The sequence below is a fragment of the Magallana gigas genome, chromosome 8, assembly GCF_963853765.1.
Source record: "Magallana gigas chromosome 8, xbMagGiga1.1, whole genome shotgun sequence".
In the NCBI taxonomy this organism is placed as follows: domain Eukaryota; kingdom Metazoa; phylum Mollusca; class Bivalvia; order Ostreida; family Ostreidae; genus Magallana; species Magallana gigas.
The window spans coordinates 11,534,446-11,641,095 of NC_088860.1; the positions used below are offsets into that span (position 1 = coordinate 11,534,446).

The 106,650-nt window shown below is 33.9% G+C and overlaps 5 protein-coding genes and 1 non-coding gene across 14 annotated transcripts; 2 read left to right on the forward strand and 4 right to left on the reverse strand.

Moving 5' to 3' along the window:
- Window positions 1-5,229: 5,229 nt before the first annotated feature.
- LOC105333077 (uncharacterized) lies at window positions 5,230-18,057 on the reverse strand. 3 transcript variants are annotated; one of them, XR_010708518.1, is made up of 6 exons: window positions 17,373-18,057; window positions 15,325-15,405; window positions 12,939-14,366; window positions 12,670-12,820; window positions 9,341-9,452; window positions 5,230-9,250 (listed from the first exon to the last, which is right to left on the reverse strand). It is a non-coding gene; the product is annotated as an uncharacterized protein (transcript). The 3 variants fall into 3 exon arrangements; XR_002200133.3 differs by lacking the exon at window positions 15,325-15,405 and having other exon boundaries at window positions 17,373-18,056; XR_010708519.1 differs by lacking the exon at window positions 15,325-15,405 and having other exon boundaries at window positions 12,939-13,264; window positions 17,373-18,053.
- A 3,150-nt stretch (window positions 18,058-21,207) lies between these two features.
- On the reverse strand, window positions 21,208-24,584 carry LOC109619364 (uncharacterized). The gene is made up of 4 exons (XM_066069058.1): window positions 23,828-24,584; window positions 23,562-23,712; window positions 21,895-22,024; window positions 21,208-21,806 (listed from the first exon to the last, which is right to left on the reverse strand). The coding sequence occupies exons 1-4, from the start codon at window positions 24,559-24,561 to the stop codon at window positions 21,208-21,210; spliced, it is 1,614 nt and encodes a 537-aa protein (XP_065925130.1). The 5' UTR covers window positions 24,562-24,584.
- A 795-nt stretch (window positions 24,585-25,379) lies between these two features.
- LOC105333074 (prominin-1-A) lies at window positions 25,380-37,809 on the forward strand. Its single transcript, XM_011435883.4, has 25 exons — window positions 25,380-25,744; window positions 26,451-26,506; window positions 27,966-28,097; window positions 28,252-28,325; window positions 28,442-28,562; window positions 28,702-28,768; window positions 28,943-29,026; window positions 29,223-29,431; window positions 29,659-29,733; window positions 30,869-30,932; window positions 31,063-31,139; window positions 31,344-31,417; window positions 31,627-31,779; window positions 32,301-32,424; window positions 32,529-32,620; window positions 32,866-32,950; window positions 33,867-34,019; window positions 34,232-34,318; window positions 35,355-35,429; window positions 35,761-35,814; window positions 35,902-35,982; window positions 36,089-36,157; window positions 36,454-36,543; window positions 36,921-37,099; window positions 37,331-37,809. The coding sequence occupies exons 1-25, from the start codon at window positions 25,504-25,506 to the stop codon at window positions 37,389-37,391; spliced, it is 2,577 nt and encodes an 858-aa protein (XP_011434185.3). The 5' UTR covers window positions 25,380-25,503; the 3' UTR covers window positions 37,392-37,809.
- An 871-nt stretch (window positions 37,810-38,680) lies between these two features.
- LOC105333073 (prominin-1-A) lies at window positions 38,681-50,817 on the forward strand. Its single transcript, XM_011435882.4, has 27 exons — window positions 38,681-39,041; window positions 39,482-39,537; window positions 39,902-40,033; window positions 40,119-40,192; window positions 40,607-40,727; window positions 41,051-41,117; window positions 41,394-41,477; window positions 41,822-42,030; window positions 42,419-42,493; window positions 42,709-42,772; window positions 43,051-43,127; window positions 43,547-43,620; window positions 43,879-44,028; window positions 44,456-44,579; window positions 45,749-45,840; window positions 46,154-46,238; window positions 46,393-46,545; window positions 46,815-46,901; window positions 47,050-47,124; window positions 47,265-47,318; window positions 47,655-47,735; window positions 48,183-48,251; window positions 48,392-48,481; window positions 48,794-48,909; window positions 49,738-49,764; window positions 50,131-50,163; window positions 50,679-50,817. Exons 1-27 carry the CDS (start codon window positions 38,771-38,773, stop codon window positions 50,701-50,703), a joined length of 2,565 nt encoding a protein of 854 aa, XP_011434184.3. The 5' UTR covers window positions 38,681-38,770; the 3' UTR covers window positions 50,704-50,817.
- Window positions 50,818-50,892: 75 nt separating this feature from the next.
- On the reverse strand, window positions 50,893-80,429 carry LOC117690118 (uncharacterized). The gene is made up of 10 exons (XM_034473385.2): window positions 80,303-80,429; window positions 79,913-80,050; window positions 73,363-73,431; window positions 73,201-73,269; window positions 69,752-69,874; window positions 69,375-69,509; window positions 54,077-54,134; window positions 52,649-52,719; window positions 51,405-51,736; window positions 50,893-50,972 (listed from the first exon to the last, which is right to left on the reverse strand). The coding sequence occupies exons 2-10, from the start codon at window positions 80,046-80,048 to the stop codon at window positions 50,952-50,954; spliced, it is 1,014 nt and encodes a 337-aa protein (XP_034329276.2). The 5' UTR covers window positions 80,049-80,050; window positions 80,303-80,429; the 3' UTR covers window positions 50,893-50,951.
- A 10,725-nt stretch (window positions 80,430-91,154) lies between these two features.
- On the reverse strand, window positions 91,155-100,736 carry LOC105333069 (mucin-21). Of its 7 annotated transcripts, none has more exons than XM_066068401.1 (19): window positions 100,480-100,736; window positions 99,922-100,032; window positions 99,583-99,717; window positions 99,394-99,444; window positions 99,163-99,270; window positions 98,620-98,769; window positions 97,381-97,458; window positions 96,798-96,863; window positions 96,296-96,643; window positions 95,978-96,019; window positions 95,140-95,847; window positions 94,525-94,548; window positions 94,086-94,322; window positions 93,875-93,952; window positions 93,178-93,405; window positions 92,243-92,311; window positions 91,820-91,942; window positions 91,412-91,546; window positions 91,155-91,293 (listed from the first exon to the last, which is right to left on the reverse strand). In XM_066068401.1, the coding sequence occupies exons 1-19, from the start codon at window positions 100,583-100,585 to the stop codon at window positions 91,247-91,249; spliced, it is 2,844 nt and encodes a 947-aa protein (XP_065924473.1). In that variant the 5' UTR covers window positions 100,586-100,736; the 3' UTR covers window positions 91,155-91,246. The 7 variants fall into 7 exon arrangements, with proteins under 7 accessions (XP_065924473.1, XP_034329263.2, XP_034329261.2 ...); XM_034473372.2 differs by having other exon boundaries at window positions 93,178-93,384; window positions 94,086-94,331; XM_034473370.2 differs by having other exon boundaries at window positions 94,086-94,331.
- Window positions 100,737-106,650: the final 5,914 nt, after the last annotated feature.

Sequence of the window (106,650 nt, forward strand, 5' to 3'; positions counted from 1 at the left end):
TTTTTGTAGTCGTATGTATTCCTACGCCAGAGTTCAATATAGTCTCGTTCAACTCGACGCTCGGCTGTCTCCGTTAACCCTTGTCGGAGATTTACGGTGTCAGCCGAGCGTTTGGTTGAACGAGACTAGAGTTCAATATTGCTTGGATCCATACAATTTTCGAGAAATATTTCTACCACTGATACATAGTTTGATTGAATTAGTTTTATCTTTAAATGTTATTTAACATGATTCATATGGAGGTTTCTCGACATTCTAGTCGAAGAAGTTCAAAAATTCATATTATAAAAATATGCGTAATTCAAATTAGAAACTACGTATACTTGTCATGCAAAATAACATATCACTGATTTTAAAATAAATAAACATCGACAAAATCAACTCCCGTCAGTTCTTCAGTACTTTGATTAAGAAAGGTGTGTGGTCATTATTAAACAAGAAGCCTAAGGGCCACATCGCTCATTTGAGCAACAAAAGCCAAAACTCTGATTAAATGAGCATAATATTATGAAATTGAAAATACCCTAACAATTACATGTAAGTTCAGTAGATATTATACAAAAAGATGAAAAACTAGAGCAAAGCTCGTTGCAAAGCAACGAGTGGGTCTTCCGTTAATATCGGAAGTAAAGCTGGAAGTTCCTGTATGAAGCAGAGCCCTTAAACCAATAACAAGAGTAACTAAAATAAAAAGATGAAAAAAATCGAATTATTCCTGGTACGACTTAACAAAATACGAATGGTTTTACGTACGACTTAACAAAAACCTTTCTGATTTCAAGAACGACTTAACAAAAAAATCCGAATGTGTTCAAGTACGACTTAGCGATTATTTTTGGTACGAGTTAATTTTACTTTGAACATTACGCTATTTTTTAAACCAAGGACGCGGAATCAAAATTTCCGGAAAAATCAATTTTTAACCCCCGATATCTCTGTAATGCATCATCCGATTTTCAAACGGATTTCAGATTCGTGTTCAGCATAACAAACTCTACAAACCTCGTAAACATTTTAAATTAAAACCAAAAATTCGAAAATTCGAAAATTTTAAAACACTTCCGGTTTAGACCGGAAGTGACGGAAACTAATTTCCAGTCTTATGTCTAAATAAAAACGATCATTACTTCAACACAGAAAATTCCAAGTCTTTATCTTGAACCGTTTTTGAAAAACGCCCTGGACAAAATTACTTTTTTAAAATTTAAAAATTGACGTAACGTAAAAACGGAAGTGACGTTGTAGTTAAAAATTTTAAAACTTTGAGGCACAATAATGTTTCATAATCCCTGAAAGTTTCATGTAAATCTGTTGAAAACTTTTTGAGATATTTAGCTTTGAAAAAGTCAGAAAAATAAAGAAAAAGAAAAATAACTAGAGCAAAGCTCGTTGCAAAGCAACGAGTGGGTCTTCCGTTAATATCGGAAGTAAAGCTGGAAGTTCCTGTATGAAGCAGAGCCCTTAAACCAATAACAAGAGTAACTAAAATAAAAAAATGAAAAAAATCGAATATTCCTGGTACGACTTAACAAAATACGAATGATTTTACGTACGACTTAACAAAAACCTTTCTGATTTCAAGAACGACTTAACAAAAAAATCCGAATGTGTTCAAGTACGACTTAGCAATTATTTTTGGTACGAGTTAATTTTACTTTGAACATTACGCTATTTTTTAAACCAAGGACGCGGAATCAAAATATCCGGGAAAATCAATTTTTAACCCCCGATATCTCTGTAATGCATCGTCCGATTTTCAAACGGATTTCAGATTCGTGTTCAGCATAACAAACTCTACAAACCTCGTAAACATTTTAAATTAAAACGAAAAATTCGAAAATTCGAAAATTTTAAAACACTTCCGGTTTAGACCGGAAGTGACGGAAACTAATTTCCAGTCTTATGTCCAAATAAAAACGATCAATGCTACAACACAGAAAATTCCAAGTCTCTATCTTGAACCGTTTTTGAAAAACGCCCTGGACAAAATTACTTTTTTAAAATTTAAAAATTGACGTAACGTAAAAACGGAAGTGACGTTGTAGTTGAAAATTTTAAAACTTTGAGGCACAAAAATGTTTCATAATCCCTGAAAGTTTCATGTAAATCTGTTGAAAACTTTTTGAGATATTAAGCTTTGAAAAAGTCAGAAAAATAAAGAAAAAGAAAAACTAGAGCAAAGCTCGTTGCAAAGCAACGAGTGGGTCTTCCGTTAATGTCGGAAGTAAAGCTGGAAGTTCCTGTAAGAAGCAGAGCTCTTAAACCATTAACAAGAGGAACTAAAATAAAAAGATGAAAAAATCGAATATTCCTGGTACGACTTAACAAAATACGAATGATTTTAGGTACGACTTAACAAAAACCTTTTCGATTTTAAGAACGACTTAACAAAAAAATCCGAATGTGTTCAAGTACGACTTACCAATTATTTTTGGTACGAGTTAACTTTACTTTGAACATTACGCTATTTCTTAAACCAAGGACGCGGAATCAAAGTTTCCGGAAAAATCAATTTTTAAACTCCGATATCTCTGTAATGCATCGTCCGATTTTCAAACGGATTTCAGTTTCGTATTCAGCATGACCAACTCTACAAACTTCGTAAACATTTGAAATTGAAACGAAAAATTCGAAAAATCGAAAATTTTAAAACACTTCCGGTTTGGACCGGAAGTGACGGAAACTAAAATCCAGCCTTATGTCCAAATAAAAACGATCAATGCTTCAACACAGAAAATTTCAAGTCTGTATCTTAAAGCGTTTTTGAAAAACGCCCTGGACAAAATCACTTTTTTAAAATTTACAAATTGACGTAACGTAAAAAGGAACGTGACGTTGTAGTTGTAAATTTAACATCTTTGGGGCACAATAATGCTACATCATCCCTGAAAGTTTCATGTAAATACGTTGAAAACTTTTTGAGATATTAAGCTTTGAAAAAGTCAGAAAAATAAAGAAAAAGAAAAAAAATAATAATAAAAAGAAACAATAGAATAACAAGAGGGTCTTCCGTTGGAAACGGAAGACCCTAAAAATCTGCCGATTTTTATACACATATTACCAAATTCCATTTGTTGTTTTGGATTTTTTAATTTTGTACCCCCCCCCCCCCCGCCCCATTTGTTGCACCACATTTCCCAGGGACAGGCACGTAGCATCAGGATGGGGACAGGACCATATAAAAATAGAATTAAAGTGAGGAAATTAACAGTGAAATTGATGTTACATAAAGTTTTAAGTAGGCTATGTTAGGTAGGATATGCTTCTCCACAACCCCCATGGATTAGGTTAATCATGATTTTAATGCTTGTGAGGATTTTGTTAGGTGAGTTTGCAACAACACCCCCCCCCCCCATCCCCGTACAAAAACGATGTAACATGCCTGGGGGAATCATTATCAAACCTCAAACTGCACATTCTGTGCTTTCATCCAAGTTTAAGGTTTTTGTCTTTTTTTGCTGAATACTTTTTCATAAGATATCATAGATTTTTTCTTTATAACTTCTCATGTAAAAATTTACTACCCAACGGAATTGTGGCCCCACCATACCCCGGGGGTCATGATTTGAACAAACTTGAATCTACACTACCTGAGGATGCTTCCACACAAATTTGAGCTTATTTGGCCTAATGGTTTTAGAGAAGAAGTTTTTTAAAGATGTTCTCAATATATTCCAATGTTAAACTTGACCAACTCGTAATTTGAACACACTTCCATCTACACTATTGAAGGATGCTTCCACGCAAATTGGAGCATTTCTTGCGGAATAGTTTTTGTAAAGAAGATTATAAAGATATTTTCGATATATTCTTACGTAAAACTTGATCCCCCATTCTGGGCCTCCCCTTCCCACGGGGGCTATGATTTGCACACACTTGCAACTACACTTCCTGAGGATGCCTCGACACAAATTTGAGCGTTTTTAGAAAAAATTGTTTTTCAGAAGAACATTTTTATAGATTATCGTGATATATATCAATGTAAAACTTGATCCCTCCATCGTGTCTCCACCCTAGCTACCTCCGTGGACCCCCCCCCCCCCCCCCCACGGGTTAGTAATTTCATGATTTGGGATTTTTTTATTAGGTAAACAATACTTTTTTTGGAACGGTATATGGAACCCCCCTCCCACGGATTAGGTTTTTCATGATTTTGGGAAAACGGTTTTGTTTAGGTTTTTCATGATTTTGGGAAAACGGTTTTGTTTTTTCATGATTTTGGGAAATATTTTTTTCTTTTAGCTTGTTAAGATATCTAAGGATTAGTCTAGCCCCCCCCCCCCCCCCCCCCCACTTTCAATTTGCTTCCGACGCCACTGTTACAAATGTTTAAGTTTTATTCTGTTAATGCATTTTTTTTACGTTAAATAGAAATAAAAGAAGAAAAGAAGGATAACAGAGATAAAAGGTTTAAAATCAAATGATATACCGTGGAACCGACCCCACAAATTTCTGTTAAAAGTTAGTAACAAACATAATAAGTGTGTTGTTTTGTCGAGGACATAAAGTTTGATATGTAAACAAACTAAAGATAATATATAACTAGTTAATTCATACCTTACTGTAAAATCTCTAAAAAATTCTTCCTCGTCAGTCGTCTGTGCAAACCTGGAATCCATTGCAGGATCGTAATATTACGTCATGGGTAAAGGGGTTCACTCTAACTATTATGGGGCTTAAAAAATCAAGGTATGGTTGAACGTCTGTGTGAAAAATCAGCTCAAGTAACGTTACATGTACGTCCGCCATGTTGCTGTATAGATTTTGAAGGCAATCACGTGACGCGATTCATCCAATGACGTCGAGACATTCTAGTCTGAGGCAAAACAATATTACTTATTAGGTTTGTTACTGACTGTGTACAGAAATTTGTGGGCTCGGTAAAGTCCATAGAAGCGGAGCATATAGATAAGGCAATTGTTGCTCAGGTGAGCGATGTGGCCCCTGGGCCTCTTGTTTGACATTTTTTATCATTGTAATCGTTTTAAAAGTGGCGTGTCAAGTTTAAGATATTTTTAATTTTCTTTGGCAAAAGTTCCATTTATTGTTACTCACAAATAATCTTATTGTTTGATTACCATTTTCGTACCATTTTGGCATTTAGCGGCTATTTCTTTAGCTACAATATCTGTTATATAAGTATATATTCAGATTGGTTGGGTATAACTTACAAACAATAAGTAAATAATGGAATCGGTCGTCATGGACAATAAATCTAGTGTAGATCAATTTGAGTGTTAAATATTTTATTAATTGGATCTAACTAAAACAAGTCTGATAAAAGGCGTATAAAGGTATATCACTATATCAACTTTTAGTCTAATCATATACGTATGTAAGGGGATTTCCCGGCAATAAATGAAAACAGTCACATGCTATTCACTCTAACCAAATATATTTGATGAATGAATGTGAAATTTTAGACTCTGTTATATAATATACTAAAATATATATAATATTATAATATAATATCAAGACATAAAAAATTTGTTCACTATTACAATTGAATTACTAGTATCATAAAATACATTTCCAATGAAATATACACATTTCACTATTTCCATATACATGATAGAAATTACATTTTGGCCAAAATCATAGATAAAAGAATTATTTTAACATACAAGAGTTATCTTTCTTTCACAATAAAACATTAAAATATACAATTATTAATCATACCAATTAATGGAAGTGAGTCCGGTTCCAAACACCGTCCAAAACATCTTCTAATAATGATGCTTATTCATCTGAATATTAAATATATATCTAAATGCATGTTCGTTACAGATAGGTCCTATTCACGATATAAAACATTTAAACATTTCCTTAGAAATATTAGCCACTATATATTTAACTGTATTCACAAAGGTTGTCCATTATATTTATCTATATCCGATATTTCAAATGATGAATACAGTTTCACTTTTCAGATTAAATCACATCTGATATATACAATATTTATAAAGTAATTCCTTCTAAATTCTTAATCCTGGTACTTCATATCATAAACTCATCTTTCTATAAATATAAGTAAACTTACATTGTCTGAATGTCTTCAAGTCTTCAAAATGAATTATTTCGAAAAATCATGGAAATACACTTATCTGTTCAAAATCTTAAAGTGGTCTGCCTGAATTTTTTTCACAAGAAAATGAAAACTCTTGACCAATCAAACCCGGGAATTTTCAATACCAACTCATGAATGTAAAATGTGTGTGGGTGGGTGTGTGGGTGTGTGTGTGTGTGTGTGTGTGTGTGGACCTAAACAGATGGAAAGTTCTAACTGAATACCGTGTTAGAAGATGAAAGAACTAGAATTGATTTTATTTTAATTTTTATAACCTTTTATTTATTTACTAATTTATTAATAATATATTCTATGTTTATTCATTATAAATAATTTTAATTAAAACACATTCACTGCACATATCATACGTTTTACTCTTTAAATCTTTCTTTTTAAACAGCATGATTATGACTACAGAAAAATACAAAAATATTCATACATAACATTTGTTTTTTTAATGTGTCTTGATGCCTTTATGCTAACTGCTTAGGTTCTCCGCCATCCATCGTGTCGTGCGTTAACATTCGAAATGTACTTTATATAATATAGCCCTCAAATGGCCCCCTAAAATGAACATCATCATTTTACTGTAACTTTTTGTTTTCTTTGTACAGATACATTGTATATACGTGATTTTTTTTCTCATAATTTTCATTTTGATTCAAATTTCCTTAATTTAGAAATGTGACATTGCGAAGATAACCTTTTCCTGTCATTTTTGCATTTTTAGCATAAAACGACATGTTTTCAAGCAATCTTTCTTTCAGAAAAAAATAGAGCTCATGCTTGAACAAACAAAAAATCTTAATCAGAGATGTATCTAGCCAAGACTAAGTGATAAAAAAAATTCCTTGTTGAACGCGTCGCTCTATATTTCTCATCCGTAAAAAGATTTTTGACTGATTCTGATTGAATTATAAAAAGGACGTCAATTCTGACATCATATACTGCCAATGAGTGCAAATTTATCAAATGATTATGTGAAAAAAATATCTTATAACAACTGTTCTAAAAAAATAACATAGCAATTAATTGTACTTGAACCACTTTAAAAAATGGCGAATAATAGTAACCAAATTTGACTCGTATCAAATATAGTTCCTTTTAGCTTCATTTCTAGAACTACAGGGACTACATGTATATTGACTAATATATGTAAAATATTCATGGAAAAAAGAATACATTTACTCAGTATTATGCGAATCATGACCTCACTCTTCGGGGTCAGTGTTTCTCGTTTAAAAACGATACATAGATTGCATTTTGAAATTCGTCTTCCCTATTATTACATGTAGATATTCACCAAACAAACTAAACCAGTGGTTATTATACGTGTAATTTAAAAAAATATATATTTTAAGCTGACTTATAAAAATATAGTTGTGTCCTAATGTAGTTTTGGCGTTTTATTAAAATATATTCCTGCAGAATTTTAAACGTAAACAGATGAGAAAAAAATAAGATGCTCTAGCCCACGTGCCTAGAATTGCCATTTTGTTTTTGCGTACTTGATCAAATGCCGAAATATTAAATCAAAAATCGTTGAGTTTAAAAGATTAAAATCAAATGCGGCTGAACAATATCCAACAATGACATGTACATCTTCGTTTGAGCTCGACAATGAGGTAAATTTACTTTAATACATTAAAACTAACTACAAAATCTATAAAAAAAAAAACCAAACCAACAGTTAATTGAGATAGCATGTAAAACAATCATACCTTCTATTTCACCATTTCAAAAAAAACATATTTTTTCAAATGCACGACTACTGGTCAGACACACAATTATACACCAATACATCGATTGAATTTTTTAAAATGTGATAACAATACTTTCAAGTCATTTAAACAAAACATATTGAATTACAGTTTATTGACAATTGCAGATGAAAACCTGGGAGGCACAAAAACTATAACAAAATTAAGATATACGCAGTGATTGCCTTCGGTCCTTTAACAGCTAATGCATGCAAAACAAAATCAAGAATAAGCAATTGCACAAAAATATATTTGTTTTGTATACACAGGCGCGGATTTTCTCTTGAATACTTACAATTACTACTTTAAAATTATTCACCATCTCAATCACAACCACATCCACCACAACCTCCTCCCCCACCACCACCACAGCCACCACCACCACAGCCTCCACCACAGGCTCCACCTCCCCTGCAACCACCAGCTCCACAACCTCCTCCAAAACCACCTCTTTCGCCACATCCATAATCAACATCACCAATACGACCACCATCACCGCCATGCCGAACACGATCACCACCACTTACAACACCAACACCTCCAACATTGCCATTATGGCCACCAGCACTACTAACATTTTTATTATCACCAACTCCTTTATCAGTACCATCACCATTGCCTTTGCGGCTCCCTTTTTCACCTCCAAATTCTCCATTGTTAGAATTGATGACACATCGACTTTGATCCAATTCGATACCACAAGCTTCAGGAACACTGTGTCTGGCAGTGCATCTTGCATAGACGTTTGCACCGTAATTGTAATAAACATAAAAGTTATAAGGTGTCGGGTACAGCAATCCAGCTGCTTTTAAGAGAGACAAGTTCTCGTCTGAAAAACCGGTTGCCTTTGCTAAATCTTTAATTTTCAATAGATGTACATGCTTTGGAGTTTTTTCATCATTAGCACCTTCGATATCTTTAACAGAACAATCTCCCAAATCTCCTTTGTCAGAATTGATGACGCATTGACGTTGATCGGATTCATTGCCACAAGAGTCGGACAAAGGTTTTCCGGCAGCACATCTTGTGCAGAATAGTACAGGGAAATAGCAATACATGTAGTGGTTAGAGGGTGTATAAAATAGCAACAATCCGGCAGCCGTCATAAAGGACATGTTTGCACCTGGTGCCTTTACTACATTGTCTCTCCTTGCATTTTTTTCTGGTGTCCATTTTGAGCGTGGTACACACAGATTATAGAGAAGCGCGACGGAAAATGAAAAAGCCACATATTCAACAATTTTATACGTTTTTGTTCTAGTGCATGTAATTGTACCATTATTGAAATCTAAGGTTAAACCTCCGTATACTAGAGGGTGATTTAGAGAGAGATGAAGCTTTTCCTCTGTTGAAACACTTTTTGGATCAATTTGGTATACCTTCAGTTCCAAATGACCGGGGTTACCAGGAATTTCTTCTCTACCTTGCAGTAGAAATAATTGAATTCGTTGTAAAAATGATTTGATGTATGCTATTATACTAGCTCAAGAAAAATGCTTTTAATTTACCTTACCCCAAACAAATCCTGTCCACTTTCCTACCAGTATCATAGAATCACCGTGTCCAGTTTTTATGAGGATCGCGCGTTCCCCTGCACTTGGATTCAGGGATATATTTCCAGAAGTCTTGAAAAAAAAACCCATCAAAATAAGTATGCTGCTATATCAACAGAAAAAGAATGAGTAAAAAATAGTATATATATATATATATATATATATATATATATATATATATATATATATATATATATATATATATATATATATATATATATATATATATATATATATATATAAAGCATTGAATAGAATCAACAACACTAGGCATCTTTAAAGTGTCGGATCTAATATATAGATACTAAGCCAGTAAACTGAATACTAGTATATATGAATATATAAAGCACTAAAAATGGCTAACGACACGAACAATAGAAATTGTCAAATTTTCGGGACAACCAGTCCCTTCTTCAGGACCAAAAATAAATTACATGAGTAAAAAATAAAGAAAACAAAATCTAAAGCTACTACTAAACTACTTAAAAAACTATTAAAAAAAGAAGAAGAAAAGAACAGCTACATTATAAACATCATTCGTTCACATTCTTAAAGAAGGTGTTGATACTGTCGCCGATCGCTCTAAAGTCTTTATGAACAAATGATGTTTATAATGTAGCTGGGTTTTATTTATAGTTTCTTAAGTAGCAAAGCAATTGTTAAAGATATAAATAGATCTTCAGCGCAGTAAGCGGCCACCGTGCTAACCACTCGACAATATATGCAAAACAAAAATCTTGCATTCGATGACACACCGAATCTAGCGCGCTGCACGGTCATTTGAGATACAGTAAAACGACAATTTGAAATGATCAAGACTATATACATTTCATTTACATGAGTATGAGAGAGAGAGAGAGAGAGAGAGAGAGAGAGAGAGAGAGAGAGAGAGAGAGAGAGAGAGAAATGAAGTGTAATTATTAGGGAAGTCAATTTTACTCGGTAAGCTTAGTCGATTAATCGGAGCTTTTAGTCGAGCGACAGTCGAGTACTAGTTCATTTATTTGAAACTGTCATTTTCAAATTAAATAATGCTATAGCTACGGTCACATACACCGTATCTCAAACTCAAGAACATTTAAAAACTTATGATAATACGCTAGATGTATTTGATTTCAAATAAATGCCGGAGTTATTATCACTCAGTTAATGAGGTCAACTCCATACCGGAAGAAGAAGAAAATTAATTTATTTAAATATCCATTAGCAGATGTCTTAGTTGTCCTTTCTCTTATGACGCTTGCACATGTCATCTTAGGCAAAGCAAATGTGACCTGTATCCTGTTAAGGTATCCCACCCCTCAATGTGCTTGTATCAAGAATTTCTTGATAAGTATATCATTAAAACCTGCAGACAAAACACACTTTAAAAAATACAAAGATGATTGAAGGTCAGTGTTCATCCCTTTGAGTTATGGCCAATTCAAGTTGACATTTTTGCACCTAAAATGCGATTTCAGCCTGATTGGGAATTGTTGTCTGTATTTTTAATTAAGCAAACTGTTTTCTTGAAATATTGTTTTTGATTATGCAAAATGGTCACACTTAATACAGGGACTACGAAAAAAAATTGTACGAAGCTGCATAAATTTTTTTGACCTTTTTGCACTTAAAATAACCAATTTCTATAATAGTTACAATTTGATTTGAAATAGAAATATTTTGAATATCAAGAATTTTATAAGATTAATTCAGTTTGCCTAAATATAAATTCATTATCATTCTGACATAATAAAACACTGTGGTCAGTGATGTCAAATTTTAGATATATGGCTTAAAAGGTAAAATTCTCGCAAAAATTCAGACATTTTCTATATATTTGCATGAATTTACGTTAAATGTCCATCACTCTTTGTACAAATCATATAGGACCTATAGAACATGTTACAAACCTATCAAATGTCAAAAATGTGAATGATGAATAAAGTATTTACTATGATAAAAAGAAAAGTGTATTGAGAATTCATATAATTGCTTGTTTCTGTCATTTTCGATTAAAAAACCTTCCGCAAGAGAAACTAGTTCCCCAAAAACTTGTTTGTTTCTTAAAAAATGGAATTTCTTTATAAATGTTGTGTTTTTATGAAATGATGATCTTTCTGTGAGGTTTAAATGAATAAAATCATATTCCTTTAAAATATAATGAACATCTGCTTGTGACCAAGCGATAATTGATTTCAGGTGTTCTCGTTGACAACTCTAGTAATTATGTAGTGAAAAATGACAATAACAAACTGTCAGCCATCTCAAAAATCCATAAAACGAAATACAAATTCAAATCAGAGCAACACGGACCTGTAAAAAGATAGATGTAGGATCAGGTACAAAGGAGTGATCATCCTCTGCTGACCGGTCACACCCGCCGTGTGTTCTTTGTTGTAATTGAAAACCCCCCGGAAAAGTCCGTAGACAATAAGGTGATTAATAATTGTCTAACAATTAGTAAGAAGTTTCTTTCCCAGAAGTGTCACCAACAGCGTAGAGCAGTGGGTTAGAGGACTAACTACAAATTTGTAAGTCATGACTTTGAATCCCGCTTAGAGTTTTGCTATTGTTACCTCTCCAAATATTTTAAAAGCTATTTTTGGGGGTAAAATATTGTAAAATTGGAAAATTCTAAACCGGTGAAAGTATTTCAATTATAATGTACTTTACTCCACATTAATATCGAGAGATGCCCCATACTACCTTAACTTCTACCATAAGTTGAAGAAAATTAGGTGTCTCTCTAGTTCGACGCTAATATGAATCAAATTATGTGTCAAGATACGATGGATGCTTGTTATAAACTGATTAAAAATCATGCTAAATTAACTCGATCGGTCAAACTATAACAGTTGGTGAATTACTATCTATTTCAAGATTTTTTTAAAAAGATGACAGGACATAAAACATATATCCAAAAAAATTGTCAATATTTTTTTCTATACAAAAATTTCTTTTCACATTGTTGAATTGTTTTAAAAACTAGTTGTGATTGTTTTAGAATAAATCCTTGCATTCCGTAAAAAAGTTATAAAACGCAAAAAAAAAAACCGCACGATAACGCAAACCAATTTTTCTGATACACATACGATCCCGCACGCTACTCGAACGATCACCAACGGAAAAAGAACTATAAATTAACACGATTGGCTTGTCAACAATAACGTTGCTTCCACCGTACAACCAGCTTCTGTCCCCAACAGTAAAGTTATTTCACGTATATTTAACTCTTTGTCGGATTATTAAGTTTTACTAATTCCAAAAGTGATCAAAAATGTCATAATAATGATATATTGAGGTTAACCTGTGATTCAATTGGAAGCTGGTCAGTTCCAATGACATGTGCAACAGCTGCCATTTGGCTGTAGAAAAAAACATGCACAAATGACGTCATCAGGTAAACGTTGTGTATGATCCGGGAGGTGAAAACAACATCTCCATTCAAATTCCGTAATCTAAGAAAAACAATATGAAAAAAATGTCGAGGACTAGGAAAATGAAATAGTAATTTCTTTTTAAAATATTCTTACAATTTGTGTCTTTACTACTGTTCACAGAGTAATGATAATATACCTATGCGTGGCAACTTGACTGATGTTTGTTGCACCTGATTTTATGACTGGAACAAAACGCCACACTTTATCATCATTTGTTGGCATGCTGACCTCTTTAAATGTATCTTGTTCCAAAACTAGTACGATGCCAGCAAGAGATGGACGTCCAATACTTACAATTACGGTACATTTTACTGCTGGTTTTCTGCTTTCCATTATCATGTCTTCTTCCAATTTGAAATCGCCGCCATTATGACGGTTGGGGTTCTTCAGATGTTTCCCAAACTTCACTTTTAAAGTACCAACTACGTTCCACACTTTCCTAAAGAAGGTTTTTGTTGTTAGCTGAAAGATAAGCCAGGCATCAGAAGGACCATATAGAAATTGAATATTAAGATTGTTCCGGGTCATATTCTTTGGCAGCGAAAGTCTCTGAGAAAATTCTTTAGTATATATACTAAGATTTAAATTTTTGTATCTTCGTGTAATTGCGTTATGCGGGGATATCGAAATACTTTTAATAACAACTTCTGCTTCTCTTTCTGATGAACATTCAATGTCTAAATTGGTGGGAATGAAAAGTTCGCCCTTTGGAGAATCTCCACGGTACATGGCACCTGATTTGGCAAACGATTCACCGTATTCATCTTGCCAAAGTTTTCTTGTTTGTTCATATGCATTACAAAGTTTAGACCCTGGGTTTCTATTGCTGTCTGTATCATCATGAATGAGCAGACGACCGAGCAACGACTTTGTGACCCGTTCGTAATCAATCGGATGAAGTTGATGAGTGTGCCAGATCAAATCAATGTCGTAACATGGAACTAAGAACTTTGTCGGATGTTTTTCCTTCAAAAATAGATACTTTTTGTACCTTGTCAATGCATCATCTAGGAACTTTGCATCTCTATAGTGTGGTAGATGAATGTTATAAACAAAATTTCGTTGTCGATGGGTTGCTGCCAAGAGATTAAATGAACTGATTTCACCAGTAATACTTTCATGATGATGTAATGGACTATCAGGCATGTTTCCGTCCATGATGTCCTTGCTTAGCCCAAATGGTTCCTGCGGATAATGACTTGACCAAATCATCCTTGTCAAATCGTGAGCAGCTCTCGATTTAGAAATGGAATGATTGAGCACTTTCTTAAATCGTGACTGACAATACACAGCGTAGTTATGCGGTGATAGCATGTGGCAATGCCACACCCAAGCTATGTCAACTGGGGGCTCTAAGCATTCTGACAAGATATGTTCGTCGTTTTGAGATGCAACAAGAGGAAGCCAAAGGTTCTCGTAGCGATGAATGGAATACTGAAGAACTGCATCGTTCCGAAGGTATTCTAAGCCATCAACCTTGAGCAGAAAGTCGTATTCATCTTGGGCGGCTTTTACAAGGTCCACTCCGAAGACAATATTCTGATAGTTAGTCATGGTTGTTTTTCTAGTTTGGGTACAAAAATATGAACAGTTCGTAAGTCTCGAAGTAATAAAGCTATTATTTAGTTATCTGATAATTATTTAAAAAGTATATTCCATTTGAGAAAAATTGATTTAAAACATAAAACCACAGCAAGAGGTGTCGTTTATTCGGGGCTTCTTTTTCGCAGTCACAAACTTTGCGTAAGTGGGGAAAATGTATAACATTTTTTAAATTGCGTCTGTTTATTTTGCAATCTAAAAAGTTTCTTAAATGAAATAATTCAGGAAATAATTTCAGCGTAATCAAAACTTGCAATTTAAAAGAGATTTCGAAAATTACTGGATACACAATTTATAACCAGATGGTTTGCCCCTACATTTAATGTAAGTGAGGTAAATGTGACAATAAAAATGAAAAATTTTTACTTGCCAAAAATTCAATAATATTTCCTGTATCTATTTAATTTGGTGATAGATAGATTTATTGATCTCGGTCATGTATAAGCGAATATCATAATTCTGAGAAAATAATTGATTTTTTGAAGAATGAAAGTTAAACTAAGATAGATTAATGGAAACAACTGATGCTTTTTTAATAAGTTCTAAGAAATAAGTTGTTTATGCTATAGTATTGCATTGCCTTTTCGTCTATAACTGTGCCATGCCAAATTCATGGCGAGCTTCCCATTTATTTTGAAAATTATTAAATAACATGTTAATTTGAACACTATTGAATGTAAAAATGTTATGAAAATAATATAGTGGTAATAATATTGTGGTATTACCAAGTCGAAAGGAATTGCTGCCCGTTTTCTTTTTAGGTGAAGTCAAATACATCCATGTATTTTGCAAACATCTGATTGAACTTTAAAATGCTTTTTCAAATTTATTTTAATTAGTATGCATGCGTAGATGACATGGTCCGGACTCTAAAAAATTATCAAATTGTTCTAGATAAAAAATAATTTTTTTTCACTTACCAAAAAACCTATGGTCGATCTTAAAACTTTTTGTAATATTGCTTGTTGTTTTTTTCTCTATATGTATCCGATGTCTAGCTCCTGTACCAATCAGATGCTATTTACTACATACTACATATTCACATGACTGATTAACACGGATTCAATTTAATTAAAATTAGACCTTTCATCTCGCTCTCCTACTATGTATGGTTACAGCTCGACCGTAACCATACATAACAGAGAGCGAGATGAAAGGTCTGATTTAAATTAGATTGACACGGATTCAGCCTGTAATTTTTTTCTAAATACTTTGAGATGAATTATAGTATCAACTTATACTACGTTTTTTGTTTCACAGAATCTATTAATATTACATATATGTATTTGCAGCATACGTGTAAATAAATCATCATACAGGCAACGCTGCGAATTCTGAATAAATACTTACTTTCAATCAATCTACAATTCTATGATATTAGCGTGTAAATAAAAAAAGCATGTTTTGAACACTGTGGTATAATTTTAAACGTTTTAAGGTATTTGCCTTAGTTTATCAATAAAACGATATTTTAATTTATAGAAATAACTTACGGACATGTGAAAAACTTTTCTTACTAGTAAAATGATAACAGTGCGGTATGACGGTACTAAAAAATAATGTTAAACATTTTTCTATCTAGTTTAATTAGGCAGTTACAACATTTGTTTAATTCGCATGTGTTCATACTTATAAATAACTTGGATACTTGGCGTTTATTTTTTATCAAATGTAAACTTTTTGTGACGCAGATCCGTTTTGGCGATAAGAACACTAAAAAGAAATTTTTAAAAAATGTATTTTACTTGTTTTTGAAGTCAAGATGTGAAATAAAATTTTATCGCCTATAATGCAAATGAAACTGACAAAGTTTCCTTTCGTCAGTAAACATTTAAATGTTTTATGTCACGTAGATCTGTGTAATATAAAGTTGAATGCACATTATAACCTTGACTGGTAAAATCGAAGAGTGTTACTTCATTTGTAATGTAAATGTATGCCAGGTCCTAATGTATCATAAAAAATTGAAAAAAAAATTCTGAAAGAATTTTCTAGAATCAAACTTTTCAAAAATGCATATCAATAAGGCTAACGTATGCACAATGTAAACGATCTACCAAATACTCTGAGTTATTAAGGTAGTATCGGACACCTGTCGATAATAGTTTTGATTAAGTACATCATAACATAAACACTTTCATCATTTTTAATTTTTCAAATTTTTCAATATTTGACCAAAATAAATGTTTGAAAAGTTTTTGGAAAGGTAAAAATTATAAAAGTCCAAGGGAGATTCGAAATTATGAATAACAGTTTCGTAGTGAACGGTCCAAGCCAAAGAAATTGCTAACATGAAATATGCATATTAATTCATTACTAACAAACAGCAGGGAATGCACATAAAACAATACAAAACACGGAATCAAATATCACGAAATGAACTTTCCAAAAGTTTTCACTTAGGCACAATTTACAGAATCTAGAAAATATGCAGAACCATTAAATTGGCATGGGACTTTTGTGGATAATAATGATGATAGAAGTAGATAATAATAAAAATACTTTCATAGTTTTAAGTAACAAGAAATAAAAGCGGAAAAACAAAGATATCGGAATGATGTATCATTTGTTCAATCGATATCGAAGAATCTATATACCTGTGTAACCATGCTTTTTCAGGCGGTGTTTGAAGTTTAAAGTACTGTAAGTTTTTTACACACTATGTCGCAGCATTTATACCTAAATGATAAATATTTTATCAGGTGATTTATGCAGGTAGCGTTTATCGTTAGTATGAGATATGAGGTAAATATTTTCCTTGCAAAAAATACTATAATTTCAGTGCCTGTAGACCTTAGTCAATATCTCTTCTCTCACGTAACCTACCCTTCCCTCCCTACCGACTGTCCCTCCTATTAAGTTTTAGTTAATGAACAATCAAATACTCAAATGATAGACGCATTAGTTATTCATTAAACTGCATCATGAGAATTTTTTTAATTATTACTTTATAAAATGAAGCACTTACCTTGTCTCACTTTTAGTGATTTACACGTATAACATAGTATACATTTTCTTCTGCTGTTCAAGATATTCAAGAATGTTCTCAGTTTAACTGCTAGTCTACGACTAATATTGACTACGGTCCAGTGACCACTTGTTGTTTGTGTTTTGTCGAACTCTATTAATAGATTTAAAGTGAGTAAACAGGATACGTTATGTGCAGACGTAAACAGGCGACAAGTTTTGTCCTTCAGAAGGGTGGGTCATAGATGATCTACTAAACTATGTGATATTTTCATAACAAGGTAAAATGACAATTATGATAACATGTTTCAATATGTTTACGTTTTTACTGCAAAAGAAAAACGAGAGCAACGCAAATAAGTTATGTTCAAAAAACATACACTATCTTCAAATCTACTACAAATTTTCTTAAAAGGTTTTTTCTCGACCTCGAGGAGGTTAAAAGTGCATGCATTTTTAATCAGGTTAATAATAATATATATAAAATACAATTATGAACTTTCATTCCAATACATAATATTTGCCGCCTCCAGGGAGAATTTGGGTTTGTCGAAAAGGTAAGAAGGGTTATGGATATACGCGTTTTAAATTTCATTTATTTTGAACTCAATATACATATGCGTATAATCTAATGCATATTGTATATTTAAAAAAGATGCATTAGCTAACAACCTAATTTTGTAACAATATGCTTGAATTGAAAAAAAAATCCATAATTGAGATATATTGATGCTTGTATTGCTACCACTTTGTGAGTAATATATTAATTTTAATCGGATTACATGTAAAAATATTGCAGTCACCTATTCTGGGGGATGAAATACTCACAGGGTCATCTACTATATAGTAGTCATCCACTATTACAGTGAACAACAAATACCTGCATATATTTAGCTCCTGATGTTATTTTTTTTTTATAAAATGGACGACCCGGGACCTATGGTTCAATAAGTAATTAAAGTTTACAATTTACGACGCAAAAAACTAGTAAGAACTAAATTATACTCCCACATATTACAGTAAAATTTTAAAATCAAAATTGAAATTTCCTTTTTGGGAAAGCAGCCTTTTTCTTAATATTATTTTGCAAATAAATTAATATCAACTAAGACTAGTTCAAATGTTTAACCTTTTATCATCAAGCTCTTCAATCAAAAATTGTTTGTTTGGCGATCTATGCACATATGCATTTTTCTCTAAATGTACTGTCGCTTATTATTTTATTCATTTCGTTTATTTTTTGCGTCAATTTAGATAGAGTTTCCATTGTTCGAATTTTTCTAAATTAGAACATTACATACACACAAAAAAATAATTTATAAAGCAAAATTATGAGGAGAGTATCTTACATTCAGTTAGATGATGTATACCGAATGATTGCGATTCTCGGATCTCTAGATCATTGCATTAAATTGTCTACAACATCGATGTTATTAGATTCTTGCCATCAACGATACAAAAATATTCGACGAAAATTTGATTTATTTTCGATTAACTTCAGTCTTGTTTTGAATTACGTTCATGTTTATTTACACAAAACCATAGACAAAAATATACAGGTCATATACTTAAATTCTTTCATACGTGATATTGCTAGAAATTTGATATGTGATTACATGTATGTGGATAAATGACATAAGTACGTTTTAAACACTGATTTATCTTTACTTTTCTTTACAAAAATATTACACAAAATTATATACGTAGAAATAAAATGTTTTATACATATCTTTTCATTTCAAACAGGGTATGTGGTCAAAAAGCTTAAGAGTTTAATTCTGGTTTAACACGATTTCTAATTGGCTATAAAATTGCTTTATATCGTATTAATGTTTTATCTACAATTAATAGCAAAAAAAATTGAATATAAACAATGATTTCAATATTGAATTCAATAATCTTTTCTGTGGTTTATAAACCGTAAACTGCTCAAAACAATTTTATTTCGTATACTGAACAACTGAAAAAATATTAAATTCATTCCTTAAATCAAAGAAGAGATTCAAGGGGCACATCGCTCACCCGAGCAACAATAGCCGTAACACTGATTAAATAAGTATAATGATATAATCTTTGAAATAACTGGATAATTAAGTACAGTAGATCTAATACAAAAAGTGAAAAAAATCTGCCGATTTTTATTTACCTCCCCCAGCGATGCTTTTGGTCAAGTTTGGTTAAAATCGGCTCAGTGGTACTGGAGAAGAATGTGAAAATGTAAAAAGGTTACAATGACAAGAATACTTACGACGACAACAACAGACAAGGACAAATATTGATCAGAAAAGCTCAATTGATTCAAAAAGTAGCCATTGTATTTTGCAGGAGTGTAAGTGTTATTCTCTTGATGTATTCTTTAATTAGACATGTTCAATACAAATGATAACTGAAAAATGGATAATGAAGAAATATAAAGTTTTAAAATCAAATGATATACAATTACATCCTGGCGGATATAGGTTATACATGTAAATATACTCTTTGAACCCTGGTGTGTTGCAAGAACAAGTCATCTTAAAAATTTTCCTAAATCAAATAACGTTGTATATTTTGCACCAGAGTAACTGCCTACTTCTTTGGTTAATCAACACCATATGATGTCCGTTAGCTACATTTGTTTAATTAAATTTTTACCGGATAAGTACTTACTGAAAAATTATATAAAAGTTTACTTTCATTTTCGATAAACCACCCCAAATTAGCAAAATTGAGAGTAAAGTGGTGAATTCGCTTAGGAGGATCCATGTCAGTGGGAGTCTTCCAATGAAATAGTATTGAAAGATTATGTAAAGGGTGAGTAAATTTACTGGGACCTTTACTTTGAGTGTACTGAAAATTTCAGATTTGACAAATGTTGGTAAAATAAAATAAGCAAATTCGTTACTTGAATGCACAATTTTAATTTTGATCGAAAGAACTTTCCAGAATGGGGTAACCAGGAACGCGGGTTGACTTATTAACGTCATGGCGAAAAGTGTAGGACGAGTTCATCAAACGTATCATCGCAGGCGAAAATGGTGGATCAGACATCTTTGGTAATAAAAAATCTAATAAATGGAAAAGAAGCATTTAATGCGATTTTAACTTTGATGGAAAGACCTTTCCAAAACGGGGTGCCCAGGAAAGAGGGTTGACAAATTATCATTTGGCGGAAAATATAGGACAAGTTAACCATTGAGCAGGTACATTGGATCTGACAATTTTGGTTTAAAATATGCAAATAAATTTGCAAAAGCTAGCGGTTTTTTTTTTTTATTTAATACATTTTTATACCACGACATATGATACATTAATTTGTAAACAATGTAAAGATTGTGTTCTACGTCTATGTACATGTTTGGACTATAGATGAATGCCCAGTTGTTGTTTCTCTTAAACAGTCTTATGAAATTCTTAACTGGGACAACGATAAACACATTAGTGACATAAAGAACAAACTTTAGAGATATGAAGCACTAAATACCCACTAACTAGTTAAAATGTTTTAAGAAGGAAGTTTGTTATTTTTTCCCAGTCAGTTACAACAAAAAGAAATAAGGCCTCGTACATATGTATATCATTCTTTTCAGTTTGGATGTATCACCCCTGCCCGCTTTTGTAAATATCTAGCATTGTAGTTGGTTTTTTATTCCAATTGTAAGAAATTGGTTAGGAGGCTAAATGTAAAACGTTGAAAATAGTTTATATATAATTCTTTAATATAATATATAATATAATATATTTCGTACTTCAAACAAGAAAAAAACAAGCACACATATGAAAATACCCATGGCACATGGGTAACCTGTCACAAACACATTAAACTTGCAATAGCTATCTTAAAATCATCAACAACCTCAACAACCACCACCACCACCACCACCTCCACAACCACCATAACCCCCGCAACTTCCACATCCTCCACAACCACCGCATCCGCCGCATCCACCACCATCACTTCCATCAGAGTTTATGACACAATGACTTTGATAAAATCCCACGTCACAAGAATCAGACATATTTTTTCCGGCAGTCCAATCAGCACACACGTTTGCACTGTAATTGTGATAAATATAGTGATTAGAGGGTGTCAAGTGCAGCAATCCTGCAGCCAATATAAAAGACATAAATTCGTCTGGAAACCATTTTACTCTTCGTGCACCTCTTCTTTCCAATTTTGGTTTTAGAGACTTTCCTGGTCTCCATTTTGAAGGGCGAGGCACACACAGAACGTGAAGCAGAGCAACGGAAAATGAAAAGGTCACATATTCAAGAATTTTGTAGGATCTCGGTCTACTACAGGTTATCGTTCCTCTTTCAAAGTCTAAGGTAAGACCTTCGTATTCTAGAGGGTGATATTGAGAAAGATGAATCGTTCCACCAGTAAGAAAACATTTTGAACCAATTCTGTAAGTAACTTCCAAATGGCCGGGATTACCAGGAATTCCTCGCCTACCTTTAAGTAGAAACCAATCCATTTGTTATTAAAATTGATTTGTTTAAATTATTGACATAATTTTAAAAGAGATATGTTCTCTCGTTACCTCGTCTCCCAGCAATTCCCCGTGCAAATCCTGTCCATGTTCCTATCAGTATCATATAATCGCCGTCTCCCGTCTTTATGAGGACTGCCCTTTCTCCTGCATCTGGATTTAGGAATAGGTTTGAAGTTGTCTAGAAAGATACAAGATCGGCTTTCAAATATTAACGGCTTTATGAAAGAAATGTTCCAAAAAGAATTATGAAATCAATTCAATACTGGTGCTTTCAATTACATCATATTTAGCATAAAAGAGTTAACTTCGAAAATCTATGATCGTAAAATGTTTTAGCTAAATGACCTATGCAGATTGTTTAAATCAGGTTAAGATTTAGATGTCATGAAACATGTTAATTTGATATCGTCAACATCGCGATGTATACAATATTTATTTTACTTTGTCAATAATGTCGATATTTCTTTGCCGTTAACATCATCGATATTGTTGACATCGCAACGTCGACGTTGTTGAATCGATATTGGCTTTACATCGTCGACATAGCCGATATTTCCTAAACGTTAGCATCGTCGACATCATAATGTCGACAATGTTGAACCAATATCAAATTCACATTGTCTACATCGCAGATATCTCTCAAACGTTTACATTGTCGACAATGTCGTAATCGCAATGTCGACCATGTTGAACTGATATCGAGCTTACATTGTCTTCATTGACGACATTTTTTCGACGTTGACATCATCTTCATCGTTAACAATCACAATACGACATTGAATCGATATTGAGTTTACATTGTCTACATCGAAGATAATTTTTTACGTTGTCCCTTTCAATGAATGTCGACAATGCAAACATGAGAGAGTGCACACGATGTAGACACAATGTTTACTCGATGTTATTTAACATTGCAATGTCGAAAATGGCGATGATGTAAACAGCATGTAAGAGTTACGATGTAGACACGATGTTGAATCGATGTCGATCAGCATAGCGATGTCTGCGATGTCAACGATGTAAATAAGACAGAAGGCATACGATGTAGATACAAAGTCGACTCGATGTTGGTCAACATTGCTATATCGACAATGTCGACGATGTAAACACGATATAAGACGTACGATGTAGACACGATGTCGACTCGATGTCGATCAACATTGCGATGTCGACGAAGTAAACAGGAAAGAAAACACACAATGTAGACACAATGTCCTCTTGATGTTGGTCAACATTACGATATCGACAGTGTAATCAGGATAAAGAGGGTACGCTGCTAATTTGATAATAATGCTAAAACGTGTATGATGTAAACACAATGTCCACTCGATGTTGGTCAACATTGCGATGACAAAAATATTGATAAAACATCCCGCATTGGACATACCTCGATTTAAGATTTTTTAAATAAAATTTTATTTGTTTGTTAGAATTTTCCACCTTTATCATGTTATTTATGAATCATTAGATTTATTTCAATTAACAACTTTACGGCGGATAAATCTTTTAAAATGTTAAAATGAAGAATAATATTCTATTGCATCATATTTCAATTTTCATTTCAGAATAATGACTCAGACAATAAGGCTTCGTTCCAAAATAGTGTACAGTCTTTAATAGCTGGTGACCAATTTAGAAGTTTTTTGTGGTCATACATGTAAAATACATTGTTGTACAAAATAAGTAATAAAAAAACAGTTTCAGCAAAGATTTACTTGTGATTTAATTGGTAGCTGGTCAGTTCCTATAACATGTGCAATCGCTGCCAATTTGTCTTGGAAGAAAACCTGCACAACTGACGTCATCATTTTAACGCTGTGTATGATCCGGCAAGTGAAAACGACACTTCCATTTGAATTTCGCAATCTAAAATAAATGGTTAATGAACATATCTTAGAAAATAATAAAGTATAACCTATTCGTCAGAATAGTTTGCGTATTATTTGGAAACATAGAGTGATACGAGTGATAAAAAGTTTACCTATGCGAAGCAACTTGACAGATGTTTTCAGCATCAGATTTAGGCAAAGGGACAGGGCCCCACATTTGATCCATATTTGTCGGCATGTTAGCCTCCTCATAAGCACCTGGTTCCAGAAATAACACGATGCCAGCAAGAATCGGGCGTCCAACACTTCCAGTAACTGTACATTTTGCTGCCAATGTTTTGCTTAACATATGCAAGTTTCTTTCAAATCTGATATTACCGCCATTATAAAATTCAGGGTTCTGCAGATATTGCCCAAGTCGTTCTTGAAAACCACCAATTTCTTTAGATCCTCCACCAAAAAAAGTGTTTCTTGTAGCTAGTACAAAGACAAGAGTGGCATCGGAAGGGCCATATGCAAATTGAACATTAAGATTGTTCCAGGTCATATTCCCTATTTTTCCTGTAAGCTTTTCAATACATTGAATACCTTTAGACCAATTGTTTTTTAATAATTTAAGTTTAATGTTTTTGTCACCAACTGCATTAGGCAGAGATATGGAAATACTTTTAATTACAACTTCTGCATTTCTGCCTGAGAATCCTTCAATGTCTTGTTTAGTGAGAAGGTAGAGTCTACCTTTCGGAGAATCTCCACGGTACATGGCACCTGGTTTGGCAAATGCCTCACCATATTCCTCTTGCCAAAGTTTTCTTGTTTCTTGATATGCATTAGAAAGCTTAGACCCATGGTTTCGATCACTGTCTGTATCATCATGATTTAGCATACGACCTAGCAACGACTTTGTGACCCGTTGTGACTTATTATATGTTTGTCGATTGCATTTAATAACCTAATTGACAAAAGTTTTTAAGAATTGTATAATTTTATTCTTATTGAAAAAAAACTTCAATTTTATCACTATAACTATTGGAATTTCAACTTTTAGAAGGAATAGAATTATTATTATTAAACATTGATTTTTAAATATTTTGTGAATTAATTAATTTTTATTATGAAAATTTCCATGTAGAAAATACTTAAATGCTTGAAGTCCATATATTTTCTACTTAGAAAAATATTAGTTCACAGTCCGTAGTTCCACTCTACATCAGTGTGTGTCAAATTCGAGCGGACAACTAATATCGCCAAATCTGAAGACACTTTTCTCACCAAAAGAGACACTAGACAAAATCCCTTGGCAGTGAAAATTAAACATACCAAGATAGAATTTCAAAGAAGCGTTACTTAAAAAGTTAATGATCAGGTCATTCAAGCTACAATAAGGGGTGTTTATGGATTTCAAGAGTTGGTTTTGGACTGCGACCTTGTTTTCAGAAAGTGTTAAAATTTTAAGAATATATCAAAACATTTTTGGGGGCACTTAAAGGTAGAACGCGAGACAAATCAAGTTAAATATCCGTTACCTGTCTAACGCATCGATTCATTTTTTTTCTTTAACAGTGATAGCGATTAAAATTCTCCCTTGATACAGCGTATCTTATGAACATTTAAATAAAAGTAACTGTGGTTCAAACACATTTATTTTTCTTTCTCCTTATCTAATTATCTAATTAACAGAGTTTCTCATTTCATTTTGATCTGAGCTTTACAAAACCTATGCGGCACCCCTTCTGTTTGTCCCCAGACAGTATTTCATAAACCGTGAAGAAAAAAGGAAGATTATTAATCGTTGACCATGGCGGTGGACTTAACATAAGTAATAAAAATGGCGCTGAGGAGCCTGTTTGTGGTACTGTTGGTGGTTCTAGCACCACCGGCGTTAGCGGCCACTATTACGGATACTTACGGAAATGTGGCCTATGATAATGGCACCATGTCCTGGGCAGATCTACCCTCAGGAATCCCGTATAAAACGAACAACGTCTATGACGAAGGATCTCTGAAACCCCTGTTTAGTTTAGTGCATGGATTCATTAATACCATTCAGCCAAATGCGTTTCCATTCTGTAGGTACTCTCTCTCTCTCTCTCTCTCTCTCTCTCTCTCTCTCTCTCTCTCTCTCTCTCTCTCTCAAAAGTAAATAAGTTGCGTTTTCTTACAAACAATTCGTCTATTAATATTATTTATTCATTGTATACATTCTACATATCTTGTTTTGAAATTTCCATCATATTTGTGATAAAAAAGGGTCATAAGACATTGCGGAAATGTTTTCCATTCCTACCCATTTCCGAAAATCTAAATGCATTATGTACGTAGTACAAATTTTTATTATTAGAAGGGATGAACAATTTTGTCCCTTATCAAGGAACGTGATTTTGACATTATTTTTGTACTCGAATATACACCTCATTGATGAAATAAAATATAACATTTTAATTTATAATATAAATTGCATGCATTTTTTCGATGCCAAGTAAACCTGTTAAATAATTCTTTTCTTAATTCTATAAGATTTCACATGCTTTATAGAAAGAACAAATTAATATCATTGGTATAGATCCGTCTTAAATTGTTTGGAATAGATTTATGTGTTGAGAGCAACTATATAAAAAGTGAATCAAAATTATAAATTAAGAAAAATATAATAGTTATATATACAGAAGAGACAGAATTGACTGTGTCGATTGACTATGTCAGTGCTGTAAATCGAACTCGATTATAATTCTTAAGAGAGTCTTAAAATCTACAAAACACTGCGTGTAATTTCAGCGTTGATCAAGCAGGTGTTGAATGGGAGTTTTGACATTTCTGCACAGTATATGGAGGTAAGTTGAACTTTGAACAATTCGTCGTAAATTGGTCCAATACATTGGTTTTATACATTATTAAAAACATGTATTCCCCGGACACGTCAATACCAGTATAATCCTTGCTTCTCTCCAAGCATGAGGTGTGTCATTTGTATCATCTTATAAAAAGTGCTTGTAACATTCATGTAGGTATATACATACCTGTAATACGTTGAGTCAGCGCGCATATGCATAGTTCAGTAGAAGCTGTCATAGACACGATAATACACAACAGAGCACGATATACACACGACAAAATAAACGCACGATTCATTACACGAACAAATAGGGGTCGAAAACGTGATGAAATGATAAAACCGATATAAGGTACATGTATTATTCATGAAAGAGACTTTATCATAAAACGTGCAAAATCGCGTTACAGAAAATTGTTAGAAGAATATGTCTAGTTAGGATCAAGTAAGTAAAAGATAGTACACTTTATGCACCAGCGAAGTTCCTGTCAGTTTGTCACAATATACTCATTTTTTTTTGCATAGTTACACATGTTTATATATTAACCTTTGACCTATAACCTTATAAAAACCTTATAACTAAGGTTTAGTTTAATATATAGCTTAAGCATACTTTGTGGAAATAGTGCACATCGAGCGTTACGTGAGATCTTCTGTGGGAGCCTCCGACTTGCACTATGTATCAAACCCTGACTACTATTTATGAATAGTACATCGACAACATAACTTTATTATATAAATATATTTGATTAACACAGATCAAGATACATGCAATCATTAAAAATAGCACTGGTCGGTCACAAAATCGCACTAACAACACGCATCATTTTGACGTTTAACTTACAATATACCATCTGTAGTTTTTAAAGGGTCTGGAATAATACAAGTATTTGAATTTAAAGAAATGAAAATAAAATATTTACATTGAATATAATCCTAGGGTTTGTAATAAAACTTGAACTCTACATTTTATGTACTTAAACTCTCAACAAATGTCTATGGACTTTACAACAGAATTTGGAAATTTTGTTCCAAGTTAAGTTTACCAGATATTTAGATTTTGTGGTGTCCTCTCCATATTCTTTTCGCTAATTTGATTGGTTTTTTTTACTTTTCGAGTATCTAAAATAATTAGATATTTTTGTTGTGTCAATAATATCCAAGAGTGATTTTTTGTTTGAATGATATAAAAAAACAACAGTTTTAATGAATAAAGCTGTAGATTAGCGTTTTAAATAACCCCGACACTAAATATACTACGTTTTTAATGATATTTTTTTGTGAGAGTTGGTGTTTTATGGTTGATTTATGCATCAGCAGCTACATAAACATGATTGCAATAGTACATATCGCATTAGCGACAAATCCGATAGAAATTAACAAAAACGAAATAAAGAGTGCACATAATTTTAATAAAAGAATTGATCTTTTGTAAAGTTTTGTTTAATGTTATTACTCAGCTGGTCAACTATGCCATGGGGTTCGGAATCTGCTTTGTGCTTGGTCTGCTGTTCATCGTCTTCCTGCCGCTGTGTGGCTGCTGCTTTTGCTGTTGTCGTTGCTGTGGCAACTGTGGAGGAAACGGCAAACAAGTAAAATCTAGAAAATATTAGTAAAAAATTAAGAAACGAAAAAGCCACTAATATTAAAAAACAATAAATGAACCAAAACAGGATGGCTGCAAATTTATTTTGAGTTAATTAGAGCTGGACCTATTTAATAGAGCGGATATCTATTTTGATTTAGATCTATGAGGAAAACGAAGGGTGCAAGAGAATGGGACTTGCGCAGGCATTGTTCTTAATGGCTGTGGTCATGGCGTAAGTTCAATTTTTTTATGGAAATAATACGAAAAGAAACTGTTTGTGAACTTTATAGAAAATTACCAATTAAAAAAGCAACATAAATTTGTTAAACTGTTGACAATATTTTGTAGAGCCTCGGCGGGCTGTGTTTACATGACGAACGACCGTTTTACTGTGGCCCTGCAATATGCAGACACCAGCATCGCTAACAACCTTGATGACATCATGTCCTACGTCAACAATACGGGGATGGTAGGCTTCTATTAATAGTTAGATGTTTGATTACAAAATATAGTCTAAAATATACATTTTGTGATAAAAATACAGTTACATTGTACATTGTACATTCCTATGATTGGGATATCTTTATCTTATCGTTCGTTTTTTCAAGCAATTTAAATATGTAGCTGTTGACATGTATGCCATTGTTGCCGACGCCCTCATTCGGGATATCTCGGGTATGTTTGAGCATGTAGCCAAAAAATTGTCAAAAATTATCAAAGCAGCGATTAGGTTAAAAATGCAGTGATTTCATTCATTTTATAAAGACACTTCATATTGCAATCTTATTCAGAATGTATAATTTCATACAGTACCTTTGAATTCTAGTAAATAAATTATTTTCACTTCAGGCATTGGAAGTGTATTAGCGACCGCCATCTTTAATGTATTGAATATTGACCCTGTGATCAATGCTGTGATTTCATTGGACCAGTGTAAGAAAAATGTTGTTACGTCATCATTCATTTATTAACGCAATTTTGTTAAGTCATCTTTCATTTATTAACGCAACTTCAACTACCTTTTTTCATTATTCAATTTGTTGAAAGTGTGCACCAGTACAAATTGTATGATATGTTACATGTTATGTGCTACTTGAACCTTTATTCATTGAAATGGTTTGTGTTACAGCTTTGTCGGCGATTAAAACTGCCCTTGATCAGGTGGTTACGGACCAGACCGCTTTAACCTCCGCCGCCAACGCACTAGATTCCGCCCTCAAAACACTGAAGAGCGACATCGACTCTACCAAGTCTGGCTGCAACGGGCAGTGTAGTCCGAACACCGTGTGTGACGCAATAGATACGTCAGTGCTAGCTGTCTCAATAGACTTCTCGGCGGTACGTAGTGTCTGTTATACATGTATGAACGCATATCATGATTCAGTCGTACTTGAATCAATAGGTACTCACTACATTACGAGAAAGGTCAATTATAAACTAATATCATACATGTACATGTAAATTAAAAAAAACAACCTTGAATTTAGAAAAAAAATTACAATTGTTTTTTACAGGTACAAATGTTTGCAACAATCATGATTATGGTTTTTTTTTATAATTCGCAGATTCCTGATCTCTCGTCAACACAAAGTACAATCGACAGTGTAATAGCCAACAACCTTACAGGACTAGCGTTGACGGTTTGCATACATTTTTACAGATCACATTTGTCACATTTGATACGCCCAATAAAGGATTCATACATGTAATAAATATATTTGCATTCTATTGTATATCTCAAAGAAAGGATAAATACATTGCATATACGACATGTATGATTGTTTGCATATCTTTAACACTCAATCTCTACGCTTTTCATAAATTCATAATTCCATTAAACAATATTTCAAATCACAGCCACCTGATTTTATATATCATAGGCGTCGGAACCGGGGGGGGGGGGGGGGGGGGGGGGGGCTAGGGGGGGCTTAGGCCCCTCCCCCCCCCCTTTTTGCAAAGTTATACCTAACCATTAGAAACATAGCATGATAGAGGGTTTAGCCCCCCCCCCCCCACACTTTTTCTCACAGGAAAGATTATTGTTCCTAAATTGACCTTGAAAGATTGAGAAGTTGGATTTAGAAGCATACTAGCCCCCCCCCCCCCCCCTTCCCACGGATTAGGAATATCATGATTTTGGAGAAAAAAATTTGGATAAATAAGTTTATATTATTCATTTGGAAGTAAAGGTACTCCCCCTCCCCCCCCCCCTTTTTCTCACAGGAAAGATTTTTGTTCCTAAATTGACCTTGAAAGATTGAGAAGTTGGATTTAGAAGCATACTAGCCCCCCCCCCCCCCCCCTTCCCACGGATTAGGAATATCATGATTTTGGAGAAAAAAAATTTTGATAAATAAGTTTATATATTATTCATTTGGAAGTAAAGGTAGTTTCAATACATATTTATTATAAATGTGCATAGTGTTAAATTTTCAGAGCGAGCAAATAAAAAAGGCTTTCACGTTGTGGAAGGTTTTCAAAAATTTTCTACTTATTTATAAACTAGTTATTACCAAGCATCGATTACGAGTTAAGTTGTAACCCAGTCAACTAGCTTGTGTTCCACTTTCATGAAACTCGCCATGGACGAACTCTTTTCAAACTCATTGTATTAATTTTGTTAACGTTAGACATGGTTAGAAGTGAGCTTGTCTACTTTTTATTGTCTCTAGGTCTGCACAAAAAAGCGTTCATTTTTTCCCTGTAAAATGCCCGTATACGAGTCTTCAATAAAGACTGTACGTAACAGTCTGTATATATCACTCTTTGTTCCAGGCAAAAGCAAACCTAGACAACATGGAAAGTACGATTAACTCATCAACGTCCAGCATTCAGTCTTGTAAGTATTGAATATAAAAGCAATTAAAAATGGGTGTGAACCAATTTGAAACCTTTTGCTGATATTCGTTTGCTATACATACAATGTTGATTTAGAAAGTGGAGTATATCACATGTAACATCACTTTCAGCTCTCCAGTCCACGTTGGATACCTTCAAAACAACACTCAATACCATGGTCGACAGTCTTCTTGCACAACTCAGCGGGGTAAGGATGATGTAGGCTTATATGACCACGTAAATTTTCATACGATCTGGTTTGTTTGAAATGCCCATCAAAATAAATTTTAAAAAATTCAAGGAACTGAAAATTCTCAACTTCGTATCAATGCAATTCTAATCCGACGGATTTCATGTTTTCCGTATTGATTTACAAATGAAGCAATCAAAGCAAAATGAATTTCAATTTCAGGCTTTCGATTCCTCTTCTCTTAAAGCAGATTCAAAAAGTTTTTTCGAGACTGCTCTTACCTATGATGTGTACAGGTACCTATGTTTTACATTAATAATTAACATAATTTCATCAACATGTCAGTGAACGTATCTTATGAAAATTGTCTACGACTTACATATACTAGTATATGCTACTGAAGTTATGTTTTTTTTATTTTCTTTTGAATTACACTAAATGGGAAAAAGAGAATAAAATTATTATTATTATAGATGATTTTTATCATAATACCGATATATTTCAGACAGTATTTTGGATACGGGTTAATGGGTCTGTTCACACTGATTCCTGTGCTTAACATCGTGGGGATATGTTGTGGATGTTTGTGTGGAGATGGTGACGCAATACCCACAAAACGAGGCTGTGGATCAAGCTGTGGCGGATGTCTCATGATGATGTCAGTAACTTTGACCTAGCAACATTTTGATCACAAGTACTAAATGACCAACTACAAATTTTCTCCTTTAAATCCATTCATTACTTTCCAAATGAAAGCTGAATACTATGATACTAGTAAATAACAACACATTGTGTGGAATTAGCAACGACACGCTGCAGCTATTTAATATTTGGCATATTAAATGTACACACACATAAGTATGGCATAAAGTTGGATCACATGATTTATTTATTTTAATAAAATAATTCTGAAAATTTAAACTTTCCGCTGTACGTGTCGTCCTAAACTGGTATTTAACACCTGAGCAATTCTTTATATAGCCTTGCTAATAAACCGGTTCTTAAGAACCAGGTGACACAAACAGGTATTCGAATGAAAACCTTATATATCCGGATAATTGATTCATTATTATACCAAGTAGAAATTGATTTCTGTCTAATTTGTCCCTCAAACGAAAGAAATCATATGACATGTCCGGTGTTTCAGTTTCATCTCAATGTGTTTATTCCTCTGTACAGGTCGGTGGCATTGATGTTTCTGATTGGTTCCATGCTCATGTTTTTGACAACATTGACTTTTATGATTGGAGGAAATTTCGAGAAGATTTGCCAGACATTTTTGGATTTGACCATTTTCAAAGACGTAAGAAAATCAACATAAATAAAATACATATCAAATGTATTTTATTTTTTAGGTTAATGCGTGATTTGAAATCTTGTTAATCTTCCATTTCCTCCATATCACAGTTCATAGATGCTGGGGCTATTTCCTCTATTTCCCTTGGATCAATGTTGCTCGGAGATCCCAATGCTAATATAAGCATTTACAAAGCTTTACTGTGAGTTATACTCGCTCAAATGATACACTTGATATCAAGTTGTTAAAATCCAGTTTTGAAATATATTTCGAGCTTTTACTGCAAATCTTTTGCAATTTTCAATCAATTATTACTTTATGTTTAAGTATGGCCAAAAGTTTGGAATAAAACTTATTTTTTTAGGTTAAAATGTTGTTTGATGCGGAATACAAAAAAAAACAACATAATTTCAGAGACGTCCATTGAATTTTATTTTAATATTCCAGCGGTTGCCGACAGAACAAAGCCCCTTTTGAGCTGTTTTCTTTGGATACACTGGTGCCCATTGATAACTACTTGAACTACAGCCAGGTAATATAATGTAATGTTTTCATGTAATTAAAACAAAGATATCCCAACACGTTATTTTAACGTCATTCAGGTAACACGATACATGTAATATACACAGCCAGGTAGCATACTACACGGATTTATAACAGACAGGCAGCGTAATGCACGTAATCAAAACATACAGGTTACATAATACATGTAATCAAAACAGCCAGGTAGAATAACACATGTAATCAAAACAGCCAGGTTACATAATACATGTAAACTAAACAGCCAGGTAGAATAATACATATAAACTAAACAGCCAGGTAGAATAATATATGTAAACTAAACAGCCAGGTTACATAATACATGTAATCTAAACAGTTCGGTTATTTAATATATTAATCTGAACTACAGCCAGGTTACATAATACATGTAATCTAAACTACAGCCAAGCTACATAATATATGTAATCTAGACTACACCCAGAGAAAATAACACATGTAATCAAAACAGCCAAGCAGAATAAAACATGTAATTAAAATAGCCAGGTTACATAATACATGCAATCTTACTTGTAACTACAGTCAGGTAACATAATACATACCGGTAATCAAAACAGTCAGGTAGAATACTACATGTAATCTAAACAGCCAGGTTTCATAATATATGTACACGTATAGTACACTTGTATCTTATAATCTATAAACGAGTGATATAAGCACATGACATTCAAATTACTTGCCGAAAACGTAATTCACATATTTGAAATTATAAACAGGCTACAATTATACGACCTCTAGATCAGCCAGATTAAATAGATAAATGTACCTTCAGTTAGATTACTCGTTGTATTGAAATTAAACTGTATATGCAATGTTTCATCTTAAAAGTAATTTGCCTAGTTGTTTCATGGATGAGTGTTTATAATCACACCTTTTCCCATTCTCTCCAGTACATGGGTGATATTGACACTCAGATCAACAGCATCTCCACCAGTATAGACCTGAGCAGTTTCCAGATTCTGTCCAAGGACTTGGAGAACACGCTGAATGATTTTAAAAATTCCGGAATCGGAAATCTGAATTTCACAGTCATCAATGACACCGTGAGTACATCTGCTACAATAGATTGTATTGGAACAGCATTACAAGCAGAATGTAGTAAATGTTAATCGTAAACGTAACGCAAAGAAATAGTAAATCTTCCATTGGTTGATTTTTATATGTCAAAATAGATTATTATTTATTAGCATGGGGCATACTTTAATACTATACAGTATAATGATTACGTTGTTGTTACTTAATTTTTTGAATACAGCTGAACCAGGATCTTGGTAACATTGACTTCAATGCCCTGATTGCGACGATGGAGACCATCAAGAGTTCATGTACCGGCCCTACCCTGGTAAGTTAGCTACAATGTACATTTACATGTATCTCCTACTCAGTGTTTACATTTCTTTCTACTTCCATAGCATTGGTAAGATATTGTTTTCAAGCTTAAAACAAATGCCATCTTTACTTTAGATCAATTATAAGTTATCAAACAGTAACAGCAATGAGAGTTACGGCCAATTACAGTAGACATATTTTCGGCCGATCACTATTGTGTCCATATGAGGCATCCGGCAAATGCTTCCACGTGCTCACACATTCCGCTTGCATAAGTAGTTCTTATAAAAACTTGAAGTTTGCTTTAGTATTTATATAACATTTTACTCAGTTTTATTTCAATTCATTTACCTTTAGAGATGCAAACATACATAAAATACAGTTCGACCTGTTAATTCAAGAATGCACATTTTGTCTCACGCGTAAGAATTTCGATCGAAAGATTCATTCAGTAATGCAGGTGACCTCGATGAGCTTACCTCAATCATAGGAAGATGCTCCATGAACTGATGTTGCATAATAGTAGCTAGGAAGACGGCTTGATTTATAAACAAGGTTACGTTATAATGCGACCGCAATAGCAAGTTATGATGGCATTCAATGTTTTTCAGTCGCATTAAATTATTTAATAAAACTCTTTCTTTGTATACGTGTTAATTAATCCTCTTTGAAGAGCCCTATTCAGTATTCTGAAGACACGTTAAAATAATTCTTACGTTAAAAATATAAAACTATACAAGGAGTTTACGAACGGTTTTCCCCAAATTTATTTCAAAATTAAATTTGTTGACGGTTTATAATGATGAAATTATAGTGACTGTACAGATTCAAAATATTCTATATTTTGTAAAAATTCACATCTTCGCTAGCCAAGGGTTTTCGGTCCATTTTGCTGATGAAAAATACAGTACTTTAATTGATTATTTTACACCAAACTGATCATGTTGATTGCTTCTATAGCTATCAATATATCATTATTGCCGATCATTCCTTTAAAAGGAATACTTGTTATCATTTCTGCGTATTTTTTTCTACCCATCACCCCACAGACAAAATGGAACCAGCATATTGCAGACACAGAGACGATACGGGACACAACCTATCCGGCGGTTACTACGGCCAAGGTAATATTGAAAAACTTCAACGTGCAAGGCTCAACCTTTTTCTGAACAAATAGTTGTAAAGTGGACACCAATGACATCCTTTCATATTTTTTTTTATATTTCCTTGTATATAAAATACATGTTTATCAGTGATTATAGATTCAATTCTTAACGTTTTATTTGGTATTCACTTGTGTTTTTGCGATTATTTTATTTTCATATGGAGTCTGTACCTTAAGCCCGTATGAGGTATTAACATGTTACCGATATGCTAAACTTTGACATGGATAAACATGGTTTGGCATCCTTTGACTATTATTAATTGTTAATGATCACTATAATGTATCTTCAGACAAATCTTCAAACTTCCATGGGATCTCTCGAGTCTGCTGTGAGTGGAATTGTGGTAAGAATCACTCTTGTCTATTCAAAATAGTGTTGATATTTATAATCTTGTAATAAAATGGTTATAGAATGTTTATAAACGTTTCAGCCAAAAATAGACGACGTATTGACAACGGCGAAAGCCGCAGATGACGTCATACAAAATAATGTGTCGAGTCTGCTAACAACGGTACGTTCAAAGATCTTAATTTTCATACAATGTAATTAGGACAACGTGTATTACATCTGTCAAAAACTATTTTATTTTCAAAAGACTATGTTTATTTATTTTTCAGGTAGCTTTGTCATATAAAAATCAGATTTTGGGATACATTGATTCTTACATCGCTAGGACCAGATACCTGGTAAATTCTATCCTCAGCGAATCTTATCATAAACAGTTCACGATAAGCCAGACACAATGTAAAGACAAAGCCAGTCAAATATATCGAAAACTTCAAAATGTTTTGCCATCATTAAATAGAATTACAGCTCAAGAAAATGTTCTATCTGATAGAAACAATGATAAGTTGGATTAACTAGTTTTTTGGATTATATCCCTCCTAAAAAACATCTTATATTAAATTGTTTCTGATTGTGAATTTGATGCTGTAGAGATGCTGTATTTACTAACAACTTGTTTACCTATTTCTATCGTCAGATATTCTTTGAACTGGCTGCCTGTTTACCCCTTTGGAACCTCTACGATTCCTTTACGACCATGTTCTGTAAATACACAATGGACGCACTGGTATGTTGAGTACCAGTATTCAATTTTCATATATATTTTGAATCTGAATGATTAGCTCTTCATATTAAATCAAGTAAACAAACCTCAGCCATAATGCATAATGCTTCTTAACATAGAGACATTCATGTGGGAAATCAGTTTACTGACTTTGAAACCTATTGCATATGCCGTCAATTCCAAAAAATTGTCAATCTTGCAGTCTAGTCATGTAAGTGACATAATGTGACACAACATCATATCTTTTTAGCAATTCTTTAAGATGCAACTGTAACTAGCAAGATGGTTCGATTTTGGTACACCGTTTTAACAGATAGGCCAACTGTAACCAAGAATAGGTTTTTCTAATTTCACACTGTGTGCATTATAATTTTATTCAGAATGCGTTTTGGTTCAGTATCGGCTGGGGGCTGTTGTTCTTTATCCCTGTGATCGTGATCGCTGTGAAGCTGTCCAAGTACTACCGGAAGATGGACAAGTGTGAGGGGTACAGCGAAGATGACGACGACGACGACGCCGAGTCCTCGGGAACTCCGCACGATTACGATAATTATGGACGGTAAGTCACGTGATTAGAGAAACGCGGGAAACTGAAAGGGGGGGGGGGCGTTAAATTAAGGAAAACGAAGAAAGACAGTATTCATACGAAAAGCATCCGCGGATGTAAGGGGAGAAGGTGGTCAAGAACCCTGAGTTAATTTCAAACACGTCATTTTTTTTTTTAAAGAATTATGAATTAATTATGATGGGATACATTTAATACTGTCGATTTTTATTTTTTATTTTTTAGCATTTTCAAACCAAATCCGGAACCTCCACGCTATCAATACCGCAAAACGACAGATTTTTGAGATTCGAATGGATGGTTAAAAATGTTCTGAAAATGTACAGCTGGACTGTACAGACGACATGTACTTGACGACATTTTGACACACTTGTATAGATAAAAAGTGCAGTGAAATGATATATTTGTTTTTTGTTGATGTTGAATATTTTAGAATATCATTTATAACAACAATTTTTGTTTTAATATTTAGATGGCGAATTCATTATTTATTGTTATTTATATTTATTTTACAACGTTTTAAAAATTAATAAGCGTGAGTATTACAGGACAAAATAATGCATGGGGAAAAACCACGTAGACATACTTGTTTATTTGTTGTTGTCTAATAAGGTAGCATTGTTTATTTGTTGTCGGTGACTAATAATTTAAGGTAGCATTTCCAATTTTGCTAACAATCACAATCATACGTTATAATTTATTTAAAAACTGTATCTTTGTTGTTCACGTATACATGTATTTTGTTTCTTTTTCTGTTATTTTTTTTGTTCATTAAGTAGTTACTGAAATTAAAAACACGTAATTCATTGTTTGTTTTCTTTATATTTTGATTGAATAAAAAGTGCGATCAGTGATAAAATATTTTTAGAGCATTAAAATTTGAGCCTATTATTTCCAATAGATGAGTTATCTTAAATCGCATTTCATTTTACATTGAGCATTGATCATATTTTTGCAGCACATATCTGTGCTGTTCGAAATTATTCAAATGTTCATGTAATATGTTTCAACCAGGGTTACCCTTAGATTGATGGAATTGTATATTTCCTAAAATACAATTTTTTTTCTGGCTCGGCAAGCCAGAAAAAACGTTATTTCAACTGAACCTAATTACTTACTTAAAGACGACAGCTAAACAATTTTTGTATGATACCTTTATTTCAATCCAATTGATATCACTCGTTTTCTCACAAGGTACAATTAACAATTCCTAACATTTTAAATCATATCTATTCTAAAGGTAAGGTAAACATCAATCTATCGTATACGGTCTCTTATGATATTTTATATTTAATGAAATTCAAATATAAATGGCAATACACTTTGCTTATAAAATTGAAGAAAATATGAAAATTTGCACATCATTCCAATCGTCAATCGTTTATTTCGTGGCACTCGTACGTTTTTGTCTGTTCTAATGCTCTCTGCGTAATAAATAGGTCAAATGATTTAAACATAATCATAATACCCCAGATTATGGATCTTAATTCCACAGCCGTTTTTTAAGACGCGCGATGTTAAATGAAATAATCCGGTGAAGTAATTGGTGAAATGATTAAAGACCGTGATCTACATTTAAAAGTGTAGGTTACAGTAGGACAAAATGGCTGCGTTATGTACAAGATGTAGGCATTGTTTTGGGATATAAATGGGAAAATTCCGCACATGACATTCCTAGTTTTCCAAATGGATATCCGGGTCATTATCCTTGTCCTAGGTGTATCACTTATGGTACAAATAGACCCCGTGGGATCCGCGACCATCACCGATTACTTTGGGAACAAGGTTTACGACAATGGTACGATAGAATGGGGCCCTGTGCCCACTGGGACCAAGTATAAGACCACCAATACATACAGTGATGGAGGGCTGGGGACGCTGTTCGCCTTCGCCAGGAGTTTTGTCAACACTATCCAGCCCAAACCTTTCCCGTTTAGTAAGTAAATCAGCGTATTTTATTATCTCAAGGCAGAGTTAATGAAAACACTTGACGTATTCTAAACATCAGATTGATTTTGTTACAGTTGTGGGAATTTTGTTTTTTAAATTATTATACATGTAATTTGAAGAAGCTTTATATGTGTGCAAAACAAATATGGAGAAAAACACAATATCCATGCAGCAATTTTGACACTTAAATGTCAATATATTTGGAGTTGTTCTCGTAATAAATCTTTTTAATATAGATCAAACATAAGCGTATTGTTATTTTTATTGCTTTAAAAATAAATAATTATACAATGTAGCCACGCATAATGAGATATGTGCAGTATTAGGTAGAAAGTGTTACTTTTCTATTACGAAAAAAGTAAAGGCAGGTGTCTGTTAAATCAATATTGTATGTACAATAAAGTAAATCATTCTGATCATGTCCAGGTCTGATAAAGAAGATTATGAATGGCGAATTTGACATCGGTGCACAATACATGGAGGTAATTAGATTTTAATTATTAAGGTATACTGCACATCTTTAAAAATGCAGTAAATCAACAGTCCGTTGGCTTATCTACTTAGTTTCTGGCTTTGTTTATTTTGGCAGAGTTATGCCATTCAGTCACCTTTCAAACATATTTCAGTTGACTGAAGGACACAGTTTCACCCTGTGTTGGAAGTCACATGTGGGCAATATTTGATTTTTTTCTATACTTTTTTTTCTGATTGCACTTTCTTGCATGTTAACATAGTTATTGTGACAGTGTATGATATAATTAGCTAGCCTGTCGACAACATGAACTGCATGAAACAATGGGCAGTAGTATGCCACCGTACGTAACTATGCCACTGCCCTTGTTTCAGCTAATTAACTATGCCATGGGGTTCGCGGTGTGTGTGGTGATAGGCCTCCTCTATGTGGTGTTCATGCCTCTCTGTGGTTGCTGTTTCTGTTGCTGCCGTTGCTGCGGTAACTGCGGTGGCGACCTTAAAGCGGTAACTATGAACACTTCCAGGGAATTATTTATCAATGACCATATATTTCTCCGGTTTTTATATTCAACATATCTCGGCATTGCAGGAGTATGATGACAACGAGGACTGTAAGAGAATGGGGTTTGCTCAAGCGGTGTTTCTGTTGGCTGTTCTGATGACGTAAGACTACCGTATCTATTGAGATTTAAGTGTCGCAAAAACATAAAGTTGCCTAAAAATTGCCAAATCTAACATGAACTTAATTTATGATGACTGTAGCTGGTAATGGATTTTGCATATTTGATTGTTTAGGTTATCATTCTTTATCCCAAAAAGCGTTTATAAGGTTTCTTAGAACCAGTTCAACTAACGACATTATGATTCGCTTATCCATTGTATGTCGCTCTTGAATAACATTTGGTATTACGTGTTACATACTGTGTTAAACACAAAATGCCATTGGCGTTGTCCAAAAAAATTAAAATTACAATTTTAAATTATGGTACATGTATTAAGATCCCAATATGTAAATGGAGAGAGAGAGAGAGAGAGAGAGAGAGAGAGAGATATTAACTCTGTGTCTCTCTGTTTCAGGGCGTCCGCTGGCTGTATTTACGCCACTAACGGCCGCTTTACCGTGGCGCTGTCTTACGCCGACGTTAACATTGCTGACAACCTAGACGACGTTTATGCTTACTCGCTGAACACTCAATCGGTAAAGACATGTGCTATACAAATAATTGATAATTAATCTGTTTGCAAGAGGAGCTCGTTATTTTCCACTTTATCGTTAACAATCGAATCATTTGCTTTAAAATAACCAACAAATTAAAACATGATGGTAATATCGCAATTAATTAAAAATGAGATATGAAATCTAGTCTATGATTTTGATGAAATAACATCTTAATTAGACTCTAATATGATTTCTAAGGAGGTCCATAAATTGCTTAATTTTCGCTTCAGTACGAGATACTAGTGTCATAATTAGGAAATTACTATATCGGTGTTTTATTAATCGATGTTTTTCCATTTCAGCAATTTCGTTACGTTGCTATCGACATGTACGCTATCATTTCTCAAGCAATCATCAGAGATATATCAGGTACAAATGGCATCTTTCTCTGACACGGATCTTTAGTTAAAAATGACTACAAGTACAAGAGCACAACAAAGAGCAATAACTAGCATTTTGCCCAAAAAAACCCCCAAAAACTTTTGCATAAATACTCCCGATAACCCCACTTACATGTATGTACATGTACTCGAGCATATAATAGTTTTAACAACCCCCCCCCCCTTAAAAAAACCAAACAAACCGGATAATATATATTATATAATTTCTATTGTAATACTAAGTAAGTTATTTGATTACTTACAGGCATTGGAACTGTTTTGACAACAAAGATTTTCGCCGTGCTAAGCATTGACCCGGTGATAAATGCTGTTTTGGCACTTGATACTAGTAAGTCTTACTTGTTGCAGATTGAACTTGTCCGATCATAAACTAAAGTTGATCCTCATAGGAAAGATACAATTGTAAGTTCCGATGCACATGTCCGTATTTGAATGCACATGCATTGGTTAATCTCCTGTCAAAACAAAATGAAAGACGCTAATGCATCACATGTCACCATCAGATTTGAAAGCTTCCACTTTGTAAATGTACATGTTGAAAGTTACTTTACTGTAAACATGTGTCCGTCGACTTACATGTGCATGTATATCCCATTGTGGTATTGACTTATTGCGACTTTTAGTTAAAGCAATCAAAATATAGATACAGAAATGTCGCAATTTGTTTTCAAGCTTTGAACGAAATCGACACCAATTTGGATGCAGTGATAGCAGACAAGAACACTCTGGTTACAGCAGCTAACACGCTCTCCAGCAGCCTGTCCACCCTCAAGTCAGCAATCGACTCGACCAAGTCAGGATGTTCGAGTGACTGCACCCCTACAACAGTCTGCAACAGTTTTGATACGTCATCGATGACGATGAACGCTGATTTTTCCACGGTATAAAAGATATATTATTATATTATTATATAATGATTCGAATTACAAACACTTGTAGATAAGAAACCAACAATGCGCAGTTACTTATTGCACCTTAGACTTGATTTTTTTCTTCGTATATATTTAGCACTGTAAAAAATGAACTTAAATTTAGATGAGATTTTTGAAAATATAGAACTCCATAAATCATTGTAGACTTGATTCATATTAATATATTAGTGATATATATATATATATATATATATATATATATATATATATATATATATATATATATATATATATATATATATATATATATATACTTGTTCATTATATAGTGATGACGAACTTTTAAACTAAGTTTTATATTTACATGTATACTGATTGAACAAATTATATAATGAAGCTTCCAGATTTGACCTCTACACAGACTGCAATTAAGGATGTCGTTGCCAAAAACCTTACTAAAGTAGCGCTGGAGGTGTGTACCATTATATGATACTAGGTTATAGAGTAGTGTGTTTTCTACCCATGCTTGTTTTTCCCATTCAGTGATATAAATAATAATACTTGCCTTAAAAAGTAGAAGTTTGGTGTTTACAATAAGCCCGATTTCCAATTCTTGAACTATCAATCAACAACAAATAAAGATGTTTTATTTTGACTTTGACTAATATTTGCTTACATTTGATGTAGGCCAAAGCTGCTTTGGATAACATGCAGACGACGATAGACGGCCAGACAGGATCCATCCAGTCCTGTAAGTCCTAGCTGACGTCACAGTAGTTTTGTTGTTCTACATGATCTTTCTGCATGAATTAAGAGCTTTACTAAGACTTGACAATTGTGGTCATTTTTACACAAATGCATTGCAACTGCTTTTTGTAAAGATATTGAAAAAAGAACAATAGCTAAAGAAATAAAAATTTACTAAATTATAGTTTACGGCTAAATAATAAATGTAAGAATCTGTTGGTTTAATTGTTGAACACCCAGACTCCTTGAAGAGATCTAGACATTCGATTCTGAATATTTTAGCGCTTGAAACCACGCTGAACACTTTCAAAGCCACGCTTAATACAATGGTGGATGATTTTCTGGCTCAAATCAACAACGTATGTACAGTGTAAAACGGTGTAAAACGCTGTAAAACGGTGCTTTACAATGAGAAAATGTCGGTACAAAAATTATGCTAATTATAATACTGTGGTTTCATTAATATTCAAGGGCATCAATTTTCGTGGATAAAGGGACAATTACCGTTTCAAGGATACGTAAATTCGTGGCCAATGACCCTATCAATACAAAATGTTAATAAAAATTGCAATTCAATAAACATTTAATTTCGTGGATCAACTAAACAACGAAATCCACGAAAATTGGTATTCAACGAATATTGATGAAACCACAGTATATACAATTGGGAGGAAAATGATTAGCAAAAATTTATATTATATTAATGATATTTGAAAGTAGTTTTATATTAGTCATTTTCTAATATTTGTTTTGCAAGCACTTGCCCATTATTTTTCAGGCCTTCAATACTCGAGAATTGAAGAACTCGATGCGCGGGTTCTTTGGTTCAGCTTTAGACTACGATGTCTACAGGTAGTAAAGATTTTTTACAGGAAATTTTCATAATTTAATGTTATTATATCTAATTAATTGTTTTCAGTATATTGGTTGTAAATTATCAATGTATTTCTTAATTACTTATAATGCATGCTATACTTCAACATTTTCAAGTTGAAAAAAAATTGCTACGATGAATAATAGCATATTGATCAGGGAAATATTTGTTCCAAAACTAACGCAACCAAAACCTAGAATTGCGATGAACTTTCTGCAAACAAGATATCTTTACAGGCAGTACTTCGGCTATGGTTTGATGGGCATTTTCTCCTTCATACCACTGCTTTTGGTTGGTGGAATGCTTTGTGGATGCTGTTGTAAGAAGAATGTAAAACCAACCAAGCGTGGAGGGTGCGAGAGTTGTGGAGGATGCTTGCTCATTCTGTGGGTGAATCAAATCTCAGACACAGATTAAATTATCGATATATTTGCACGAATTTTAGCGTTATCGAATCGTTGATACATAAAACATGTATATCATGCACACATTAACTCTATCATTTATTAAAATCCACAGAAGAAAATTTGAAAGGAAGATTATGTTAATTCACAGAAATCGAACACAATTTTAAGAAAATCGTTCAGTTCCATAAGTTTTTTTTTAACAAATCTTTAATATATTTTTTTCTTTTAAGAGTAGGACACATTACTCTATGCTTCATATACTCTTATGGTTGAATGTAAAGTTTAATATTCAATTATTTCAAAATACTGATACATGTATCCGACAGTGAAGATAAAATGACCATAAATTTATTACAACGACGAAGCATTGTCTCAATCTAACAAATAGACAACCATTTCGTTACAGAGCGGTCGCCATTATGTTCTTGATAGGAGCCCTCTTGATGTTGCTAACAACCGTGGCCTTTATGATCGGAGGAAACTTTGAGAAAATCTGTCAAACTTTTCTCGACATGTCCATTTTCCGTGATGTAATATTTTCATATAGACAAGTCATATATTTTCAAATTTTTAACTTAAGGGTGTTGTTTACTCAGGGTTTGAGTTCTCAGATTCGAATTGTTATAAAATTCAATTTAATGAGTAAAATTTGTTTCAAACACAAAAAGAATTTATGAAATAAATTAATATTGACTAAACATTCAATATTTTTACTTTATTATGGAATTACGCTCAAACAAAAATAGACTTTTAGCCAAACAGAGGAAATTCGGACTAAATTTTGAAAATTTTGTTTTCCACTAAAAATTTTGGGCAGTACTCTTATATTAAAAGTTAAGATTTTATATTTTAGTCTATATAATTTTGCATATTTTCTGTTGGTTTTACCTCACTTCTTCAATAAAATAATATAATGGCACATATTGCAAAAATATTGAAAAATGCTTAAAAATGATAAAAGACGCCATATCTCAACATTTTGATCATTGACCTAATATGAATTTTATGCCAACAGAATAAGGTCAGTACAATTAGTTCAACACTATAAATGTTTTTGTATTATCATCATTCAAATTTTTTAAAAATTGGATCAAAAATGGGTAGGAATTTAAAAACTGATAGAGGAAATTCGGACTGAAATGTTTTTAAAAATTGTTGCTGAAATCTTAATGGTTTGTTCCCATTTAGTTCCAATACCATTTATAAACTGTATTTTATTTTTGAAAGTGTTTTATTATTTGTAATATTATTACAATTAAGAAAATCTCAATCTTAGTGTAATATTTTATGGAATTTTTCTTGATTTTTCAAAAAATATTAAATGGCCATTAACTCAAAAAGTAGGTCATTGACCTACTTTTTTGAAAGTGAAAAATAACAGTACAATCAAAGGTCTATAATACACAATAGATGGGTTTTTTTTATCATCAGTAGATTTTTTTTTTCATTCTGAGTAAATGTCATCCTTAAGTGTATTGCATTTTTGAAAGTGAAGATAGTTATATTTTAAGTGCAAATAAATAAGTACATGTGTATTTGCGATACGGGGAAAAATAAAAAAAAACTTAAGTTTTTATTTTAATGACACTGTTTCGCGGAAAAATCTGTTATTATTTTATTATTTATCTATTCATTTGAATTTTGCACTTAATTGTGTTCTGAAGTGTTCGATACATTGAAATAAGCGCTCTGATTACAGTTTGTGGATGACGGGGGAGTGCCCGGATTTAACTTGGGACAGATGATCCTGAACGATCCCGCAGCAAACATCAGTTTATACGGGACACTTCTGTCAGTTTACGCTTACATAGTCGTCTTCTAGATTTATACTGATACATAATTCAGTAAAAAGATATATTACTACTTGCATGTAGCTCTGAGACTGTTATACACGACTGGTAAAATAAAATGGCAAAAACATTATACATACTTGGATAAAATAAAAAATCTAGCTCTAAAACAGTCAAAATCTGTCACCAACTAAACCTACAATGAAGAATTCATAAAAACGTACAAAAGAAATTTATACAAGAATGATTAAACATGCATGTAATTATTGTATGAAAGGAATTTAATGAAATATTTTCATTTACATATATTCCAGAGGTTGTAGAATGAATAAAGCCCCCTTCGAATTACTATCGTTGGAGAAAATAATTCCAATTGACAACTATTTGAACTACAGTCAGGTAAAATAAAATCAATCATTTGTTTCTAACATAAAAAAGCTGTGTCCTTGAAATATTTTATTGCAATGTATTTTTTATTTAAATATTAAAGAAAGAGAAACTAATAGAATAGAAAAATTGAATTAAAAAACCCTTGTGTCCTATAATTCTACAGTACATGGGCGACATCGACACACAAATCAACTCCATCAGTACGGCGGTGGACCTCTCGTCCTTTAAGGTACTTACCCCGGAAATGAACACGGCGCTGAACGACTTCAAGAACTCTGGCATCTCTAGCATAGATTTCGCCGCCATCAATACCACGGTACTGGCAACTCTACTGTTTACATTTCAAAATACTATCTTTATTTATATATTTGGAATTACTTTTGCAAGGATTTTTTGGTAATCTTTTAATATATTATACTGTATCGGTAATTAGTAAAAATTAGTTTAAAGTAATACATGTAATTACGTAAAAACAATCTATGCTGTTAACAGAATTGGATCGTCTCGACTCTTAGATATTGGGTCTAGGTTTTAAGCTGGTAAATATACTTTGATTGCCCCTTCCCCCATTTTTCTGTTTCCTAGCTCGGGCAAAGTACGGTGACGATTGACTTTAACTCGATGATCTCTGGAATGGAGTCTATTCGAGACCAATGTACGGGAACCTCGAGGGTAAGAACTATTCTACGTGTAAGAAACGCAATTGACCTTATGATATACACCAGATATGGGTTACTTGGGATCTTGTTTATCAAACCAAGTTTTTACATATATAAATACTTTTTACAAAGGAATGCTACATTACTCGACCCTATTTCAGAACAACTGGATTCAGCACATTACGGATACGAAAACAATTCGAGACACAACCCTTCCAGCTGTAGAAACTGCAAAAGTAGGTGGTGATATGACACATAATGAACGTAATCTAATATGAATGTACATTAGAATAAAATGCTTCGAACAAATATCAAATATCTTCAACTAAAATATGTTAAACCTTTTGCATGTCTGAATCAAATTCTACTATTTTAGACGAACTTGCAAACCTCGGTTGGCAAACTAGAAGGATCCGTTGGAGGCGTGACGGTAATTTAATCAATGTTAACAGTAATCAAAACCTATGCTCTTTTAAGAATATAAAATGTATGTTTAATAGATTTCAATTTCTATTATTGATACCACAAGACAAACCCTAATGCCAATACTGTAAACCAACTCTTACTCGCGAACACTTAATTTCGCGATTTACTGGAGATAAATTGGTTCGCGGTGATAAAATTTCCCGAGCAATGGAAAATAATATTATATTACGAGAAAACTTTGATGACTTGTTCGCGGCGAAAAATATTCGCGACAACGAGGCTCTTGCTTACTTGCATGCTAAAAAATGTTGGTTTACCGTAATTTCTTCTAAAATTTCAGACTAAAATTGATGACGTATTGGCCACTGCTGCCACAGCCGATAGTCAAATCCAGAACAACGCCACGGCTGTATTAAATGATGTAAAACATTATTTTCAAATATAACATAATTGTTAAAATATTGATAAAGGTTGTTTTATTTTGCAAAATTAGCTGTTTCTGATGAGGGCTGGGTGGCTGTGGCAATTTTTTGACTTTTCTTCCCCGTGAAGAAGACTTTGTATAAAGATATAGGAAAAGGCTAAATATTTGGACTTTCTTTTAATTATTTGACAGGTTATTCAGGTCATTGCTTACAGTATCATGTCAAAATTTGACGAAAGATCTGATGATTGGTTGACCACCCAGCCGCAATAAATGTTACATGTAGAAAAATTAAAAGAACGTTTTGTTTATTCCCTATTTTAAATAAAATTTATCAATTATCAAAAATATTTTACACGAATATTTGCAAAAGAAATTTCATTAGAAATATGATACAGGTCTCAGTTAAAATACAGTTTATATTGCTTATAAAACATTTTTCAGGTCGCCTTAACCTACAAAAACCTTATCCTCGGCTACATTGATTCTTATTTTGCTCGAACTCGCTCTTTGGTAAGCGGCTTATACTATGTTTAAAAAAAAACTGTTCATACAAATCAAAAAACATATTGTAATATATCCATTAACTGAACAAGAACAAAAATACTAATTCTTTATTAGTACGTAATGACAATTTCTGTCTATTTGTTCAGATATCCAATGATCTAGCGGCCTGTCTGCCATTGTGGAATCTGTACGAGTCCTTCACGACCATGCTCTGTAGCTACACAGTCGATGCTCTCGTGAGTGCATTGTATTGATGTGTATCATTATATGAACAAATAATAGCAAGGATCAGGATAATTAGGATTAAACTAATATGATTCATTTATTTTGTAGAAAAAAAAATTTCAATGCTTCTATATACACGTGTTTTGGTTCAATGAATTTTAGTTCAATTAGATATTCTTCTTAAGAAAGTGGATGCTCATTTAAACTTAATATATGATATATAAGACAAATATATATTTTTTTCATTTCGTAAAACAATTTAAAAATGTACGATGTGTTATATGTGTGTCAATCTTGCAAACTCAGGAAATTCTCTTCTGTAGAATGGATTTTGGTTTGGCACCGGCTGGGCACTGATTCTGTTTGTTCCTACAATTATCACCTCTGTAAAGTTATCCAAATACTACCGTCGAATGAAGGAGTGCGAGGGATATGGGAGGTACTGGTTTACAGACTTGATGTGCACAAGTATTGCTAAAGATTAAATTGCATCATTGTCTACATAACTTAGCCTAAGTTGAGTTCATAGTTTTATATTTACAGCTACCAAGTATTATTTATTATTTCCTCTAGTTCTTACGGAAATATATAGTTAATGCATAGCTCTATGGAAACAGCCAGTTTCTACACGCCCTGTTTATTGGTTGGTCGAATTCTACAGCGACTGAATCTGACAACAAACTTACAGGACTTAAATTGACACGCCCTGTTTATCGATTGGTCGAAGCGTACAGCGACCTAAGAAAAATCACGGACTGCACGAAATAATCATGATGATGTCAGACTCAAAGTCTCTCAGGAGACAATTTGGCTGTTTCTTTTAGCTAACGTACTTTTGTACCTTAACAGTTATTTAGTGAATTTTACTAACTTTTCATAATCAATGCATTAATAACTTAAAAGAAAGATGTTCTCCTTCTTCCCGTATGGTTCAGACCACCATCTGGTGTAATTTCGAACTGTTGTTAATATAAACAATAGAATGCATTCTTTGAGGATTCATACGGGTTATGAAGGTAGCGATCATTGTAGAAAAAAAAATTGCCATGTCGCTACCTTTATAAGCCGAATGAATCACCAAAGAAAGCATTTTATTGTTTAAATAAATGCAACTAAAACTCAAAATATTACTTCTGGTAAAGACCCGTACATTTTGGTTAAATAGTTTCATCATTGCCAAAATTGTAAATAGATGTATCATACGATAAGATGCTCTTTGATTCCATTTTATTACATGTATTTATTTATTTAATGAATTTTTTTCCAGTGACTCGGAAGATGACGATGATTACAGGTATTAAACAATTATTAAATGACATAAAAAGATTATCTATTTTGAGGGGATTCTCTTTACGCTAGTAAATAATTAAAGTTTAAATTAATTACTGAGTTGAGTAAAAGAATATTTATTATGAGAAAAATTTAGGTTAAAAATATTCGTTACGTTGAAAGATTTGATGCACTAATAAGCTTTCTTTTTTTAATTTTGTATAAAATTATTTGCAAACAATCTGTTGATGAGTTCAGTAATTACCTTAAAGAATAAAGGAGATGAAATTACGGTTATCTTCTATATCAAAGGACGAACTATAGGTTACCCTTTTTAAAGTTTTATAATTACATTTGACAAAAATTCTAACTATAAATTTTAAAATTTCAGCGATTCTGACGACGATGATGTTTTCCAACCCAGGTAAAATTCACACCTCTACCTATATTCTATGAGAAAAATAAATTAGATCAAACGAAACTAAACAGCTTCAGGGTTATTCTGAAACATCGCCATTTATGAAGCACGGAGTTTCCAAGAAGAAACTTGTAGCAGTTGACTTATTTTCGAGGAAAAAACCCATTAACTGTTGTTGAATTAGTTTACATTCCTGTGCACTAGGTTGACATTAAACTTAAAATTGTGTTAATTTAAAAAAGAAAACACACAATTAAAACTGCATGCATCTATAAAAATAAATATACCAGTTAACTATTTTTTAGCAAAATACGGGAAGTAGTTTATTCTCATCACTACTTTACTTTGGTAACTGTAAAGATACGCCTTTAAAAGAAGTGTCCATTATCTATCTAACGTCAAATAATAAATAATCTGTTCGTGACATGAGAAAGTCCTAGATTGAAATACCTTAAAAATTTTGTTTTAAAAATCAACTTCACCGTAATTCATTAATCTTTGTTTGATTTTTTTCCTTCTAGGTACAACCAAGTGTCGCCAAAATAAATCCTAACAGAGGAATGATGCACTTGCAATGTCTAAAATACATCCTAATAAAACAAGGACTGACAGCATTTATATCTAATATTCAGTAGTCTCGCATTTTTGCGAAAGGTTATTAGCTGCCATCACAATTACGATGCTAAAGCGCTTTGTTGATTTGTAAAACATGTATTGATATGTTTGACTCTTCTGTTGTGGTAATAAATTATTTATTTGGAACTCGACAAACAACATTAATGTAGACGGACTTCTTAAAACGACTCTGCCGCTTTCTACAAAGAGATAAATATCATTGATAAATAAAAAGCATACCATTCATTATTTGTACAAATACATTGTATTTTTTTTAAATTTATATCGAATACTGATTGATATAAAGACCAAGAGACTTCTTAAAAATCAAAAATCAGTTTATAAATGTACATGAAGCTACTCAAAAAAATATTATATTTTTTCCTTCATGAAAATAATTCATTGCTGATATGCGTTCTTTGGTTTGAAAACCCTATCATTTATCGTATTTTTCCTTTTTATAACGATGTTTTATAAAGAAATCAATGGAAGCAGTTTCAGCAAACAATTTTTGAGCGAAAGTTCTTCAGTCTAACAAGTTTTTGTCAAAATTAAATTCATGTAATCCGATGCCAATGAAATTTATCGCATTTTTTTTTTAAGAAAATAAAAACTTTGATGTATACATGTACCTCTGGTTTGTCCAGTCCAAGTCCTTGGCGGCATTTGCGGTCGATTTCCCGATGGTGGTTTTTGATCATTTCCTTTTGTTTCTGCTGCAGCGCTACATTCGCGTCCTCCGCGCACTCTTTCACCTCAAATATCCCTCCGCAGCCTTTGAACACCCACCACTCCTTACTATCAGGCCCCACCCCGTACTTTTCCTCTGCGGGGTCACACCGGTAGTAAGAGTAGCGTTCGATGAGTTTGACTGAGTCTAGGAAGGAATTGTTGAATCGGGTCTCCACCACCGTGGGTTCATTGAACATACTGTCGGCGCACAACGGGTACCTGGCACATTCCACTGAAATAAGAAAAAATTAAAAACTTTAAATAGAACCATTTTAACAAATCCTTGGACTTTCGGTAGGACGAAGATATTTTTTTCTTGCATCAAAACAAGTTAAAAATGACGTTGGTTTAAAAAGAAATCTGCGCATCATGCGTAGTCTTGGCTCAAATGCCGGACAAAGGTGAGTGGTCAGCAATGAATAGACATGCATACGTCACACTGTTGTTTGTCACAACTACACAAAATCATAAAGTGGACTTCTTATACAAGTTGCATCAATGAATAGAGGTAGAAAATGGCACGAAATTCGCTGAAATAAATTAATTTTAATCATACGTTTCCTCTTTACTATTAATGAATATGGTTTAGACATAACGGGCATGATCTATTAGCACATTGTCTGGTGGATAAAGATGAAACAATTTTCGAACCATTCCTATGAGACATTTTGTGAAGAGCAATCTGGAAATACATTAATTTTCAGTATTTTATACTCTTTTTAGGAATGTGTCGAGAACTTGCAAATTACCATTCTCTCTGGCAAACTTTAGGCAACCTGAATGCGTTTTATAATTATTTGTCGCATACGCAAAAAACCAAGATTTCAATTTTGTAAATGCTATGTAAAGAAATGAAAGTTGACCATCCGAAACTCTCTTTATCACGCGTTTACATTAACACATTCACCAAGCATTATAAAAGGAAATCATATATTAATTTTGGACAATACGCAGGAGTGGATCTCGAGCTAAGTGATGCAAAAATGATCATCCGCTATTAAGCTTTTACATTAAGCAGAATTTTTTTTTTCGGTTTATCTAATACACAATTGCACACTTCTTTTTCGGAAAAAGTTAGTGACACTCATAAAAAACACAATTTAGCACTAGAAGCAACACTTTTTAATGACATTAGTTAACTTACATTGTGCATACGTCACAAATATGGCCGCCGCAAGACACAGGGTCACTGTTGAGATCATGGACAGGTTCATTCTGTAAATAAACAACCACACTACTTCAACAAAAGTCTATATTAGTCAATCTCATAACATTTAAAAATATTCTGTACATATGCTGGTGGCTAACAGGCAAGTTTTATGATATATCGTGTAGAAAATTCAAAACATGTTGGATTATTATGAGACAGGTTTTCCCCATATCGTCCTGTGGCGATTTTCCACCATGTCAATGCGCTACCTAGCTGTGCACGTGAGTTATATGACCGCAACAATTTTTGGTGATTTATTGATCATGTAAATGTCAATTTCTAGTCAATGCAACAATTAATCGAAAATGGGACAAAATATTTATAGTTGTGTTAAACAAATCTTTTTCCCAACATTAAATTAAAAGAAAAGACGAACAAAAACTAAAGCCCTTATGATTCTATGAAATTCTCATGTTGTAACTGCGCGTTTGATGGAGTATTTTACTATCCCTTCCGGCATGACAAATACATTGTTAGTGAGACAACGTGTTATTATGATAAAACAAGGTAATCAATAGATTTGTGTGATCAATATTTCCTGATATCTTTGTTAGAGAACAACGGTTGTTTTTCTGAGAGGGTCTTAGTCTCATTTTTGGGTTTTTAAAAAAATATTTACACCACTTCCAAAGAAGACCAATTCCTGTTGTTAAATTTTGCCTCTGAAGAAACTACTATTACAATACACGGATCAAACTGCAGAGAATTAGAGAAGATTATGCAGAGTATAGAGTTATTAGAATATTAATTAAGATCATAAACCAAATGCATTATACCACATGAACCTTTACGGAATATTTGCTCTTCATTATGATAAATATCCATGTCATTATAAACAGTAGACATAATTCTCTTAATCACGAGAATTTTTTTCCACATCGGAAAGGTTCATAAAATTTATATTTTAAATTCATTTTTATTGTTTTCATTTGACTGTAAATGTAAATTCAATTTCTACAATCTTATGATCATAGGTATTAAATTAACCGATAAAGCAATGTTTGTTTGTAAAGTATAAATACAAAAATATTACCCGCTGAAAATGCCGGAATTATACCGTCAATATTGTTAAGAAATTTTGAAAATATAAATTGTAAAGGCAATTGTGTACACGATATTTTTGAAGAAGCACATGTTTTGATTGCGTACATTTTTACACATGTTTTGAGATGACATGTTTAACAAAGTGGTATACTGTACAAACGTGTGAACTTCATGTATATATTACAATAAGGAATTCCTTAATGTCATTTTATTCTTAAAGAAAACAAAGATTACATATTGAGAAGTATGTCATATCTACATACGAAATAAGATGATATTTTATTTTCGACACTTATATCGTCACATAATTTAACTTACTTGAGAGCAGCACGACTCCTCGCAGACGACAGGCCTTTTTTGTCAATATGGCTGTGAGCTATGACAGTAAAACACAAAAGGCATTATGGGAGAAACGTCAACCTGCCCTGTCAAGGAGATGTTCACGTATGTTTTACACATGTTCTGAAAATGCTAAGGAAAACTGAATTATAATGTATAATGAATAATTTAAAGTTAGAATTGCTTTTAATATACAATATATGTACATTGAGGTTTTTATTTTTTATGTCAGTTATAGTCAGAACAATCCTACGTTACATCATTGTTTTTTATTCATTCTAACAGGTCTCGCCTCAAATGAGAAAACTGCATATCATTTTTATAGCAAATGTTGTAAGCAGGAGCGGATCATAGAATTTTCTCCAGGGGCACATCCCTCCCCTCTACCTACACCTCAAAACTTTTTTTTTTTTAAAGGCAGCTTTAAATTGTTTCGAAAGACAATCATATAGAACAAGCGATAAAACCCCAAATGCGCAAATCCTTATAAGTTGTTGGTAAGGAAAAAGGAGGTTTTAATGGACAATTATAATAACAGTACTTTACACTATATATCAGCTAATTTTGGCGGTAATTGCCTTGGGTAGGTGGGGTCTCGAGTTTTGTGCAAATTAATATTTAATCATTCATTTGTCTAAAATGACCTCAATAACATTTGTTTCTGGCTTCAGACACGTAGCATCGGATGGGGGGTGGGGGCGAAGCGGACATTTTCATATAGAAATTTGAATTCTGAAGGGAAAATTAAGATTAACATCTTAATAAAAATTCTATATGTCCCCTTCCTTACGAATTAGGATTTTGAAGATTGGCGAAGTGTTTCTTCTCACTTTTAACCTTTTAAGAACATATTACCCCCTACCCCCTCCCCCTCCCTCACTGAGAAAATGTTAAAGATTGGCGAAGTTTTCATTTTCCCTCGTCCCTTGCATACCGGGTAAGTCTGTCCCTACCCCGCTTTCAAACGCAGAGCTACGAAGCTAGCTGACAGATAATCTGTGATCAATTATTACAAAATAAATATTTAATATATATATATATATATATATATATATATGTGTGTGTGTGTGTGTGTGTGTGCGTGTGTGTGTGTGTGTGTGTGGAATAACAGGCACATAGCATCGTTTTTGAAAAAAAGGGGAAGGGGTCAGGCTCATAAAAAAAATAAACTCCAAAAATCATTAAAAAACTAATCCGTTGAAAGGGGGGGGGGGGGGGGGGTAGCGTGTAAAAATAATAAACACGATGATACTGTTTGTAATATACATATAATATTCTATATTCACATTTTTCCGTGTCTTTGCCTGTGATAATACTTCCTATTGATTTTGTACTATACAGTCCAATAAATTCAAATGACGTACAGATCTGCGTTTTTACATTGAAATATTTAATCGTACAAGTGCGGAAAATTATTTCATATAAGTAATAAGGAAACATTCTCTGCATGAATATTATGAGGTGATCATTTCGGTCGGGGCGTGAATAAATCTATTATAAAGCCCTTCTGGCTATATTGGATTTAATCACGCCCCTAACAAAATAATCACCCCATAATACTCAAAAGATGATTCGTTATTCCTTAAAAAATATAATTCAGGCACGTAACATCGGGGGAAAAGATTTTTCTTAAATTCACGTACAAAAAATTGATTTAACAGAGAGTTGCCCCCCCCCCCCGCACTTTTATGGGACCATGAAAAATCAAAGTACTTAAAGTACTGGAAAGCGCTAAGCCGGGAAGAAAGTGTTAAATCATAGACAGTATCTTCTGCGGTATATTTTAGGGTATATCAATAAATTTAATGACGTCTCTAGCTCACATCTTATCATACGTAAAAAGTAGCGTGTTCCAACATAATTTAATTTAAAGGGTGTTGTCATGGACGCCGATTCAAATGTCACAACAGTATTTCATCTTAGGTCACGTCAAAACAGGGCTGAGGAAAAATGATTACCGATTTTTCCTTCGAATTTGGGCCATTTCCACCTGCGACAAGGGATAATCTTTTATGTAATGAAAAAGCATGTGTAAGGTGTCTGACGATCCAAATTTTGTAATAATGCAAGATCATTTGAATTTTTTATGCATGTTTTTTTAAGGGGAAGAAGGTTGAAATGTTCTTGACTTATGGTCTTGTGCTTATTAAGCTCACGTGTAACTTCGACGTAACAAACTCTCACGCCTTGATGGATGCACATGTGTTTTTGCTAAGTTATTCCACAATACACTAACAAATGCATTTTTCCCCCAAAAATTATAATTGGAAAGAAATCATTATCATGAATGTGATATCCTTAGGAGCACCCATACCCGATATATAATAATAATATTCATTAATTGAATTTATTCCCAATTTAATCCTGATAGAACAAATGTATCTGCATGCAGGATAACTTGAAGAAATGTTTTCCCTACTGCATAGCTATGAGTTCTCCCGAGTACTACTTCTCCAGGGTACGACTTTTCTAGCATCCGCCAGTAGGTGGCGGTATTTCGGAAATGCAAAATCGAAAGTGGAAGTAGGATCAGAAATCTGGCGACAAAAAAGCGCTGCAGCTATGCTTAGCGCTTTAAAAATGAATTGAAAATAAGGAAATAAACAGTGAAATTTAAATTGAAAAATTGAAGTTAAAGGTAACCCCCCCCCCCCCCCCCGGATTAGGATTTTCAGGATTTTTTACATGAGTCTGCCCCCCCCCCCCCCTTCCCCGATGCTACGTGCCTGTATTTAATCACGACAATTGAAACTTAAAATGTAAGAAAGCAAGACTGACCATGCATCAATACAAAACAGTCTGTTACATATGTAGCAGCAAAATGACGACTATGCACACAGCAGATGTAGGGAAAACGAAAGTGAAGCAAGGCATGACTTAAAACCGTTAAACAGGAAATCTGGAGGCCGATGTGATTTGAACATACTTTATTATGCAAATATATGTTTACATAAATGGACAAGGCAGCAGGCATGCAATAAGCTTTCTCCATAAAGTGCAAGGTAATACATATAAAGTGCAATATATAAATGACAAATCAAATAATACACTTGTTTATAAAATAGTATGATTTAGCATATGAATATTTATCCATAATTGATAATTTTCAAAATAGACCATTACTGCATATTGCATTATTCCACGCATATTCATGAAATAATTAACCTCTATCTGCTCGAAATTGAACCACCTGAGCCCTTCATCTTTGTACAGTAGAACATCACATAACAAATAGCAAATTATGCATTTAAGAACAGAACAGTGTTGTTTAAATCACTTAGAATAGTTGTAGAACTGCGCAACTGCAGACTTATTTTAAAGATTTATAATTCTGATAAAATAACAGTATACAATTATTTAATGCTTGAGCAGTCAATAGACCAGAATATTTTTCCCTTGGTGCAGGGAACAGCTCAGTATGATCTATTGCCCGAGGCCAACGGCCGAGGGCAATAGATCATACTGAGCTGTTCCCTGCACCAAGGGAAACAATTCTGGTCTATTGACTGTTCAAGCATTAAATAATTGTTTTATTACCTAATTCCTTTTTTAGTTTTCGGGGTTTACAATTTATATAAAGCTTTAAAACTGTTGATTATTTGATACTCCATTTTGATAACATTGAATTTGGTTTCACCTAGTACTAAAAACAACGTCTAAGTAAAGGAATATACATTCCCTGAGAACTATCGAAAGGATGTAACATTAACATACCCGCGTTCTGAAATACGTTGCCGGTTCAATAGATCGCAGTCTATTGACCGGCGGTCCAATAGATCGAAGTCTATTGACCGGCGGTCTAATAGATCGCAGTCTATTGACCGGCAGTTCAAAATAGACTCAAATATTTAATTTGTAATAAAACAGCAAAATTCCTTTGATTAGGTAATAAAAGGGTTTATTGGTGTCCTCTGTACAACCATTTGTTGAGAAAAAAGTTGAATTTTGCACATTTATGTAGAAACTTTGCCTCAACATAGGGTTCTACATGTAATTTTATTAGTCGGCAGGGGATCTATTTTTAGAACAAGAAAATTCCATGCTATACTTAGAACTCCCGTGTCTATGGAGGCACGTTGACGTTATATTTTCATCGATAAAAATTAATGTCAATTCGAAACAATCTGGACTGAATGCGACAGGCATCTCTGTACCAGTTCCAATCGTTTTGTTTTAGTTCTACAAGTATAAACTAAATTATATTCCTTTTACAAGTAGGGAAGGGGTCCAAAAAATTAACTGCCTTAAATAAGAAATAAACATATATATTTTCAATGAAAATGTAACTTTAATGTTCCTCCATAGACACAGACAAAAATATACTGTGCAAATTGATGGTTTTAGAGACTTATTTTATATGTAAAAATAGGGTACCTTCTTTTGAGACAAAGCTACACCTTAAATAAGGAAGCTTTGACTTTTTTCTGAATAAATGTTTGTAGAGTGGACAACAATGACCTCCTTTCATTTTTTTTTTCAGAATTTTAAACATTAAATTTAAGTCTGTAGCTGCACAGGTCTACGTGATATAAACATGCATTGTTCTGCCCTCGTATGCCTAATTTGCATACAAAACAACACGTTGAACGTCACATTTATTGCTTTTGTATCTTCTGACAACAGTTTTAGTAAGTTTCGGGCAGAAACAAGCCAATTCAAAAAAGGTTTACCAATTATTTCTCAAATGTAAAAGATGGTCGCACATCCCCCTTAAACTATCCGATATAATTTGAAACTACAACATCTCGTAAATAGCATAAACCTCTATGTTTTGTTGTTTACCGAGGTAGCTTAACTTTATTTTTAGTAGACGAGGCTAGTTTACTTCTGAATAAAATTTTAGCCTCAAATTGTAAAATTTCATTTAAATTGGTTTAGATTTAAGGCAAAACATGATTCAATAAATATGTGACTGTATTGAAATTTGTATCTCGCAGAAAATACATCAACATATAAAAAAAATTACACAAGCTGTTACTGCATAGTTAACAAAGTAGTGTGAGGCGTAATGTGTGCGCAAATAGTGGAATTCGCCGGATGTCTAATACTTTCCATGTTATCTTCAGGAATGTAATTCATAATTATGTTCGAGGCATGGACCATATAAAATATTAAAAGGTCATTGCTTTTTAAGGCTTGAAAATAAACACCAGTCACACAATGTTATAAACAGAGTACGAATTAACGACGAAATATTTAGCAATACCGGAGATATACTAAATCAGCTATGTAAATTTTATGAGAACTTATATTCATCGCAGGGCATTTCAGATGAAAAGATTGGCGATTACTTACGGGATATAGAAATAAACACTAAGTTAAGTGACGAAGACAAAGAGTTCTTTGATAAAACCCCAACAATACAAGAATGCTCTTAGGCCGTACTTGAAATGAAGAACAATAAATCTCCCGGACTTGACGGCTTGCCTGTTGAGTTCTATAAAATGTTTTGGAAACACCTAAAGCAATACATGTTCGATGCGCTAATAAAATCTTTTGAGGATAAGGAACTAACAAATACGCAAAAATGCTCTATTTTGTCTTTGATTCATAAGAAAGGAAAACTAGATGAACTTCAAAACTATCGTCCCATAAGTTTAACAAATTGTGATTACAAAATTATTGCTTGTGTTTTTTCTCGACGTTTAAAAAAAATTATAGACAAATTAATAAACCCCGATCAGTCTGGATATATTAAAGGACGTTATATAGGAACAAATGCTAGACTTATTTTAGATATTTTTGATTATTGGGAAAAAAGCAATGAATCAGGAATCCTCTTATTTGCTGACTTTCAGAAGGCATTCGATTCTGTTGAATGGGAGTTTCTGTTGCAGTCAATGATGAAATTTAATTTCGGCGACAATTTTGTTAAATGGATCAAAATTTTGTATACAAATCCTTATTTCTATATAAAAAACAATGGTTGGATCTCTAGAAAATGTCATATGTATAGAGGCATTAGACAAGGATGTCCTGTCTCAGCTATCTTATTTCTATTCGTAATGGAAATTCTATCAACAAGAATTAATAATTCTGATAGTGTTAATGGATTTAAAATAAGCAACACACGAAATGAAATTAAATGCATACAACATGCAGATGATAGTACTTTCCCTGTTAAGGACATAGAATCCCTTGAACATGTTGTCAAAATTATTGAAAACTTTGGATCTGTATCAGGAACACAGTTGAATTTATCAAAGACGGAATGTATTCCTTTAGGGGCGCTTAAACATACTATGGAAGGCGAAACAACTCTTAAAGGTATAAAAATTAATTTTGAAACAATTAAATGTCTGGGTATATATATGGGGCATAATAAAACCGAAAATAATGAAAGAAACTGGTTATGTAAACTTAAGGAATTTGAAAAAATACTTGACTCTTGGCGAAGTAGAAAATTAACTATTTTTGGAAAATGCCAGCTTATTAATTCTCTTTTAATCTCCAAGGTCTTGTACACGGCTACTATTTTAGAAAACCCTGAACAATCCTTCATAAAGAGTATTAATAAAATAATTTTCTCCTTTCTTTGGGGTAACCGAGAGCGCATCAAGCGTAACACCTTAATTAGAAACATAAATGAAGGCGGCATTGGTATTACAGACTTTGAATCAAAACTCAAAGCTATAAAAGCTTCTTGGGTTTCGAAAATTATTCAAAATAGAAGTAGTCTATCTTTACTCTTAAACGCTTGTGTAGTAAAACATAATATCGATATTCCATTTTTGATCAATTCAAGCATTACAAAATACGAAGAATTTAAATTAAACTCCCTTCCTGTGTTCTATAAGGAGGTCCTTGTGGCCTTTAACGAATGCAAAGATATTTCATTAACCAATTTTGCTAATCAAAATATCTGGTTCAATAAAAACATATGTTTTAAGGGTAAATCTATATTTTTTTCAAGTTGGACAAAAGGTGGTCTATTACTAGTAAAAGACCTCTTTAATGAGAATGGCTTCAAAACAATAAACGACATAAAAGAATGCTTGGCATCAACAAGCAATTTTTTATGTGAGTACTTTATAGTTAAAAATGCAATAAAGTTGCACCTTTCAAGAATAGATTTACAAACCATAAATTTCACGAATTCGCTCACTAAGTCACATTTCTATTTTGAAGGAAAGCTAGAAGATACTTCAAATAAAAAGTCTAAATTTTTCTACAATATTCTTATAAACAAGAAATCCCAAAAACCTATTATGGAAAATATATGGTGTAAGGAATTCCAAATAGACAAGTACTACTTTAATATAATCTACGAGAATAAGATTCGATCATTATTTGATAAATCTGTATCAGAGTTTAATTATAAATTACTTCACAACTTGTTGACCACGAATCTATCGGTTAGTAAATGGGATAAAAACATTAATGGGAACTGTAATAATTGCAATATGCCAGAAAATATAAAACATTTAATCTACGAGTGTGACTTGACAATGCCACTTTGGCGGAAAATTTCTCTGATACTAAATATTGATGTTACATGGAAATTGATTGTCATTGGTTTTATTTTTACGAGCAACAAATATACTCTTATCTTAGACAACACTTTGTCATTCATTGCATGCAAAATTTACAAATATAAAATGAAACGTAGAATCTTAAACGAACATGTGTCATCTGAAGATATGCGCTGTTTTTTTAAAAAATGCGCTAATGCAATTGTATCTTACTGTAAAAAAATCAAAATGTGTAAAGTTAAACTTCAGCATTCTTGAAAAAATATCAAATAGTATATGATAAATGAAATATTATAAACTTTATTAATGTACTATTGTAATATACAAGAGGGAGACCTGTCCCTCTTCACATATATGCGGTAGGCAATTTTGGACTGTGATGCTGTTGTTAGTCCTGCCGCATTGCATTTACTTTATGTTCCGATTGTATATTTATTGCTAAAAATATTTTATTGAACAGCTATGTTCCACAAATATGTTTACAATATTGATACGAATATTATATCAATTGATACTTCCCCGAATAGTACTCTTATTTTACTTTACTATTACTTGTATCAAAATGTGTTATATCATGTTTACGTCTAATTACGCTTTAAAAAAATACAATTATACATATTGAAGAAAAGAAATACCTTGTACAATATATTCTAATGCTCTACAAATGTATATACAATATTGTTATTCCATATCTAAGTCTATTTACGCTTAAAAAATACATTTATAAATACTGATTCATTTATATCGCTGATTAGCATTACAGATCCAGGGGGCCCCTGGCACCCCAGGTGATGTATATATAGAGAGCCTCTGCGGAGGTATTATCTCGAATCAAATGTACTGTGTTTAATAAATCATAAAAAAAAAAAAAAAAAAAAAAAAAAAAAAAAAAAAAGGTCATTGCTAATACGTGTTACAATGTTGTAAATCTATAGCAGGATGATGAAATAACTTGATAATGCAAATAAAAAGCAAAGCTATCCCTTATACTTTTGACTGCGTCAGCAGCATTTGCAAATTTGCCAATAAAATTGTTTTTGACACTCGATAATACTTACCGTATTATATCAGCAAACTTTACGACGAGTACATTTTTATCATATGATTAAAAGAGTTAGATACAGTTAAACATAATACGCCAATCGTTTTATTTCTGCGGTGAACCAATCATAAAATTGAAGATTGTGACTGTGGTGGCCACTATCACATGTGCCGTCAGTCGTGACTCTACTTTCGTAATTACCTGTGACACGTACTGAAACCTATGAAAGACCAAAATACATTAGTCGGTTTTCTATATCGTACATACACTAATATGTTAGAACTTTTATAATAACTCGTTTCTCTTATAAATAATGCATAAGCCTAAAAAAGACAAAATAACAGAATGAGCAGATACCAGTTTCAGGTGATGTGTTGGCGGGTCTCTGTAGACGTGGATTGATGTAACATTGCCAGAAACAACGTTAGTCACTGATCCGGAAAGATTTGGTTTGGAAACTATTGTCCACTCAGCTGTTTTGCTTTCAAAGGATTGGAGCTTCTTTAGTTCATGTTCCCGCGTCGGTTGATTAGTCCCTGTCATAGCTTGGTCAGGAAAAATCAAACCAATGAAAAAAAAGCGATCACATTGTAAAGGCTTAGTTTGCCAAATATTAGCACGAGAGCCATCTGTAAATCATTTATGCACAGCTTTACTAAGCTTTCGAAAAAAGGTGTTGTGCTCCATGTGCCCCTTCTTAGTTATTATCTGAAGCACAGGCGGAGTCGTTACTTACCTGAGGTAGATCGACCGGTTGTTTCTGAAATATGAATGATAACACTATAATGGAAAAATGCTCCTTGAAGTTTGGGTGCTTCAATAATATTTTGGCGCCTGATTGTCTAATGATCTTGGCGCTTGAGTGGCTTGAGGTATTAACGCTTTAGTGGCTGGAGATCTTGCCGCCTTAGTGACTTGATATTTTGGCGCTGAAGTGGCTTGGGATCTTGGCGCTTGAGTGGCTCAGGAATTTTGCTCTTGAATGGCACAGGATCTTGTCGCTTGAGTGGCTCGGGATCTTGGTGCTTGAGTGGGTCGGAGTTTTGGCGTTTGTGTGACTTAGGATCTTGGCGCCTGAGTGACTTAATATATGCCTGGAGATCTTGGCGCTTAAGAGGCTGAGGATTTTGCCGCCTTAGTGGGTAAGAATATTGGCGCTTAAATGGCTCGGGATCCTGGCGCTTAAGTGGCTGAGAATCTTGTTGCTTGAGTGACTCGATATCTTGACGCTTGTGTTGCTTGGGATCTTGGCGTTAGTGTGGCTTAGGATCTTGGCGCCGGAGTGACTTCGGATCTGGACGCTTAAGTGGCTCGGGATCTTGGCGTTTGAGTGCTTAGGATCTTGACGCTTGGGTAGCTTGGAGTCTAAACGTTTGAGTGGCTTAGGGTCTTGGCGCCTGAGTGGCTCGGGATCTTGGCGTTTGAATGGCTCAGGATCTAGTTGCTTGAGTAGCTCAAGATCTTGTCGCTTGAGTTGCTCAGCATCTTGACGCTTGTGTTGCTCGGGATGTTGACGTTTGTGTGGCTTAGGATCTTGGTGCCGGGGTGAATTTGGATCTTGACGCTTGTGTTGCTCGGGATGTTGGCTTTTGTGTGGCTTAGGATCTTGGTGCCGGAATGAATTTGGATCTTTTAGCTCAAGTGGCTCGGGATCTTGGCGTTTAAGTGCCCCGGGATCTTGTCGCTTAAGTGGCTGAGGATTTTGCCGCCTTAATGGGTGAGAATATTGGCGCTTAAATGGCTCGAGATCTAGGCGTTTGAGTGGATGAGAATCTTGTTGCTTGAGTGGCTCGGGATCTTGGCGTTTGTGTGGCTTAGGCATTGGCACCGTAGTGACTTTGGATCTTGAAGCTTAAGTGAGTCGGGATCTTGGCGGTTTGAGTGCCTTGGGATCTTGACGCGTTAGTAGCTGATTATAATGCCGTTTGAGTGAGTTTAGATCTTGGCGCTTGAATGGCTGAGGATCATGCCGCATTAGTGGCCCCGAATCTTGGCGATTGAGTGACAAGGGATCTTGGTGCTTCATTACTAACGAAAATATTTCAATTAGTTATTTTACGTTAAGTTGCAAATTACACAAGTAAATGTTAAATGTATTATTTCGGTTTACATACAGTGGTAACAACGTTATTGTTGACAAGCTTTTCGTGCGTAATCGTTCGTGTACCGTGCGTGATCGTTCGTGTACCGTGGGTGTTAGTGCGTGTATCAGAATCGTTTATTTGCGTTTTTAATCGTGCGTGATCGTTTGATTTTTTTTTGTTACTTTTTTTTCGGAATGTTGACCCGAGAGAATCAAATTGGCGGAAATGTGTAAAGAAGGTAGATTGACTGTGCGTTTAAAATTGAAAATTCTGGACTTGTACGAAAGAAACTTATCAGTGCTGGCTATTAAAGATCGTCCACTGAAGGAGGACTCTGTGAAATTTTCATGAACAACTATCTACAGTTTTCTTAAGAGACACAAATCTTGTGGAATCTTGACCAGACGAAGAAGGACCGTGAATCCCGCCAGTGTGAAACGGAAAGAATTACATCTTAAATTCATTGATTTGTGGATGGACAAAAATAATGAACTTAAGGCGTCAGAGTTGCAGAAGCGATTGTTTGAGACATTCGGCTTGAAAGTGTCAACATCCCTTATTTCAACGAGAAGGCGTTGGATGGAAATCCCAGTCGAGCAACAAAACCTGCCAGATGATAAGCAGAAAGAATAAGACGGTATGTTTTTCATTAAGCCTTCTTTTCCCATGTTAGATATAGTAAACAGTATCACAATAATGCTCTATCATAACTCTTATTATACTTGTTGTATTTATCACTCTGTTCATTAAATGCATTTATATGTATCCAATTTTATATTATATACAGTAAATAAGTACCAAACTTATATTTCGTAGGTTCGCGTGCAATGGCGCCTAGATGTACTACAAACCAGAGAGAGATTCAGGGATGTAATTTTTGTTGACGAGAGCTGTGTGGAGATGTGTGCCAATGGTAGAATTGCTTTCCACCAAAAGTCATCTGACTTTGAGAAGAAATGCAACGGAATTCCCAGGCCAAAGCATACATGCAAGGTACACTTAAATCAAATCTAAATTTATACAGTATGTTCATTGAAGGTAACTATGAAGACTATTAATTTTGAATAATGTTACGACAATCCAAATAAAAATTATTTATACTATGAGACTGAATGAAAATAAATGAAATAAAAGTCAGAAGTGATATACATCATGAGGTGCGATTTGTTTTCTTAAAGTTTTTCTATTCACCTATTAGGTTAATGTATGGGCTGGTATCTCCCACAAAGGCAAAACAAGCATTTGCATCTTTACCGGGATAATGGATTCACAGATCTACCAGATGATTCATCACCTTCACATCATATAACTTTCCAAATGGATATCGGCTCTACCGGTAATTTCATTTTAAGTGCATTTAAATTTTGTTATTCAAAAATCAATAACTAAACCACTTGTATAATTTATCAAACAATTGAATTTACGTTTCTCTATTTATAGAACAACGATAGCAAACACACTTCCAAATCGACCAAAGCTTGGATGGAAGATAATGGTATTCTGGACCACATCATGAAGACCCATACCTCATCACCAGATTTGAACCCAATCAAGAATGTCTGGGCTTCCATGAAGCAGTATCTTTTCCAACGTTCACAAGCCAAGGACAAGAGACGAGCTAGAGGGAGGTATCAAAGCTTTTTGGGCATCTCTAACAGCTGAACAGTGTGGCAGATATATCGACCACATTCATCGAGTGATTCCCTACATTGTTCTCAACAAGGGTGACGCTATGTATGTATTAGATATTTTCCCCATCCCCGTATAACATTCAAATTACCCTGCCTGAAATTCCATCTTTATACAGTTCATATCAGCGAACAACTTCTCGTATACTTGATGCATCTGTCATCCTTGGAAGAGGATAAACCTACTATTTTCTTTGTAGCTTGTAACACGAGATTTAATTGGATAATAAGCCGGGTGATACAGTGATTGTCTCTTTACACGCATGAGATTCAATTGGAACTGTTTATATCATTTTCAAATCGTAATTTTGTTGGTTTAATTCAAACTTGATTTCGACATTTTATTGTTTACTTGAAATTTTATTGTGCTATCTTATAGATCTCGTGTTTTGATGCATACATAAAAGACCAAGTACGTACAGTGTAATAGTTTTTATCCTGCAACTACATCTGAATTGACAAAAATAGGTAACCCAATATACTTAACTTCTTTAAATTGAGGGTATTAAAAGGATATTTCTTACCAGAGCTTTGCGCTGGTGCCATGGAATTTGTTTCAAATGGAAGACTGAGCTGTGCATTCAAACATACTGTCAATATGATGCTAATTTATATCACACAGAAATTCACACGTTTTTCATGTCAGCTGAACAGAGCCAGTACGGTTTCTCTCGGTCCTACGACAGCTAACAAACGAGAAAGGTATGTCTTAGAACAAAGGAGGACGATAAGAACACCTGTAATGTTCACCTGCATTCTCACACCTTCTGTTGGTGGCTTTGTTTTGTGCAGTTCTCTCCTGTTAACCCCGCTTTTATACAAATCCACTAAAGAGTCAATGTACTTGATGTACCCATATTTTATCCATGTGTCCTTTTATTTTTTACGCTTTGGATAGCAAGGGATGTACATGTATTTGACTCTGACATAGGTTCAGATTACCACAGCAGCCAGATAATATACAATCATGATAAGTGCAATTATGTGCGTAACGATAATCTATTTCGCTTGTACACGCTTTCTCTATTACAAAAGGTGTAAACTTTATTTAGTCATTTTAAGTTAGTAGAGGGGGAAAACTCCCCATTTTTTTCTTCTCATGATCTCCTGGAACAAACACTTTTTAAAGAGCTAAGTGACCCTTTTATTGTCTTCCATTAACACACTGTGGTCACAGTCATAATGATATATTTTAAACTTTTTAAATTATGGGGTTTTTTTTTTAATTTTTGCATTTTCAATTTGTTGATATCTTAGACACCGAAGAATTGACAAATAACAACATACTGATATTTATAGTAGGATGTTTTGTTATATGCCACCTGTTGTAGCTTACACACAATGTACTATTACATGCAGTTAAGTTTAATCTTTGTAAAAGTTAATTAGTCGTGCGTTCCTTAAATCCAACATAATTAGTCTGAGCAAGTGGAAGTTTTCGAAAAATCTTGTCTTACTCTTGATATCATTGGTCATCAAAGTGGATTAAATTTACAGAGTCAATGTCACATGGAACATATGGTCAGAATGCCACACACACGTCAAATAAAATAATACAGGAGCACTTTCAACACAATGTACCTGCAGATTCACTTCATTTAAATGCAAAACATCCATTTCGAATGATTCTGCTGATTTATCTATACATAAAGAAAAGTCCACGCAAATAAGTTTTGTCGTTTTTTATTATCATGGGATGTACAGGTAATTAATCTAAATGTTGACTTTGCAGCATACAGACTAATTGATGGGGAACCGCTGCTATGATGGTGGTGAAGGCGATGGCGTAAGAGGTAAATGATCAAAGTCTACAAGAGAAGAAAAATACAGCTTTACGTACTGATAAATAAGTAATCCTTGCCATACAAACAAACAATACAGTTAAACATTGGTGTATGAACAAAAATACAGGTAATCGATAGTTTTTTTCCCACTTAGCGAAAATTCTGAATTTCTTATTCCCATCTTGTCGTAATAGAGAGGTCACCTGTGTATAGTTTGTTTTCGACCAAGTCTTACTTGGCATTAACTTCATGTACACTTTCATTATAACACATTATATAAACAAAGAAGTGAAATGAATTTATCTTTTTCAAATACATAATTTTATTTGCATTGATTTTCCCCTATATCTGGCATTTAAATAATATTTTTATAATTGTACTTACAACATTGGGAAAAAAATAAAGAGTATCAAAATTGTTTTTAGAAAAAGGACAAACACTTTCTTTACTTTATACATCAATATTTGACATATAAAAACTCGAATTTGAATTAACTTGGTTACGATAGTAACAGATCTTCCAATAAATCATAATCGGAAGTGAAAATATTTTTTATGGCTGTGTCAGAATATTAATATGTAATTTAGTTGTTAGCGACATATAATGCTCGTAATAGAGATACATTAGTGATTCCAGTTACTAGATTAGAAGTAATCGTAAGGTGTATAACCTACCTCCCTGTTTGAACCCCCTGTCTCTTTAAACTTTATATTATATTATATATGTCACTACCGTGTAAATGTAATACACGAAAACAAAGACACACAATTCAACAAGTCGGCCGTTTCGTATTAAATACCAAAGATATAAAATTGCAATTGCCAAACTTTGCTGAAGAATTAATGAAGTTCAACATTTTCAAAAAAAATGATACAAAATCTTCGTTATCACATCTTAAATCCTTGTTAGCTGAATAACTTTATTCAGAAAAATCTCAATACTTTTTTTATGTAAAATCTTAATTTTTAAATGCAAATAAGACACACCCAATGATGAAATTATCATTCAAATATAAAACTATCACTTAGTAATTGCGAAACTATTACGCCTATAATTGTTTTCTGAAACGTGTTAAACTGTTCTCAGTCAAAAGAAGCAGAGAGGAATAAACAGAACTAGCATATTTTTCATCGAAGAAATTCAATTACTAAATTGAAATATGTTTATATTTTAAAGCTTGTTTAATAAGTTCATTTCATTTACATACCTCCTGTGCATATTCTACAAAACCTTCTGCAGTTCTTATTCCTGAATAGTCGGTACAAGTTGTTGTCACATAAATCTGTTTGGTACTCGTCACAGTTCGGCAGGGCGTCCACACATGGTATAGTGGTCGTCATAACTTTGAACCAAAAATAAAATTCTTTAAAATAGTCATGATTACAAGAATAGAAATGATTTGAAATCCATGATTGCATAAGCTCTACCAGTGCTGCTTTTTGAAAAACAAAATAAAATACTTCAGTGATCTGGGGTTTGTAAATTCTAAGCTTTTCTTCCATAGGTCTGTCATCTATATGTAATGTATCCTGTTACCTCATTTGATTAGGACTAACAGAGCTTAAACTTTTCAAATGATTTTACCTGTGCAGTATCCACAATATGCGCGGCAGTTTTGTTTGGCCCATGGAGCATAAATACCATCCCTATCACATACTCGGGAGAAGTTATACAAGATGCATTGGATTCCTGGGTTGTCCTCGCACTCTGTTCATCAGAAAATCAAATATTAACCTTCCCCCTTTCTATCCTATAAATATATAACGTGATTTGCAGTTTGTAAATTACACAGTATCTGAGAGACAAAAAACTCCATATGCATGTGATGAAGGTATATTGCTAAGTATATGTGTAAGTAAGGCAAGTTAAATAAGTAAGGAAAGCTGAATTTAGAAAAATTGAAGTTATCGCGTTTATCATTGTCTTCGTCACAGTAAAACAGTGGGGCGTTAAACATGTTTTTTTGTTAGGTTACCATCAATGTCCCTTTCCAATAAATTATCCAAATGTAAAACAGATGACGCAGATTCTGTGATATCTTTTATTTCAAGTTCGCTGGGATATATCGAGTCGACGTAAGTATGGATTTATAAACAATAACATTTTTAATTGTTAGTGCGTCATCGATATACTTGAATGTTGAGTTTAAGACCACAACGAGTGATTTATTTTTTACGTACAAGTTTTGAAAGAAATTCTGCTTCATATGAATACAAAAATAGGTCTGCAATTGGGTGCAATCGGTACCCATGGGAATTCAAACAGATTGTTTGAAGACCTGATTTCCAAAAACTACAGCTGTTGTCTAAAAGAAATTCCAAGCATATTTCAATATCAACTTCAGAGTACTTGTGTGCACAATCCGAATGGTTTTTTATTAAAATAGGTTTGCAAATGACCACTGACAAGGTAAGTAAATTTACGTGACCCATATTTATTGAAAAAGCAGCTATTAATGATTTCAAAACCTCTGGACTTTAATTTATCGTTGGGGATGGTTGTATAAAGTGTAGAAAGCTCGTACGTTTTGATACAATTTACTTTGATGAAATTTTGATATTTCAAGTTTTCTTAAAGTTCCTTGGAATTCTCAAATATCGACATCTGATCTAAACTGCTTCTTGAATATACTCTTGCCCAGTACTCTTGAAGTTTCTCCTTTACTGCTGTTAATATTTTGGTAAAGAGTACAGAGAAAATGCTTCGTGGAACATTTACTTGAGTCTGCTATATATCTTTGTTTGTAAGATTTTTTTTTTTAAATTAGGTTTCAAATGTAGGTAAAGGTAATTCAAATTGATTTTGATTGTTGGGTATATAAACAAGAGCCCAATAGGCCTTACCTGTCACCTGAGTAGCTCCATCTGACATTTATAACAAAATCATTTTACATGTATCAGTGAGTTTAGTTAGCCAATTCTTACTTTACTATTATGAAGTCTATTTAGAAAGTTCAAAAACTTTTTTTTCTTCTTGCAAATGATAAAAACACGTGCATAACTCTTTTGATTAAACAATTTATTTATAATTACATTATATTCAAATATTAATTACTAAATACGAACAAGCAAAAGGAAGATAACTAAAATATGAAAAAGCAAGGGATGATAACTTCATTAACTGTTACACCCCCCCCCCCCCCCCCCCCTTGAACCTTTTCCAAATGCTTAACTTAACTTTGATAGACAGCTTCAGTTTTACTCTTTTCTATATTTGTGAATTTACTCATTTCTTTCATTGAAGCTCCTGAGCAGAATAAAATATTAAGGCAAATATTTACCCCCACCCTCCCAGCTATATCCCTTACCTTACATGTAGGTGACAGGAAATATTACTAAAAATGACTGCTCAATGGGATTTTTTTTTCTAAATATGCAGTCAACTTTTTATTCTGTGTCGGGAGACGTTTTTTAAACATTATATATATTAACACTAAATTACATTTTTGACCACACTCTGCATTAAGAACCCCTACCCTATACACTATATATGACTGTTTTGGCCCCGCCCTAGATTCAAATCCCTACATTGGGAGATATAAAATTTAATATTTTGATAGACTGCTTTATTTTCTTTCTTTATATGCATTCAGTTTTTAATCAGTATTAGCTGAAGTAAAGACGACGAATTTTTAAACATTAAATGCAGTAACACTATAAGAAAATTTTGGCTCCACTCTAGAGTCAGAACCCCTACCTCGGGGGACATGAAATTTAAAACTTTGGTAGAGGGCTTCCTGGTCTACAAAATCATGAATTCAGTTTTCCTTACAGTTGTGTTGGAGTAGAGAAAATAATTTTTAAACATTATTTGCATTAACACTGTACATCCATTTTGGTCCTGCCCTAGAGTCAACACCACAGAAGACTTCCTGGTAAACATAATTATGAAGTCATTTATTTTTTACAGATGTGTGAGAATAGAGAAGATGGTTTTTAAACATTATATGCATTAACACTAAAGGGCCAAATTACCCCCTCCCCCAAGGCCTGAATCCTTGACCCAGGAGCCATGAATTTCACAATTTAGGTAAAGGAGTAAGTGGACATCATAACCATGCATTCAGGCTTTTTCCCCCACATGTGTGACAGGAAAAGAGAAGATTTTGTGAGATTTAATACATTCTCACTCTTTGGCTAAATTGGCCCCGCCCTAAGGCCTAAACTCTTGTACCAGAGGTCATGGATTTCACAATTTAGGTAGAAGACTTAATAGACATAATAACCATGCAATTAGTTTGTAACAAGTAAACACGAGAGTAATGAAGAAGATTTTCTAAGATTTTATACATTTTAATATATGGCTGTATTGGCCCCGCACTAGAACCTGAACCTTTAATCCAGGGGTCATAAATTTCACAATTTTGTTAGAAGACTTCATGGACATCATGCATTTAGTTTATAACAAATGTATATGGGTGTAGAGAAGAAGATTTTCTAAGATTTAATACATTTTACTATACAGCCATATTGGCCCCACCCTAAAGCCTAAACCCCTGTCCTAGGAAACATAAATTTCACAATTGTAATAAAGGGCTTCATGGACATCATTACCATGCAATCAGTGTGTTCATCACAGGTGTGGGATCAGAGAAGAAGATTTTCGAAAATTTGGCTTTTTGTATATTTTGCCCCGCCTGTGGCGCCCCGGGAGTGGTAGAGCCATGCATTTCACAATTTAGATTTCTCTTACCATAGAGTTGTTCACATAAAAAAAATGGTAACAACTGGCCTTGTAGTTTTTATGAAGAAGTTAAAAATGTAAAATTGTTAACGCACCACGGACGACGCATGACAACGGACGAAAACAGATAGCAATAGGTTACCTGAGTTTACTCTGAGGTTCCTCTAATATATAAGCCTTCAAAACAAAGACAATGATGCATTAAGCAATGAAATTGGGTTTTAAGCGGAAGCTGATTTTCTCCAAAAAACGCGAAATAGAATACAGAGTCAAATGTATTTTGTTTACAGTACAATGCATATGCACATCTTGTAGCAAATACGTATAGGAACAATAAGGCATTCACTCACTCGACATGTCCACAGTGAAAGTGTTAGTAGCGCCGGGGTCTGGTAAGTTAGATGCAGTGGTTTGTACAACTTTATACAAATATAAAAATGTCAAAATATTATATATAAACTTACACATTTACATCAGTAGTAGTATAATAGAAAAATGTGGGTCTAACTCACTCGACGTGTCCACGGTGAAGGAGTTAGTAGCGCCGGGGTCTGGTACGGTGGATGCGTTGGTTCGTAAGTCTTTTTTATAAATATAAAAATATCAAATATAAAGTTTCTCCCCTTTTAAGAAACTGACACTTCCTTTTCAATTTTCGCAGGTACCCATGTATTTTGAAATAATGTTTGCACATTAATTACATTTGAATTATAGTTCATATACAAATGATAATCTTTTATCGATTTTCCAAACGGACTGAATTGTATTGTTGCCTTTATTAATTATATATAAACAAATATTTGAATTTTCCGCGATGTCGATTACTAGTATTTTGTAGAACAAAGGGAGATGCATGTTGTTTCAAAGTCTTATTTTACGATAAAAAAATAATTTGACACTACCGTGCGAAACTGAAAGAGTCAGATAAAATAAACCACGTGTTCTAAATTTAAATGACAATAACATTTGCCGGGGTGCGAGTGGTCACTGTGTGTAGTAGTACATGTAGTAGTACTGGAGATCTGTTTGACAGGGTTTGTCCCCGTTCTGCACACATTTGAAAATTTGGTAGAAAATGTGTGCGAAAAGGGAATTTGACTAGGTGAGATAATTCCTTGATTGCTATAGTCTTTATCATAAAACGTGAGACGGGAATTTACAACAAAACCATTATTTGCAATGATTTTTATATTTATTTCATCTTAGAACACATTTCATTCTTAAACATAAAAACAAGTATTGGACTATTTAATATTTACATCACAATACATACACATTCGCATTTATCGAAATTGATACTCATGATAAAATAATCATATTACAATAAATTAAGAATATGTATTTTTACATTTAAATACATATTTTCTGAAAATATAAATTCACAGTTAATGATATTATTATGCACATTGACCGATTATCTCAGGTGAAGAAGATGAGATGCGGCGTCAAAGAAGTCCATGATGTGTATATCTCCATCGATGAATTTGTTTGTCAGCTGCGTCAGTCGTTGATCAATGCGTCGATACCGGACTTCTTGTGGTCTCTGTTTGGCTCCTGCTGCTGTCTGTATGATGTCCGCTTCCTTGTTGGTCTGAATGCACTGAAGAAGGCTGTTAAGTTTGTAGATGTTGGGATGCGCAGCGTTCATCTGTTTGTTGATCTTCGAGTGCCATCCTTCTCAGATGTTGTTGGTCCTCGGTCCGGTGTTGTCGAAATGATTCCAAAACTGCATATTTGTTCCTTTAAACCACTGCTCTGTCACATACTAGTAGTCAGCGAATCTGATGATTTCTACGTTGATTTCCTCGGCGTCCTCCTGGGTGCTGAACCAAACACCTTCTACTGCATTAATCGGTGCAAGGGGCAGGGATGCGGCACGTCTCACTAGTCGTTGTTGCAGTACATGGTGGCTAATTCTAAAGATTGATTCTTCTTTCAAATACACTGAGTGTGAAAATGAAAGAAATATCCTTTCACTTTGACATCAGGAAAGATTCGTTGCAACTGTGCAAAATCGAAATCACATAATCACTTTAGAAATCACACATCACAATCTGTGGCTGGAACATAACATTGATCTCTCTGCAGTAGTTCATAGGAGGTGAAAAATCGCAGGTAGATGACTTCACTTTTCCTGGGAAGCAGTCTAAACACTAAAGGATATGTCCGGCCGTTGATTTCTCCTTGGATGGAATACAGTTCGTAGAACTGGTCCCATAAAGGGTAGAATGTTCCATCCACGTAGACTCTGTAGCTGGCGGCGAGGTAGTTGATGTTGCTGTCTGTTCAAAAGATCATAATTCTTGAGTCTTCACCATCATCTGCCACAAGGAAGTTGTCTCCAGCGTTACTACGGGTCCATTTTCCCTCTAAGACGATATCCTGTGGTGAGATCGGGAGTTTCGGGAGTTCCTAATTCTCTAATCGGATGGGGCATCGTTCTTCTTCATAGATTTTTTTCATTATCCTTCCTACTCTCACGTCGAAGGCATCTAGTTCATGGTTGTGGTGATAGACAAACTTTGTGATGAACTCGTGATGTGTGTTGAGTCTTGCAGCACAGTGCGGAATCACACACTTCCAGTAGCGTCGGTAATTTCTCCGTGAATTGATCTGCAATCAATGAAAAGGATTATTAATTAAATATGTAAAAGCACACATTTTACAAAATGAATGACATTAATGTTCTTTAATTTGAAATATGAAATTATTTTAGAATTTTCATTATTTGTTTTTTTTCCTTTTACTATGAACATATGTAGTGTTTTCATTTAATAATTGTCTTTCCTAAGTAATTGTTCATGAAATATCTTACCATATACTGATAACCGTTGAATTCGAGACGGAAACCGCCAAACTTGTTGGGAAAGAAAGTAACAGCAAGCATAGCATTAGCCATGGTGACCACTAAGAATGAGTGATGAGATTGCAGAATTCACCATTTTAAACTGAATGTTGTTTATACTACAAATTATAGTCACGTCACTTTAAATGATGCAAAAAAATATAATTGATGATTATTTACCGGTTCAGCTTAGATGAGAAGTAGTCCTCGGTGAGATAGTTTTCACCTTATTCCTATGATTATCCATGAATCAGCTTCCACTAGGTTTGAAACCGATTTTTTTTCTTCTTTAATTCATTCAATTATAGATTTAACGTAAATCATTATTTTTTATCGATTAACGGAAAATTAAGTATAACAAGTGAAAAGCTGTCAATGTGACAGCAAACCGGGTTTTCTTTTATGTAAACTGTATCCATAATCCATGTCAACCCTTATCCAGTGAAATGGAGTACCCTACATGTATATGCAACATTTTGCCAAAAAATGACTAAGTTCAAAAGCTGGTATTTTTTTCATAAATTATCGGAAATCAAAATCCTACCAATATGCACACCTCTGATATATGTACAATTGATCTGCAAAAGAACAACTTCCTATCTTGAGAAATGTAGGAGGAGTTATCCGTACAATGAGGGTATCCTATATGCAACATTTTGCCAAAAAATGACTAAGTTCAAAAGCTGGTATTTTTTCGATAAATTATCAGAAATCAAAATCCTAGCAATATGCACACCTCTGATATATGTACAATTGATCTGCAAAAGAACAACTTCCTATCTTGAGAACTGTAGGAGGAGTTATCCGTACAATGAGGGTACCCTATATGCAACATTTTGCCAAAAAATGACTAAGTTCAAAAGCTGGTATTTTTTCGATAAATTATCGGAAATCAAAATCCTAGCAATATGCACACCTCTGATATATGTACAATTGATCTGCAAAAGAACAACTTCCTATCTTGAGAACTGTAGGAGGAGTTATCCGTACAATGAGGGTACCCTATATGCAATATTTTGCCAAAAAATGACTAAGTTCAAAAGCTGGTATTTTTTCGATAAATTATCGGAAATCAAAATCCTAGCAATATGCACACCTCTGATATATGTACAATTGATCTGCAAAAGAACAACTTCCTATCTTGAAAACTGTAGGAGGAGTTATCCGTACAATGAGGGTACCCTTTTGGCAGCCGCCCGCCCGCCATCCGCCATTTTCACCATTTTAATAACCGGATTTTTCCGTTGGAAAACCCGGTTAAAAATGAAGAAAAAATAGTATTAGTAAATAATAGTTTAACACAACGAAATCTCTATATTCTTTTTATAAATATTGTAATCGTTAATCGTAAGACACAACGAAAACTCTGTAGTTTTCTTATATAAAAATGTGTTCTTTAAATTGCTGGGTTTTTTGGTGGCATATTTATTAGTCGTATAGCTCAGTTTCAGTTTATTTTTGCTATCAAAACAAATTTCACACCTAATGTTCTATACCCAATTATCAAATGTGTGCAAAACGGGAACAAATATGATTTATTTTTAAATTAAGGGGGCTGGGCGTGGCTGCCATGTTAGATACTATTGATCTTCTTTAAAAGAAGAGCCCCATATAAAGATAATGGAAAATGATAAAATTTTATATTAAAAAATATGAAATATCTCTTTACCTAATAGTAGCTGACAACTTTAGAAATCACATATAACATTTTCAGCTAATTCTTCTGGTTTTTATGTTATATCATATTTTGACCCCTTGCTTAGTGGTTTTAAGAGTGAGGTTAGACGTGTTTTGGGCGACAAGCTATGTGGACGTGTACGTACTTTTGCTGAGATACATGTGTCCTAGGCCGTTCCAATACTGAGTGATCTTGGGTACGGCATCCGTGCGTGGGTTTATTTGTGTGAGAGAGATAAAATCCAGTGTCATACTTTTTTTTCTATTTTTGTGGTTTATAATAGTTCTGCATTGTGAGTAGAGTTGGACTACAGGCACGTGAATTGTACTTTAAAAAGCTGTTATGTTACGGTAGCCCAGAATTGTAATATATTTTGTGTTTAATGTGTCGATATCTAAAATCAAATATGTGTATAAGTAAACTTATTATGCAATATATTTCGATATTTAATTAGGTTATCATGGAGTGGGCACGTGGTGGAACATGAGATAGACTTTTATACTTTCCTAGTCCGACTAAACCTACTGTCCTTTCTGATATATTTCATTTTATCAAATAAAATATACAACATGACTACTTTAAGTCATGTTGTATATTTTATTTGATAAAATGAAATATATCAGAAAGGACACTACCATAGGGCAGACGTCTTACCAAGTGCCGCTGTAAAGTAGAATAATGAACCCCGTAGAATAATGACCGGGGGTCATTTTTCGTCGTACATTTAGAACAATGACCCCCAGTCATTATTCTACTTTTATCTGAAGAATAAGTTTCATTTTCATAAAAAAAGCACATTTTACATGAAAAAAGTGACCCCTGTAGAATAATGAACCCCTTATAGATAAAAGTATTTCAGTTTAATTTTCTATTATTTGTGAAAAAGTCTTTACTGCTGTTTACAGAAAATGATAGAAATTATAATTCAGATTCAAATAAACTTAAAGTGAAAGAAGGGGTATATCTTAAAAAATAAAAATCCTTCCGTTATAACAAGATACTGACGTATTGTATTAGGGTATGGTTGTCATCGTAACGAGTTACATTTTCATGTATCTCATTATTACGAGCGACAAAACATTAAACTTATTTCGAGTTACAAGACACTATTAAACTAAATTTTGTTTATTGGTGATGAAAGAGAAGACTCGATATTGTTCATGAAATATACTTGCATTCACGATTGTCCCCTACTACAAACTACTGGGTATGTAAGTGGATCACCCAGAATTAATGTTGAAACCAAAATTATGAGAAGTTTATTCCATTGTTAGGCAATATAACCATGCTGAAGTTAGCAGCCACTAACAGCAGTCATTAAGACAGTAGAAGCTTATGGCCAATGAGGAAAATCATCAAAGTACTGAGAGTACTCGAACAGAAAATATATTTTACTTTATCATAAGCATACTTTAAATAATATCAAGATGATTACGAACCACCTGGTGGTACCCATTGATCACAAATTTGGAAATGATAGCCTTATAGGTCTCCTGCACTGCCCTGTAATTCGTTTGATGTATACTTTAAAGAAAAGGGAGGTGACGCCCTACCATTTACCACAATATCGTTGTGAAAACATTAAAAATGACGAAGTTCTAGGGAGCTAATTGGACACAAATATGATAGAAGCCCTCAGACGCTTGTAATAAATATTGAGAAAGTTCCTCTACTTAACGCGTGTGTTTCTAAGTTCGTGTGATCAAAATCAAGGGGGATAAAAATCCCTAAAATAATCCCGAACCCCTTACAAACGCTTATAGAAATAATCCCTTCTTGTTATATTCGATCAGTGTTTATTATCAATTTAAGATTGCCTTTAGTCAGGTAGTCTTCACACAATTAATATTCTAAAAACATAAAGTCTATTCATGATCACAAATACAACATTACAACAAATGTTTAGAATATAGATGCATATGTATTACGTAGATGAAAACAAAACTTACGTCAATTTTTAAAAAATCACTTCCCCCCCCCCCCCAGAAATGTAAATAAGAAGTATTCATATTCCTAAGTTACCTGTCTCCTTTATTCTTTTTCACGAAATAATAATTATATCATTCTTCGATTTACAATTCATTCATTATTTGTTTCGCTAAATATCACACAATTTCCCCTGAGAGAGAATGTTAATTACTTTATGAATTTGTTTTCCTTATGTTTTCTATTTTAATTACGGGTTGGCTTTGCAACAGTAGCAACACCTGCACATATTTCTAAACACACACGTGTAGACCCGGCAATTTGTTGTCGATGCAATTGTAAAATCGCGATGAAATAAAGTTTAGCAAGCTGTGAATAAATTTTGTAAATCAAATATCGTTTTTAAATAATAAAGCTATATAAATGTTGTTAAGAATTATTCATGGTAAAGAATCAAGTACACCTCAGCAAATTTCTACACAAGTGCAGCGTCGTTTCCCGCTATATGTCGACAAGAGAAGAGACGTAACTGTTAACAATCAATGTGTTATCAATCAATACTGATACCTCATTTGATACTCACTGACTAAAAAGAACTTTAAAATTATTTTACCTGTGCAGTGTCCGCAATATGCTCCGCAGTTTTGTTTGGCCCATGTAGCATAAATACCATCCCTATCACATATCAGGGTATAGTTATACACGTCACAGTTTTGAAGGGCGTCCACACATGGTACAGTGGTCGTCATAACTTGAAACAAAAATAAAATTCCACAAATCATACACTTAAAATTGTTGAAAATCAACTATCCTTTCCATATCGAATTTATTTGAAACCCATGATGACATAGGTGTACAACAGCTGGTTTTTTTTTTAGCTTTTCTTTAATGATATATGGTTTGTTAACGTTTTTCATATATCTGGTATCTGCGAATACTGATACCGCATTTAATTTTTTTTTTTTCCTAAAAAAAATTAAACTTAAAAATAATTTCAATTTACCTGTGCAGTATCCGCAATACGCTCGACAGTTTTGTTTGGCCCATGTAGCATATATACCATCTCTATCACATATCCGGGTGTAATTAAACACGTCACAGTTTTGAAGGGCGTCAACACATGGTATGGTGGTGGTATACATTGGTGTAGTTATACAAGATGTATGGGATTTTTAGATTATCCTCACACTTCATGTTTTTTGATAAAATATGCAAATGCACTATATAATAGTGCAAAAATCAAGTGATTATGAACCCCCTCCCATCTTTTTAATGTTAAGAAGAAATGTATATTGTATTTCCTCAATCTTGAATTAAAAACCTGTTAACATATTACTTAAGTGAATATTCAAATTAAACAAAAGTGATCATGGTATCCTGCGAAAATTGATATTTGAACTGGATAGCATAAATCTTATTCAAAACATTTCTGTATAGACAATATTATAATATAGTATTACATATCAGCATATCAGATATATTTGTTTTTTAGCTAAAGCTGATTTTCGCAACTACAAAAAAAAGAAAGAAAGGAAAAAAAACCTCTAATAGAACACACAGTCAAATGTGTACTTTATAAGTTAATGTGGTTTGTGAGGCTATGTGAGCCATTGTCCACTGTCGGCTGTGTTACTTCCGACGTATTGGTGTTTCCTGTTCCTGATGCTTCTGTAGTCAAAGTTCCTGCGTCTGTGGTGTTATTGCCTGCATGGCCATAGCTCAAATGAGGCAAATGCCTCGCATTTGAATCTTTGGATCAAGTTTTCTTTTAATGTCAGAGCTAAGGTCAGACGCGACCTATCTTCCATTTTTTCAATTTTTTCTTAACTCCACAATGTTATATGACTCTTTTTTAATTTAGATATAAAGTGTTCAATTAAAAATTTATTGTATGGGTTTGTTTATAAGCATTCAAATGCATTTTGCATGCCATTTTAAGGAAAATTCGAAATATTCTAGCTCCGAAAAAAGCGTGGTAATGTACCCTGAATTTTTGGAAATTAACCGGTTTAAATGTTAAGAAATAAGTAATAAAATATCCAGAAAATTTATAAAAGATAGGAACATCTCATGTATCCTTAAGATGACCTGACCTTGGAACCATAAAAGTAAGACGAGCTCACTTTTGATCTGAGTCTCACTTTTCCACTTCATATTCCTTCTGTAAAAGTGAGAATGAGAGGCCCGGGGGCCACATCGCTCATCTGAGCAACAATAGCTATAGCTTTGATTAGATAAACATAATAATATCAAATTTACATTATCTTGACAATTATATACAGTAGATCTTACACAAAAAGTAAGAAATAAATCTACCGATTATAATGAACATATTACCATGCCCCCTTTGTTGTATAAGATTTTTCTTTTATTGCTATTTTTGTGGTCCCACTTTTTTCCAGCGAATCATGATAAAACCTCAATCTGCACAATCTGTATTTTCACACAAGTTTCAGGGGGTTTTTTTGGCTGAAAGCTTTTCCAAAGATTTTTCTCTATATTTTCCAATGTAAAAATTAAACACCCCCCCCCCCCCCCCCTCATTGTTGCCTCACCATACCCCGGGTTCATGATTTGAAAAAAAACACTTGAATCAACACTACTTGAGAATGCTTCCACACAATCTGAGTTTGTCTGACCCAGTGGTTTTTTGAGAAAATATGTGAAATTTTTTTTTCTATAAATTCTTTTTCAAAACTTGACCCCCCTCATTGTCCCCTTCCCCCCCCCCCCCCTTCGGGGACCATGAGTTAAATAAACTTCAATATACATTCTCTGAGGATGCTTCTACACAAATTTGAGCATTTCTTGTCTAATAGTTATTGAGAAAAATATGTTTAAAAAGTTTTCTCTATATATTTCTATGTAAAACTAACCCCCCCCCCCCCCCCTTGTGGCCCCATTTTACCCAAGGGGACCACGATCGATTTGTACAGACTTGAATCTACACTACTTGAGGATGCAGCTATTCAAATTTGGGCATTTTTGGCCTAATAATTTTAGAAGATTTTTTCTATACGTTTCTTTGTAAAACTTTTCCCATTGTGGCCCCATCCTACCCCTGGGGACCATGATTTGAACAAAATTGAATCAACACTATCTATGGATGCTTCCACACAAATTTGAGCTTTTCTTGCCAAATTGTTTTAAAGAAGGTTTTTGAAAAATACCAAAATAATTCAATAATACATATATACTAAATTTTCCCTTTACTTAGGACAAGGCCCTTTATTTGAACTAACTTGAATTATCAATACTTTTCTAATATATGATAAGTGATAAAAAACAACGGAATTCTCATTGAGAAAAAGAGTAAATTTAGTGATATCTCATTGACCACGTGCACGGTGGAGAGTACAAAAAAAGAAGAAGTAATATATCAAGGTTTGGGTAAAACTGATCCTATAAGTAAAAAAAAATAGGGTTAGCCAGTTGCAAATATTATAAAAAGTAATATTCAACTTAGAAATTGAACTTATGCTTCCAATGTTGATCCGAGGAGATTGGATTAGCAATTCGATTAAGCGTCTTATCCAGGCCAGTGTCCGCAGCAATAAGGAGGTCGTAACGCGGAATATTTGCGCATGTTGTAACAAAAAACTCTTAATATAGACAATACATTATTAAACAGGATATTAGAATGACCCTAGGAGTTATCTTTACTGGGCATACTATTTTCGTCTCCATAAAGGGAGTTATTTGAGTTTAGTCTTATTATCACGTGTCAACTATTTATATTGTGCAAAACAAAAAGTCTTTCCAAATGCTTAACAATTGTCTCGATTGTACTTGCAACCCGAAGAAGAAAAAATAGTACAGTCAAGAAAACTTTAAATACAAGATAAAACAAAAATATCAAAAGATATTTATCCATTAGACCATCACCCCTAATATGTTACAAAATTTCAATTCATTAACTTTCTCAACTTGCAATTTACTAGTATCGGAAAAAAATAAATTATGGACATCAACAGAAAAAAGAAAAATCAGTAATATTTAATATGAACCGAGGTTCTTTATAAATGTCCTTTCTCTTTTTGAAAAAGCCGGAATCGTTGATTTGATTATCGTCTTGGTTCAGCCTGTCAAGCTATAAGCTTATTCGGATAATCCTTTGCAGCTTCTGATCAAGAGAAATGTTTCCTATTTTCCCCCTAGAGTTTACCTCTTTGAAAAATAAATGGTATTAAAGTGATATTACTTACCCGAGTTTTGCACTGGAATTATGACATTTATTTCAAATTGAAGACTTAACTGTGCATTAAAACATCCCGTCAATATGACGCTAATTAATGTCACATAAAAATGCATTGTAAGTTCTAAATGTTAGCTTAACACTGCCAGTGCGATTTATCTCGGTCTTACGGCAGCTAAAATAAACAAGAGGCCCATGGGCCACATCGCTCACCTGAGGAACAATAGGTATGATAAAGTCAGCTTAATGGAGTCATAATACAATCTGGACAATGTACATTAATACATGTAGATCCTGTATAAATAAAATCCATTTTTCCCCCTTGGAACTCGGATAGCCCTGATTGCTGAAAATATTTACAAGAGCAGACTTTAATCACCGCTCCTGCACATATATAGGGACTCAACGTTATGCAGGCAGGGATGACCGCACACCTACGCAACTCAACAGGTACCAACGTTAATGCAAGCAGAGATAACGAAAGCAGGGATGACCTCACACTTGCGCCAACAGCTCAACCTAACGCAGGGGGTGCCGCACACTTGCGCTAGAAAGGCCAGAACACCAGCAGGGATGACCATACACTAGTGCTCCGCCGCAACCACCACCAATACAAGCAGGTATGACCGCACACTTATATCAATGCGATACAGGGCAGAAATGACCGCACATTCTGAATCGTTGGTTAGAAAAACACGAAGACTAGAAAGAGCAGGGATGTCAACACCCTCAATCTCTCCGTACCTGTTCAAGTTTAACCCCAAACAGTCACTCATTGCAATGCAATAGACACTGTCCCTATATATGTGCCAGCCTAAAATAATTCATAGTATCTAAAAATTGGAAATCAAAAATAAACAAACTAATCCAGCCTAACCCAAAACTACTTATGCAGAACAACTTATATACATTGAATATCTATTATTGTATAAAAATAATCATCACATTAATTGGTTAACAGTGGATGCATTAATTAAAATAATCAAGAATCAATAAATCAAGGGCAATAACCCAAAACAGTAATACAAAAAGATTCTAATGAAAAAATAGCTGCCTGCTTCAATTTTATAGTCATATCACATGTTGAGTATTGCAGTTCTCAAAAAGATCCTTTACAATTGTTTATATATGGGATATTTAGCTACATCAAACTCTGAACCTTCTTGTGAGGCCGAAGAATTGTCCTGGAGCCAAAGTCTTAACAATTAAAAAGAATCATCTTGCTGATTAGTTTCTGAGAAGAAGATTTTGAAAGATTTACTCTTTATTCCTATGTAAAACTTTAACACCCCCCCCCCCATGTGGCCTCACCCTACCCCCAGGGGTCATGATTTTCACAACTTTGAATCTACATTACCTGAGGATACTTCCCACAAGTTTCAGCTTTCCTGGCTGATTAGTTTCTGAGAAGAAGATTTTTAAAGATTTACTCTATATATTCCTATGTAAAATTTTAACACCCCCCCCCCCAATTTGGCCTCACCCTACCCCCAGGGATCATGATTTTCACAACTTTGAATCTACACTACCTGAGGATGCTTCCACACAAGTTTCAGCTTTCCTGGCTGATTAGTTTCTGAGAAGAAGATTTTTAAAGATTTATTCTATATATTCCTATGTAAAACTTCGACCCCCATTGTGGCCCCACCCTACCCCAGGGGTTATGATTTTCACAACTTTGAATCTACACTACCAGAGGATGCTTCCACACAAGTTTCAGCTTTCCTGGCTGATTAGTTTCTGAGAAGAAGATTTTTAAAGATTTACTCTATATATTCCTATGTAAAACTTCGACCCCCCATTGTGGCCCCAACCTAACCCCAGGGGTTATGATTTTCACAACTTTGAATCTACACTACCTGAGGATGCTTCCACACAAGTTTCAGCTTTCCTGGCTGATTAGTTTCTGAGAAGAAGATTTTTAAAGATTTACTCTATATATTCCTATGTAAAACTTCGACCCCCCCCATTGTGGCCCCACCCTACCCCCGGGGGTCATGATTTTCACAACTTTGAATCTACACTACCTGAGGATGCTTCCACACAAGTTTCAGCTTTCCTGGCTGATTAGTTTCTGAGAAGAAGATTTTTAAAGATTTACTCTATATATTCCTATGTAAAACTTCGACCCCCCCCATTGTGGCCCCAACCTAACCCCAGGGGTTATGATTTTCACAACTTTGAATCTACACTACCTGAGGATGCTTCCACACAAGTTTCAGCTTTCCTGGCTGATTAGTTTCTGAGAAGAAGATTTTTAAAGATTTACTCTATATATTCCTATGTAAAACTTCGACCCCCCCCATTGTGGCCCCACCCTACCCCCGGGGGTCATGATTTTCACAACTTTGAATCTACACTACCTGAGGATGCTTCCACACAAGTTTCAGCTTTCCTGGCTGATTAGTTTCTGAGAAGAAGATTTTTAAAGATTTACTCTATATATTCCTATGTAAAACTTCGACCCCCCCCATTGTGGCCCCAACCTAACCCCAGGGGTTATGATTTTCACAACTTTGAATCTACACTACCTGAGGATGCTTCCACACAAGTTTCAGCTTTCCTGGCTGATTAGTTTCTGAGAAGAAGATTTTTAAAGATTTACTCTATATATTCCTATGTAAAACTTCGACACCCCATTGTGGCCCCACCCTACCCCCGGGGGTCATGATTTTCACAACACCAGAGGATGCTTCCACACAAGTTTCAGCTTTCCTGGCTTTCTGGTTCTTGAGAAGAAGATTTTTAAAGATTTACTCTATATATTCCTATGTAAAACTTCGACCCCCCATTGTGGCCCCACCCTACCCCCGGGGGTCATGAATTTCACAACTTTGAATCTACACTACCTGAGGATGCTTCCACACAAGTTTCAGCTTTCCTGGCTTTCTGGTTCTTGAGAAGAAGATTTTTGAAAATTTCTCGAAATTTTTCATTAATTTCTAATTATCTCCCCTTGAAAACGGGTGTGGCCCTTAATTTTCACAACTTTGAATCCCCTTTGCCTAAGGATGATTTGTTCCAAGTTTGGTTGAAATTGGCCAAGTAGTTCTTGAGAAGATGTTGAAAATGTGAAAAGATTACGGACAGACGGACGGACGGACGGACAGACGGACAGACGGACGACAGACAAAATGTGATCAGAATAGCTCACTTGAGCTTTCAGCTCAGGTGAGCTAAAAAGGAATGTCTTTGAGTACCACAGGCGAAACGATAAGAACATCTGTTATGTGATATTGCATTCTCAGACTTTCTTTTGGTAGGTTTATTTTGTGCAGTTCTCACCTGTTGTCCCTGCTTTTATAAAAACCACTAAAGAGTCGACGAATTAGATGATCCCAAATTTTATTCCTGAGTAATTATTTCCCTGCTTTGTATGACAGGATGTACGTCTTTGCCTCTGACTTAGATTTAGATTGCTACAGCAGCCAGATAATATACCTAATTAACAATTATGACGATAATGCAAGACGCTTGACACTAATGTACATTTGTTTTTCCTCGGATTGAAATGTCACACAATTTCATTGGTTTAAAGATAACACGTGACTGCCTAATATATCTCTCCATGTCCGTTCGATGATAATTGATATTCAACAATATGACCGTCATTTGCCGATGCTTCGCCTAATTCGCGGGCTGACTAATTAAGTTAGGAAGAAACTGCAAATGCGCTTGCGTAAATTGGAATTCTGGGAGGGAATTAGACAGTCCGTGTTTGAGAAATTCGAATAAGTTATGAAACTGATCAGTTTCTTGATCAAACTGCGCATCACCAGTCACGCTTCTGTAATGGAAGACTTTCCACGGGTATCGTCTGCAGTCACGGTATGGGGTCTGCATACGTTTATTTTTAAGAGGATATGACAGTGGTTTTCGACGAGGGACCTTTATTTCAGAGAGCAGTCTTTGCAAAGTTACAATTTAAAAATACAACATGCACAGTTGCTGTAGATTTCTTTAAAAAGGATATACCGCTACAAGCTTGTCTCCTCACATACAGTTTTAAAATAAGTATGCATACTAATTGTGCACCCGCCCGTTATGATTGTTCTGGAAACTGTTTATAAGTTATGTAATTCAACAGATAGTGTATTCACTTTTGACCTTAAAATTAATATTCAGCTGGCTGACTTTCTTAACTTTTTAAAAAGCTAACCTTGTCATTTTAATATTTCACAGTATTTAATACAGAAACCTCATGTCGTAAGTTCTTTAAGAATTTGGAGTAGTTGCCCTTTGAAATTCTTTAAAATTAGAGTAGTTGTCCTTTGAATATTGACGTTACATTGTTGTGTATGGAGCAGAACAAAATGGCAGCGTCGAGATTTGCTCAAATTTCTGAAGGGTAAAGGGAGAAAACGTTTACAATTGAATAGCATCAAAACATTTAAAATAAACATGGGTGAAGCAAAGATTTTCAAAGAATATTTGAAAGGCGAGATTCAGATAATTTTGAAGAGTTAAAATGGACGATATGTTAGACAGCTTGTACTCTGGTTTGCGTAGATCATCACTTTCTGTGAATATATGTGTCACTTGATAGTCCTCGGGAAAATAAAACATTAGGTTTGTTACTGTCTGACTTCAGAAATATATCGGGTTAATCAATCTCATAGAATAATCGGCTTTGCTTCGCCATCTATGAGATTGATCAGACCGATATATTCTTGTCAGTCAGTAGCAAACCTACCTTTTTCCTCAAATAAAAGGATGATAAATACAAATGTAGTTATCTGCAGTTATGTAGACATCTTTTCAAGATATGAAGTGTCTATTCTTCAATGAAATGAAAGAATATCAGAATGTCTATCAGCTTATACTGCTAAATTGGAATAAATAATTAAACTAAATTATTTTTGCCTAGCCTTCATTTCCTCTATTTGTTCTCAAATGTTGAAGATATTTTGATTAATATTTTTTTTGCTTTCAATATTAAAATAGTTCTGAGTTTTACATATCATAAAAACCTTATGTGAAGTTATAAAGTGACAGAAACGCTTATTTACTGATCATTAAAGAAAAGAGAAAAATTCGATTTTAATGATTTTTTCACACAAATCTATTTAAAAAATGAGCGCTTCAAAAAGCTACTAAAATTAGTATTTGATAAGCAAACCATATTTTAAAAACATATTCTGAAACCCAAGTATCATATTATTAGTTCACATTAACTGAAAAATTCCAACATTAATGTTATTGTTTGAAAAATGCTAAATATACCATAAATCCACAATAATTCTGAATTGCAAAAACATGTGATATTTTTTCCTATGCCAATGTTCCGCCAAAAATATAGTCCTTGTTAGATTCTAAACTTTGAATACTATTTCTATGCAAAGTTGTATGATACTTTAAAAAAAAAGAAAAATATGATATTTTAAATTTCTCTCATCTTGTTTTATTAAACATTTAATCAAATTTACTTTTGGCAAGTCGAAACCCAGAAAAGATTCCTTCCTTTAATTAAATCTTGGTAAAAATTAATTAGTTGCAAGTTTCACAGTCTAGAAGGAAGTCGTGTCCGGAAATATTAGACTGCGCATGCTGAAATTTAATTCAGCAATAATATATTTATAACATGTACATGTCACAAATTTATATTAGGTGCTCTGTATAATACCAAATGATTTTAATAATTTTAAAATGTATAATAACAGGTATATAACATATCATGAATATATTATTGTTGATTTAATGAATTATATTAAATATTTAAGGTAAATTTATCAATTGGTAGATTTTATAATAATTTATATGCATGTTAGCATATCCTTATACAGTAACATACTAGTAACTATATTTTTATTCATATGCATTGATAATAAATGAAAATAATAATTATATATATTTCAAAGTACATTTTATTGATTTTTATTTCATGCTTGCGTGCAGGCCTACATATTTCAGCATGCGCAGTCTGATATTTCCGGACACGACTTCCTACTAGACTGTGAAACTAGCAAAGTTGCGTTAGCGCGACGGCGTGTTGTGCGAAGTTGTGTTAACGCGACGGCGTGTTGTGTGTGAGCGCGACGGCGTGTTGTGTGTTAGCGCGACGGCGTGTTGTTCAAAGTTGTGTTAGCGCGACGGCGTGTTGTGTGTTAGCGCGACGGCGTGTTGTGCAAAGTTGTGTTAGCGCGACGGCGTGTTGTGTGTAAGCACGACGGCGTGTTGTGCAAAGTTGTGTTAGCGCGACGGCGTGTTGTGTGTTAGCACGACGGTGTGTTATGCATAGTTGCATTAGCGCGACTGCGTGTTGTGCAAAGTTGCGTTAGCGCGACGGCGTGTTGTGTGTTAGCGCGATGTCTCGTTTATCTGAACGCGATGTCGCGCTAACGCAAATGGCCCTATCCGGACACCATAGTTTTCAGATACACAAAACTCATTCGTTTCTATTCCTTGTGTTCAGAACTGTAAGGGTTGTAGGGCTTTTTTGACAAAGCGTCGTCATTTGATATTCAACAGAAGGGGTCTGTCATCTCAGATAAAGCACTATTTTCTAAAATTCAAAATTATCGAGAGAGAAACTTCCATTCTATCAAACTTCGTAATGAGTCAAATTCTTTTACTGGGATTTCATAAGTTTCCTGTCAAATTCCTATACTCTGTCCCGCGTTTTTTGCCTCCACCATTTTCGCTTGATGTTTCGATGATCATTAATATTAACAAACTAGTCCCATTAAAAACAGAGGTATTGGAATTTAACGAATTTATGTTTGAGGACAATACATCCCCTTGACGACGGGCTGAGACAGAGAAATATCGCCCTAAGGGCGATACGGCCTAAGCTTCCGGTTGCTGTCTCATCTAGTCAAAAACACCTGTATCAGGGCTGATAAACTACTAGATATATGATATAACATTGAAAGTAAGATGACGTTATTTAATATTGGACAAAGTGGGCCTATTTACTGATAATTTAGTTTCTTTCAGGCTCCTGTGATATCCAGAATACAGTTTCTACCACCTCTCAAAATGTATAACATTAAAAACAAATACACAAATAATTTTTGACTTCTTGTTTGCACCAACGTGCATTCTCATACCTTGCAGCGGTGTTTTTTTTTCAAGGTTGAACATTTTTCACTTTTCGCTGCTCCATGACGGCAGGAGATCTTTTTTTTAAGCCAATTTCAATACGGACAACGTATCTTTATAAACGATTTCTGTTTAAGTAAACATTATATCCCATCATATTTTGATACAGAGAATATCAACACAATACGTTTAAATATTATTTGGCCTCAGGCCCAATTTTCAGAAATATTACTTTGATAATACATGGTTTATTGATTGCATAACACAATATTTGACCTTGTGCTGTGACCTCATGTTTGCAGTTTAAAATTTGGAATTTGTTAGATATAAGGAATTTATTTAATTTTTTTTTACCTCAGATTGATGAATTTTATTTCTTAAAATTTTGTCGACCAATTTTTGTAATAATATGACGTAAAGTAAAAAAGCTGTAGCAAAAGTCTTCGTATCTTTGATTGGCCCTCGTAATTTCATAATGCCACAAACACGTTTTTTTTAGTAAAATAATGTAGGAGCTCTTTTAACACAATGTATCTGCAGATTTCCTTCTATATACAAACAGTTTATTTTAAATGATTCTGATTAATCTATTAAATACATAATGAAAACACCACGCAAATAAGTTTTGTCGGTTTTTATTATCATGGGATGAACAGGTAATTAATTTAAATTCAGACTGCAGCTTACAGACTAATTGATGGGGAACCGCTGCTATGATGATGGTGAGGGCGATGGCGTAAGAGGTAAATGATCAAAGTCTACAAGAGAAGAGAAAAGACAGCTTTACATACTGATAAATGAACAAATAATCATTAACCAAATTGAAATATGTTTGTAGTCTAAAGCTCGTATAATAATGTTATCTCATCAACATACCTCCTGTGCAAATTTTGCAGAACTTTCTGCAGTTCTTATTCCTGAATAGTCGGTACAAGTTGTTGTCACATAAATCTGTCTGGTACTCGTCACAGTTTGGAAGGACATCCACACATGGTATAGTGGTCGTCATAACTTTGAAACAAAAATAAAAGCTCACAAATCAAATACCTAATATTTGTGAAAAATCAGCCATGATTAAAAGTATAGCATAGATTTGAATATCAAGATAACATAAATATACAAGTTCTGTTTTGTGGTTTAGGGGTTTTGTTTGTTTGTTTGTTTGTTTTGTTTTGTTAATTGTTTTTTGTTGTTGTTTTTTTTTGACAATTTTACTGTTGTTGTGGTACTTATACCTCAGCTAGTTATGATTGTTTAGAACTTAAATTTTTCAAATTATTTTACCTGTGCAGTATCCACAATACGCGCGGCAGTTTTGTTTGGCCCATGGAGCATAAATACCATCCCTATCACATACTCGGGAGTAGTTATACAAGATGCATTGGATTTCTGGGTTGTCCTCACACTCTGTTCATCGAAAAAAATATGCAATACAATAAGAAGTCGAAAATCCCATCCCTTAAATAGTAAAAACAGATATGTCAATATATAATACTATTTAGTATGTTCCCTTTGTTTTAGAAAAATATACTGTATAAATACATTATGTAAGTTAGCTTACTACAACAAGACATACTTTTCATAACGTAAGATTTGAATGTTTTGTAAAATTGTTGGTATCAATCCACAGATTACGAATCTGCCTACGGCTTTTGTCATATTTACTTCAGTAGTAGTATATATAAGAACACTGTGGCTCTCACTCACTCGACGTGTCCACGGTGAAGGAGTTAGTAGCGCCGGGGTCTGGTACGTTAGATGCGTTGGTTTCAACAACTTCATACAAATATAAATATATTATATATAATAAACTTACATATTTATAATTAAAATAACATTTCATTTCAATTCCATTTTTTGCGCGCGCCAAATTATGTAATAAAGTCTGTTAATTTAGCTTCTATAAAATAATATAATTCAAGTGGACCTGCTTTTGTGGATCATCTAAACGGACTGTATTGTATCGTTACCTAAAATCATTATACTGGGGCAATCTTATTAATTTTCCTATGATATGAATTATTTTGTTGGACAAACAAGGATAAATATGCGTGATCTTATTTATTTTATAATAAAAAATGAATGGAATTATGCTTATTGTAAAAATTAAAGCAAGATGGCCATTTTAGAATTTCAAACAACATAATCCTATCAACCAAAAGCCTCTATCGAAAATATGATATAACTCCAAAGATTAAGAACCTGTAGTGTGTAAGAATATACTGAATATAACTATCATCCATGTATAACTCTTGGACGCCTCTTTACAATGGGAATGTCTTAGGATCACTTATGGGAGGAGGAAGTTGTGCATAAAGGTAATAATCATATGAAACCTTTGGCCTCTATTGAACATTTTTCAAACAAGTAATTAAGTGTTAATGTTTTGTATTTTAAAAAAATGAACATTGACGGAAAATCTGATGAGTAAGGTTTTAAGTAGTATGAAAGAGTCAAGCGTAAACCAAATTACTTCCTCACAATTTCGAGGGATCAAAATGCAAAGATAAAAGACATTTGTTATTTGTCGGGAAATAAATTCGTGAGATACTTTGTGCCTACGTGCACGATGCACGTTAATATTGGTCAACTAGTTAAGTGACAATCTACTTTGTATTGAGGAAAACCAATAAGAAAAAGACCTTTGGTAGGAGTCGCGATTTCAGTAGTGGATTTATGTCCGATTCCATGATTGGTGTGGTCCTTTGTTGGATGCTTTGTTGGTATATTTGGGGTTGTTGTAATAGGAACTGCACCTGACCCAGTCACAACAGGCCCGCTGGCCTCTTTGGTTGGTACGTTGTCTGTGGCAGACCCTGTGGGCGCTTTTGTTGGTACATCCACTCCCCCTGAAGTCACGACAGGTTCGGCTGTAATGTGGTTTTATTATATACAACTATAGATGTGTGTCATGTCAACTGTAAAAGTCGATCTTAAAAATGTAATTTAAAAGTAGCAAAACTTTAATCGCCTTTACTTAAATACTTACAGTCTTGATGTGTCGTTTGTAATAATAATTCCAAAACAAACACAATGAATTTGCAAATATAAAGCAGGATGATAAAGTAGCATGCTAATGCAAATAATTAGCAAAGCTTTCCTTAATACTTTAGAATGCATCAGCAGCATTTGCGAATATACCATCAAACAAGTATAAGCTATTGACACCCAAAAATACTCACAATATTTCTATCCTCAAAGATGATTACAAAAAGCCTCTTCACTTATTTAAAGGTGTAATAATTAATAAAACTTGTGATAGTCAATCGTAGTAACTCCTGCAGCGATCCAATCACAATATTGGTGAATTACCTGCGTGGATTTGATCATGTGATTTACCTGTTGTGACTCCGCTTCCACCATCACTTGTGACACCGGTCGTGACTCCACTTCCGTTATCACCTGTGACATCGGTAACTACAAAGTATAAAATACCCATAATACATTAGAATGGTCTTCATTATCGTTTTCAAATAATTACGTTCAAATTTAAACTCTTTATGTCTTTAAAATATGTTTGTCCCACAAATATAAGGACAAAATGACGTACCGGTTCCAGGTTTGACTGGCACTTTCATAGGAGTGGTGCTTCCGGGGCTCTTTGTAGGTACTTGTATTGATGTGCCAGTGCCAGAAACAGCGTCAGTCACTGATCCTGAAGAGGATGTGGATTGTGAGCCATTGTCCATTGTTGGGGCCATTGTTGGCTGTGTTACTTCTGACGTATTGGTGTTTCCTGTACCGGGATCTTCTGTAGTCATAGTTCCCGCGTCAGTGGTATTAGTACCTGACATAGCTTGGATAAATAGAAATCAAAGCAATGGGCAAAAGCAAAAAGCGATCAGCTTATGAAGCTTTAATCAACGCTTAGATTGCCAATTATTAGCATGAAAGCAATCCACAAACCGTTTCGCACAACTTTACTAAGCCTTTGATAAACAAAAGGTGGTATGCTTCTTCTGATTTTTTAAGCACATGCCGTAACTTACCTGAGGTAGTGCCGCCAGTCGTTACTACAATATGAAGAGTTATATTTATCAAAGACATTCGCCATGCCGCAAAAGCCTGGTAATAATATAAAATTCACCAGCAACAAAAGTCTGGTTTTTAAGTAGACAGACAAAGCGTAATATTGTCTAAAATGTCTACACATTTTTTTAGAAAACTACAAGAGAGATAAAACTGATAATGTTTAAATGTGTTACATGTATTTGTGAAATAGAGGAATGTTGTATTACATATATCGTTCTAGTATGTTAATTCAAAAGTTCATGAACAATGATTTTACAATCTTCCCATTCAGCATTTATCAAGATTACTACATGTACAATCATTATTGATACCAATATTGTTCGCATTCATCTAATAAGCTATATTTTCCCGAAAATGACATTAATACCGATATGGTATTCGGTGCACGGCGGGTGTGACCGGTCAGCAGAGGATGCTTACTCCTCCATGGCACCTGATCCTACCTCTATATTTTTAGAGGCCCGTGTTGCTCTGCTTTCAATTTGTATTTCGTTTTATGAATTTTTGAGTTGGTTGACACCTTGTTATTGTCATTTTTTCATGTACGACTATTAAAATTATTAGTTGTGTACCTTGTCCGCATGTATCAGGTCCAGAACCGCAGGGAACAGGCACGGCAGAGGTGTTGGTTTTGGAAACGTTTTCAGTTGTTCCGGAAACATTCTCAGTTGTGTTAACATTTCCAGCTCCAGAGGTTGTTACTTCTACACTGGCCGTGGGCGTACCAGAGCCATTGTCAGGGGTGGTGGAGTTGTCTGATCCAGATCCGTTGTTATCTGTGACAGGTGCAGCGGATGATGGAGCTTTAGTAGGTACCCCGGGCGTTTGGTCTGTGATGTTTACACCTGGTGTCATGTCAGTGACAGATGCACCGGAAGTTGTCATATTTGAATCAGTACCATTATCTGTAACGACTTCCCCTGATGTTGTCATGTCGACGCTTGGTGTACTGTTACCGTCTACTGGTTCAGCAGTGGTCATGTTTGTGTCCACTGGTGCCTCTGTAGTTACAGATCCAGATCCGTTATCAGGAGTTGTAGAGTTGTTATCTGTATTTGTTCCATTTCCAGACGTTCCAGAGCCATTGTCGGTTGTTTGGGATGGAGATTCGGTTGTGGTTTCATTTCCTGTCATAGATGGCACTGTGGTGTTGGTTACTTCATCTGTTGAGTTATCCGTACTGGGTGCCGGTGCCTCTGTAGTTGCCTGTGGCGTCTGTGTTGTGACTGCTTCAGTGGTAGGTTTGGGTTTTTCTGTTGGTTTTTCTGTTACCCAGTGGCCTGTCAAAGAACGTGCATGCATTTAGTATGTTATTCTTAGTTCAGTGAATTAAACCTTACTCATTGAGAAACAGAGAGACAGACATAGAGAGAGAGAGAATGAGAGTATATCAATATAGGTATGAATTACACTCTTGGGATGGTTGATCTATTCCCCCGTGCTGCATATTTGCTGTGGAAAGAAAAATAGATATTCATCAGATTACTTAGATATCTAACAAATGTTTTAGAATATTTTCATTTAGGCCGAAAATGTTTCAATGTGTCCATTTTCTGCTTTCAGATTTTTTGATAAATTGATTCCCTTAAACAAATCGTCGCATTATTTTTAGATTAATATGTCACAATAGCAACAAGATGTTTTCTGTTAAAAAACAATCCAAACTGAAAAACATAGTCGGGACTTCTTTAGAGATAAAATTGAAAAACAAATTCATTAAATACTTACACTCTGGAGCAGATCCAGGAACGAGAAGATTGTTGCACTCCTTCTTGGGTTTCTCTGTTGTAGTGGTGGTAGGTGCTTGAGTGGTGGTAGTTGTAGTGGTTGGTTCTGGAGTGGTAGTGGTAGGCTCCTCAGTGGTGGTAGTTGGTTCTTCGGTGGTTGTTTGAGCCTCGGTGGTAGTAGTTGGTTCCTCTGTAGTGGTGGTTGGCGCCTCTGTGGTGGTAGTGGTTGTAGTTGGAGCCTCGGTGGTGGTGGTGGTGGTAGGTGGGGCTGTTGTGTGTGGTTCGAACGGTACAGGTCCGCCATGATTAGCACTGCTACCAGGTGGCTGGGGGGCTTGGCGCTTGACGGCTAACAAAAACAATTCGAAATATTCATATGTTCAAGTCGTAAAACTTACACTTGTAAAATTTTAGACCATAATTATGGTCTACAAATGTTATATTTACCATCCCCGAATAACATCTTAGTTACCCTCCCTGAAATTTATATAGTTCATACTAACGAACAACTTCTCGTTTGCTTGGAGCATATGTCATTCCTGGAACCGGCGTAGGGATAGTGATGAAACCTAATATACATATTGATTTCATTAACTATGAGAAAATACAGGAAAGATAATAGCAAGAATCATTGAAGTGTATACGAAAGATTACGATATGAATGGTCTTGTAGGGAAGCAATGAAGAAGTAGAGAGGCCAAGAAATTACAAAAATCTTTTTTATTTTCTACTTGATCATGAAAACAAACAGGACTGGTATGCGGACAGGAGGGAGATAAAAGAGGTCAAAAATTGTAATCAAAGCACGGTTTAAAAGATTTATTCCAATAATAAACGAAATCAAGCAACACAGGTTTAAAAACACAAACATGAACATTGTATGATAAAATGATAAATCAAAGAAGACTCATTTTGTAAGGTTTGCAACAATTAGCAATGGTTGGACAAGTCTTCTCCCATTGGAAGTCAACCTTAGAACAGGACAACAAAACACCGACACTGCACAACAGCAAAAAACATTTCTGTTTCTGCAAACATTGAAAGCAAAATGATTTAATCATGAAATGGCGTCCATGCCCCTTCTACCTCCGGGAAGCATTGGGGCTAATGGCATAGCTGGTGTCGGCATGGCCATGGCTGGGGTGGGGGCTCCGCCTGTAGCACCTGTAAAATATACCCCCATAAAATAGGTCGATTTCATTCAAATGACTTTAATTTTTTTAACATGTGTTGATCCATATTAATATTGCACTCAATTAAACTAAACTAAATTAAATTAAACGCTGTTAAATGAAATATATTGATTACAGTTTCAACACATAGTTTGTTTACTGCCAATATCTATTGATGAAAAGGGTGTTTTTTACCAAACCTATGCGTAACTCTAAAATATCTGATTGTATCTACAATACAATCTGTGACGTGAATGGGGTTCAAATCTTAAGGCCTTTTAAACCCCCCCCCCCCCCCCCCCCCCCCCAAATTTCACCGATTTGTGAGTTTTCGTGGACTACTGGTCAAGTTTCAATCAGATCTCGTAATATTTTGTAAGAAATTGGGATTTTTAAAACCCTTTTCTATTAGGTTTTAATGCTTTTCGTAAAATCATTAAGAAAACAAATAATATTTACTAAGTTGACTTTACGACCCTACCTGTTATTACATAACTGACAGAGCCGCTTAATCTATGGTGACGTCTTTCCATACAGTATTTTCGTACATTACGTCATCAAATGTTTGGATCTAGACCACTTTGATTGTTTAGAAAGTATTTCGAATGCGACAAAATTCCCGAGGAATTGTTTTCAGATTTAAAAGTTATTATAAAATATCCAACACAAAGCATTGAAAGTTCTACATTCTGTCTTAAAATATTAAATGATAATTAAAATTTAAACGGACACGATTTATATTTAACTTTTTCAAAAAAGTTATTATGAAATGTAGACTTAGTTTTTTTGCGTAATAAAACATAATCCACCCAACACGTGCATGAAGTTTACATCTAATTTTACTATTTCTAGTACACGTTAATTCAACAGTCGAATGCAAAATTTTAAACAATCCCAAGTTCTTTTTATACCCACTATTCATTTAGGTTTTCGAGATGACATCTATTTGCTAAGTTTCAAGGTAAACATACGGCATTTTCTTTTTCTTTTTTTGAGTGGTCATTTATCGAATAGCACATATTTTGTTTACAATCTACTGGAAAAATTGCTCTTTAAAAATATGAATAGGCGATTCTGACGCGCAAAATTCCTTTAAGATTGTTATATTTCTGGCAATATATTTTGAATTTCAAGAAAAAAATCAGCAAAATACCTTGTCCGGCTGCAGGGGTGCAGAATTTACAATGGGCACGGCAGTTGTCCTCAGCCCACGGGCGATAGGATGGGCTAGTACAGGACTCTTTGGAGTACTGATTACAGTTCGGGATCTTATCGATACACGGCGGCGATGGCGTAGGTAACCCTACAAACACAAAAAAAAAATCCAAAAACTATAAGGAAAAACTGGCTAGAACTACCAATCAAACAATGAAAACAGGTGGTTACTACGAGAAGAAGGGGTCATTTTGTTATTCTGAAAGGTATATTTTGACATTAAACTTCTTATTTTATTTGAATTACAGTCCTTTGTAGACCCCTTTCGCTCACTTTACAACAATTTCGAACTGAAAAGTAGCTACACGTATCTAACATGAATATATCAAATGCAATGCAAAACAAAACAATAGAGAATCCGGGGTTATTGTACATGTTCAAAACAAACTTTCAAATTCTACATACATGTGTCATATTCCCTCCATTTATTTTCACATCTTTCAAAATTAAAAAAAAAAGAAAATAAACCAATAAAACTTACCAACACAGAATTTACACGTATTCATACAGTTATCTTCTGCCCAAGGTTTGTATGTTGTACATGCGGCCTGTCCATAGTCCTTGCAATTATCCAGTTTATCAACACAACCTGAACGAAATATTACAAGCATTAATTAATGACATATGCAACTTCACAATATTACTTTAAAAGACTCGAAATTTGAATTTGATTGATAAAATATTTGTATGTAATTTCAGAAATTAATCTTACGTGCAGGGGGGATGGTGGTGGTTTGAGAATCAACATTTATGAGCTGATCCGCTGAAGCAAGAAATACGATATAAATGTTATTACAGTACTTTATAACATAACACAATACTCTCTCTCTCTCTCTCTCTCTCTCTCTCTCTCTCTCTCTCTCTCTCTCTCTCTCTCTCTCTCTCTCTCTCTGAAACCTACCGGTACATTGTCTGCAGAAGTAACGGCAATTTTCAAGAACCCAAGGTGCATATTTTGGGTCGGTACAGATTTGCTGTCCGTATTGCTTACAATCACTTCTCGTATCCAGACAAGGTGCGGGGGTGGTTGGCGGTCCTACAAACAAAACAGTTTAACAGGTATATTGCTTAGAACCGATTGTCATTTCTTGATTTTTTAAAAACAAAATCTAAGATTACTGCAGTATTTATTATCAGTCACCAATACTAAATCTTATTAAGAAATAAACGTGTATAAATGTGTTTATGTCGTAATAGAAGATCGGATACTAGAACGGATAAAATTGCGATTGTTTCTTACCCTGGCAAAATCCACAGTAAAGTGGGCAATAATCACGTGCCCATTCTTCATACGGCGCAACACAAGAAGTCTTTCCGAACGCCGGACAATTGTCTAGCTTGTCCTTGCAAACTGTGGAAGAAAAGGAACAAAGTCAAGAAATTTTTCAATACACGACAAACAACAAAATATCATATGACACTTTCCAACACCCTCATACGTAATGAAATAAAATGTTTCAACTTTATAAGTGTGCAACATATCTGTTATTGAAAAAAATGAATTATGGACATCTACGAACAAAACAAAACAAAAAATCGTAACTGTGAACCGTGCTTCTTTATCCTTCCTCTTCTTAAAAAAAGTCGCGATTGTTGACAAAGAAATCAAAATTTGATCATCTTCTTGGTGCAGTCCGCCATGTTGTTAGTTCTTCGGAATATCCTATTTAGCTTGTGATCACCATTGACGTGTTCGGTGTGTTTCCTTGAAAAATCCGCGAGGACCAACTCAATTTTCCTATCAATCCCCTGAAGTTTATCTCTTTGAAATAAATGGTATTGAAAGGATTATTCTTACCAGAGATTTGGGCTGGCGCCGGGGCATTTGTTCCAAATTGAAGACTAAACTGTGCGTTCACACATCCCGCCAAAATGGCGCTAGTTAATATAACATAGAAATGCATAATTTGTTCTAAATGTGAGCTAAAAAAACTGCCAGTGCTATTCCCCGCGGTCCTACGGCAGCTAATGAACGAAGGGGAGAGTCTCTGAGTACCGTGGGCGATAAGATAAGAACACCTGTTAAGTTCTCCTATTGCATTCTGGGACCTTCTATCGTTGGGTTTATTCTGAACAGTTCTCGCCTATGGTCCCCTCTTTTATACAAATCCAGTCAAGAGTCAATGTACTTGAATTACCCATATTTTCTCACTGCGCCAATTTTTTTTCGATTGGCACAGTGATGACGTAAATATTGGTCTGTTGGTTAGCACGACACTAGAACTGGTCTCAATAGTAAAGTACTAATTGAACCTTTACAACAGATCTTGTTTATACACAAGTACCGTGTACATGACATGATAAGAGACAGGTACATGAACTCAAACGTATTTCAAACAAATAATGCGCAGGCTTCAAGTCACAACAACACTTAACCGAAGTCTGATTACAAAAGTAAGTAAGTGCACAGAGAAACTCATTGGTTTATTTTTGAAGATTCAAAAATCATGCTTTACAGTATGTTGTCTACAAGGGTAAAAAGAATCAATCTTATTTTATAATCTTTATTGTAATATGATCTAATTTCACTATCAAGAGTATACGTTGTCGAGTCGGGCATGTTTGCTACATGTAGAATCATTATACACTTGGAAAAATTATTATGGAATAATTTTTAAGAATGGTCGTTTTTGCAACGGCAAAGACTTAAACACTTTAATTCATTCTCTGAATGCTGCTAATAAGTATTATAGCTTTGTAGTGGTCACTAATTTGTCGAACGTTCTATGCAAATGCCCTCGTCACCAAATTTGGTACAGCAACATCCGTTATAGGAACCATTCAATCAGACAAGGATTTTGTTCAATGCATTGTATCTTAGAGCTTCGTTTTCCGTTTTTAGGGATTATAGGTTTATGCCGGTTAAAAAAGACCCATTTCATGTACTCTTACAAGAATGTTGGATAAAATTTTATGTTGACTGGTACAATGTTATAACAGTTAGTGTTGCCTGTTCTATTTGTTTGTATACAGTCATAATGCATTTCTCTGAATTTTGAGTTATTACCGGCGGTATAATGTAAAAAAGTTTATATGATATGCTATACCATGTGAACTAACTATGGTGTGTTTAGGTACAATGTCAACTCTCCCTTTCAGGCGATTGGATGATATCGGTATATAGGCCATTGGAGGGGAAGTAAGGCAACCTGACCTAGATATTGGATTTGTGCTTCACAGTAGAGATAACACGAGGACTCTCTTTCTCTCTCTCTCTCTCTCTCTCTCTCTCTCTCTCTCTCTCTCTCTCTCTCTCAAACAGAAATTATCTTGAATTTGAATGCGTAATTTAATATGACTTCTCAATTTTTAGTAAGAATAAAAGGCTTTCAGTACGTATTTATGTAGTCATATTCTTGTATGTATATTACATTACTTATATGTTCACACATAAGCAAAAACAGCTCCATAATAAAATGTGCACTTTAATATTTGAATTAAATTTTGAAATTATATATTTTTTCAAGCAGTGCCTTAAAGCGTTAGTGGGTCGTAATTGCGTCGCGCGGCTCTCCAAAAAAGAAAGATTCGGGTTCGTAGACATACAGGGAGCTGCATATAGACGTTCTTCGTTTTATCCCTATACAATAGATACAACAAAGCCTGCATCTTGCCGTCATTGTATGCCAACGTCCGTGACTGCAGGTGACTGAAGTTTCAAACTACCATTTCAATTTCTGTCAACAGTTTATATTCCTATTTGCACAGTAATCTAAAAATGCTTTTAATACCGATATGTAAAAAGCTATCTTGACCACTTCCGACCGAGGTAGAACAAATCGAAATTGCAAGCTTTGTTGTTTTTGTTGTATAGAGATGAACTTTTTTTATTCATTGATTTAGATTAGGAGCGCCTTTGAGAGTTACAGTGATGTTGATGAAGAACAAAATTTTGCGATTTTTTTCTCAAAAAAGCTGTGGATAAGTAATTATAGATTATTTCATGACACACAGCCTGTTGTAATATGTCATGCATTTTTTTATGTTGTTCAGTTACCTTACTCAGACTAATAACCTAACTCAGACTAATTACCTGAAATAGTCTAATAACCTGACTCAGATTAATAACCTAACTCAGACTTATTACCTGACATAGACTAATAACCTGACTCAGATTAATAACCTAACTTAGACTAACAATCTAACTCAGACTAATAACCTAACTCAGACTTATAACCTGACTCAGACTACTTACCTAACTCAGACTAATTACCTAACTCAGACTAATTACCTGACTTAGACTAATTACTTAACTCAGACTTATTACCTAACTCAGACTAATTACCTGACTCAGACTACTTACCTAAATCAGACTAATTACCTAACTCAGACTAATTACCTGACTTAGACTAATTACCCGACTCAGAGTAATAACTGAACTCATTACAACATACATAGTGTACTAATTGTTTTCAGGTCATCACTTTTGACATTGTTTTAAAAAAGAGATAACCTTAATTCATTTCTAAACTAATATTTTAGAATGCATGTAAGCGTGCGTTATGATCCACCTTTATCTTATTTAGCAGTAATTTTAAGTTTTTTTTAACAGTATGTTTTACATATATAGCAAATACCTCAAAATTAGTGAAAAGATATTAAGTTAAACCAAATGAAAGTAATAAAAACATCTAATAAGATTAAATCACCATTGAATGGGGTTTCAATGTGAAACTGCATTAAAGTTAAACTAATTATCAAAAATGCAATAATTAATTAAAGCAAACCGTTACAATACATTTTTGAATACATGATAGAACATCACTATTATATTCTTCATTATATTTTACACCATTGACCCAAGAGGTCTGACGTGGAATGTCGGCCTGTCTAGATCTCATTGCGAGGTTTGAGGTCACGGTTACGTTAAGTGTAAGTCAGACATAAGTTTTATCATACTGCTTAGACTAGGTAACATTATGTCTCAGTATAACGGGGTCAACTTAATGAGAGAGAGAGAGAGAGAGAGAGAGAGAGAGAGAGAGAGAGAGAGAGAGAGAGAGAGAGAGAGAGAGAGAGGGGGGGGGGTAGCTATGAACTCTGTTTGTTAACGATGTAAAGGTTTTAAGATTTTAAGTTTCTTTCCGAAAACATGCAACAAGTTTCGGATTTTTAAAAAGTTTCTCTTATCTGCAAAAGGACGTGGATTTTATATTTGCAGTGACGGTCATGTCCGAAATTTTCCTATAAAATAAATCAATGAAAAAAGGGGTAAACAAAATGACAAGAAGAAATCGTAGAATAAGAGGAGAAGAGTCTTTTAGGAGATAAAATTGACCGTAAAATAAATTTATATTTAAATTTGTTTTTATCACATGTGTGTAAGCTTCTTTTAGCGCCAATCAAATCAAATTGTCGCCATTTTCAAATTGCTCTGAAATCCTTGTACTTAAAATAATCTTTTAAGAACAGTTTACTTATTATTATAAAATTAATAGCCAGTATATAATATATCTTTACTTACATAAACCAACTTAGAAATATTTACTTTTTCATCAAATATTTCGTTAATTTAAACTTGTAATTTGAATGAGATGTATTTTACGTGATACATGTATTTTCTTTGTTAGTAGTACTTTAGGTTAAATATCTTTCCACCAGACAATGTTCGTCATCAGCTACAGAAAACTATTAATTCTCTTACTGACCACTGATCAGCTGTTTTAATATTCGCATGACCCGGTCACGTTGCGTTCTATCTTTGTCTACTCTACCGTAGTATATAACTACAACCCATACTGTGTGACATTTATCCTTTGACCCGGTTTTAAAGATAAGAAGTTTTCACTTTGTTTACCCGCATTTTGTTTTGTTGAGGTCGTATTTAAGGTATTTTATGTAAGTGTATGTGAGTAGCTGTATGCTATGCAGCCAAAGTTCAACGATTTTTGCTGGGTTTGTTATAAATTGAACATGTTTGAGATGATGCTTTGTAGTAAATAAATCAAATATTCCTTAAAATAATGAAATCAGTTTCATTCATAAAGTGCATCTTTTTGGAGTTCATGTTATATTTGAGAAAGCAAAAGATAATAGGTCAATATATGAGCTTGATTATTTTATGACAAGGTATTTTTTACGATAGAATCTCACCGAAAATATTTTCAATCTAATATCTTTAAGATTTTTTAAAAATATGTTGTGTGCACAAAAAACATGTTATATAGATATTGATATTGTATTATGAAATAAATCTGATTTAAGATACATGTTAAGTTATACTATGACTACACATCATATTTAATTAGAACCATTTTAACAAGGCCTTTGACTTTCAGCACATCACAATTATCTTTTTCTTGTGTCAAAACAAGATAAAGATGATGCTGGTTTTAAGCAAAATTTACCCCGATTACGTTGTCGTCGCTCAAAAGACTGACAAATCTTGTTGATTGTAAAGAGCCACAGTTGAGTGGCCTACAATGAAATAGACAGGCCTACGTCACATTTCCGTTTGACACAACTGCTCTTGTTATATATGCTTCTATCATAATTGTAATAGGAATCTTTTAATCTCTTCTGGTAGATCAAAAAAAAGGATTTGACCAATTCGTTGTGTTGCTTAACTTCACATCTGGCCAATCTCTTAGGTGAAATTAAGGGTGTTGTTTGCTCAGGGTTTAAGGTCACTAATTCGGATTGTTATTAAGTTTAATGTCATGAGTAAAATATGTTATAAACAAAAAAGTATTTATGAATTGAATAATAAACTTAGAATAGTACAGAGGAAATTCGGAATAAATATTTTGGATTTTGTCAATGCTATAAAAATAAAAAGTTAAGATTTAATTTGCTAGCCAATATAAATTTACATACTTTTTGTTGGTTCTATTCATTATTTTTTAGGTAAACATCTGGCATGCAATGCAAAAAATATTGAAAAATACAGAAACACAATGAAAGACACCATATGTCAATAGTTTGATCACTAACCTCATATACCATTTTATGCCATCAGATTAATGCCAATAGAAGTGGTTAAATTCTCTAAATGTTTTAGTGATATTTTAATTCAATTTTTTGTTAAAGAAAGAGAGTTGAGATTAAACAAAATAGGGAAAGCCAGAAACAAGTCGTCATACAGATGTTGGATTTTACATATATAAAACTGGAAGAATGATCAGAATGAACAGCAAAAAACTGAGGTGAAGTATTAAAATACTGAAGACAGGGGTAATGCTAAAATCGTAACTCGAAGTGAAAGGTACTGAAAATGGACACTGCATGATGACTTAATCCCATTTTAGAGTCCCCGGAAATAACAGGAAACATGCTTTTAAGAATCGAAAAGCTTGATTTACTGCAGAACAGAGTCAAGTCTAATGTGTTGAATAAAACCGTAATTAGACTGCTTCTTAACCGTCATTATTAGTCAACTCGCCGATAGGATGTTAAAAAAAGATAACACGAATTCTCTGTCCAATTAGACTGTAAAGGAAAACACTATCAACACAATTTTAGGCATACATAACCGAATTTTCGTGACCTAGGAAGAGTTGTTGTTGACATTTCGAGTAGTATTCCTTTATATGCAATACAAAGCCTGTACATCGCTAAATGAAGAAAATTTTGAAATTATTTCACTCCCAAGGATATAATACAAAGTATCATGTATGTCTGCTAAGTCATTTTAACTTTGTGGATAGAAATTGTTGGTCCAAAAAATTCAGGTGATGACGAGACCTGAGTAAACGTCGGCCATTTTGCGAACTCATTTATGGCCAACTACTGTACATGCACTAAGAGAAATCGAACAACACAAATGCATTTATTGTTCAAATTGATTATATTTCATAATTCTGATGTTTACTCAAACAATATTAGACAATAGTTTACCAGAAGAAGTAGCTTCTTTGATTTTTTATGCAAATTTGTATATTCAGTATTTCCTTTGGACTTTTGATTTTAAACACTGTTCGTTATATCACCACATGTAATTCGGAAAAGAGTCAATGTATTTGATTGATAT

Excerpts from the sequence above, each read along its gene's own strand:
- LOC105333073 (XM_011435882.4), top strand. The coding sequence starts at position 38,771 with ATGACATTCCTAGTTTTCCAAATGGATATCCGGGTCATTATCCTTGTC. Across the intron at positions 40,728-41,050 it reads ACTCGCTGAACACTCAATCG|CAATTTCGTTACGTTGCTAT; the intron begins GTAAAGACATGT and ends TTTCCATTTCAG. Across the intron at positions 46,902-47,049 it reads AATGTACGGGAACCTCGAGG|AACAACTGGATTCAGCACAT; the intron begins GTAAGAACTATT and ends ACCCTATTTCAG.
- LOC105333069 (XM_034473370.2), bottom strand. The coding sequence starts at position 100,585 with ATGCATTTCTATGTTATATTAACTAGCGCCATTTTGGCGGGATGTGTG. Across the intron at positions 94,549-95,139 it reads ACCTGATACATGCGGACAAG|TAACGACTGGCGGCACTACC; the intron begins GTACACAACTAA and ends TTCATATTGTAG. Across the intron at positions 91,943-92,242 it reads CTTCACCGTGGACACGTCGA|AGTGTGAGGACAACCCAGAA; the intron begins GTGAGTGAGAGC and ends TTCGATGAACAG.
- LOC105333074 (XM_011435883.4), top strand. The coding sequence starts at position 25,504 with ATGGCGCTGAGGAGCCTGTTTGTGGTACTGTTGGTGGTTCTAGCACCA. Across the intron at positions 31,780-32,300 it reads GGCGGATGTCTCATGATGAT|GTCGGTGGCATTGATGTTTC; the intron begins GTCAGTAACTTT and ends TCCTCTGTACAG. Across the intron at positions 36,544-36,920 it reads AATACACAATGGACGCACTG|AATGCGTTTTGGTTCAGTAT; the intron begins GTATGTTGAGTA and ends AATTTTATTCAG.
- LOC109619364 (XM_066069058.1), bottom strand. The coding sequence starts at position 24,561 with ATGCTAAATCATGATGATACAGACAGTGATCGAAACCATGGGTCTAAG. Across the intron at positions 23,713-23,827 it reads TGTCAAGTTGCTTCGCATAG|ATTGCGAAATTCAAATGGAA; the intron begins GTAAACTTTTTA and ends CATTTATTTTAG. Across the intron at positions 21,807-21,894 it reads GGGAATTGCTGGGAGACGAG|GTAGGCGAGGAATTCCTGGT; the intron begins GTAACGAGAGAA and ends TTCTACTTAAAG.
- LOC117690118 (XM_034473385.2), bottom strand. The coding sequence starts at position 80,048 with ATGACGACCACTGTACCATGTGTGGACGCCCTTCAAAACTGTGACGTG. Across the intron at positions 69,875-73,200 it reads TTTCACTGTGGACATGTCGA|AGTGCGAGGACAACCCAGGA; the intron begins GTGAGTGAATGC and ends TCTGATGAACAG. Across the intron at positions 50,973-51,404 it reads TTGGACTGGACAAACCAGAG|AAAGCGGCAGAGTCGTTTTA; the intron begins GTACATGTATAC and ends ATCTCTTTGTAG.